General features: G+C 35.5%; 1 protein-coding gene across 5 annotated transcripts; it reads left to right on the top strand.

Moving 5' to 3' along the window:
- Positions 1 to 31711: 31711 nt before the first annotated feature.
- LNPK (lunapark, ER junction formation factor) lies at positions 31712 to 138303 on the top strand. Of its 5 annotated transcripts, XM_072612392.1 has the most exons (15): positions 31722 to 31874; positions 35987 to 36031; positions 38711 to 38799; positions 43592 to 43633; positions 44533 to 44720; positions 64046 to 64104; positions 67569 to 67609; positions 99347 to 99430; positions 99522 to 99573; positions 117037 to 117252; positions 120928 to 121033; positions 124978 to 125048; positions 125657 to 125827; positions 127405 to 127487; positions 136366 to 138303. In XM_072612392.1, exons 3-15 carry the CDS (start codon positions 38773 to 38775, stop codon positions 136372 to 136374), a joined length of 1149 nt encoding a protein of 382 aa, XP_072468493.1. In that variant the 5' UTR covers positions 31722 to 31874; positions 35987 to 36031; positions 38711 to 38772; the 3' UTR covers positions 136375 to 138303. The 5 variants fall into 5 exon arrangements, with proteins under 5 accessions (XP_072468492.1, XP_072468488.1, XP_072468493.1 ...); XM_072612391.1 differs by lacking the exon at positions 35987 to 36031 and having other exon boundaries at positions 31712 to 31874; XM_072612389.1 differs by lacking the exon at positions 127405 to 127487.
- The last annotated feature ends 5876 nt before the right edge of the window (positions 138304 to 144179 follow it).

The raw sequence follows: 144179 nt of genomic DNA, 5'->3' as shown, positions 1-144179 counted from the left end.
CATGCTTCATTGCAAATATGGTAGTTACTTCTTTAAGTTTTGTTAGTTTGATTCCTTCACGCTTTTAAAAACAGTCTTGTAATTCACAGGTTCCTCGAGGAAGAGTTAGTATGTTGTAGAGGAGAGATCTTTGGATTTGGAGCCAGAAAACCTGACTTTAATTTGTGCTTCTGTAATGTACTCTCTGGGCGACCTTGGGCAAATCACTTTAACCTTTTTGAGCCTCAACTTCTTTATCAGATCAATGGTGATCATCTCTACTGTTTTCCTTATAAGGCAGCTAGGTGTTGCAGCAGAAAGAGTGCCTTGAGACAGAGTCAAGAAGACCTAAATTCAAATCCAGCCTCAGACACTTATTAATTGTGCTCACTAACTATGGGCAAGTCACTTAACCTCTCTTTGCCTCAGTTTACTCAACTGTAAAATAGGGGTAATAATAGCACCTACCTCCCAGGGTTGTTGTGAGGACCAAATGAGGTAATTGTAAAGTGCTTGGCACAGTCCATGGCATATACTAAACTCTATGTAAATGGGAGTTATTATTACTATCATTATATCATTATTACATTGTTGCAAAGATCAATTGAGAAAGAATTATGCAAAGCACTTCATCAATGAAAGCTTTCCACAACCAAACCCAATGCAACCAAAATTCGGAGGGATGTAGTAAATTGAGAAAGAATTTTTGCAACTAATCTTGGGGATAAAAGCCTCATTTCTAGAATATATAGAGAACTGAGCCAAATGTACAATAATACAAGTCATTCCCCAGTTGATAACTGGTCAAAGGATATGAACAGGCAATTTTCAGAGGAAGAAATTAAAGATATCTATAGTCATATGAAAAAATGCTCTGAATCACTTTTGATTAGAGAGATGTAAATCAAAACAACTCTGAGGTACCACATCACACCTATAAGATTGGCAGAACAGGAAGATGATAAATATTGGAGAGGATGTGGGAGAGTTGGAACACTAATTCATTGTTAGTAGAGCTGTGAACTCATCCAGCCATTCTGGAGAGCAATTTGGAACTATGCCAAAGGGGTAAAAAAATGTGCATACCCTTTGACCCAGCAATATCGCTACTAGGACTGTATCCCCAAGAGATCATAGAAATGGGAAAGAGTCCCACATGTACAAAAATATTTATAGCAGCACTCTTTGTAGTTGCCAAAACCTGGAAATCAAGGGGATGCCCATCAATTGGGGAATGGCTGAATAAATTATGGTATATGATGAAATGGAGTACTATTGTGGTATAAGAAATGATGAACAAGAAGACTTCAGAGAGGCCTGGAAAGACTTATATGAACTGATGCTGAGTGAAAGGAGCAGATCCAGGAGAACTTTGTGCACAGCAACGACCACAGTGTGTGAGAGTTTTTTCTGGTAAACTTGGATCTTCATAGCAATGTAAGGACATAAAAAAAAAAATTCTCAATGGTCTTCTAAGGCAAAATGCCTTCCACATTCAGAGAAAGAGCTATGGAATTCAATGCAGAATGTAACAGATCTTTGTGTGTGTGTGTGTGTGTGTGTGTGTGTGTGTGTGTGTGTGTATTATGTTTTGGTTTGTTATATGATTTCTCTCATTTATTTTAGTTCTTCTGCACAGCACGACTATAGTGAAAATGTATTCAATAGGAATGTATGTGTAGATCCTATGTAGAATTGTATGCCGCCTTGGGGAGGGAGGGGGGTGGTGGGGGGTAGGTAGGGGGGAAAATTCTAAGTTTTATAGTAGTGATTGTAGAACATTAAAAATAAAAAAATAAAAGAAAGCTTTCTATTTAAATATTTCCAGATTGAATTCCAATTTATATGAGGACACTAGGATGTCTAAAACTAGCTTACATTATAAACTACTCAGATTTTGGAGTAAAGCCTACTGATCACATCATCACAACAGGGAAAGATGAAGTTTGTCCCTCTGTGGTTATATGAAAAAAAGATCAGAGTCTAGGAAATTATGTCCCTCCCCTATATGACACAATTAAATTAAATATAATTTAATTATAAGTTTTGATCATGATGTATGAATATAGCCTTTTACTAAGGAGTTATGAGTGTAAGAAAAAACATCCAAATCCCTGGCTTTATCTCTTTTCACAAACTTCATCTAATTAATGTTATCATAAAAAGCTGTCATTCATGTTCTATGGCTTTGGTACCTTAGATTTATTTTTTTTTTTATTTTTTGAGACTAAGTCTTCTTATGTTACCCAAGTTAGAAGTAAAGCAGCCATTCACATGTCAGATTCCACCCTCTTCCCCACAATTGGCATAGAAGCTCTGACCTGCTCTGTTTCCAACCTGGGCTGGTTTGCCCCTCCTTAGGCAATCTACTTCCCCACTCCCTCCACCATGTTGGTGTCAGACAGTGTGGGCACCTGGTTGAATTTAGAGCTCAAGACATCTACCAACCTATTTCCCCAATGGCAGGGATTACAGATGTGCACTACATAGGAGAGGTTTTTTTTTATGTTTAGAGAATTAACATCTTTACGCAAATCATTCCCCAGTCTATATTGTTACTTCTTGCCTTTTCCTGTCCCTCTTGTCCTATGTTTTCAAAAGCCCATTAGAACTTTTCACTAAATGTTCCTCTAGCACCTCAAAATTCACGTCTAAAACTGAGCTCATCTTCTCTAAACATCCTTTTTCTCTAACCGCTCTCTTTTTAGCATGATAATCTTCCCAGTTACCTAGGTTTATAACTTTGAAGTGGGCTTTGATTCTACCCTTTCCTTGACCCCTCCACATCCAATCACTGACTAAGTCACGTTCTTATCTCAGCAAAACATGTCACAACTCTGCCATTCCTCTCCATTTCTGTGGCCAATGCACTTCTAGACTTCCAGACCTAATGAGATAGCAAAAAAATGAAGTAACTAATGCTATAGTCTATATATACTGAGTATTAATATTACTATTTTTAATTTTGTATTACTTCATTAAATTAGTTATACTGGTGGTCAAAAAGCTTATATCCTCTAAAAAGCCTTTCTTGATTAATCCTAACCTCTTCTGATCACCTTTATTATGAGTACTCTCCACATTTACAGATACATTTCCTGTTATATTATCATTCAATCAACATGCATTTATTAACTGCCAGATACTTTGGTAGACTCTGGAGATATAAATACGATGAATGAAATAATACCTACTAGGAAGTAGGGGAGGCCCACTCTAATGGGGAGGATAACAATTATGTACACGCACAAACATATACACACATATTATACATATGTAAACATATACATGCAAGTAAGTATGTATACATATATTTATTCTGTACACAACTATATATGCAAGTACCTATCTACACATGTATGTATACATAGGTATGTATAAAATAAAAAAAAATAGTACAAAATTGTACTTTGTACAAAATAAAAAGACAGTTTGGGAGGGAGAACACTGCTACTTGAAGCAATCAGTTAAGAATCTGTGTATAAGATACACTTGAGCTTCCTTTTGGATGAAGAATGGAATTCTATTGAGGCAGATTTAAGGTGAGAGTGCATTGCAGGCATGAGGGATGGCCAAAGCAAAGGCATGGAGATGAGAGATGGAGTGTTGTTTGTGAGGAACAGAGGGACAGCCAGTTTGTCCCAATCACAGAGTACAAAAAGAGAAGTAATATTCAATGAGGCTAGAATAACGGAGACTACCTGTAAAGAGCTTTGAAAGCTAAATAGGGGGATTTTATATTATATCTTAAAGTCAATTGGTATCATTTGAACTGATTGAGTAGAGAAGCAACATGGCTATATCTGCACTTAATGAATATCACTTTTGCAGCTGTGTGTGTATACACACATATATGCATATGTGAATATACATATATATTATATGTGACATGAATTAAGGTGGAAGCTGTGTCAGTGGAAAGGGTCAGATGACAGAGATATTGTGGTGGCAGAAATGGCAAGATTTGGCTTAGAAACATGGGATGAAGGAGATGAAGAGGTGAGGATAATACCACAGTTTTAACCTAGGCAATTGGAAGAATAAGAATGCCTTCAACATAGAGAAGTTTGGAAGAGGGGTGGATTTTGGGGAAAAGATAATGTTCTTTTTTGAAAATGTGTTTGAGATGTTTTTGATAAAACTAATTTGAATGTCTAGTAGCCAGTTGCCAATGTGGGACTGAAACTCAGGAAAGTTGATGGGGATAAATATGTAGATCTGTGGGTCATGTGCATAGAGATGATAGTTAAACCGCATGGGAATTTATGAGGCAACTAAGTGAGAGAGTGTACAAGGAGAGGAGAATAAGGTCCTAGACAGAACATAAGGATAAGGGACCAGGAACGAAGATAGAGGAGGGATAGATAGATAGATAGATAGATAGATAGATAGATAGATAGATAGATAGATAGACAGACAGACAGATAGATAGGATAACCAGTAATTACTGCTCTGATATCAATCATCCAGTTACCATCAACTCAGTAGTACCTAACCAATAATTACTTCCTCCAATATAATTTTAACTAGTTGATCTTTGATCCAGTCACATTGGTCTCCTGGCTATTCTCAGAACAAATCATTCCATGTCTTAGTTTCAAACATTTTCTCTGTCCAGAATACTCTCCTTCCATATCATCACTTCTTTCTAGGCTTCCCTGGCTTCCTTCAAGTCCCAGCTAAAATCCCACCTTCTATAGGAACACTTTTCCAACATCTTTTAGTTCTGGCACTTTCCCTCTGTAAATTATTTCCTATTTATCTTGTTTATACTTATAAGTTTGTATACTTTCCATTGTCTCCCCCACTAGATTGTAAGCTTCTTGGGGGCAGGGGCTCTTGATCCTCTCCTTGTATCTCCAGCACTTAGCACAGTGCAGGCGCTTGATAAATGCTTAATGACTGACTAATCTCTTCCTTATATCAATTAATCATTGTGTTGGCTTTTATATCAGTAACCAAAAACATATCAGTAACCAAATCCCCCAAGCTTCTGAAATTAAGGGTCCACTTTTCTCTATTACCTAGGTAGTTGAGAAAGTGGGCTCAAAGTAGTGACTATGCCCCCCACCAAGTTCTCTGTGGCAGGGTTGATCCATTATTAAACTCAGTCAAGCAGGTCTTTCCTAGAGGGCAGGCTCCTTACCAGAGTTGGATGCCATGGCCACTGGCAAAGTCTGGTATGTACTTTATTTGCTGGACCTTTTGAAGCTTAAAAGGTCATAACCTGGTTTATTGCATCTTTGATATTCATTTACCTAAGATCAGCAAAGAATGGTTGGTTGGTTGTTGTCCTCTGTTTTTGAAAAGGACCAAAATGACATCACCATGATAAAGTGAAGTTTCAGTGTGTTCAACTGTGGCTGATCAGTCCAATATAAGCTAGGAATGCTCTACCACAGGTTGGGCACAGATAGTCCATATGAATTTTTGGGGTGGATACTCCAAATTTGCACCTCCTACATTTACTTTGTGCTGTCTCAATTCTTCCTTGTTCATAGAGCACAGTACCCTTTCTGATGTGGGTACCATGCTGAGTGGTCCTGTGCCAGTGTCTTCTATGTTGTATAGTCAAATCCAAAGTTCTTGAGAGAGACCTTGATAGTGTCCCTGTATCACTTCTTCTGACCACTATGTGATCCCAACAGGGATGAAAAAAATATAAATGCCACAAATTCATTACCACATGGTAGTCTTTGTATGGAGATAAGGCAAATTTAGCACCTGAAGGCCTACAGCATTTCTACCTCTTCGTTTAAAAGGAGAAGGAAAGCTCTTTCTTTCCTTTGAGACTTTTGTACCTACCTACACTAAGTTCCTGCTCAGCAAATAATTAAAAGGCTTTCACATCACTATGTAGTAAGCTGACAGGAAACAAAAAATACTTGCAGGTATTTGAATAGGGGAAAAGGGGTCTTGCCACTCCATATATTCCAGAAGTAAGATCACCAAGCCTTCTGTGGGTTGGTACCAGGCAGAGCATATCATGAATGTTGTAAGGGACTGTATCTTCATTAACTAGTACTCCCTATACAAACAGAATGTTAGAGACAGACATCTCTTAATCCATTCCCCTCATTTTGCAGCAGGGGAAACAAGAGGCCAAATAAATAAGGTGCCCTACTTGAGGTCATGTTCATTTCATGTGTAAGTTATCTAAATTTTAAATAAATTGTTTTATTAACAGGTTGCAAAATATTCTAGTTAGACAGAATTTTAGTATTGGAATTCTTGGAGAAAAATTCAGAATAGAATTTATACATGAGAGATAAATGAAAATTACATAATAGAAATCAGTAAAAACTATATACCATATTATCTTTCAATATAATAATAATTAGTCTTTTTTCAAAAGTCTTTAAATTAAAAATACTACACACAATGTGCTTTCAGGAGAGAGAGAGAGAAAGTGCAATCTTCTCTTTCTTAGAACAAGGTGATTTTTAGTTGACTGGAATCTGAATTAGCTAGCTGTTGGTGTTCCATTTCTTCAGTGCAAATACCAAGATTATTGTGGTATCTTTTCTTTTTTACAATAAGTTTTATTGTAAATAATAGCCAGCAACAAAACCAGTCAAGTAAACATATAAAATAAAGGACAAAATCCTTTGCTAAACTCTTAGCCATAAGCAGAAGAATTAGCAAGTAAGCAAAGACAATTGTTTTGTGGTCCTCTCTGGTCCTGCCTCAAATTCTGCCCTTTGGTTTTGGTTCCTTTTCTCCCTCCCTCCCTCCTTCTTTCCTTCTTAATACAGTTGCAGTCAATGTGTATCCAGTTCCGATTCTGATAATTTTGCTCGAAATTACCTTATGTAGATTTTCGCACATTTCCTCGTCCATTTGGCTTTCTGTATAGTACTTGAATCTGATGTAATAAGAGAATGGCTTTGCAAACAACAGATAAACTGCTTGGACAATAGGAGTTAGTACTTGAATTTTAATTGAGGCTTAATTATTTTGTTTTAGACAGTGACTTAAAAGGTAGTCACCTAGAGTTGCTGAAGAGGGCCTAGAGGAAAGGAATATTCTTATACTGTACATGTAATAAAAAATGTCACTTGCTAATCTTTCAATAGCCATGGCAGTAGTTGAGACCATAAAACTAAAGTGCATTAATGAAAGCTAATTGAAAATTAATTCACTACTACTCCAGGGAAGAGATGGGATTTATATGATAATTTCACATGTTGTATTCTTAGCAATTCTCTAATCATCAGAGCATGGAATAATATTTCAAAATGATACATAGGTTAATGATGTGGTAAAGTATCATAACAAAAATCTTATTTTAATTTTAAAATAGTTACCTGACTTAAAATTGTCACTTTTGTGCCTTCTTTCTGCTTCATTCAACTTGATAATCAGTTTGCTGTTCTTTTCGAGATGAATCTTCTCTGGCAGATAGAACCCTAAGATAATTGTCCAAATGTTAGTGACCAAAGATGAACTTCATAAATTCCAGTTTACCTACTACATGAACATTTTAAGTTAAAATCAATGAGACTTTAGAATTATATTTCCTTCCTCCTCACACAGTAAGTCTTGTATTATTTCATTTGTCCATCCAATGGGATATTCTTTCAGAGTTTTATAGATATGTTTTTTGATTTACTATCTAGGTCTTTGGGGGGAAAAAGTATCCCCATTGTATGTAATACAGATTTATAATACTCAAATAGTTTTTTAATGATCATATCTGTTTTTTTATCTTCTTTGTGAGATCCTAAATATTTATTATAATTTATTGTGTTCATGGGTCACATAAAATAGAGCCCTTAATTTCATAAAATATTGGAAATATTAAGAAACTAGTATAGGAGAAGTCCCATTGAATAGTATTTCCTTCTCATCTAGCATAATTTTGTTATTTGGGTGATAAGAATTTTGAAAAGAAATTTTTCATTTTTATCATTACTGCTTCAGTTAATTTACATTATTTCTGATATTATCAGTCCCTTTGTAAAAATCTCACCTTTTTGGTCCTTCCTCGTTTTTTCCCCCATCATTAATGCTGGACTCTAAACCAAAGGGTGATATCTTTTGGAAAGTTTAGTCACTATTAAAAACTAACCTATTGTTTTGGGATTCTTTTGACAATTTAGTCTAGGGATATAAAAAATATTCTTTCTTCATGTTTTCTAATGTAAGTTGAGTGTCACTCATTTCTAAGTACTTTTGCTTTTGAAGATTTTTCCCTTAGTGCTTTGTGCTATATATCAATACATTTTTATTTTAGCTTCAGCTGAATTTTTCAGGCAAAATGTGTTTAGGAATATTTCTGTAAGTTCCATAATCTTGTTTTCAGAAGGACAATATGGAAAAATTTGATGGACTAAGACATCTAAAATATTTTCTCTTTGAAGTGTTTTCTCTCTCAGGTGAGGACGCAAGAGCTTGGTGTAGAAGCTCCAGTTTGCGATTCCCTCTACTCCTTATATTTGGCTATTTGAAAAATAATACAAAGAAACTAAAGTTCAGGATTCTCAAACCCATGTTACTTGTGGTAAGGGAGTATATTAATAATCAATTGGGAAATAGGAAGAAATCTGTTGATAGTGATGCAAAATAGGTAAATTTGAAAAAAATAGTCTCTACTATATTTTTTAATGATATTTTTAAACACTGGATTTAAGTTTTAGTATATTTACATTGAAATAATTTTTGCTTCTGATAAATTTTACTACCGATTAGTTTTTTTTCTTTTTCTTTCCTCCTCTGACTTTTCCAGTATACACAACTATATGAAACTTAGTAAAAACAAAATGTGATGGGCTAAAAGGAATCTGGGAACAGGAAAAGGGGCAGACTGTTTAACTGAGGAGATCCATTATGTATAGGGGAACCCAAGATTTAATGCAAGCAGCCGCACATAAAGTTGTCTACTCCCTTACAGAAATACGAGCATACAAGCAGCTTGTGTGACATCTGAGCATTAGCAAATGAAATACACGTACACAACATTTCTTCTCTTTCTGCCTGGGTTTTTTCTATTTTCTTTTCTTTAAGTCTTACTCATAGTCTCCACATCCTTGGCAATTGTGATTAAGGGGAATTTTAGGACAGGAAAGTAAGGCTAAATAATGTATTTGAATAATGGAGTAGAAAGAATAAAAGCTATGTTCCTTTATTAACAATCTATCAGGGAAATGTCTCTAATTCTTCCTAGATAACTCTCACTGGAATTTACAGTCAAGCCTTGATCTTGTAAAGCTCTCTCCATCCTCTCTCCAATCTGTCCCCCTCCCCGTCATTTCCCCCCCTCCCCTTCCCAACCTCCCCAAGGGGAAAAAAAAAGAACCCTTTGGCTTAAATTGAGTTTGGCCATTTCAAAGCTGGTATTTGCAACCCCAGGAAAAAAAAAGAGCTTTTCATTAATCCATGATTTTGGAAACAGTCACTTTAACCCGCAACCACGTACAAATACAAAAATCCTAATGGGACTATTTTCTTACTAAGCCTGTAACAGTTTACATTCACCTAATGGCCTGGGGTTATGAGCAAACTACTCAATTAGAGAATTTAGGCTGGTTGCCCACATATTTTAGAGCAAATTATCCCTTCACAAATGCAGAACCCCCTATATAAAACGCCTGACCAGTATTTCCTGTAAAAAAAAATATAATTCCCTAAATTCCCACCTTAAATACACTAAGAATTTCTCTTTTTGCTAGTGCAAAGATTTTATAGAGAATATTTGTTTTTGCATCACATACCTTACAGTTGATCCTTTTTTCTGGCATGTGTTTTGACCTTAAATGTCAAAGTAGCTAAGAAACTGTAATATAAAATACTTCTAAATAATGTATTTCATTTAAAGGTAAACTTCATTTTCCCTTTTGCTACTGCTAGATAAAGAGCTGAATTTAGAGGTGTAGTATTCTTGCCAATTCTTTGATAACAGATCTTCTGCTTGGGGGGTTAACTGAATTTCATGGTTCTCCTTAACACTTACTATTTCTTCTTATGCTTCTTTCATTTAAAAGGGGGGTCGGTGCTTCCAATCTATAAACACCCATTAAAAGTTCTCCACCCTTTTATACTAGGCTGCTGGTCTTAATTGTCTGCAGATGGGTGGATCACTTCATTCTTATTTCAAAGGTAGAGATTTGCAAAACATAAACCAACCTAATAAGAGTTCCAAATCTCAACTTCTATAAAAAGGCCTGGGCCTACCAAGTATGAATGGGGAAGAGAATTCTGTAACAGAAGCTACATTTTCTTAGTAAAATCTTCATCTACTTGGAAGATGAAGGTGTATGCCATTATCACTTAAATTAAATTGCATTAAAAGCAGCATTTTCTTAAAGTTAAATAACACAGTGCCATATTTAAAAATTAAACGAAAAATAAACGTCGAAAACACAAAAAATGTATACATGCAAAATACTTTTCTTACAGTGAGTTGATGAATGATAAATTATGTTTCCAGGTAATATTCCATAATATATGTAAAAACAATGCTGTGTAAAGTAGAGCTAAAGTAATACAATTAGATTCAAGTAAATTCACAAAACATTTCTTAAGTGTCTATTATGTGTAAGACATTATAAAATGCTACTCCAGTATTTTCTTTGCTTACTTTTTGTTCTCTTAAATTTTTAAATTTCATTGAGAATAAAGTCTGTGGTACCGTTTAATTGGGACTGAAAACTGAGCAGAGCTAGTTGTTCTTTGGCCCTGCAGAGCTCTGACTTATCTTGCCTAAGGGACCAACAGTTTATCTCAGACAACACTGTTTTCTTCCATCCTTCTTTCACTAGCACTTCCCCCTTAGTCTTGCTTTTCATTAGCCCACCCTGCTGGCTGACCACTCCTCATCCATAAATTAAATGAGAGGAAAATACAAAAGTGTGCTACTTTTATCTCTGAAAATTGAACCCATCATTGACAAAATTTAGTCTGACCTGCCTGTCTACACTCAAGCCTTCCAATTTGTATTACAAAGGTCTGCTAGAATACCTGGGCTCTAAATGCAGTTTGAAACTATCACCTTCTAGTGGTTTAAGAAGAAAGAATCTACTTTGCTTTGAGCAATTTTATTTAACTTGATTTTTGAGCCCCATAATCTGTACCCAGTAGTCAAATGAGAGTTTGAACATTTAACAAACATAGCTCCTTCCACCTTTTCTCTATATGTAATGCACAATTTATTTTATTTTAACAAGGGGAATCATGTTTTCCCCAAACCCTTGTTTTAATTTGTACAGATTGCACTGGAGAAAAGTCACCATGTGTAACCAGCTTTGAAGTTTCTATTTTCTTTTGCTTTGTTTTTGCTCAATGTCACTGTGTGTGAGCAGAAGATAAACAAAAACAATTTTAGTTAGTCCTTCAGCTTGCAAAATACAAATTTACAAGCTCTAAACAAAACTTAACTTTTAAAAGTAGTTTGAATATTTTTATCTTGTTTGAATAAAATAAGCTGATGCTTTTACATGTGGATCTTATTATGTGAATTGTAGCATAAGCTTGCTATTTAACATGATCATATGAATTACGAACTGTGATTTTATTCCTTTTATAATCTTTGTAGTTCTTGCCATTTACTTTTACATGTCTATGTCTGGCATTATGCAGCTTTGAAACTATGCCAAAAATATTTATTGTCCTATTTCTGGCATTCTAGTACTACATGGCTCAGTTTGGTTTCTAAGCTGGGCAAAGGTTATTAGGAGATCTAGTTCTTAGCATTTGGTTGGAAATAATCATATGTAATTTTAGTAGCACTCTAAAATAACTTTTTGCATACTATGAAGTATCCATGAAAAAAAATTCCATTTTCAGTTATCTTTCCAATTTTTAGTCCAGAATCAAGTCTATCAAATAAATCATGAAAATGAAACAGAAAAAAACAAAATAAAACAAAACATATTAGAGAGGAAAAATTAATCCAATATAATGCATTTGTGTAATATTTGTCTGCAAGATATATATAAGCTATTGCACTAAAATTAAATTCTTAGAGGACTGAGATTGACATATTTCGATTAGTATCTAGCACTCTGTCAGTGATCATACTCAATTAAAACAATGTGATCTAATATTAAGAAAACATATGAATAGTTATTTTTAAGAATCTATTTTCAGTTTGGGCAGTAAAAATCTTCAGTGTTATAAGGATAGTGACTTCCTGTACCCAAGTTTGTCTCTAACCACTCATCACCATAGTGTTTTTCATAATAATGAATAGTGCTGTGCTTTACACATAACAAGTGCTCAGGAATTTTTATATGTACATTAAAACATATTTAATGTATTTTAAATATACATGCATAAAGAACACAGTCTATTATTAGGGGTTACACGCTGTTGAAAGATAATTCAACTGTATAAATTAGATTTTTTCAAGTACTTCAGCATTAAGGAGAATGGGATTGTATATTGTCATATTATACTTCCAACGCTAAAATTGATTGTAAAAAACCCAAATTTTTACTCATCTATCCTACAAATTAGCCTATTTTTTTCAATACATCCTTACTTTCTTATTTCTTATATCTCTGAATTTTAGTCAAAAGTATTAGGCAAATTTCAAATCCAGAGTAAGTATTTGGTGGTGTTACCTAAGTAAGCAGGGACAACACAGTTAGAATTTGAAACATCAGATGTGAGTTTCTAAGTCCATAATTATACACACACATGTATGTATATATACATATAACATATAACATATATCGGCATGCACATGTATGCATACATATGAACATACATATACACATATACGTATATATACACACATGTAGTAATAAAACAATAGTGACATAAAATTTTGAATTTTTAGGGCTTCATTTTTTTCAAGTCATCTGAGCAGGGAGGTGGCATAGTGACAAGACGTGAACTCAAATCCTGCCTCAGATACTAGCTTTGTGAGTTTGGCCAAGTCACTTAACCTCTGTCTGCTTCAGCTTTTTTTCAGCTGTAAAATGGGCATAATTGTAGCACCTAGCTCCCAGGATTGTTATGAGGATATAATGAAATAATACATGTAAAGTACTTTGCAGACCTTAAAGCACAATATAAGCACTAGTGACAATAGTTATCATTATTGTTGTCTATCAATGTCCTACTCAGACTCCTCACTGTAGTTTGAGGTGATCCTTAGGTCATTGAAAGAAGTTAGTAGAGTACAAACTCCAGCGGATTCTATCAAACTAGAAAGGTTTAGAGCAGGGGTGGGGAACCTTTGGCCTCAGGACCACATGTGGCCCTTTAGGTCCTCAAGTACAGCCCTTTGACTGAATCCAAACTTCACAGCACAAATCCCCTTAACAAAAGGATCTGTTTTGTAAAACATTCAGTTAAAAGGCCAAACCCAAGATTCTAGGAGGCCACAGGTTCCCCACCCCTGGTTTAGGGTACAGGCTCAATGATGGACTCCCTGTCTGCTGTCCAAAGATCAGCGGTGATAAATTTGGATAGGATCACCGTTAGTTTGGCTTCAGGGAAATGGATCATTTGGATCATAGCAGGCTGAATATGTGACTTGACATGCAGGCTTATCTTTGTCATTCCTCAAGGTTCCCAGGGACTTATTGCAAAGGAATAGCTCTTAGATGACTTAACTTTAGGCCATGAAACAAATTAAATTTGCTGAGGGCCTGAAGAATGGCCACAAAATTTCTGGGGAAAAAAGACCACATAGGTTTCCTTGTCAAGGTAGGTTGGGAAGGGGTGGCTTTTTTTTCTTTGTTTGGGTGGGAACCATTGTGGGGAGGACCACCTTTAGGACCCGTATGGCTTCCAATAAGTGCAGTAGTGGTGCTATCTCAGGTAAGCAATGCTACCTTAAAGACTACTCAGCTGATCGCTGCCTACAGAGACCATAGCTGTCAATGATCTTTTAACTTTCTGCCTAAGATTTAGGGAAGAGAGACACAGGAAGAAGAGAGTGCCCTAATTTATATGCATCCTAGAAATCAAAGGATTGTTTCTGCATTGTGATCACTATTTTCACACGTGTTAACAGTTTTGGTTTCCTTTTAGGCCTTAGGACCCCAATAGGACAAATATACATTTCTTTAGTCTGGCATTTAAGGTCAACCACAACCTGGCTTCAATCAAAATTTCCAACATTATTTTATCCTATTCTCCTTTGTGTACTCTATTCTAGCTAAACTAAATTATTAGTCCAATTACTTAATAAGAATTTATTAACCACCTACTACACACTAGGCACCGTGCTATGCTCTGAGAATACAAAGACACAAATGAAACAAAACTTGCTTTCAAAGTATTTATATTCTATTAAGGGAGAATAATATTGTACATGCATATATATATATACATATGTTCACACACACATATATATACACACACACATATGCAGTAATAAAACAACAGTGACATAAAATTTTGGATTTTTAGGGTTTCATTTTTTTCAAGTCATCTGAGCTAGGAGGGAAGATGTAAGAAGACTTAAGCTCAGATCCTGACTCAGATACTAGTTGTAGATTTTGGGCCATTCACAAGTGTTTCATTGCTTTCTCTTTTAATTCTGTGGTTCAAAAAATGGATAATATTTCAAGGAAATGTACAAAAGTTGTTACTTTTAAAGAAACACACTTCAATCACTGTGGCTTTTGGCTTTGGGAACTAAAATATTTCATGGATCATTCAAGCCCACAATGAAACAATTAGATGCACTCTGGAAGTGCAAAAGAAAGTTGAGTTGAAAACATGAAAAACAACAAAAATGAAAAATGAAGTATTGCTACAAAGTAGCTAACTAGTTTTCAGAAAATAAGCAAGACCTTCAGTGAGATCTGACACTGGTGGGGTGGTTAGGGATTCTTCTATAGTGCTGTAGAACACTGAGAAGAGCAATAAAAAACCAAAACAAACCTCAGCTACAAACAGTTGCTGTGGAGAAAAATAATGTTTTTGGTAAGACAATACAAAGACTGTAGTAGTAAAGGCTGGGAAAAGGTAATTTTACCGGCCTTTTCATTTAAGGCTATACTAACACTGTTGCAGGAGAAATAAATCCAGGTGATCCCATAAGATCTAGGCAGCTTCATCAGAATTTAAACATCTGTCCCCTACTAAATGTTCTTACTTCCAAAGTGTCTGGAAAACTTTTCTCACTGAAGGAATGATGAACTCTGAGAAATATATTTGCATACTGAGAAGCAGAATTCTGAAATTATGGAAATTCCTAAGTACAGATAGAATGCTGCAACACAGAAATTCATCATGGTATACATTGCCAAAGGTTAAGTAAAACATTTATCTAAGAGAGGGAGATAAAAACATTTGAATGACCTGGGAACTCTTCCTGATTTAAACTCCATTGAAAACCTGTAGTTATAATCAAAGTTAGACTTGGAAAAATGCTGTTGATTAAAGGTAAGCTTAATACCCAGTAAAATAAAAATATGGCTTCATGATGAAGAATTAAAGAATGTGTCAAAATCTTGTGAAGTCAGCTTCAAATTATGTAAAACAATGATTGTTATGACATATTGAATATGAAGGGTTTTTTTGAGAATGTTAAAAGTTGTAAAGTTTATTATATGTCAACAATTTATTTTGTTCCACTTAGTTTGTATAACACTATATAGGTTGTTTTTGTCCTTTGTTCTCAAAAAGGACCACGACATCAAGATGATGACATGACATGCATGTCTTTGATTTGAGTGAGGGAGGGCTGTGCAAGGTCACCCTCCTCACTTTCTCCTCCAGTACCATCTGGGTCCAGTGGCCAGATATTCCTCGGGATGACTGGAGATGGCCCAGAATGAAATGGGAGACCCTGGCCACTTTAGGCTAAGATTTTATCAGATTCTCACTTTGAGTGAGATATACCCATTCAATGAGAAGGCCTCATCAAGGACTTGCCTTTAATGGCCCCTTTAATAGAAAAAAAAATTAAACTGGGAGGGGAAGACCTTCTGGGTTCCTGTGTAAAAGAGAAACAGTTACTATTTAGTATTTATATTTACTCTGTGCTAGGAGCACAATCTATGAGCTCCAGAATGAATTGGGCTTAAGGCTTGGGCTTTAAGCAAGAAATCTATCTAGTCAGTAAACCAAAAGGAAAAAAGGCAGCTTTTTGGTCATCAAAGTGTACTTTTCCCTGGGCAGAGCACCCCAGGCAAGGATGGAGAGGAGAGGAGATGAAAAGAGAGAGGAAGAGAGGTGAGGAACATTATACAACACATAGAAACAAAATACATAAATTATTTTAGGGTGGTTTGGAGTGGGGCAGGAAGATTACTAGAAGCTAGGGGAATAAGAAAAGGCCGTATGTAGAAAATGCCATTGTCTTCCAATATTCTTTTGTGCATTTGTTCAGGCTGGTCTCCCAACTCTGGAATATATTTCTGACTTTTCCTTCTAGGTCCAATTGACATGTAATACTTCCCTGATCTCCACAAGTGAAAGTGATATCTTCAGTTTTTTACCTTTTGTTTTTTACTAGTCAACTCTGCTTTTGCTTTTTAAATGTCAGAGTCTTACTTTGTAGCATACATATTTGTATACCTTTTATATTCTCCATCCTCCCTATAATTTTGCAAATTCCTTGAAGGCAGTAACTATCAGTTTTCCGTTAGGTACTACGTAGGTACTTTGAGGGATCTGCGATACCACTTACGTACTACCTACCACTAGTGATATAGATCATCTCTATGCCTCTCATCCTGGGAGACTCTTGTTCATGTCCTCCTCTAAATTGTCTACTCAGCATTTTGAGGGCCTTCTTTTAGTCCTTTTGACATGATATGGATAACAATGGAAAACACAGACTTTTCCTGCAGGATCATCAAAGGATCTAGCCCAACTTCTTTTTTGGCTATAGATCTCTCTTGTGACACCTTTACTTAGTTTCCCTTGTGCAACTTGTGGTTGACAATGAATGTGTTGCACCCTACTCAGGTCCGTTGTACTCATCTTCATTGCCCTTTTGGTGAACCTCAAGATGTTTGTGATTCTTTCTTGATTGAATCATAACTTTTTTATTATTATAATGTTTGAATGTAGCTTGGAATATTTTTGTTGGTAAGGTTCTCTTTCATATTTTTCTCTGACATTGGAAGTACTTTCAAAGTCAAGTTCTCACTTGCCAATCAACAGGCTCCAGAGAAACTTGAAACCATGTGGTCTATGACCAGGTAGTGGGACCCTTTCTTTTTTTTCTTTCTTTTTTGGCATTATTTGGTCATGATCTGTGATTTCAGTGGTATGAGAAACTCCTTTTATCTTTTAAATGTTTATTTATTTTTACTTTTCAACATTCATTTCCACAAAATTTTGAGCTCCAAATTTTCTCCCCATCCCTCCCCCCCCCCACCCTGCAATGCTGTGCATTCTGATTACCTCTTCCCTCAATATGCCCTCCCTTCTATCACACCCCTCTTTTCCCTTATCCTCATCTTCTCCCTTTTCTTGTAGGGCAAAATAAACTTCTATACCCCATTACCTGTATTTCTCATTCCCCAGTTGTATGCAAAAACATTTCTCAACATTCGTTCCTAATACTTTGAATTCCAACTTTTCTCCCTTCCTCCCTCCCCACTCATCCCCACTGAGAAGGCTATATTCAATATAGGCTATATATGTGTAGTTTTGCAAAAGACTTCCATAAGAGTCATGTTGTGTAAGACTAACTATATTTCCCTAAATCCTATTCTGCCCCCCATTTATTCTATTCTCTCTTTTGACCTTGTCCCTCCCCATAAGTTTACTTCTTATTCCTCCCTTCTCCCATTTGCCCTCCCTTCTATCATTCCCCTCACCCTACTCGTCCCCTTCTCCTCTACTTTCCTGTGGTGTAAAATAGATTTTCATACCAAATTGAGTGTGCATGTTATTCCCTCCTTAAGCCAAATGTGAAGAGAGTAAGCTTTACTTTTTCCCCTCTCACCTCCTGCCTTTTCTCCTCCATTGACTAAGCTTATTCTTGCCTCTTTTATGAGTGATAATTTGCCCCATTCCATTTCTTCCTTTCTCCTGCCAATATATTCTTCTCTCACCCCTTGATTTTATTTTTTTAAGATATCATCCCTTCTTATTCAACTCAACCTGTGCTCCCTGTCTATACATATAATACACATACACACACACATATACATAACACACACACAGACACACACAGACAGACACACATATATATGTATATATATATGTGTATATATATATATATATATAATCCCTCCAACTACCCAAATTCTGAGAAAATTCTCAAGAGTTACAAATATTATCTTTCCATGTAGGAATGTAAACAGTTCAACTTTAGAAAGCCCTTTACGATTTCTCCTTCCTGTTTGCCTTTTCATGCTTCTCTTGATTCTTGTGTTTGAAAGTCAAATTTTCTTTTCAGGTCTAGTCTTTTCATCAAGAATGCTTGAGAGTCCTCTATATCATTAAATGACCATTTTTTCCCATGAAGTATTATACTCATTTTTGTTAGGTAGGTGATTCTTGGCTTTAATCCTAGTTCCTTTGACTTCTGGAATATCCTATTCCAAATCTTTTGATCCCTTAATGTAGAAGCTGTTAGGTCCTGTATTATCTTGATTGTATTTCCATAATACTCAAATTGTTTTTTTTTAGCTGCTTGCAATATTTTCTCCTTGACCTAGAAATTCTGCAATTTGGCTACAATGTTCCTAGGAGTTTCTCTTTTTGGATCTCTTTCAGGAGATTCAGGAGATCAGTGAATTCTTTCAATATTTATTTTACCTTCTGGTTCTAGAATATCAGGGCAATTTTCCTTGATAATTTCATGAAAGATGATGTCTAGGCTTGTTTTTTGATCATGGCTTTCAGGTTGTCCCATAATGTTTAAATTGTCTCTCCTGGATCTATTTTCCAGGTCAGTTGTTTTTCCAGTGAGATATTTCACATTATCTTCCATTTTTTCATTCTTTTGGTTTTGTAATTTCTTTGTTTCTCATTAAGTTATTAGCTTCCATCTGCTCTATTCTAATTTATAAAGAACTATTTTCTTCAGTGAGCTTTTGAACTTCTTTTCCATTTGGCTAATTCTGCTCTTTAAATCATTCTTCTCCTCATTGACTTTTTGGGCCTCTTTTGCCATTTCAGTTAGTCTATTTTTTAAGGTGTTAATTTCTTCAGCACTTTTTGGGTCTCCTTTAACAAGCTGTTGACTTGCTTTTCATGGTTTTCTTGCATTGTTCTCATTTCTCTTCCCAATTTTTCCTCCACCTCTCTTACTTGATTTTCAAAATCCCTTTTGAGCTCTTCCATGGCCTGAGACCATTGCATATTTATTTTGGAGGTTTTACATGCAGAAGCTTTGACTTTTAAGTCTTCCTCTGAAGATGAAAATTGTTCCTCCTCATCTGAAAGGATGGAAGAAAATACCTGTTCACCAAGAATGTATCCTTCTATTGTCTTATTCTTTTTCCCTTTTTTGGGCATTTTCCCCAGCAGGTTACTTGACTTTTGAGTTTTTTGTCAGGGTGGAGCTCAGGGCTGAGATTCAGATCAGCTACTCAATTCCCTCAGGGGCTTTAGGTGGAGGTCGCCCAGGGCTGCCACTCAGGGCTCAGATTCAGATCAGGGGCTCAATTCCCCCAGCAGCTCTAAGTGGAAAGCTCCAAAAATGGAAGCTGCCACTGCAGTGGCTGCTAGGGGGGAGAGGGAGAGTTCAGACTGTGCTCCCCTGTCCTGGGTGTCCTGGACCTCTCCCACTGACCTTTGAAGCTGTCTGTGGCATTTGTGGGTTGATCAGTCTGGGAACTGCTGCTGCTGGTGGCTCCCTGAAGTCTGTCCATGGTCTTGTCCCTGCCACATCAGGCTGCATTTTGTGCTTCCTGGACTGTGCAGGGTGAGCTCAGGAAACTCCTTTTTACCAATGCATATGGACAACTGCATCAGCAGCTTAGAGCTTTATTGAGTTGCCTGCACAATAAGAGTTTAAATGACTTGCTCAGGGTCACATAGCCAATCCTTCTTGACTTAAGGGTCATCTATCCACTATGTGATAAGCCCTTATTAGTTGATAATTAAGACCACTTGAAAATTGAAAGGCAAATAAAAATTACTCATTTTACTTATAGTTGCTAGTTAGAATTTATTTTCAATTAAGGAAAACATAATGAACAATGAAAAAGCATGATGCTAAGAAAATGCTACAAGAATTTTATGCCATATCATCGCTATAATACACAATAGAACTGAAATATTTTCTAGTAAGACATATATAATTCAAGAATGAGGAATTATAACAAGATAAATTATTGCTATATAGCATGACACAAAGGAACTTAACTCTTACATGATGAGTCTGCACATTGGTATTCTTATGCCTCATTTCTTGATTGGTGGTCATCTCAGTATACCACTCTATCTACTCCTTTTCTCACCATGTAGCAATGCTTCATTGTGCTTCCCAGGACTTCCTTCTAGGCACCCTATACATACTCCTGTTCCCTACCATCTCCTTCCTTCCCTTCCCTTTGCAGTTCTAGAACTATGATTAAATTAACTTTATCGTTGACCCTAGAAAGGTTGCATCAATTTACTCCTCTCTGGCTCCCCTCATCATTCCCATAACTTTCCAAACCAAAATACCCCTCCTGGTTCATGACTTTCAAAAATGTGTCACCTCCCCTACTTAGAATAATATAAGTTTCTAGAGGGCAAGAACTGATCTTACTTTTGCATTTGTATCCCCATAGCTTGGTACTTATTCATTCATAACATTATTTTCTCAGCCCTATTATCATGTTGATTAAATACTCCTATGCTCTGGAAAGAGAGAGAGAGAGAGAGAGAGAGAGAGAGAGAGAGAGAGAGAGAGAGAGAGAGAGAGAGAGAGAGAGAGAGAGAGAGAGAGAGAATTTTCATACACTGAGTAGAACACAGAGGATTCCACATGAAACCTGTATTCTCTACTTTATTTTGTCTTATTCTTTAAAAAATTCCACTTTATACTTTCAAGACTGTTTTGGTTGGCTATCTTTTTTTTTTGTTTTGATAAAACATTACTATTAACCCTCTCCCCTCACCCAACTAAAAACCAAGAAAAGGAAACAGAAAGAAAAAACCCCTTGTAACATATAAGCATAGTCAAACAAAATAAATCCACATAGTCACCATGTCCAAAACTATATGTCTCAGCATTTTGTTTCCATCACTTCTAAGGAGGTCATTGCATTGACCAAAGTTCTTAAGTCTCTCAAATTTGTTTTTCTTTACCAGTGTTTCCAATCTTATATAAAGTATTCTGAATCTGCTCACTTCACTCTGTGTCAGTTCATACCTACTTAGGATTCTCTGAAATCAATTCTTTCATCATTTCTTATGCTTGTAATATTCCATTATATCCATATACCAGAATTGGTCCAACCATTTATCAATTGTCTAAGAAGCAATCGAAAGTATCCCCACCCCTTAGAGTCTAGTTCTTTTTTTTTCTTTTCCTCTTTTAATTGCAATTTCAGAATGAACTTTTCTCTGCTTGTAGCTGTTTCCTCCAAGGTTTTACCCTCACCCTTAACAACTTTCCCCACCCAAATCCCAGCTTATATTTTGGTTGAGTTTGATGTCTTTCTACACCAAATTCTGCATGAGAAACCTCCTTTATTCATTTCAGATAATTCCTCCTATCCCTTCTTCCATATTTGTATACTTTTCCCTCACATACCCTAATTATGAAAAATAGAAAGTTTCACTCACTTCTTTCTCCTTCTTTATATCAGTATATTTCTTTAGTTCTAAGCCTATCTCTTTATCTTCTGGAATTGAATATTCCAGTATCTCCTTTCTTTTATTGTAGAAGTTGTCAGATCTTAGGTGACATTAGGTGACAATTGAACTGCTTTTTTTCTGGATACTTTTTCTAATTTTTCTTGACATGGGAGCTTTGCTTTTTTGACTTTAACATTCCTAGGACTTTTCCTTTTAGGATTCCTTTCAGGCAGTGCTTGATGGATTCTATATTTTGTCCTCTCATTCTAAACTATCCAGGCAGTTTTTATTTATGACTTCTTGAATAATTTTTAGACTTTTAAAAAAAATTATGGTTTTCAGGGAATCTGATTTTAAGCTATGTTTTCCAGACTTTTATTTTTATTTTTTAAATATCAAATATCTTCTTAAATTGTCTTAAATTTTAAAAAAATTTTTTTTTGTTCCAATATTTCTTATTGTTTTAGGGATTATGTTTGATCTGCTATGGCTTTTAGGGAGTCCATTTCTTGGGTAAAAGTGACACTTCATATATGGTCACTTAAAACTGATTCCACCTTCCCAACAGCTCTTACATGCATTTCTTCCATTTTCTATGTCTACCATTGCCATCATCTTAATACAAATCTTCATTACCACCCACTGGTACTACAGGTCTTCCTACCTCTACACTTTCTAGATTCTCTAATCCTTTCTTTATATGGTAATCAGAATAATATCTAATATTGGTAAAACTGGATGTCATTAAAAAAAATTTCAGTAGCTCACTGCTTACCAAAGTTCAAGTTGATTTTGCTTGTCATTAAAAACCTTCCACTATTTGACATTTCTCTAGACATTTTTTAAAAAGCTATCTTTCTATTTTTTCCCCCAAGAGTTTATCTATTGTTTTATTTCTTCTAGGCATTCATGTAGTCCTTGTGAAAAATTCATTTTTTATCCCCTTTGAGTCATTACTTGTAGTTAGTTACTCCATCCTTTTATGGGTTCTCTAGATGTAATATTGTTGATATTATTTTGTGTTTTGTTTGTGTTTCCAGCTTTTGTTCATCAAGTGAGGCTTCTGCCAATAGCCTGACTTCATTCCCAGAGTGCTTTTGGTAGTGGTGGGGCATTGACCTTTCATGGTGTTAGTTTGGGTCCCTTGAGTTCTTGTGTTGAGCTCTACCCTCCTTAAATTAAGGCCTCCCTCCCTAGATCTTTGAAGTTTACAGTAACTGGTATTCAGGATCTACTCTGACATTTTAGGACAAAGTATGAGGGACCTCAGAGCTTTGGGCTGAGGCTATCTAAGTCTGAACAATGCTGTGTTGTGCTTTTCACTGCTTGATTTCTGTGCTCCCTTGGGCCTCTAAAGTCTCCACACTGGGACTTTCAGATTATTCTGGGGCTTCTCAGGGAAGTTCTCCAGTCTTGAAGCTTCCAGACACAAATTTTTTGGACTATAGGTGTCCTATCTCTGGTTGCATTGAAATGAAAAGATACTGGTGCTGGGTTTTCCAGAAGATTTCCCGTTACCTATTTCCTGTAGTTTTCTGGTTGGCTTTTTGTGCAGTCACATGTTCATTCTTTAAGGAATATACATTTGCATTAGACTAAAGTGGTTCTATTATTATTGATTTTCACAATTAATATAGACTATTCAAATTTACACAGTATGTTTCACATTAGATAAAATAATGAGACTTTGGCAAATTCCATATTTCCAGTTTTCTTTATGGTTGTCAAAAGGTAGCATTCAAAATGTGAAATAAATTTTTTACTACAGTAATACAGCATTATAATTTTGAATCATATTTCTTCCTGTCATATATCATCAAGAAAATTTTCAATAATCACACCTAGTAAATTCGTTAGATTATAGAAATGATCTTGATTATTCAATAATATGTATACAATACACAGTATTAGATCTGTGTGATGATAAAATGTAATTGTTAGAATATATAGTTAAACTTAAATTGGTGTATAATTGTTAATAAATTTATACTATTTTCATTATGATTTTGCAAAATGTTCATATCAAACTATTTTTAATATATTATTCATGATGCCATACAAATATAGTATGTACAAAGCTGAGTTCATTCTTTTCCCTCCAAACTTTCACCATTTTTGGCTTCACTATCTATTGTCTCACATTTGTAACCGTGGAATTATCTTTCACTTACTTTCATATCTGATTACTTAAAATTAATTCCACCTTCCCAGCATCTCTTGAATGCATTTCTTCATGTCTATTTCCTTCACCATCACCTTAGTATAAGTCCTCATTACCATCTGCTTTGGTCTATAGGTCTTCTTATCTCTGTATTCTCTATATTCTCTAATATTTCTTTTATACAGTTGTATCAGCAAGGACCCTAACATACACAGGAGGGCCTGGTACCACAGATTCTTAGATCTGCTGTTCTAAAAGGAAAGCAACTTTTGAGGGTCCAATAATCCCTTTAATCAAACACATATATATCATTCACTTAGTTCAGGGGAAAAAGTCAGCACCCTTAACTTCTGAGAAAATACAGAGAAATAATAATCAACAGACAGATCCAACTGTCTGACCATACATACATACATAGTTACCAGAGAGAGAAGCACCAACACCTGGGTTTTCAGAGCCAGGGGGTCTCCTTAGGGGCTGTCCAGAGTCACTTCTGGCCAAACAAAGACTTCCAATGAGTAAGCCTCAAAGTAAAACCTCACCTCAGAGTATTTATACATTTTTCAGAGCCAGAGGGCATCACAACCTTAGAGAACCAGTGCATTAGAAATTAACAAAAGGTATAGGCCTCCCCTAATCAAGCTTTCCTTAATGGACAAAAACATTAATGGGTGGGAAAGATCTTTAATCTCATTAGCATTACAACAGTTGTCAGTATAATTGCTGTATTACTGGCCATGTCATTGCTCTTTTAAAAAAAATCTTCATTGACTCTTCGCTGTCTATCAGAATTTAAATTTCTCTTGCCTGTTCTTAAAGGCATTCTATGATCCAGAACTATCTAGCTTTTCAACCCAAGTTCCAAGTTGGAAGCAACCTTTGCTCTCATACTTCATGTTTTATAATTAAGTTAGCATGTAATATTGTGAATTATAGCTATCAGTCTTTGTGTCTTATCTCCTTACTATAAGTAGGAACCATCTTATCTCGATTTTGTCTTTGCTAAGCACAGTGCTCAACACAAAGTAGATACAATTAACAGCAAATGCTAATTGTATCACATTGTTATTATTTTTCAGTACTGAAAAAATATGTATCTTTAGTGCTTTATTTTAGAATCTACATGTTACAATTTTTAAAACTAATAGTTATGAAATATTCTAACTTGGTGTTATTGTGTGATATTATACAAGCTTTGAACTCAATAAATGTTCTTTGATTCGTACTTATTTCATCTAATTAACTATATTTCCTTCATATTTCAAAGTCTAACTCAGGAATAAGAACTTTATAAAGCAGCACTTGACAAAATAAGGATAATATAGACCACTTTTTGGTACTACAACCAGTCTATTTCATAAAAGTGACATTATGTTTATGTTATTCTTCACATATGAAGATGGCTCTATTCACTGCAGGCAAGACACTTTGTATTGCTTTTCCAGTCATGGAATTGGACGTGTACCATACTCTTTTGTCATACATTTGTGACCAGTGTTATGCCTGCATTTAACAAGATAGTCAGCCGGGGTTTATATTATACTTTGTGTCCTCAGAACAAGGAAAAGCTACATTCCTGAATAGGCCAATCTGCAACCTCAGCCTCATTAGCAACATAGTCTAACTGAATTGTAATTTTGTTTTTGCATCTTTATTTTTGCGAGTAAAGTCTATGTCTTTCCTACATTTTCCGGTTATTTGTAATTCCAAACCACGTGTGAAATTCTCAGTAAACTCAATAGACTATCAAGTTGCCAAAAAGATATATAAATTCAGGAAGTTATTAGAATATTAAAGGATATGGAAAAAGTGAAGAAACAAAGTCAATTCAAATGGTAAAAGAATGGAAGCATATTAAGAAAGGTTAACAGAACATACACACACACTGGATATCTAGGTATAGATATACATAGCCACATACAGTTATAGCTATATATAACTATACATACTCACACATGCAGTATATATGGTGGACATATCACATTTATAGTAGCTAGACCTGTGTAAAAGTCTCTTCTGATACTAACATCATGTATGATCGTGGGGAAGTCATTTAACCTTTTAATGTTCTAGGGAACTCCCTAAGATTATAAGTTACAGAACAGTTACATATCTGTATTGGTCGAGGAATTCTTCTTACTGAAAGTTAATGATACCAAGTTGAGTATTAAATATATATTTATATTTATTATAATGTATTTATAGTTATTTACTTATTTAAATCTAGAGATGATTAATAATCACTGTCTTCAAGTGTAAAAACACCTTATTACAAACAGAATACCTATGAACTCTTTTTCATTATTCCATAAGAGGAGAGATGGGATTAAATTCTAGGGAATGAAATTTAGGAAAGACACAACAAAGAGCAGCCTGACTAAGCAACATAAATATCTGCTGAGAATGACTGTAGACTCACTATTCATGGAGAAATAAACCACCAGTCTTTTATGTTTTGGGTATCTCCTGGAGATAAGAGGCAAAACCTTTTTATTTGTAATATTTCCATTTAGAATCTTCTCTTAAATCAAAAACACTAATTCGATTTTAACTTGTCCAGCTCACAGCTTAATCATCTTCTCATGATTCATAAGTAGGAAATGTAAAAAAAATTTCTCAAAATTCCAACATATTTAGTAGGATTAGTCATCTTCTTTATCTGTAATGGTGGGTATACTATGGTCTTAAAACTGATTTTGAAAATTGCAAAGAACCAAAACACACATTACTTTTTATATCCATTTATATTAACTATGTATTTGTATTATCTATGGGACAGAACTTATAATATAATTACACTAATTATGTATTAAAATGGATATTAAACTTTTAAAATCAAAAGCATATGAAAAAATAGTAGTTTTTAAAGATAGTTTTGATTTTAGTTTAGTTTTTGTGAGACTTTGAATATTTGATATAAGTACAGAGAATAATTTCCTTAAGATATTATTTAATTTATTGTCTGCAAGAATAAAGAGGAATTGTACTTTTAAAATTTAAAAATGCTGGAAGACTTTTTTCATTTTTATAATTTTAAAGTACAGAAAATCATTAAGATATAACTTGACTGAACAGTAGATGTCATTGAGAAAAATATTAAAGGTTGAGGAGTATAGTTGGTTACATTTAAGGTAATAAACATGTGCAATGCATCCATTTGTTCTCTGATTACTTAGGTACAAATTTATATTGTTAGCTAACATTTTCAAATGCAGAATGAAATGTAGAATTGAAGCAATATCTGGATAATGGCTAAGCTCAGTTTAGAGAAATGCTTTAGGAATTTTCATGTCTTTCGCTTAGGCATAATATACTATTAAAACTTTTAACCTACAACCTGAAACAATACTCAAGTTGTTCTCATATAAAAAAAAAGTCATTGATTTTCTTCAAAATTTTAAAAAAACTAATGGTCTAAAATCAGTCAAAGGTTTTCAAATGACTTTAAATATAAACTGTCATTATTCCCTTTTAAATTATTTTTGTAAACTTCTTAAGAAAGGTTAATTTTATGAATCCTCTTTTCTTGGAACCATGTCTACATAATACAATTGAACTGTTTATGACTTGGTAAATTTGATTTCTTATTTATTTTAATGGATGATTTTTTTACAATTAGACAAACTTTACATCTAGATGAATTGACTATCAAGACAGCCAAAACTACTGAATTGTGTCAGGGCCTAGTGGAGTTTAACTAGACATAACCATGTCTTGTTAACAGAGAAACTGCTATGCAGAGGTCTACCTAGTTATAGATTCATTATATTTAAGATTAATGCATTAAGAAGATTAACTTTATCTGGGAAACATTACAAAAATAGGCACTAAGCAAAGAGGTATATTTTAGTTTTATTTCAATATTGCTACAATTGACCTTCAGGAATATGCTTGTTTAAGTATCTTATAAAAATGATTCTATATATAGAAAAACACATACTAACCCTTAAAAATAGCTTCAAAACCTAAGCATGTTTTCACTTATGTTACATAAAATAAGTACATACTTATTTTATGTTAAGTCAGAATTTATTTAAACATTTAGATTACTTAGTGGAAATAACAGGCCTCAGAAAGAGATTTGACTTAGTTGTCTATTACTTGGGAATACTCCCGCCAGTTTTATCAGGAAAGAGATAAATAGCTAGGATTTTCAGTTGCCAAGTAGACCAAGCACTCTTCTGTTTCTATGTATTGTACTGCTTTAGGCTCTAATTCTGTAAGTGGCTTTTCTTCCATCTTATCTTCAAGTCTTAGTTTTCCAATTTTCACTTCGTCCTCATTTCTTTTCACCCTTTCTTTTCCCTTTTCTCTTATTCTATCTTCTTTCAAATCTTTGCACCAAAGCTCGTTTTTCATGCACTAGGCACTTTGCCTTTCTACTACTTCTTAAAATATTTTTCTTCTTCCATTTCTGACCACCTTATAAATCACCATGACTTAATATTTTTCCTGTTAGCTAGTGCCTTGTACATGTTTTAGTAAGCTCCTCAGGGCAAGAACCTTGTCTTCCATATTTTATGCTTTGTAAAGTACCATGTACTCTTATGGCTCCTATTAACAATAAATCTCACTATGAATTAGCTAAACCTACATCCTCCTAGTTTTATGTGTAAGCTCTAGGCACACACAAAGGCTAGTACTACAACTTATTTGGCACTTCAAGGTATCCTTATTTCTTAGATAACACTGCAATGCCACCTTTTGGTGCTCTCAGGCACACGACCCCAAACCCATTATGACCTTGCTTATCCTTTTTTTTCGGGACATGTCATTCAAAGCCTTTTTTTTTTTTAAAGAAATACCTTACTCTTTTTGACAATCTAGATTGAGGAATACATGTCTGAAGGTCAAGCTGCCTTTTAATTTCAAATAATGCTTGAAGGACAAAATTCCAAGTTTCTGAAAATGTTTTGTGTTCCAGTAATAAAAAAGTAGAAAAAATATGTCAAAAAGTAAACTGAATAAATATTTATGGAATTGTTAGAAATTAATATAGCTGCATACTATGTTTTCTCAGTTTTCCACTGAAATACTAGTTGAACATTTCTGGTGCATTTGCTTCAGGCTCAGATTAATAAATTAATGCAAATCAAGGCAAACTGAAGATGCTCAATGTATGGCTTAAAAGCCACAATTTGTTTTTTTGGGCACTCAGTCCAATGTTTTATTGTCAAGTAGCCAAAGATTATTTTTGGTATGTTTCTGCCAGGCAGTTTAGGTTCCTTTCCCCCTAATCAGGTACCTATGTCGCACTCTCAGATAATATTCTCAGAATTTATTTAAGTAATCAAGTCTCACTAAAGTGAGAGCTGGTATCTTAAGGAGACCTTTCCCAAATGTGTTACATTTACAATTTATAGGGGCCTACACAATGTTCAAGTTGAAGGGGATCTTTATAAGTCTAAGTCATTGTTTCTTAAAAAAAAAAAAAGGAAATTGATGCTGAGAAACAAAATGACTTGCCCAAGGTAATATGCAGGTGTGTTTGTAAATGTTTAACAATTGGCTCTCTAAGGGGAAAAAAAGGTAGGCAGGAAAACATTTAAGTTTAATTTGCATCACTGTTATTTTCTCCATCATGTTGTTAAGTCTAGATAATCAACAAAACAACAAACCAAACCCTGATTTATAGCTAAAATTTAACAATGGACTCTTGAGTGCCTGCATGAACTGGCTGTCACACACTACAGGTTATATAGCTAGCGCCTGGCAGAACTAAAACTTGAATTCAGCTCTCTGGAAACTGAATCTTATGTTCTTTCTCCTATATTACATCATCCCTAGAGACACAAAAGCATCAAGAATAAAATTAAAATTGAGCATGGTGGGGAAGACATTTCTGATGTCCTTGCAACTATTACAAATAGGTAACTTAACTTATTGGCAGAGCCAAGACTAGGGGAAAGGAAGGCAGCTGTACAACATGGGATACTTGAAATATTGTTTTATATGAAGGCAAATATTTCAAATGTTAGAACATTTTACTTCCCATGGTACATGCTCTGTGATAGATCAGTTTCCCAGTATTACAGTGAAGGATCAAAGCCTTTGGTAAATATAAATGCACAGGAGACTTAAATTTTCAAACTTTGCCCAGAGTGGCTTGGTAGCTATACTGGCTCTATTTTATAGCTGAAATTAACATAATTGATGACTTCTCTGAACATTGGTGAGGTGGAAGAATTTCATTTTCTCATGCTTAGTTTGAGGAGCCTACATTATTTGTGTTCTCCAGCCTATCCAGATTTCAGTTTTCCTCACCTGCTGGCCAGACCCCCCAGAGTCCCAAGATAAGAGTGACTCCAACAACACTTTCAGTCAGAATAAAAAGATCTTTGTGTCTGTCACCAAGAGTCATCATGGAATTTGTGATGAGATGTTGGCCTAATTTGATCTCAGGGCCAGTTAGGTGGTACAGTGAATAGATCCCTGGGCCTGGGGACAGGAAGACTTGAGTTCAAATCCAGCCTCAAATGCTTACAATTGTGTGATGTTGGCAAGTAATTTAATCTGTTTGCTTCAGTTTACTCATATATAAAATGGGGATAATAACAGCACCTACCTCCCAGGGTTGTTGTGTAAGATAATATTTATAAAGAGTTTAGAACAGTACTCAAGGTTATATCCCTAGGCCGAACCATAACTCAAAGCCAAGTATTCTGTTTTCAAATCTACTGCTCCTTTCGCCAAGCTTGCAAACTAGGGATCATCATTGACTTCTCTCTCTCTCTCTCACCCTCCAAACATAATCTGTTGCTAAGGCCTGTCAATTTTACATTCATAACATTTCTTGCATTCACCCTTTCCTAACCTCTGACACTGTCACCACTCTGGTACACAAGCTCTCATCACCTCACATCAGAACTATTTCATTGATTTGCTGGTTGGTCTTCCCACTCCAATCTGTCCTCCATTTAGGTGACAACGTGAACCTCTTAAAACTCAGATCTGATCATGTTCCCCTTCCCCCATTCAACTCCAACGGCTCCCTGTTACCACAAGGATTAAACACAAAATCTGTTTTGGTGTTTAGATCCTTTCACCTTTCCAGTCTTCTTAAAATTTATACTTCTTTCTGCTGCGATTTTGGGATACTATGCTCTTCAATATATCTCCAACAAGGCATTCTATCTCCTGAGTCTACTGGGGGCATTTTCTCTGGCTATCCCCTATGCCTAGGATGCTTCTCTCTGTTCATTATCTTCAATTTGTCCTGTGTGCATCTTGTTCGTACATATTTGTTTGCATGCTTTCTTCCCCATTAAACCATAAGCTCCCTGAGAGCAAGGGACCTCTTTTGTTTTTCTTTGTATCCGGGCGTTTAGCACAGCGTCTGGTATACGATAGGCCGTTAATGTTTACTGGTTATTCCATGTTGCCCTGTTCTGCTGTGGCTCCAAGGAATAAAAGTACTCAGAAAAAGAGGGATTAACATCAATTGCGATTTGAAGGTCCTAGAAATGAGGATTTGCCGCCACATTAGTCCACACTGCCGTTCAATCAGAAAGGTCCTCCATTGGAAGAGAAGAAGAGCGGGAGGCTCAAGGACGCCAGGGTCCCTTTGTCCGGGAAGAGTCTGGTGCCTGCCTCGCCGCCATCTGGGAGACATCTGGTTGGGGGGCACCTCTGGCCTGCCATTCAGCCTTCTCGGCTTCTTCTCCCTGGCAGCGGGTAGGGCTTCCAGAGGACTCTGCACAGGTTGTCATTTCCATCCGCAGCGCCCCTTGAGTGGTACGGGGAGGTCAGGGAGAAACAGGAAAAATGGCTTAGGCCGCTTCGAGTCCGGTCAAAGCGAGAAAAGAGGCGTCGGAGAGACGACTAGCCCCAGGCGCCCCGGCGCCGCCAGCATCAACCGCCTCAACTGCCCGCCCCCGTCACATGACAAGGGAGCGCGGCGCGCGGGGCGGCGCTGCTGATTGGTCGGAAGGCGGGGGCGCGGGGTTTGATGGGAAGGGGCTGCTGGAGCGCCTTGTCACTAGTGGCTGCTTGCCTGCCGGGGCGGGGGGAGGCTGCCAGCGACCGCGGCGGCGGCGGCGGGCGGGCGTCAGCGCCGGGCTCGGCCCCTTTCGTGCAGGTAGAGCCGGGGGAAGGAGCGGGGTGGGGGGGGCCCGGGTATTCCTTCTCCCTCTGGCCTCCCGGCACCGGTTGGCCTAAAAGAAAGAAAGGCGGAGGTGGCGGCGGTTGCAGCTGGGGGGTTTGAGCCGGGGGCTGACCCACTCCCGCCTCCTCCTCTTTCCATTTTGATGCCCAGCACCCCGGGGCCGTCCTGGCCAGGGGGAGGGGAGAGGAAAGGGCCGAGGTGGGGGGGGCGGCGAGGGGCTGTGGGCGTGTGTGGTGGAGGTCTTCCCAGCCCCGGCCGAGGCGGGGGTGGGAGTTGTCCTTCGCAGCCCCGCCCTTTCTGTACTCTTGGAGCTTTCTGGAGATGGAGCGGGATTGACGCGAGCATCCCCTCCCCGCGGGTGGGGGCCGGGGGTGGGCCGGAGGGACCCGTAGGTCCGGCGCCAGAGCTGCTGCTTTTGGGGCGCGCTCTTGCCGCCTCCCCACCGGACAGCCCGAGAGCTGAAAACTGTCAGTGTCATGCTGGCCAGCCCGCGACAGGGGAGCGGGCTCAGGGCGTGTGCGCCTCCGCCTCCGCCACCGGCCACTTGCCTCTTTATTTGGTATCGGAGCCCCGCTGGGGGGGAGGGGCGAGCGGGGAGGCTGTGTGGGTTGGGGGGGTGGGCGTGGCCAAGGGGAGGAAGAGGGGCTGGAGGAGAGGGAACCCAGTTTCGGCCGCGGGAGAGAGAGAACAAGAGGGTTGATGGATCAACTTCGTGTTGCTGAGGGCTGGTCGTGGAGACGAGCATGTAGAATACCCCTTGGGTGGCAACCGATCGCTTAGAAGTTGCTTGTAAAGCGACAGTTCTTTGGGGATCCTTGTCCGGGTATAATTTCGTAGTAATGCCTTCAGAACTCAGGCCTTTGTTATCAGTAGAAGAAAAACACCAGAGAAAAATTCCTTGATATAATCATTCTATTTAAAATGTGGTCACCCACAGATTTCTTATTTGAACAGCCTAGAAACCACTTTACACAGAAGCTTCATTAGTATAACAAATAAATGTTTCCAAAAGAAACATTGAAACCTTGTCTGGCAATCTTAGGGATTTTTTGAGAGTCAGGACACCCCACTTCCTTCTGCTTTGCATGTTTTCTATGTCCCTAAATATGTATGTACATCTATATACTTACATTTCACAGGGACTATCTGTGCCCAATCTGTGGTAAAGCATTTCGAGCTCATATTGTTCTGATTAGCCTTGAAACTTGACTTTATCATGGTGATGTCATTTTGGTCCTCTTTGAGAACAAAGGACAACCACTAACCACGTGTATGTGTATGTATATACATCCATACATTATACATGTGTTTGTTGGCTCCCCTGTTAATGTAAGCTCCTTGTGGGCAGGGACTATTTCAACTTTGTTTTTTTGTTCCCCCAGAGCACAGTGTATGAATTAACTTGAATTGGGGCTTATTTACTCCAGGGAGCTTCCCTTAGTACATGTTGCTTTTAGTATCTCCAAACTGTATAGTAATACTACTCTTCTGTCCTTCTTGGGCCATAGGTTGTTTTTTGAAAGAACCAGTTAATCTTAGCTGTGTCACAAAGTTAGGAGAAACAAATTTTGCAGTGGTGGGATGTGTTTAAAAATTTAAATTTTATAGGCACAGTCATCAGTGAAACCAAAGTTAGGTAATTCTGTTATGAGCAGAATTAAAGTAAAATATTAATAGCTGACAAATACATAACTGGTATCAAACAAGTTTATGTTTTTATAGACATAGACAGTACAATAATATACACAGTACAATACAAGTGTGTTATGTGTATTATGTGTATTATAAGGCATATGCAATACATATGTGTGTGATTTATTAAAAAAAGCATATAATCTTTATTTCCTTTTTTGTCCTTTAACCCCACAAGGAAGAGGTGACATATACATACTACTTGTTGCATTATTGAAAATTGGATCATTTCATAATAACCCAGAATATCCTTTAAAAAGATCTTCCTTTGGGGTATAGTTTCAGACAAATGAGGGTGATGTCAACAAATTGACAGAATTATAGTATAGTAAGTCATTTTAATAGCTTATTTACTTTTTGAAGGTTTAGGTTTCTATTGCAAATTGTCTTGAATCTTACTTTGAGTACTAAGAAGTGCTGGTGTATTTCATGGCATTCTGGAGGTACTGCCAATGATTATATAATCTTTATTAAAGTATATTTGAAATTTGATAAGTTAAATGAACCTAACCAAAATCTTCCTTTGCTTTTTCTCCTTTGGAAGAACTATGAGAGTATATTAATAAAATAGTGTATTATTTTGTTTTTATTTTTTATAGTAGAAAAAATGGAGGCAAAACAACTTTACTTAATACTAATTAACTTAATCTGTAACTTAAACTTATCATTTAACAATTTGTTGTACTTTTAGAAGGTACTGTATGTAATCCACTCTGAATAATATGTTGGTTAAGAATATCAATATCCAATCCCTAAGATTTTGAATTACAATTTCCAAACTGAAGTTTGTAAGTAGTATCTTAAAATATTTAGTTAATATAGTGGATAGTATTGCATATTGGAAAATGCATTATTTGAAAACTTGTTGTTCCAAGGTCCACTGGCACCTGAACTGGAATAGAGAAAATTTTTGCATGTTCTTGAGGGAGAGTGTCATTGGATTTATCCATCTCCTGATTTAATGGCAAGTGAATTATTTCATGCATAAATTTCTAATAGTAGAGATATCTAATCTTGCATATTTACCATGGGTGTTTTAGCTGGAGTAGGCCTTGAAATGTGAGTACACAGAAGACTACATGTGAGCATTGATGAAAGTATACATAAATTAAAGCAGAAGAAAAATGCTTCACTTATTTAGCTACTTTATATTTTATATGTGTAGTAATGCACTAACTCTTGCATGTGGATTTAAATTGACTGCTCGTGTTTATTCCATTCCTTTTATACAGAAATATCCAGTACAGTTGTTAAGCTGGATCATGTTATTTTTTTATCTATGAACTGGCGAAAATTAATGTGACATATACTGACTTTTTATTGTCAAAGTATTAGGTGTTCTTGAACATAGGTAGTAACTTGTTAAGTCTCTCCTTTTAAACTGTATCTTGGGATTTGGTTTAAAAAGATTTTCATGACTTGGGGGTAGGGCAGGACTTGGAGGAGGAGAGAGATCTGGGTGTTCAGAACTGGAAAAGTACGTTAGGGACTGTCTAGTCCAGTTGTTCTCAAACTGTGATCTAGAGACACCTGGAGTGAGGAGCCTGAGACCCTTTGTTGGGGTCTACAGGTTCAAAATGGTTTTCACAATAAATACTAAAACTTTTCAATTTCTAATACTGTAAATATCAATAAATATAATCCACAAACTCTTTGAGGGAATGGTTTCCCCTTGATTTTAAAGAATATAAAGGGATATGGAAACAAGGAAGTTTGAGAATTGTTTGATTACCCATTGCTTTCATAGAGGAGGAAACTGTGGCCCAGAGTGAATAGGTACTGTGCCCAAAGTCACAAAGCTAGGATGCAGCAGAACTAGGATTGAAACCCAAGTTCTCTGCTTTTGATGCAGACTCTTGGAGTGCTTGGGGGTGTTTTTAGTTCAGACACCAGGTCTGTTATTGGAATATTTGTCATGAGAGGGAGTGAATCACTGTAGAACTGAATGATTTATAGGCAGTGGAAGCATTGCTGGAACTTGGCCACAGAATAGAATGGATGACTATTAGGTTGCAAACCTGGGTGACTAGAAAGATTGTAATGCCACTGATAGAAATACGGAAAGAGGGATGGGTTTAGGGGGAAAATAATGAGTTCTGTTTTGAATATGTTGAATTTTGGACACGAAACATCCAAGTGGAGATATCTAATAGGCAGTTGGTGATGTAGGACTAGAGTTTGGGTGAAAAAATGAGAGCTGGATATGTAGATAAGGAATTGTCTACCTAGGAATGATAGGTGAATCTGTAAGAGCTGATGAGATCACTAGGAAGGTAGAAAGAGGGCCTTAAATAAAGCAGTTTAAGTTGAGTGGTAGAGAAAGAAGACATTGCAAAGGGCCCAGAAGTGAATGTGACATGAAAAAATGAAAATACCTTTTTTTTTCTCCATAGGAATTCAGCTAATGAAAGGGAGGAAAAACTCAGGGCAGCTTGAAGGTATGAGAATCAAAGGAATGTTAAAGAAGCTCTGGGTAGGCATATTTGAAGGCATTAGGAATGACCTGAGCTAAACCTTAACATTACTCTAATTCCATTCAACAGTCATTTCTTGAGTCCTATTAAGTATAAGGAATATAAATAAGCACTTTTAAACAAAGGTGAGGGTAAGTAAAAAACTGGGAACAAACTTTTTAAAGCACTTAAGTTCCTAGTTGTGTAGGATATGATTAGCATTAATGCTAGTGATCATTCTCCATTTATTAAAAATAAATCCTTTTTGGAAATCTTTTTTTTTAAAATCCTAAATAGCCATATCTTTACATATATATATATATATCTAATTTAGAGTCTTTACTAATTCAGATTGGCGTTCTCCACATTAGTCTGGAGGAATGGGTTATATAACATGAGAGTTACCCTGCTGTAGTGGTTAGAACTCTGACTTGGAATCAGGAAAAATTAGATTCAAATCTTGCCCCAGAAGCTCTTTGCAAAGCTTACTCTTCACTTGACCCTACCATCTCTTCAGCTTAACAAATCTCTCTTCTCTTAAGCCAAATTTCAAGGAAATAAAATTCTGTACTTCAGTGGTATCAAACTCAAATAGAAAGGGGGTCACTAAACTGAACATAAGGATCCCTATGAGCCACATATTGTCTTAGAAAACTACACATGTTTACATAGAGATTTATTTTTTTTATTAATACATCAACACATTAAAATTGGGGAGAAACTATATTTTAATATGGTTCTGTTAGCACTTGGGAGTATCATGGGAATGTGATCTGAGTGTTTGACACTGCTGGATCTGTCATACCTCATCACTTAATTGATACTATTGTTTCCAAGGTTAGTGGTAATCCCATGATTGCTAAATTTGTTGACCCATTTTCAGTCCTTATTCTTCTTTGTCTTCTCTTGGGCTTCACTTGACCACTATGGGTCCTCCTCCCATCAATATTCTCTTTTCCTATAGTTCCTTTTCATTTGCAACATCTTAATCCATGTCCTGTCTACCTTTCCAACCTATCCTCCATATAACAGCTAAAATAATCTTCCTAAAGCCCGGGTCTGATTATGTTACTTCTCTGCTGAAACTTCAGCGGCTTCCTTTTATTTCTAGGATAAAATATAAATTTTCTTTTCTATATTCTCTCTAAACTGACTTCTACATAGGTTCCCCAAACTCAGTATTCTTTCTGTCTACCTTAATAGAGTTTATCTTTCATCTTTGAAATGCATTCCTTCCTCATCTCCGTCTCTTAGAATTTCTAGCTTCCTTCAAGACTTACATGATGTAACTTGTAGGAACAGTCAGTCAACTTTTATTTAGCGCCTACTATGTACTGGGCTAAGTGCCAGGGATACAAAGGAAGCAAGAGACAGTCCCTGCCCTCAAGGAGCTTAAAGTCTTTTCTTCATAAATGTATTAAGTTGGAGCTTTATATGAAAAAGATAAATTATTAAGTTAAGGGGCAATCTCTGTTTGTATGCAAAATCTTTACTTGAGTCTAAAATCCCCTCATGGTATCTGATTCTCTCTTTCTCTCTTAAATAACCTCCCTCTTAGAAAATAACTTGTCTTTTTTTTTTTTGAGACTTGATTTTGTGAAAGACTGAATCTTAGCCTTTGCTCATATTGGTTAGAAAAACTTTGTGATTACAGCGATAATAGTGGTAGTCACTGGCTGTGAAGTTGCCAGAAATTGAATGTATGAGGGAAAATGAGTGCATAGATAGGTTGCAGAATTTCATTGGGTCATTTGATGTTACATTGGAATTATTATAATTAGCATGGAAGAGAAGCTACTTGGAATACTTGCTCACACTAAAAAATGCCTCAACTTTTTTTTTTTAAAATAAACCAACTTGATTTATAATGGAGTACAGAGATGCAATTGTATGAAGATTCCCTGGTACTGGTTTTAAACATTTTGTTAACTGGGCATTCTCTAACACCTGCTGAACTTGGTAACCTGTGAAAGGTGATTATTTTCTCAGTAGTTTTTCTTAGATAGTATTGTCTTTTTAAAAAATCAGCTTGTCTCTTCTGTATTGAAAGCATAATTTATGTTTTCTAATTTTAAAATTAATAGATTGATATTTTCATATAGATATAGTACAATAAAAGCTGAAGTAGGATATGTGATTTTTGCAAATGCTTTAACAGCTGATAAAAATTTTACATTTGTAAAAATTAACGTGTTATAGTGGTACAAAATAATTTTAAATTATATTTTTAAAAGTTTCCCTACCCCCCAAAAAATAACTTGGCTATACTCTGCCTGCATATCATCTCCACTTACTAGAAAATGACTAAAAATAGCCATTTGCAATTTGGCTTCCGTGGAAATTGATTTTGTATGTATTTTATATGTGCTTACCTGAGAACATGTTTCACATTGTTACCCTTTCCATGTAAGATCCTTGAGAGTAGGGAGAATCTTGATTTTTTGTCTTTGTATCTCCAGCCTTTAGCTTAGGTCCTGGTTTATAGCAGTTGCTTAATAAATGGTCATTCATTCCTAAATTGTCATAATTTTCAAATTAGTCAGAATGACTGTATTTTGTTTTTACAGTGTCTATTGCCATTATAACTATAATACTTTAGAATAAATGATAGACATATTTTGTGCATTTAACATGAAAATAAATAAACACATATTTTATTTCTAGCTGTGAATTCCATTACAAAATTGATGAAAGGCATCAGTGTATCCTATCTTCATAGATAAAAGATGGGTGGATTATTTTCCCGATGGAGGGTAAGTTTTTATTCTTTAAACTAGTTCTTAAGTCTGAGATAATAATCTGATATAAAGACTTATTTGCAAAAATCTGTTGTGTTTTATAGAATAGAATATTAGTTGCATGTTATCTCTAAACCTTGATTTTCCCTTTTTTGTGCATGTACATTCTGCTTTCTGCCTCTTTCCATTTAATTGGTCTTGCTTTAAAAAAAGAAAGTTTAGATCAGTAGAGTTGTCTGATAACTCAGGCATCCCTTGATTTAATGAAATGAGTAGTTGACTTTTATGTAATGCTTTAAAGTTTGCAAAACCCTTTGTCAATATCATTTCATTTGGACCTCTCGACAGCCAGTGAGGTGGAGACTGATTTTCTACAGGCACAGCAATGAAATGACTTGCTGGGGTCACAAAGTTAAGACTCATGCACAGGTTTTATATAGGATAAGTCAGAGATAATCTTACAGGGAAATCATTAAGGGAGATTGAGAAAGATTTGTAGAAGGTGGGATTTTAGCTGGGAACTGAAGGAAGTTGGGGAAGCCAGGAGGCAGAGATGAAGAGGCCAAGAGTTTTAGGCATGGAGGAGAGCCAGTGTAATGCACAGAGTATGGAGATGTTATGTGAGAGGAACATCAAGGAGATCAGTATGACTGGATCATAGAGTACATGGGCAGGGGAAGCAAGATGTAAGAAGACTGGAAAGGTAGAGAGGGGCCAGGTTATGAATGTCTTTAAGAGCCAAATATAGGATTTTAGATTTGATCCTGGAGGCAAGAGGGAACTACTGGAGTTTATTGAATCAAGGGAGTGATATTGTCAGATATGTGCTTTACAATTTGAGTGAGGAGAGACTTGAGGCAGGAAGACCAACCAATTGCTTATTGCAATAGTCTAGGTATGAGGTGATGTGGGCCTGCATCAGGGTGGTTGGAGTGTCAGAGGGAATAAGAGGTATATAAAAAGATGTTACAAAGGTAGAAATGACAGGACTAACCAATTGATGGGATATTAGGTGTGTGAGAGAGAGAGAGAGAACAGTGGAAGCTTGGATGACTGGAAGAATAGTGGTGCCCTCAACAATAAAAGGGAAGTTAGGAAGAGGGGAGATTATTTTTGGAAAAGATAATGAGTTCAGTTTTAGATGTCTAGTTCTATATGTTCAACAGGCAGTTGGAGATTTGAGACTGTAATTAGTAGGGAGGTTAGGGCTGGATAAATAGATCTGAGAATCATCTGCATAGAGATGGCAGTTGAATCCATTTGAATGGACAATTGAAGCTGTTGAGATCACCAAGAGAAGTATTGTAGAAAGAGAAGAGAAGAGGGCCCAGGACAGAGTCTTGTGGGATCCTTACTACTGAAGGATGGTGATGTGGATGAAGGTCCAGCAAAGGAGAGAGAGCAGTCAGACAAGTAGAAAGGAGAATCAGGAGAAAAAGCAATGGAATGAAAACCTACAGACAAGAGTTATCAAGGAAAAGAATATGACATTGTCAAAGGAAATGTTGATGATTGAGAAAAGGCCATTTAAATTTGGCAACTAAGAGATTGTTGGTAAATTTGGAGAGAGCAGTTTCATTTGAATGAGATAAGATCAGAAGCCAGATTGTAAAGGATTAAAAAGAAAGTGAGAGGAAAGGAAATGGAGGTTTGAATTGTAGACAGCATTCTCAAGTTTGGGCACAAAAGGAAGGGAACAGTTAGGGTGATAGCTAGTGGAGATGAAAGAATCAGATGAAGGTTTTTTGAGGATGGGGGAGACATGGAAATTTTTGTAAGCAGTAAAGAAGCAGTTGGTAGACAGGAAGAGACAGGAGATGATAGAGGGAAAATTTTATGGAGAAGACAGGATGAATTTGAATTATTTGCCTGTATGGGAGGGTTTGCCTTGGTAAGGAGTGAAATGGGTAAAAAGGGATGGTGGCAGAAGCCATCTCAAGTGATAAGAGATGAATTCAGTGATATGATGAGTTCAATAACAAGTGGCAATTCTGTTTTCATAGGGAAGAAGAGGGAACTCTTAACAAATGACCTCAATTTTTTCAGTGTAATATAAGGCAAAGCTTTCAGCTGAGAGACTATAAGGAGGGGCAGCTGTGCGAGTTTTGAGGAGGGATGGAAAGGTTTGGAAAATATGTCTTAAGTGGGAGAGTTGAGTCAATTAGGAGGGTGTAAAAGGATTGTATTGTTGCAGTGAGGGCCCAGTTGAGATTATGTAACATAAACTTCTGGATTCTGTGGCTTCAGTCAGCACTGTTTTGTGATTTTATCCAACTTCATTCAGTAACACATGTAAGAACAAAGTCATTCAATGGTGGGAGTGATCTAAGACTGAGCCTTTGGAAAGACAAGATAGGCAATACAAGGAGGGGCAAAAAATTCTGTAGAAATGGATAGTGTAGAGTTAAACTTATTCATCAAGGGGTAAAGGTGGGGAAGGGAAGAGAATGTAGCTAGTGCAGGGGTGAAGTCTTGGGAAGAACTGAGGGATTGAGGAATTGGATGTCATGGTACATATGAAGAACAGGGTTTTTACAAGGCAGAGAGAGCTGGAAAGACAATAGAGTGTGATTAGATAAGGGAATTTAAGAGTTCATGAACATGGAAGTGGTACATTTGTGGGATATGGCAAGATTAAAAAGTATGACCATCTTTGTGTGTGGCTTAGACGAAGTGAAGGACTAGGCCATAGGAAATGAATAAGTTACAGAACTAGGAGGTTAGGATGTTTGAGGAAGTGTCAGTATATATTGTGAAGTCCCCTAGTACGAGGGCGGGAATTGGGGAGAAGAGAAGGATTGAGCCAGGCTTTGAACTTAATGAGGAATGAAGAGGAATATCCTGGAGGTGAGTAGAAAGCAGCTACAGGAAGCTTGATTGGGTGGAAGATATGGAATGAGTGAATGAAAGGAGAAGTTTCTGAGTGACTGAGGGAGTGAGTAGAGGGAGAACCTGAAACTGATAGTGAGGAATGGCAAGGTGCCATACTTCATACTTATTTACTTCATTTTATTTATAATTATATTATATTATTATATTATATTATTATTATATTATATATAATTATATTATATAATTAATAATATATGATTATATTATATAATCATACATTATATTATATAATCATATAGTGATTATATTTATATTTATAATCCTTAAAAAAAGGTCTAGTTTTCTTCTCAGATATTTTGAGTCTTAACTTTACTTTAAAGGTATTTGGAATTGAATATTTGGATCTCTATTTCCATTTAATAAATTTCATGTGCCAAATCCTCATTACCTAAATGCAAGAACAAAATCTTGGGCATTGAAAAAGTGCAATGAATTTAAGAAAACATCAGATAGCATTATTTATAAGACAATTTTATTTAATGGTCATGTATTTGGGGAAGGTATATAAAATTTGTTATCTGGTGAATTCAGATTACATGATTTCTATTTTTAAATACAAGTTCATGCATTATGCATTGAATGATTTGGTAATTTGCTTATTATTACTGTTGAGAATGTCTATGAATTTCGTAATGTGGGATCTAATTTGTGCTTGGCAGTGAAGAAATAAAACAAATAGCAAAGTGGAAATGCACCCCCCATTCTACCTAGCTCCCAATTCATTGCTTATCTTTCCCTTCACCCTGCATTTCTTGTGTGTCTTGTGGCAACGACAACAGATTGTATTTTAGTACTATCTAGGCTACAAAAGTTTATGTGACATTCAAGTCAAGTCAACAAACATTTTAAATACCTGCTGTGAAATTTCAGGGTTTGAACTAGAGGCACAGATATTGTGCTAAGCTTAAGTTTTCTCAGATGGTGTATGGGGCATCTTTTTGGATTTGAATTTTTCTCACTCTTCAGTGGATTTTTAAAATTTTTTAAAATTTGTGAAACCCAAACTCTTGCCTAACAGTGTTCTTAATTCCTTTACGAAAATAACAATAACTAACATTCACATAGTTCTTAAGGCTTTCATATCAATTTACATGTGTTCCTCATAACAGCTCTGTAATGAATTGTCATTGTTATTCATATTTTATAAATGAAGAAAAAGACTGAGAAATGTTAAGTGACTTTCCTAGGGTCGAACAGGTAGTTGTTATCCAAGGTATGATTCAAATAAAGTATGATTCAAGGATTCAAGGTCTGGTGCTCTATTCACTACAATGCCTAACTGCCTCAAAATCAAAATAGACAATTCTTTTCTTGTAGAAAACTATTAAAGAATAGGTTAGAAAAACTAGGCAGAACTTAACTTACTGGTTTTCTTAGTTTTACAAGATTTTAATGATCTTACAGAAAATCAGATTCTTTTAAAGAATTGGTTCCTACTTAAAATTAAATTGGTTCCACTTAAAGGTTTAAATAGTTTTTTGTTGTTGTTGTAGAAAATAAATGATTTTATTTTTCCATTTGTGAAATTGGTTTCCAGAGACACTGAAGTAGACTTAATTTTGCTTCTTTGAGCATTAAGTATATTTTGTATCTTGAAGAAAAAGATAGTGGCTATAAAATTGCTTTATATGTTCTCATAAGAATTTTTGTTCACTTAGAGAATACTCCATTTCCATTTTATAGTTATTTTTGTTTAAGCACAAATGATTTATAAATGCCTGTAATTACTTAGAAACAGATTGACAATATTATTGTATGATGATATTTGGGAAAATTCAAACTTGGATCAAGAAAAATGTCTTTTGGCTTAGTATTTTCTGGTGCATAGATACCCAAATTTCTACTGAATGTGAAAGTAGGTTTTATAGTATGACAAATTCTAAGTCTCCATTTTTTTTTTCCTTCTTGTAAACAGGCAAAACCTTCAACAGTAGAAGTTCTGGAAAATATAGATAAGGTATGTTTTTTAACTCTGAAATATCTTGAGACCTAAATAGAAAATTATTTCATTGTATATAAAGTAATATTCATTCATTTGGAAGCAAAACCTGATCTACAAAATTAGAATTGTACTAGTAAGAAATAAGTTGGATAAAACCTTGCTGTAACACAATCTCAGAAAATCAAACTGTACTAGGGAGTCTTGAAGTCTGTGTCAGATAATGGAACCTGTCAGAGTGAAATCAGATCTTCGGTATAGTGTAATCAGGATTGCTGATAGAGTAAACTAAGCTCTAAGTATATACAAATTTTTACTTTGCACAGTTTTCAGTATCCCTTTGCCAGTGCCGTGGTAATTATTCCTTTAGTGCAAGGGTTTGTAACTTGATCTCTATGAACTTGTGGTTTTAAAAAATATTTTGATGACTACATTTAAATATTACAGTGTTCTCTTGTAATCCTAAGTATTTATGTGTTTAAGATATTAATCTGAGAAGGAATCTGTAGATTTCACTAGATTGCCAGAAGGAGGGGTCCATGACACAATAAAGGTTAGTAAGAGACACTTGTTTAGTGGCTACAGAGAATGAGTAGACAGAAAAGCTACATCAGTTTTATGGGTTTTTAAAATGTCAGTTTTCATTACATTTTCTAAAGTCAGATTTCTTTCTGCTTTTTATTCTGATATTTAAAAGTATAGGAAAACTTAAGGTGTGATTTTAGACTGTTATCATATGTATTAGTCATTATAAAACAGAAATATATTAATTTTTCTGAGGATAAAGCATAATTAAAGATTTAAATAGAATTTGTAAATGGAAATATGAGTAGGAGAAAGTTATTTCTAATGTTTCAGTAATTGTTTAATGTTTTGGTTTTGAGTTTCAATAACAAGTGACAATCTTCTCTTAATAGGAAATCCAAGCATTAGAGGAATTTAGAGAGAAAAATCAAAGATTACAGAAACTATGGGTTGGAAGGTTACTCCTCTACTCCTCACTTCTTTACCTGTTTACTTGCATAGTGGTATACTTGTGGTATCTTCCGGATGAATTTACAGCAAGACTCACTATGACACTTCCGTTTTTTGCATTTCCATTGATGTAAGTATATTCCATTTTTCTTTTGGTGTTCTCTTTTTCTCAAATAGCCAGTTTCCTTTGGTCAGTTCCTTTTATTGTAGATTAAAGTATCAGTGAGGCATCTTGCAGGCATTTGAATGTTTGGGTTTGCTTTTTGACAATTTGAAGGTTTGTTGTATATTTTTTAAAAATAGTAGAGCAATATTTATGGCAGGGATTTTGTGTTAGGTTACTCCTTCTGATAGAGCACCTAGTATCCAAAGACTTTCTGGAATGTGCTTACATGATGTAATACGATGAGGCTTGTGTACTTTATAACTTTTAAATCAAAAATGTAATACTGATATTTACCATGCTAGAGCTGGACTATTAAGTTAAAGAGGATGAAGGTATCACTTTCAGTTACAAAAATATTGTTTTTTCATCTTGAAATAGGAATATTACTTTGTAAAAACCATAACTCTCATAGCAGCTATTTAGAGCAGGAAACATCTCCTAAACGTTATATGCTGTCTTTAGTGAACCTATAAGAAGCAGCCTTTTCCCAACTGTTGTAAATGTGTATATAGGCTTTTGAATGTTTGCATAGTATTTTAAAGTTTATTTATTATTCATACTTATTTCCATTTTTTCTTTGAAATCTTGTCTCTCTTTGTGCTTTTTATTCTAGCTATGATTCTGTAACTGAATATAATAAACAGTTATCCTGAGTTCCTTTCCTTAGGCTTATTTAACAAATAAACAAAAAATGTTAGTGGTCAGGAAGTAGAAGCTCTGTTAGGAAGATTTCTTCCTCTTTCTTTCAAATCAGAATTAGATTGCCCTTCCACTGAAATGTATTTTGCTTATGTTTAAGGGTACTGTGAACTTGGGATCTTTTGAATCTGGCAGTAATGTGACTTGGCAGATTATACACAATAACTTTAGTTTTCTCCTTGAAAACAAGGATATGTAGTTATTGAATGTACAATAATTAAATATACTGTTATTGTTTTGGGGACATTTTTACAGATCAGTATGCCAGTTTGCCAAATAACTATTTTGCATGTATAGTTTTATCCTCTAAAAAGTTCTTAGGCATAATTAGCTTTACAGAAAAGGCATATTTACAGAGAAAAGCATATGTACACAAGAAATTAAATGGAGTATACCTTTCCATGGAGTTTGGGTTATGTTGAAATTCCTGTTGAGAGAATCTAGAAGAGAGAATCCCTGGGACCTTGGAGGCCCTCAGTCTACAGAAAAGGGCCAAAGAAAGGGAATTCCACTTGTTTCTAATTTAATTTCCTCTTCAAGATTCTCAAGTCCTGTGCCTTCAGTTTACCCAACCTACTTCACTCCTGTGGACTCATGATATTACCTGAGAAAAGTGAGGATCTCCATTGTCCTAATCCATTCCCTAAGGGATAGGATGGGAAAAATACCCTTTTCCTTGACTGAATTTCCTTTCCAGCCCAATTGGAATCACAGGCTCATAGATTCAGAGCTTTAGATATCATTGTCTGACCCTTTAAAAAAAAAAATAAATGAAGAAATTGAAGTAGAGAGATTAAGTGACTTAATCAGGGTCACACAGACATATGTTAGGTAACTTAGAGAAAGAGAGAGAGAGAGACTAAACAACCAACCAACCATTTTTCATATTTTCTCTGGGAGACTGAGTGAGCTGAGGGCATGTGGCTTCTACTTTTTGGCATATTTTATGCTTCTTTTTGTTAACTGCATGGGTTTCATAACCAGGTTTGGTCACTCAAGGTAGAGTACTGAATGGCAAAAATCAGCTGTTTCAAAAAAAGGCTTGTCCTACTTTTAGTGGGACTTTTTCTTCAATCTCTTTCATTGCTTTGGAATAACTACCTCAGGTTTTTCTGGCTCCAGCCTTTATACCTTTCTTCCATAGTCCCTTGGGAATGCCAGGTAGTAATTGGCTGAATTTCACTTGATTGTGACATGGAAAACATGTTGCCAGTAGCTGGGAGAAGGTCACTTACTTTGATCTAGAAATTCTAGTGTATTCTAGAGGTAGGAAGTAGGGAAGCAGAATTTCTACATATAATAAAATTTAGTTGGTCAACTCATTAATTTGGAACCTAATTTGGAGTTTATGATAATTTAGTCATGGGCCATATTGATGGCAGAAAAAAGGAAAACTGCAAACAAGGTTGCAAAGCATATGTTTATCTAAGTAAAATTTTTAAAAGCAATTTTAAACACACTTTAATAGTATGTGTTTCCATGTAGATTTTTGGTTAAAACAGCATTTCTTTTCAAAAAAGCCCTGGCAACTTCTACTTTGTTAGTTCTAATTAAAAGTAAGCTGATATTGCCAAGTAGGGTGTGGGGGTTCAATTGTATCTTCTTTAGCAGTGTGATATCATGGAAAGAGCCTTTGGATTTGGAATTAGGCCTGGATTCAGGGTTTCAGCTTGAGTAATTTAGCTGTGATCTTGGACGAATTAGCTCTCCAGCCTTAGTTTTTTACTTATAAAGTTTAGTTAGTAGTATTTTCACCATGTACTTCATTGGGAATGTTTTAAGGCTCAGTTGTGATAATGTGTAAAATGTTTTAATAGCAAAGTGCTACATTTTCTTATTTTGAAAAACATTTTCTCTAATGAATTGATTTTAAAGCCTTTTAAATTTTAACTCCTTGTATTTGAGAGGAACAAAACTTAATTTAAAAATGCTGAGTTATTTAGATTGATTTCTCTGTTTTTACTGCTACAAGGTTTTTACTGTACCTTGTGTCACTGTGATTGCACTGTCTTTTGCTCTCATCTCTTTTTCTATAATTATCCTTTGGCTTGTTAAATACTAGAGCTATTCTTAATGTCTCACTCACTTTTGTGACAGTTCTCAACTGATGAAACTTTCTTTTAATTTCAGTAGTTTCTTAACTTCCACGATGATATCAAATGTAGGAAGCAACCAGCAGCCATTCATTTCTAATTCTTTCTCTAAATTGAATAGAATTTATGACTTTGTCATTGATGGTAGTTTTAAACAGTGATGAAAATAAAACTTCTTGAAAGTGGAGGAGGTCTTTTCCCCCTGCTCTAGTGTGTTTGTTATGTGGGCCACTTTGACAAGGCTTGGTTTTCTGGTTTCATTGGAAATTGAAGTTTGAAAACAGTTTGATAAATTTGTAGCAGCAGTAACAGCAAAAGACACATGAGTTTCTACCGTGTTTTCTTTTTGCAGAACCCCTGGATAGACCTGATGTCTGTGAAAAAGGTCTGCTTCCTATATATTTCAGACATTTCAGATTGTCAGTATTAGAATATTTGAATTTGGGGCAAAGCAAAATATTGGACATGTGCTATCTCTAGCAAAAGCTTGTGGAATATTAGCCAATCATAGTAACCAGAAACTTAATCTGATTTAAACCTACTGTTCTTACTTCTTGCCTTTCATCTTGTTCCTTATTCTCAGCATTTTTCTTTCCTTTTCATGTTTAAGATGAAACTGTACATAATACCTAATCTCCCCATCTCTTCTCAACTGGTACTAAAACCAGAGATTAAATAGCCTTCATAATAGAAAATCTTTATAGTCAGAGAAAGTTTTGGTTGTAGAGATAGCTTCCATCTCTATTTCAGTAGCTGATATTCACAGGTAATTCAACTAGGTCCTACTTATAGAACTCCATTGAACCCTTTTCTTGCAAGTTTCAGAGCTATGGAATTTCAGTCCATATAAATTCTACCCAGGACACAGAAAATGTACCCAGAAGAATTAGTCATATATTTCCTCTGTGGTTTTCCATTCTTTTTTTTTTTTTTCATTTTATTCATTGGGAAAAAAAACTTAAGATAGAGGAAGTGAGCCCAGGAGATTGTCAGTCAGCATGTGCCAGGTACTGTGATAAATTATGAGGATACAAGGAGAGGCCAAAAACCAAACCAAACCCCAAAAGTTTCTACCTTCAGGAAGTGAATATTTGAATGAGGTAGACAACATGTAAATAACCAGTAAACTTGCACTTACTAAGCACTTAGCATGTGTCACATTTGGGGCAGTTACATGGCTCAGTGGATAGAGTGCTGGGGTTGAAGTCAGGGAAACCTGAATTCAAATTTGGCCTCAGTCACTTACTGCTGTGTGACCCTGAGAAAGTCACTTAACCTTTGTTTACCTTAATTCACTGGAGAAGGAAATGGCAAACTACTCCAGTTGAGATCAGTACTAAGTGGCTACTCTACTTCCAGCATGGACAGAATCAAAAGATGTTGGAAGTAGGGAGGGAGAGAAAGAAGAAGGAGGTATGGAGAAGAGTGAAAGGGGAAACAATGGACAGGGAAGAAGGGAAGGAGATGTCCCACTGGGAATTTTGGCCAATACATCTGAAAATATAAGGAACTGAGTCGAATTTATGAAAATAAGAGCTGATGCAGAGTGAAATGAGCAGAACCAGGAGATCATTGTGTATTGTAATAGAAATATTGTAATGATGATCATCTACAACAAGCTGAGAACAAGTATTAACTTGTTCTGATCAATACAGTCCAAAGGACTCTTGATAAAAAATGCTTTCTACCTCTAGAGAGAGAACTGATGAATTCTAAGGGCAAATTGAAGTATAATTTTTTCACTTTATTTTTCATGCCTTTTTTTTTTTTGTGAGATGGCTAATATAGAAATGTTTTCCATCTATAATTGATATCACATTGCTTGCCTTCTCAGTGGGTGGGGGTGAGGCTGCAGAGAGGGAGAGAATTTATAATTCAAAATTTAAAAAAAGGAATGTTAACAATAAGTAAAAAATACATTTTTAGGACAAGAGTTATGGTGAAGAAAGCTGCCTGAATGAAGCAGAGCAACCAGCTCCAAGTACCCACTCTAACAGAAACCTGAAATTCACATTTGATTGGGATAATTAAGAAATCTAATGAGAAAGAGATCTGAGAAATCTAGTAAGTGATTTCTTGCTCATAAATAACTGCCCAAAAAGCCAGTGAGAAGCCCATAGACAATAGGAAAAGGGACTTCCAGCTGCACTAGTTTCAGTGCAGGTAAACAAGCCAGCAGCCTCTAAGTAAAACCAAGTGACACATGTAGCTTGTCAGGCTCTATATCCAGAGAAAGCAAGGGGGATGGGTATGGGAAGTGATCAGAGAAAGCATCAGAATATTTAGACAATGCCATGGTTGAGGATGTTGGAAACCCTGGGGAGTGTTAGAGACCAGTGCCATGTGGCAACATTTAGACAACCCAACTCTAATTGCTCTGAGGTCCCTAGCACTCTGTTTTGAGATACCATAGAAAGGACCTGAGGGTCCAGCACTGAGAACCTCAAAAATCCAAGAAAGTCTAACCATAGGAGGGGTAAGGGTATGTACAAGGACCCAGTGGACTCAGAGTGATAACTTGTGGAGGTAACTTTCCCAAAATTGCCACAGGGGCTCCAGCAAAGACTATCACAAAGACCCAGTTGAGGAACTGAAGCTGAAGAGATGACTAATTCAAAGAAAACACCGACTAGTATCAAAAGTTATTATAGATCTAGAGATTCCCCAAAAGGAGACGATAATTCAATAGTAATTGTAGCCAGCGATTCAAAGGAAAAAATATATTTTCCATGAAGACTGTATGAATACCCAGAAGAAATGAAGCAAGAGATTTTAAAAAGGATATGAAAGCTCTTGAGGAAAGAATTAGGAGAATAAATAGCTTAAAAGGAAATTGGTGAACCTCTCACCCAAGGAATGGCCTCCATGAAAACTAGGATAGGTCAAGCAGAAATCAGTGACTCCATGAAACAGCAAGAAATCTTAGAACAAAATCAAAACATTTGAATGAAATTGAAGAAAATCAAATGCGTCTGATATAAAAAACATTGACCTGAAAAGTAGGTCAAATAAGAGATAATTTAGGAATCATTGGACTCCCTGGAAGCCATTACTTAAAAAAAATCAGGATACTATTTCAAGAAATAGTAAATGAAAATGGCCCAGCTATTTTAAACTCACAGGACAAAGTGTAGATGGAAGAATCCATCAATCACCTCTTGAAAGAAAACCTCAAAACAAAAAGTCTTAGAAATATTATTTGTGAAATTCACAGCTCCCATATTAAAGAAATAGTACTTATAAGCATCAGTGAGTATCAGTGAGCCTATAGCCAAGATCACCCAAGATCTAGCAGCTCCTAGTAAAAATGAAAGGATAGCTTGGAATGCACTGTTCTAAAAGGCAAAAGAAAATAGGCTTGCAATTAAGAGTAACTTTATCTGCACATCTAATATTATATATACATGTATAGTATATATATTTCTACAGCAAGAATAATGGATCTTTATAGAATAGAGGACCTTAAAGCATTTTTAATGAAAAGACCAAAGATGAATAGGAACTTGAAAATACAAACACAAAAGTCCAGAGAAACCTAGAAAAGAAATTTTATTTCAGCAATTGGAAAGAGCTATATAATGATTTAGTACTAGCATTCTAATAGGGAAAGAAATTTGAATCAAGAAGTGGAAGAGAGATCTGGGATGATCAGAGCAAGTCAGATTTTTTTTTAAGGATGAGGAAAATGAGTATATTTGTAGGCATCAAATAAGATGCTTGTAAATAGAAATGAAAGATAAAAGAGAGAATCTGAATAATATGAGGTGAGGAATGGGGGAGCTCTTGGCAAAAGGTCTCAGATTTTTTAAATGCAAGTGTTAGGATCCTTAGCTCAAAGAGTGAGGGTAGGAAGTGCTGTTGGGAGTCTTGTGAAAGGACAAGAAAGTTTGGGCAGCAACTGAGAGTGGAATAGTGAATCAGTTATGGAAGAATAGAATGTTTGCTCTGTTGTTCACTGCATCAGGACCTATTAAGATCAGCTAAAATAAATATAAATTGTTTTGTGATTTTTCTCAAGCTCTGTTCAGCAGCATGTGAATACAAGCTAAGGAAGCAAATAGTAATCTAGGGTTGAACTTTGGCAAAGTATGATCTGAAGATAAGGCAAAGGAATTGAGGGTTTAGAGTAGTGTAGAATTAGTTCATCTGCAGGTAAGAGAGAAGTGTGTAGGGAAAAGAGGAGTGTAGTTAGTACAGGGATGATAGCCTCAGAAGGAGGTGAGGAATGGAGAGAATGATGTTCATTATGTGGAAGAAGAACTGGGTTAGGGGTGGTAAGACAGGAAAAGATGGAATGATAATAGATAATGATCAGATAAAAGAATTTTGGAGTGGGTGAACGTAGAATTTTTGTGGGTGAACATAGAATTCAAAAATGTGACCATCTCTTTATATAATTGAGGTGAAGTGGAGGAATAGGTCATGGGAATTCAGTAGTAGAGTACAAGATTGTAGTTTGGAGTCCACTCCTTTCCAGGCAAGAGATGGGGAGGAGAGAGACTGTGCATCAGGCCCTGAACTCATTGAGGAAGGAAGGAAGGAAAATGTCCTGAGGGCTAATAACAATGATGATAATAGTTAGCATTTATACAGCACTTTAAGTTTTGCAAAATGTTTTACGAGGATCTCATACCTTACCTTCATACATCTTCTTATGGACAGAAATTACTTTTGAATAATACCAAGGCTGGGGAACCTGCAGCTGAGGCCACATGTGGCCTTCTAGGTCCTCAAGTTCAGCCCTTTGACTGAATCCATACTGGAAACTTGGACTCATAGGGCAGAACTTGAGGACCTAGAAGGCTACATGTGACCTGGGGTGCAGGCTCCCCACCCCTGATCAATACTTTTCATCCCCCATGACACTGCTTTGATGCTGAATACATATATAGTGAAGTCAACAAGCATGTATTAAGGGCCTGTTATGTGCCTTGTACTGAACTAAGTTCTGGGGATACAAAGAAAGGTAAAAACGACTCCTGCCCTTCAGGTGCTTACAGTTCAGTAGGGTAGACAACAGCTTTGTATAAGCAAGTTAATGTATAGGATAAATTGTTAATAATCTCAGAGGGAAGGAAGTGACATGAAGGAGGACCAAGAAAGGCTTCTTACAGAAGGTGGCATTTAGCAGACTTGGTGGAAACCAGGGTAGACAAGATTTGGAAATGAGGAGGAAGAGAATTGCAAGTGTGGGGGACAGCCAGCTAGTGAAATTTCTCATTTGGGAGATGGAATATTTTATGCTTGAGCTGTAGGTAGGTGGAGAGGGAAATAAGGAGTAAGAAGACTGTAAAGATAAGAAAAGGACTTTAAAAGCCAAAAAGTAGTGTTTGGATAATATGTAGGAAGTAATTTTTCAAATAGAAGTTTTGCTCTTAGTTTTATAAAAATATGGAATTGTCTACATTGAAATCAGTTGATGGATCCCTGCTTTAATTAATTTAACAAAATGTCAGACTTAATTAACCAACCAAAAGCATATGTTCAACAACAAAATTAATTCTTTAAACACATATTAAGTGTCTCCTGTGTGCAGAACAGTGTTTTGGGAATTTGGAAAAATAAAATCAAGATAGAATAGAACCTTGCCCTTGTAGATTTCTAATGTTCATTAGGGAGATATGGCATATATGTATAATTAAATATAATACATGTCACATAAATGTGTTAGATGGTGCCAAAAACTTGTGTGACGTGGAAAGGGAACAGATCATGTCACTTGGATAGCTTGTGAAAGGTTTCATGAAGAACTTGAATCCATGGCATGTTTGGAGCCATGTCTTCTTTGCTTTATCCCTAACCTGAACCAAACCTTCACTCTGCTGTTCTCTTATCTTCTCCTAGTCAAATGCACCCCACAGTAATCCAGCTAGACTGTTTTCCCTCCTCCCCCACCTCTCCCAAGTCCTGACACCTTACTTCTGGTAGCAATAATCAGTATCTGTGAACTATCATCCACTTGGGTGTGGGGGGCGGGGCATGAGGCGGTGTCAGTTGCTCTGTCACTGTACTTGGCAGCCCTTACTGGCCACCATTCCTCTGTCACTTTCCTCTTTTAGTCTTTTAGCTGGGACTATCTTTCTTTTTCATCTTGCATTCTCAATGCTTAACACTGTGCCAGAGGCAGTAAATGGAGCTCTGTGCTTGGGATCAGGAAGACCTAAGTTCATATCCTGTCCCTGACACTTTATTAGCTGTGTGACCCCAGGCAAATCCCTTAGCCTCTGTTTTCCTCAGTTTCCTCATCTGTAAAATGAGCTGGAGAAGGAAATAGCAAAAACCGCTCCAGTATCTTTGCCAAGAAGATTCCAAATGGGAGTTTTGAAGAATCAGACATGATTGAAATGACTGAACCATAACAAAAGAAGCAAAATGGGTGACTTAGTGGAGAGAGCACTGGGCCTGGAGTCAGGAAAACCTAAATTTAAATCCAGCCTCAGATACTAACTAGCTGTGTGACCCTGGGCAAGTCATATAACCTCTGTTTGCTTTAATTTACTGGAGAAGAAATGGCAAATCACTACAGTATCTTATCTTTGCTGAGAAAATTCCGTATGGAATCATGAAGAGTCAGACCTTGACTGAACAACTGAACAAGAAGAAGACAGTTAATGTTTGTTGATTAGCCTTATAATAGTGACTAAGAACAATAGACATTTTAAGAAAGAATGAAGGAGACTGAAGGATGAAATCCAATTCCTTCATTTTATAGATGAGTCTGAGGCCCAAAGAGATTAATTATCAAATGAGATAATATTTGTAAAGTGCTTAGCATAATGTCTGACACATAGTAGTGCTATGTCTCTACTCCTCTACTTTCAATCTTTTCTAAACATTCTGTAGTCAGTTGGCCTTATCACACAACTGAAAATATTTACTCTAGAGTTATCAGTGATCTCATAATTGTCAAATCTGATGGTCTTTTTTCAGTTCTTATCCTTCTTGTATCTGCAGCATCTGACGCTATTGCTCATCCTGGATACTTACTCTTTCCTTTCTGGGTTTTCATGACTGTTCTTTCTTTGTTCTTCTACCAACTGTTAACTTATTTCTCAGTCTCCTTTGGTGGTTCTTCATTCATGTCATACCATTAACTGTGGATGTACTTCAAGACACTGTCTTGTTTGAAGCACTTTGTTCATTATATAGTAATATTTTTCTTTTTTTTTGTCAGTCTAGTAAACTCTTTGCTTTTGAACTGCTAATTGAGACATTTGAAAATGGATGTCCTATAGGCATCTCAGAATTGGAGCATCTGAAACAGAGTTCATTGTCTTTATTCCCAGGCCGCCTTTCTTCCTAATGTCCCTATTACTATTAAGGGCACAACTATTCTTCCAGTATTCCAGGTTTGCAGACTTGCTATCCTTCTTGTTCTTTCTTATTTTCCACATCCAAATCCATTGCTAAATCTTCTTGTTTCTACTTCAACAACTTTTTTATTTAGGTGCCTTTTTGTTGCTTAAGTAGCTACTATACTCATTCAAGCTCTCATTGCCTCTTGTAGATTATTGCAACTAACTGCCCACTCCAAGCTTTTACATACATCCATTAAAGTGATTTTTCCAGAGCATGAATCAGACCATGTTAACATGCTACTTAATAAATTCTAGTGATTTCTTATTTTGTATATTTCCTCTAGAATTATTATATTATATATGTATACATATATATAATACATAATATTATATATTTCCTCTAGAATTAAATTCAAACTCTTCAGCTTGGCATTAAGTTCTACTGACTTTAAACCTTTTTAGCTTCCCTTTCTGCCTCTCTAGTTTTCTTATATGATACTACCTTCCACCCACTCTATGATTCAGCCATATTGGCCTTACTTGCTGTTGCTTGCACAGTAGACTCATTTACCGTTTCAGGACCTTTGTGCAGGCTGTCCCTCCCACCTGAAATACTCTCTCTGTTCATCTCCACCTTTTAAAATTCCTGAGTTTCAAGACTCAACTCATGTAGCTCCTCTTCTGCAGGAGGCTGTTTCTGGTTCTTTCACCTAGAAGTGCCTTCATCCTTAAGGCTGCCTTATATTTATTCTGTATATGTGTGGGTATCTACCTATAGATATAGACACATAAATATATGTTACTTATGACTATGTACTTACATGTTGTTTCCCTGGTGAGAATGTAAGCTCCTTGAGGACAGGGATACCCTGCTTTTGCTTTTGTATTCCCACTGCTTAGCATAGTGTCTGGCACATAGTTGTAGGCACTTATTAAGCACTTGTTGATTTCATTTTGCACTCACTGTATGAGACAGGTACTGTAGCTTTTATTGTTTACATTTTTTAAAAGAAATGTGCTTCAGGCAACTCTCTCAGGTGACAATGACCAAGAAAGTGCATCAGTAGAAGTTCTCTCCTTAGAGGCATCAGGATGGGACAGTGGAAAGAACACTGAACCTGGGCTCATGAAGATCTGAGTTCAAGGCCCTTCTCAGTCAATTACTAATTGTGTGATCTTGGACTAATCTTTTTTTGTTGTTGTTGAGGCATTTGGGGTAAAGTGATTTTTCTAGGATCACATAGCTAGTCAGTGTCAAGCATTTGGTCTGAGGCTGGTTTTGAACTTAGGTCCTCCTGACTCCAGAGCTCTATCTGCTGTGCCACCTAGCTGCCCCCCTCCCTTTTGGGGGGCACTAGTCATTTAACTCTTGATAATGATAGCTTCTACCTTCCCAGGCTGTCGTGAGGATAAAATGAGATAACATTTGTAAAGTGCTTTGTGAACCTTAAAACCATATGTAAATGCTAACTATGTAACAACTATGATATGAAAACTGAGGCTTCAAGAAGTTGTGACTTGGCCATCAGTACCCAGCTCATAAGTGGTGGAGATGGGAACTTAATCCCAGTTCTCTCCTGATTCCAATACTTTGAACTGTACCATACTATGTACTCATTAGTGCTTTGTCAGGCAGATTTGATTTTTAAAATGCATTTTGATGTAGAGTTGATCAACCATTAAATCAGAGAATCCTAGGATTGAATAGATCTGGACCAGGACGGGATCTCAGAAGTGAGATATGAATGAATACAAGCATGAACTTTGCTTTAAATTGGTATTTGAAAACTCTGTATCCCAGCAAATGTCTGGTCTTTTCTTAGTAAGTAAAGATTGGACATCTTATTCCTGAGCTTTGTGCTCAGCCATTTACTGCTGAAACTGTGACAAACTTGGATGGGTTTTATTAGGTAAAGACGACTGGAAGGAGGCTGCTCAGTGTTAAGTGATATGATAAATACCAAAACAGTAAGAGGTATTAGTAGCTTGCAGCTGGTGAAAAACAAACTGCTAAAAGTTTATTTATTGCTACCTCTACAGTAAGGCAAACAAATTCCTCTTCTAAAATACTGTATTTTATATATGTTAATATATTTATACATTTATATTTATTACATATTTAATACATATGTATATATTTTAACTTATTTTGAGCATGTATAGTGTGTTACATATTGTTAAGATTTTAAAAATAATCATTTTTCCTTTCAAAATCTGATCGGAAAAAAGTTGGTTGCATTCTTGTGTGATTTTTATGTATCATGAGAAGTATTTCATGTAGAAATGTTTATATCAGGCATGTTTTTAAAGCTAGTCGTTACAAAAGAAGACTTATTTACCTGAAATTTACTTTATAACCATATTTTTAAAAAATAATTTATTTCATTTATTGAAGAGTACTTGTATTCATTTTAGAGTATAAGGGGATTTGTTTGGAGCACTTTGCTCATTATATAACTGAACTTTTATTTTTTTCTGTTTTCAATTTGGCAGACTCTTTGCTTTTGAATGATTGCCTTATCAAGATTTTGGGTCAAGCATCCATTGTTTTAAATTCATGATGAATAGGGTTTAACACTGACACTAGTTAATAAAGAGACTTTGGAATTTTCTGAGTTTAGGTCTGTAAAAAAAAAAACAAACCCAACTTTCACCTATATAGATTTATTTGATACAGCCATTACAGTTTAGTTAAAATTGTTCTTTAGAATTTAGCACTCTCTTTTTATTTGGGTTGTATTTTTTCCCAGTTATCAGTGCTAGCAATTTCTAGTATTATGTTTTAATTTACAGAAGTACTACACCTTTTGTTGACTCTAGAGACTTTGGTGCTATAGGAAGACTGAAATTTGTCAGTCTGTCCTGTAGATAGCAATTCAGGTTTCAGAAATGCCTCATTTGCTCTTCTAAATTTTTTTTTTATCTAAAAGAATTCCATTTAATAATATTAAACACATTACTCTAACCCTAAATTTGCTTTAATTATTTTCAGGTCTTTCAGAGACATTGGAAATATCCTTTTGTTGACACATAGAAATTATGTATTAACCTTCTTTGAAATAACTCAGAATTCATTTTGACTTGTAAGTTTAAAAGTCACATACCAAAAGGATAGCGTTTCTGAATTTCAGGTGTATAAACTAAAGTAGCATGTTTGTACTTTTGTAGATTGCTATACAATAATAATTTATGAAATGTTTTATATTTTATAACTGTGAGGTGGTATTGCAAGTGTTGTTCTTCTCATTTTACAGAGTAGGACAGAAGAGGACAGATTAAGTAGCTCATGTTCACTCACAACTCTCAGTAGCAGAGTTGGGACTCTGATATACATTTTTTCATTAAAATAATTCCAGTGATTTTTCCATTACAGTGAATTACAGTTTCCTACAGAACTTTGTATATACATGCATTTAAAGTTTTAGTGTATGAGAACAAAATGATCTTAATCTTTAAATAAAAATTTGCCTTTTAGCAAAAAAAATTATGACTATCCCTTAGGTCTATAAATAAACGTCTGAAAAAAAAACATTGGGGAAGCTTTAGGTTTTCAGCTAAAAAATGCTATTGACAACTCACCACATAACCTTATGAGACATACTGACCAGTTTGACCATTTTGGGAGTTGTTAGAAAGAAGTGTATCGTCATCTGTAGGGATTAGAGAGCAGTGACATTTTGGGGGCTTTTTATTCTTGTCATAGCTCTTCCTTTTCTTCCTCCAGTCACATCTACCCTTGTATTCCTGGATAGTAGAGATGTGGAGCAGGCTCAGATTCTCTATTATTATAGAGAATTTGAGAATTGTGAACAGAAGGGTCATCAGATCCCTTCTTTGTCCTAACATGTTGCATTTAAATACATGCATATAAATAAAGCTTTGTTGATGCCTTTCATTTTTGTATGTCATTTCTAGATTTTCTCTCACCCCCATCAAGTTCTTTCTTATAGCAGCAACAACAAAAATAGCTAAAAGAAAACAGTAACACAGTGACTATATGCAGCACTCTGCCTTAGTGGTCTTCCTCTCTGCAAAGTGTGGGTGAAGTGTCCTACTTAATATAGATGGGCAGTGCTTAGACTTGGACCACTTGTCTATCCATCGAGTATTCTGTTAGTCCCTGTGGCTAATTTTCCCATGTTTTAGTGTTTTAAGTTTAAATCATCCCATTGTTGAATGTGGATATTGTAATGTTTATTCTTCTGTGCTTTGGAGAAAAACTTTTTATGATAGGAATAATGATATTTACATTCTTATGATACACATTTGTAAACTACTTCACATACTTCTTTTTTTAATTGGAAGCTCACAATAATCCCAAGGTGATTATTTTAGGTATTATCGCTGTTTTTTATAGATGAGAAAATTGAGGCTTAGAGATGTTAAATGACTTTCCCCTGGTTACTGAGCTAGGAAGTGTCAAAATTCGAACCTAAGTCTTCTTGACTCCAGGTGTAGTTAACAAAGTAACCAACATTTAGTCAGCGCTTACTAGAGTCTTCTATGTGCTGGAGACTATGCTCAGCACTGGAATACGAACATAAGGAAAAAGAGACAGGTACTGCTGTCAAGTGGGAGTGGGAGAGAGGGAGAAGATACTCATATAGTGGCATGATGGTAAAGTCCAGAAAATCCAGAGCCAGAAGGATAATGACATTTGACTGCAGTGGGCCCCTCCCCAAAATGGAATCTTAGGGGAAGCTCAATAATGGGAGACAGATGTAGGCATGACAGAATGAGGAGACCCTATGTGCTGATTTTTCTACTAAATAAATTCTAAAATGTTCTCAAAAGAAAGAGTTTTGTTACATTTTTTAAAAATTCAGGACCGGAGCCTGATTATGGTAAAATTCAATTCTTATTAGTCCCAGAGTTAGCTCTGAAAAGTAGTTTTGCTCATGGGAGTTTTTGTAAAGAGACATTCGGTCAAATTTTCCTATCAAATGCTCATTTTTATCTTAAGTGGAACTTTGTTTTTCAGGTAGCTTAATGTTTTTAATGATAGGAATTTCTACTACTGCCTTTCTGTGTTTTAAATGGAATATTCTATTAAAAATTTAATGTTGAATAGTAGTATACCTAATTTAACTTGCATAGTAACTACTTAAATTAATTTCAATATTCAATAAATATCTGAACAAATTTTCACTCTTTTCCTCTTATAAATCTTGATAAGGATTCTTTGTTCATATTTTCTCACTCATTTCATTATCTATCTTCTCTGTCTGCTCTAGTCCCTCATCCTCTGACTGTCTGGTCTCTCTCTTTTCTCCATATTCCTTATGCAATCAAAAACTCCAAAGGGAAAAGGACCCACATGTACAAAAATGTTTATGGCACTCTTTTTGTGGTGGCAAAGAGTTGGAAATTGAGGGAATGCCCATCAATTGGGGAATGACTGAACAAGTTATGGCTTAAGAATGTAGTGGAAATACTATTGTGCTATAAAAAATGATGAGCAGGCTGGAAAGACTTATATGAAATGCTAAGGGAAGTGAGCAGAACCTGGAGAACATTGTACAGAGTAACAGCAACATTGTGCAATGACTAATTTTGATAGACTTGGCTCTTCTCAGTAATACAATGATCTAAGATAATTCCAAGAGACTTATGATGGCAAATACTATCCACTTCCAGAGAAAGAACTTTGGAGTCTGAATACATATCAAAGCACACTTACTATGTTCACCTTTTTTTGTTTTTTTTCTTTCTCTTGGTTTTTCTCTTTTGATTGGGTTCTTTTTTCACAGCATGACTAATGTGTAAATATATTTAATATGATTGTACATGTATAACCTATATTAGATTGCTTATTCTCTTGGGGAGGGGGAAAGGGAGGGAGGGAGAAAAAAGTTTAGAACTCAAAATCTTACAAAAATGAATTTTGAAAACTTTCTTTACATGTAATTGGGAAAAAAAAATAAAATACTATTAAAAAAAACTCTCCAAGATACCTATTCTAGGCTTTTCCCTTCTAGGCAGTGTCTGCCACTGCCTTGTAGAGCTTGCCTCCTGAATTTCCCTTTTTTCATGGTGCCTCACTCCCAGAGCAATGCCAGTTATTGCAGATATTAGAGAGGCTTTTGGGTTGTAGAGCCTGTCCCCTACATTCTCTCTTCACCTCCATTTGCATCAGAATCTCCTTCCTAGGTCCATTCTCTCCTATTCCCTCAGGTGCCAGTTGCCCCCCAGGAGTTCCAACTTCCTGTCTTCCTGAGGTGGAACCACTAGATTTTTTAAGCAGCAAATCCCCCAGGACACACCCAGCACACAAGGTACCCATCTCCCTTGACAGACCATTTCCCTTCATCCAGAGGAGCATTTATCAGTGTAACCTCTTCTTATTTCCAAAGCAAGGCCTCCTTCCTTTTCCCCTTTTTCCAATTCTTACCTATCCCCTCACCTACTCTCCTATAGGCTCTTCTCTTTCTGAAATAGCAGAGATATTATGTTTTGCTTGCTAGCCTTAAGATTTGACTCTGGTACGTCATGGTCTTCTTGATATCCTTTCTCTTTTCTTCCACCTACTTTCATGTCTCTTTCCCCCTCTCCTCCAGTATTATAATGTAGTTCCTGAGAAGAAAAGAAAAGGAAAAGAGAGCAATAACATTGATTCACTTATAGGCAGGATGTGTTGTCACATTGTCTGTAATGCCCCAGGTCTGCTTCTTCAGTGTTCTACCAGATTTTTGCCTTCACCCCTGTGTTCTTGTGTAGATTTAGAAAAAAAGTTTCTGCTATCACTCTGTTACTGTTGCTTTTGCTGTCCTTGGTTGTTATATTTAGTCACTCCTTCTGTATTTCTATTGTTTGATCTGTTGGAGAACCAAATATTCTCTTCAGTTCTGGTTTTCTTTCTTAAAATGTTTCAGAAATCTCCTTTATTATTATTGAATATCTATCTTTTCTCATGTATGGTTAAGATCAGATTTGCAGGGCAGATCAAGCTGTGCTGCATCTTGAGCTCTGTTGCTCTTTAGAACACATTCCATTTTCTCCTGTGTTTTTTGGTGGATGTAGAATAGTCTTGTGTTTTTTGAATCTCCTTTCATTTGTATTTGAAAGTCATTTCCCTGATTTCTTGAAGAACTTGCTTCTGAATAAAATTGTTAAATTTAACCACTATGTGTCTTGGATTTTGCAGCCTTGGTTGATTCTTTCAATTGGTATTTATTTTCTGTTTTCAGAAGTTCTGGACAATTCTTTTTTATGATTTCCAATATTGTAGTGTTAAGGATTTTTGTCCTGTTGTGTTCTTCTGGGTTGTCTCTATGCATTTTTTGTTTTGCTTGCATAAATATCGTATTTCCTTTTAATGTTATTGTTTTTTGCTTCTCTTCTAAATTTTCCCCTCTCTTCTGTGTTTTTGCATTCCCAATATATTGTTTTTTCTTTTTTTTCTTTTTTTTGGTGAGACTTGCCTTCACAGATTGTAGTTCTACCCATAGTTCAGGTCATAAATTCTGCTTTCATAATTCTCATTTCTCTTTTGAATCCCTAAGGGACAGATCCAGAGGCCATATTTCCTTCTGTTGTTTTCCTGTTTGATTTATTGTTTTGATTTCTGTTTTCCCTGTTGATTTATCTTCTTATGTTCAAAGTCTTAAAGTTTTCTTCTTCCTGAGATTTTTGATAATTTCAGCCTCCCCCCACTTCCCCCTCCCTCCCACCCCCATCTGCAGTTTTCTGTATTTACTCTCTGATTCTGTTATCTCTGATGGTGATTTTCTTTGGGGATTGAATCTCAAGCATCTCAGCTTCCTTTCCACATAGTTCAGTGACCTCCAAGTAATTTTTGGGTTGTTGAAATTGGCCCCGGCTAGATACTGTGCTCTTTGCCTTGACCTTAGGGGAGTGCTATACATTTTCCATTTTCCCCCAGGCCCCAACATTCTCATTCTCTCTCTCTTTCTCTCTCTCTCTTTTTTTTCTCTCTCTCCCTTTCTCTCTCCCTTTCTTTCTCTGTCTCTCTCTCTGTCTCTGTCTCTCTGTCTCTCTGTCTCTCTGTCTCTCTCTCTCTCTCTCTCTCTCTCTCTCTCATTCTGTCCTGTCCCACTCTCTTTGGGTAGTTCGTGGTCATGTTATGGAGTTGTGGCCCCCAGCAGCCTTTTACTCCTAAAGGTCTACTAGCTATCCAGCATTGAGCATATTTCCTCAGTCTGGAACTAGAGTCTCCATGGAAAGAGGGAGAAGGAGGACAGGGAATGGGATTGGTTTGGGTTTTGTTGAAAGTCTTATCAGGGGTTCTTTGGTCTGCTAGTACAGCCTGCCTGTAAGAGGTGGGGAAGGGGGTATTGAGTGAGCTGAGTCAGTGAGTGGCAGTTCATGATTGTTTTTTTTAAGCCATCTTTTGGATTCTGAGTGTCCTAGACCATGGAGACATCTGAAGTTGCTTTATTTTTGGTGCATAATTTCTGTTTTGGAGGCTTTGAGAGGTTGGAGGGATTGAAGGAAATATCTAGTTTACTATCTTGTTGCTCATGTGATCTGGAATTCTCTTTTTGTCCATTTTTATTCATTTTTCTACTTATGTAGTCATAGTGTATATTCCATTCTTCTGGTTCTGCTTTTTTCACTTTGCGTTATTTCCTTCAATTCTGTCAAGACTTTTTTATAGTCCTTCATACTTGTCAGGTTTGATGGCATTATAGTATTCCATTCCATTAATATACTGTGCTTTATTTTGAAGTTCCTATACTGTTGAGCACTTAGGTTGTTTGCAGTTTTTTACAATTATGTATGAAATTTCTGTGAAAATCTTTATACAGATAGTTCTTTTTGGGGGGAATTAACACTTTCATGGTGTATATATATTTCAGTAATGGAATTACAGGTACTTAACCTATATTGAATGGAAGAATATGTATTAGAAGAAAGCTAGGTAAGAACATGGAGTATTATCTTTTTTATACTTCATTGTCTCAGTTTCACCTTAGATATGTTTTTCTAGAGGGAATGTATACTGAGAGGGCTTCTTTTAACAGTAGAAAACTTCTGATTTGACCTTAGGTGGTTTTTTTGACATGGTGTTCCTTTGATTATTATAAAAAAGGGGAAACAAATGTTATCCTTTTGAACTTGGATATCTCTAAATATAAAATATGTGCTTATGTTCTTTTAAGTCTGTAATTATGTTAATATTTATGTTTTTCATCTATCCCAAAGGTAATATTATTTCTAAATTATTTTTCTCTCACAGCATATGGACCATAAGAACAGTACTTATTTTCTTCTTTTCCAAGAGAACAGAAAGAAATAGTAAGTCTGTTTCTCCAACTTTTACAAATAAATTCTTTCTTACAGAAGTTCTAATTTATAACTGAAGTGCCCTATGGTATGTTACATGAGAACTTTAGATTTAGAAATGACATTGTTGAACATTCAATATAAAATAATAACTGGATTTATAATGTGTTAATATTTGTAAAGCTTTTTGATACATAATTGTATTTGATCTTTACAGCTCTGAGGTAAATAGTGCTCTGTGTATAATTATGGCCATTTTACTAATGAACAAACTGAAATGTATGCTAATTAGTCCAAGGAATTTGTTCATGGTCACTGGTACAAGGTCCAGAGAGTATTTGAACCCAAGTCTCTCCTGATTTCAAGTCTAGAAAAACATTTAAATGTCTGTGTATATGATCACATCTTTGGATAAGAATTTTCATTTGCTATATTTCTATGTTGCCTAATGTGCAGGACTTTCTTTAATAAAAAACAACAAGAAACCATTTCCTATAAATTAGGAGAGACAGATAAAAAGAATTTGGTTTAGATCAATAGACTTGACTGTCTTTAGCAAGTAAACTAAATCTGAAAGAATAAAAAATCTGGAATATTTTTACTCTTAAGACTTTTTAAATTGACACCATTATCTCTGATACCATTAATAATCCAATTAGATCTAACCCTATAATCACAGACTGTTAGTTTATATTCAAATCCACTAACCCATTGCAAAATGTATTTTTAATATTTATTCCATTTCTGCATATTTGCATGTCTTAAAAACCACAAATTATTAATAAATGTTTACTACACAGAGTCCTTCATTTTGCTCTTGTTATAAAAATTTCAAACTTGAATCGCTAAAGTTTAAGTGAAGTTAAGGAATGCTTAAGCTGAAATAAATATTTACATGACAACACTATTAGCTAATATAAAGTCAGTAGGGAAACAAAATTTTGGTATCTGTACCTGTTTTTTCATGGGATTCCGGGAAAGGGAGAAGTTTCTTTCAGTGAAGAGGCCATATTGTAGGCATAGGAAAATTTGTAAAGTTCTGAAAGGACTCAAAAGGATACCAGTAGGAATAATATTAGTACTACATGGATGGCATAGACCTGGGTAGGGCACTAGTGTAATCATAACTTCCTTTCTAGCAATTGGAAGACTTTTTTCCCTGTGTACCCTATGTGGATCATGAATTTCATGTATTAAACTATGTAATGACACATGCCTAATTTTGTAAAAAGTCAGGGAGATTTCATTATACAATTAACTCTGAGTACATCTATCATACAAAGCAAAGGATACTTTCATTACCATGCAAAGTAACCTTTGGATATGTTACTTAACCAAAATCCAATAATTTTAGTGCAGATAGATATGTGTTTTGTGGTTTTTATCACATTGATAGAGTCACTATTCTTTGGACAAACCTTTCTAACTAAAGTTTATTTTCCTCATTTGATTGGTAAGAGATAACCATGTTTTCATTAACTACCTGACAGGGCTGTTTTAAGGATCAGTTGCGTTCACAATGAAAGTGTTTTGTAAACTGTAATTTTTGTGTATTTCACAACTTTCTGCTATATACTATAAAAGTACAAAGATATACTTCCTGTCTTTGAAGAGCTTCCGTTGTGATGAGACATAAACATGTTCCTTTCATTTCTTTACCCTTTAAATACAGACATTTTCAATTCAGTCTGTAATTTTTAAAGTAAGTACAGTTATGCCCTTTTTAGGAAAATCCAATACATGAACAATTGAACTTTTAAAATTAGGTAAATCAGGATGATTCATGCTAATAATTCTTTGTTTCTAAAAGGACTTCCATTAATTCACTTAGTGATTTTAAAGTAAGGTTTAAAAAAAATATAATTTTAACTTTTCAAGTTAATATATATTTTATAAAGCAAAGTATTGTATACTTGTAATCCTGCTTGCCTTTTCAGTCTCTTATTTCTTGAGGACTTCTACCATTTTGATCTGTTAGCACTCATATGAGGATTTGATCTTTTGGGTACTTATCCTTTGTACATTGCTTTTTCTAGTTAAAGAAAAAGCCGCATTTCAATAATTTTGTATTTTTGATGAATTTACTTTTTTACAGTAGAATAAACTGTATTTTGTTGCTTTATGCATTCAGTGAGAAAGTCACCTACTCAGAGGTGAGATGAGGCATTTATGGGAATAAGACCAGGTTTGAAAATTATGTTCTTGTCCATTGGACACAGTAAGCATTCACTGTAATACATGCAATTTTACTTATTACAGTATTGATAGTAAGTCGAATTTACATAATAGTTTAAGCTTTACAGAATGCTTCTTCTCAGAGCAACTGTTTGAGATAGGTAGTGTAAGTATTATTATCTGTACTTTGCTCACAGGGAAACTTGAAGCTTACCAAGGTTGTGATGCACAGCTAATGTGTATCTGAGCTGCAGTAGAAACCCAGGTCTCCTGATGCCAAGTCCAGTGTTCTTTATACTACATGAAACTGCCTTAAAATAAATAGTTATCATGGAAAGTAGAATTTTATGGCATTAGCACAGAGACTTCCACATTGTAAACATTTGATAATTGTTGAATTGGTGTTAAAAATGTACATTTATCAAAAAGCATATTAAAAATTATTGTTGTATCTTAGGCATCTTGCTGTTTTAACCTAGGGCTAGTTCTGATTCCATATTTATATACTTATAGATTTAGTTAAATGCAAAGCATTTATTTAATAATGTTTGTTACAAAGGCAACATTTTCTACTTGGGCCTCACCTAATTTCCAACAAGTAATTTCTATCAATAATACAGGTGTCTTTGTTAATTATGACTCTAGTCATTTTTGTTATGGAAAATTGGAGAATTTATATATATTTGAAGAGCTCCATCTGTATTTGAAATTGCCATTTAAAATATTCATTTTGAGAGTATAAATTTAAGTACAATATGAACAGGTAAACTCTGGGAACTTATGACTAATTAATATCCCCTGTCATTTGCCTCCACTATCCTTTAAAAAGTTTTCCCTACTAGTATACAGATCACTAGTTGTAAAACAAGCAAAAAGACATTTTGTATTTTTTTTTGATAGAGGGGGATGTGAAATGTTTAAATTTTTTCCTTTAAAGGGCAGGGAAAGAAATAATAGAAAGTATATATATTTTTCGAAGTACGACTGGGTAGATATACTTTTGTATTTTTTGCTTTACCCATGAAATTTGGGGGAGGCAAATTAGGAAAGAATTTTTTTTTGTTACATGAAGTTTATTTTGTGTTAAAGAATGTTAAAAAGTTAAAAGCTCTTACAAAAGAATTTAGTGGAATGTGGGTGATTTATAGACTTGATGAATTTTTCATCTGTTATATTTAAATATGAGAATTTTTTAATAACTGGTCAATATATAGCATTTAAGATCTTTCCCCTTGTATTTGATATATTTAAGCTTTAAAAATCACTAATGTTGCTTAAATCTTAAAATCTTGTTGTTTCAGATGAAGCACTGGACGATTTAAAGTCACAGAAGAAAAAAATAGTAAGTAAGCTTTTATCAACGTTTTGGACAGATTGACTTCACTAAGACTGCTTTCACATGGAAAGGTCAGAACTGAATGAGTGACTTACAGTGGTTAAGGATTAGTGGCCTTCATAAGTAAGAGTATTCTTTTGGATAGTTAGTTGAATGATAACAGTAAGTGATGAAATTTGCTACTGAGTAATGACGAGTGAATGGGGGAAAGAATAGTTAAGATTTTTGATGTACTAATAGACTATGCTGTTGGTATATGGTCAGAAGTTAAGGTTTAGCCATGAGGGCTCTAATAGGAAAAAGTTTTAGAGGTTTTCATGACATAGATTAAAAAAAAGTCAGGCCTGTGATTTAATCAGTATTGGGAACAGTCCTGTATTGGATTGGTCTAGATGGCCCATGAGGATCCCTGTCATCTCCCAAAATCTGTGATTCTTTGGACTTCCTCTACTAGTGTGAACTGGCACCTTCCCTGAAACTTAGTCTTAGAGAATTTCCTGGGAGCATTTTCAAGTTAATGGACTTGACTGTGGTCTACAGCCAGTATGTGTCAGAGAAATAGCTTGAATCCAGGTCTTCCTGATGCTGAGGCCAGCTCTCTATTATACCACAATGCCTCTCATAGTTCTTACTTAGAAAAGTTTAATTAGTCTCTTTTAATTAATAAATTAGTTTTGTAGTATGGACAGTGGCAGTTGTTAACTATAGTCAACAACTTATTGTAGTTGGTCTGATGAGATAAGATTAGGAAGAAGAAAAAAAACTAAGATAAGAAGGAAACCTGTGGTGGAAATGAGAAGTAATAGCCAAGAGTTAGAAGTGATGACAGTGATTTAAACAAGCCCAGTAATAGGAGTAGGAAGCAAAAGTGAAGAACAAAGATATCCATATACAAAGATTAAGAAGAAACAGAATGGTAGAATAGTTTTGGAAGCATTCAGATTAGGATCAAACAGTTTTGAGATATCTAATAGCCATCGACATCATAGCAAAGTAGGTGCTATTGTTATTTCCATTTTTATAGTTGAGAAAACTGAGGCAAAGAGAGGTTGAGTGACTTCCCTTTGGTCAAAGAGTTACTGAGTATCTGAGACTGGAGTTTGAACTCAGGTCTTCCTGACTGCAGATCCAGCACTCTATCTACTGTGCTATAAGCTACATCTTTTTTTTTCTTTTAAAATATGTTTTTAACATTCTTTTATTCTTAATTTTTTAGTTCCCAGTTCTCTTTTTCGCTCCCACTCTCTCCTCCATCCACTGAGAAGAAAGGCAAGGAGCATATCAGTTACACGTATGAAACCATATAAAACATTTCCATATTAGCCATATTTCCAAAAAAAGCAAGAAAAATAAAGAGATAAAATTATACTTCATTTTGCACTCAGGGTTCATCAATTCTTTCTCTGGAGGTGGATAGCATTTTTTCATCATGAATCCTTTGGAATTGTCTCAGATCATTGTATTGATCAGATAGTCAGGTCATTCATAGTGGATCATCATTACAGCATTGCTGTTTTGGTGTACAATGATCTCCCAGCTCTTCTCACTGCACTTTGCCTCAGTTCAGATCTTGCCATGTTTTACTGAAACCGTTCCCTTGTCATTTCTTATAGCACAAAAGTAGTCCATCACAATCATATACCACAACTTGTTAAGCCATTGCCTGAAGGATAAGCATCCCTTCAATTTCCAATTCTTTGCCACCACAAAAAGAACTGACAATGCATATTTTTTTACATATAGCTCCTTTTCCTTTTTCTTTGATCACTTTGCTATATAGACCTACTAGTGCTGGGTCAAGGGATATTATAGTTTTATAATCCTTTGGCATAGTTCCAAATTGTTCTCCAGAATTATTGGACCAATTACAGTTCTGAACAGTTTATGTGTGCTGTTTTTTCCTCCATTTCCTCCAGCATTTGTCTATTCTAATAGGTATAAGATGGTACTTCAGAGTTGTTTTAATTTGCATTTCTTTAATCAGTAATGATTTAGAGCAATTTTTGCATGTGACTGTAGATATCTTTGATTTCTTCTTCATTAAGTTGCCTGTTCATATCCTTTGACTTCTTATCAGTTGGGAGTGGCTCTTATTTTTATAAATTTGACTCAGTTATATATTCAGTATACATTTGAGAAATGAAGTGTTTGTGAGAGAAACTCTGTAAAATTTTTTTGTAATACTTCATTGTCTGTGCTACCCTTTAGCAAAATGTAGTTTCCCTGATTATCTTTTTTGATTAGGTTTGTTTTTGCTTTTGCTTAGTCCTAGATTATGATTGCTACCCTGCTGAAGAATTTTGCTCCATCCCTTTATTTTAATTCTGTGTGTCTTTAAGTTTTAAGTGTGTCTCTTCTAAACAACATATTGTTGGATTCTGGTTTCTAATCCAGTCTATTATCTGCTTCCATTTTATGGGTGAACTCATCTCATTCGCAGTAATATTTACTAGCTGTGTATTTCCCTCCATCCTATTATCTTCCATTTCTTCTTTTCTCTCTTTTTTATTCTATCCCTCTTCAAGTCTGTTTTGCTTCTAACTACTACTTCCCTTAATCCACCCTCCTCTTTCTCTTATTCCCTTCCTCTCCTATTTTCCTATTGAATATGTTACATTTCTATAAACTACTGAGTATGTGTGTGTGTGTGTGTATCTATCTATCCGTCCATCCATCCATCCATCCATCCATCCATCCATCCATCCATCCATCCATCCATCCATCCATCTATCCATCTGTCTATCTGTCTATCTATCTATCTATCTGTCTATCTGTCTGTCTGTCTGTCTGTCTATCTATCTATCTATCTATCTATCTATCTGTCTGTCTGTCTGTCTGTCTGTCTGTCTGTCTATCTATCTAATTTTCTTACTTATTTGAACTGATTCTAATGAGAGTGATATTCAGGCACTGCCTGCCTGGGGTGGGGTGGGGATGCCATTTTCCCTTGCATTGTAAAAGCTCTTCCTTGTATACCACTTTTATGTGAGAAAAATTTCCCCATTCTGCCTCTTCCTTGTCCCAGTGCATTCCTCTTTCTCCCTCTTCATTTATTTTTTGAGGTCATTCCAACAAAGTCAGCTCATTCCTTTGCCCTCTGTCCATATAAACTCCTTTTAACTTCCTTAATAATGATAAAGATCTTAGTAGTTACATAAATCATCTCTTATAAGAATGCAAATAGTTTAACTTTATTGAGACCCTTATGATTTCATGTTTACCTTCTTATGCTTCCCTTGAGTCTTATTTGAATGTCATATTTTCTATTCAACTGTTCTTTTCATCAGGAATGATTGAAAATCCTCTTTTTCATTAAAAATGTCCATTTTTTTTTTTTTTGTTGAAAGGCTATATCCTGTTTTGCTGGATAGATGATTCTTGGTTGTAATATTAGCGTCTTTGCCTTCTGGAATATCATATTCCAAGCCTCTCTGCTCCATTAACATGGAAAGTGCTTAATTTTGTGCTATCCTGACTGTGGCTCCACAGTATTTGAATTGTTTCTTTCTGAATGTTTGCAATATTTTCTCCTTGACTTGGGAGCTCTGGAATATGGCTATAAATAAAATAGAAATAAATTTGGCTGGGAGTCTTCATTTTGGAATCTCTTTCAGGAGGTGATTGGTGAATTCTTTCAATTTCTGTTTTACTCCCTGGGATCTAAAACATTGGGGCAGTTTTCCTTGATTATTTCTTGAAATATGAAATCTAGGCTCTTTCTTTGATCATGGCTTTCAGGTAGACTAGTAAGTCTTAAATGAGCTCTCCTTGATTTATTTTCCATGTTTTTCCAATGAGATATTTCACATTCTATTTTTTCATTCTTTTGATATTGTTTTATTGATATCTCAAGTTACTAGCTTCCTCTTGCCCAATTCTAGTTTTTAAGGAATTATTTTCTTCAGTGAGTTTTTGAACCTCTTTTTCTATTTGGCCAATTCTGCTTTTTAAGGAGTTCTTTTTTTCAGTATGCTTTTGTACCTCCTTTTCCATTTAATATATTCTGCTTTTTTAAGGTATTATTTTCTCCAGCATTTTTTGTGCCTCTTTTACGAAACTGTTAATCTTCTTTTCATAATTTTCTAGCATGAACTTTTGTTTCTTTTCCAATTTTTTCTATACCAGTCTTATCACTCTCTTTCACTCTTCCAAGAATTCTTGTTGGGCTTGTTATATCCCATTAGCATTTTTCTTCGAGTCTTTTTTGGCAGCTGTTTTCACATTGTTATCTTTTTCTGAGTTTATGTCCAATTTTTTTTGTTGTTTGCTCATTTTCCCAGCTTATTTCTCAACTTTGAACTTTATGTTAAAACTGAACTCTGCTCTCCTTTCCAACCCTAGATCTATGATGCTTCTGTTTGTCCTTTTTTACAATGAAATACTTCTATGTTACATTCATGATTATTTAGGGTTTTACAGTCACATTAAAGATACTTTATACTTTTGCACATTAACTTGGTTTAGGTTTTACGTAATTAAGGTGAATTTATTCTGTTGACCAAGGTCAACTTTATAACCTATATATTGCTATTCACATTAAATAATACAAATTAGATTGAGGTCATGATTTAATTGTATTGTTGGGGTCAATGTCAAATCATGTATTTATATTGAATTGGTACTATAATTTTCTATTTTTAACAACTAAATCTCCTTTGAATTGAGTTCAGAAAATACATCAACTTCTAGATTTTACCCCTGCAGTGTAAACATTTTAGAGAGACTCCAATATACATTTAAAAAAAATTAGACTTAATAAGAACAGGCAAGATGAAATAGTAGTATCCCATAATAACAAGGTGATAAAAATGAAAAGAAAATATAAATGGTTTAGTTTAAGTAGAATTATATTCATAATGAATTAAAATAATTTCCTCTTATGTAGTATATAGGGCTAACTTGTACTGAAGTAGCAAATGAAAAAAGGTATAATGAACTTAGGAGAAAATAGATGTGTTCTGTAGATAATATTCCACCCTTTTCCGTTTCCATTTGTTGGCTATTATTCTGTCAGTTTCTGAAATGCTTTGGACTGCGGGTGTGTTATTGGTAGACTGATTGAACTCTGTATGGTGGGGGAAAGGTAAGAGAATTGAAGATGTGACTTCTTGGAAGAAGAATAGTAGCCTTGTAACTTAGTTCATTTACAACTCTGTTCAGTTCTTTGCCTTTTGCTGAGTACAAATAGTATATAGCATAGCACCAAATTCTTTGCATAAGAATGCCATTCTTGGTCATACTAATTTTCTATTCAGACCCCTTTTCTATCTTTGAAAGAGATATCAGTTGTTTTTTTTTTTTTGTGGGAGGGTATCCTCCATGATTTATTGATCCCTGAGTGATTCCAAATCCTTTGTGAATCTACTTGTATTCATACAAGTAATCTATTACTACTCTTTGGTGTAAAGTGCAAATAGCATGGTATTTATCTTTATTTGTCTTCATGTTGCCTCTTCTCATTTGATGAAACATAATTGTAAGTACTTTAAGTAGAATCTGGAAGAACTAAATATATGGGGGGAAAAAGCTGGCATAAAAGCTTGAATTTTATTTCTCACAAAAAGTAGTTGTTTTGTAGTGTCTTCTGTGGACTATATGAATACATATATAGTCTTCTATTATCTGAATGTAGATTACATGAAAATTTAATCTAGTTTGTTCTTTATCAATAAACATTTATTATGTGAAGATTTTAGTTTCCTGAAGCAAATAAATTCTTATTGTATCTTCGCTATTTTAGTAAGTTCCTTGATTTTGTAATTATTGTCACAAAGTTACCTTTTTGAAGGACAATTAAGAAAAAATTGTGTTGATCTTTGTACTAAGAGGTTTCTTTACTTCTATACAAGACTCAGTCCTTGTACTTAAGGATCGCTGTAGCGGACTAACTCATTTTGTTATGGAGCATGTTTCCTGATCACGATAATAACTGATATTGATGTAGTGCTTTACATACATTATCTTGTTTGAGCCTTACAGCAACTTGGCAAGGTGGTCCTATAAGTCTTATCTCCATTTTACTTATGAGAAAAATGAAGCTTGGAGAGATTAACCAACTTATTTGTGTTTATAGAGCTAATAAATGCCAGGGATGGGATTCAAACTCAGATCATGGTCATCACCAAGTTTTGTGCTTTTTCCATTACTCCAGGCTGCAACTCGTAAGGTACCAACTTTAGATTTTAATCCCAGCGTGAGCCAGAGCTAGTTAATTTTGCCCAGTGCTATGGGAATAGGCTAAAACTCCCTAATCCCTGCTTGTGCCATATGTTGCAAATCATTGGATCCAAGGCAGATCAGAGGACGGTATGAATAAATCTGTTCTCATTCAGAAAAACAAGTCAAGGTGTATTCTATAGTTGTGTTGTAATATTTTAGTTTAAAAGAATAACATTTCTATTGCTACTATTCAGCAATTTTTAGATCCTGTGAAGGATACAAAAGAAGTAAAAAAAACTTCACTATTCTCAAGAGTTTATAGGTTAGTTAGATGAGAAATAGGATACATGCATGATAGAAGAAGGTAGATGACAAGTGCACTATAATGTAGCTCAAAATGTATATTGTAGCCCACATGAGGAAATTAATTTAACTTTCGGAGAAATAAATATCATTAAAGGCTGTTGAGAACTAGCTGAAATGCTTCCCCAGTTTTATAGTACTACATATACATGCATACATACATACATACATACACACATATATATATTTGTGTGTGTGTATGTGTGTGTGTAATTATCTCTTACTTGAATTAAGCTCAGGAGCAAAACAATGAGACCAATCTTTTGGAGTCCTTGACTAAGGTAAGTTAGCAAAATAAAGTAGAGTTAATTATAAAGAAATTAGAACTGGGAAAAGGCCATCAGATTTGGCAATTAATAGATTGCTGGTAATTTTAGAGAGAGTAGTTTTAGTTAGGTGAAGAGGCTAGAAGTCAGATTGCAAAGGTCAGCAAGTAGGTGACTGTATCAACAATACAATAAATTAAATCCTGATTTGTATTTGCAAGTTTCTGAGGTGTAATTGTTCATACTGAAAAGTTAGCAATTGACTCTTGCAAGCTGGCATGAGCTGACTCTAGCACATCTCTATTTGAGCATGTTGGAAGGTAGTAGGATAGTCAAGTAGACTGAAAATTTGAGATATTGTGAATGATCACTGTAGTAATCTGCTGATGGTAATAGGTGGTAATGGGGATCAAAGATATAGAAGAATTGGTCTTGGTGAGCAGAAAGATCACCTCATTGTCAGAAATTGAGGGAAAAGAGGAAATGAGGGGAATGATGTCAAGGATTTTTTTGAGATTGAGAGAATGGGAGAAAATGAGTGCATATCAAATGGTTTCCATTTTCTCCATAAAGTAAGAAAAGGTCTTCAGTTGAGAAATGAGTGTGATATAAGAGGCTTGATGTGACAAGATAAGGTTTACAAAAATTTGTATGAGGTAGGGGATACTGAGGATATAGTTTATAGATTTTAGCAAAACTTTGGATAAAGTATCTCATACTATTCTTAAGGAGAAAACTGAGAGATGTAGGTTAGACTAGGGGTTAAATATGGTTAATGGTTTGTAAAAAATAGTTTTAGCTCATGGGCGATACAAAAATGAGTGGTTGGCCAGTTCTGGCCCATGGACCATAGTTTGCCAGCTCCTGGACTAGGCAAAAATATAATGAAATAGAATCAGAAATAGTTGAATGATCATATTCAAAACATAATTGTTAATGACTCAGTGCTAGCAAGACAAGAGGTCTCCAGGAAGTACTCCAAGGATTTGTGCTTGGCCCTGTGCTAGTTAATATTTGACATTTTTGTCAAACTTAGAGAAAGGTATAGATGTCATGCTATTCAAATTTTCAGGTTACAGAAATCCTGGTAGACTAACCAACACATTGAGAGGATCCAAAAATATCTTGACAGTTTGGAGCATTGGACTGAAAAGAATGAAAGTCAATATAATAGAGTGTGATTTGTAGATATAAAAATCACCTTCACACTACAAGATGCATTGTAAAGGCATGGTTAGCCAACACTTGTTCTGAAAAAAGATATGGGTTCTTTTAGTGCACTACAAACTCTGTGTGAGTCAATGTTATGTGGTAGTCAAAATAAGATAAGTGATATTGGGTTCCATTGATGGAAGTATAGTTTCTAGAAATAGGGAGATAATAGTTCCACTATACGTTGACCTTGTCTGACATCACCTTGAGTATTGTGTTCAGTTCTGGGCACTACAGCATAAGAAAGACGTTGATCGGCTAGAGACTACAACCAGAGTGGTGAATGGCTTTAAGTCCATGAAATGAAGATCTATTAATAGAATGAGGATGTTTAAACTAAAGAAGAGAAGGTCTGGAGAGCAACATGAGAACTTTCTTCAGGTATTTGGAGGTCTGTCCTGTGGAGGAGGGATTAGATTTGTTCTATTTTGACCCAGAGGGCAGAACCAGGAGCACCGGGTAGAAATTGCAAAGAAGGACATTTAGGCTTGATATTATGACAACTTTCTAACAATTTGAATTGTCCAGAAATGGAAGGGACTGCCTTGAGAGATGGTGAGTTCTTCCTCTTTGAAAGTCATAGAACAGAGACTGGATAACTGCTTGTTGGGCATGCTACAGTGGAGATTCTTTTCATGTATGGTGAATTCTACATCATAGATTCCAAAGTGGGTGAGACCATGCCCGGGGAGCACTGGAATGATCCAGGATGATGAGTAGCCTTGGGTGCAATTGTGGGGAGGACGTGGAAACCTAAGGAAAGAAGAGATGAGAAACCATTCATACATATTTCATCTGTTGTGTAACAGAGTTAAAGTCATAGTAATTATATTATTTTTCAAATAAACACACAAAATGAAAATTATAACCTATCAGTGATCAAGTTCACCAACAGGTTTTAACAAGCAAATGTTGGCAGGAGAGTGTGTTGTGCATTTTCAGGAAGTACAGCATACATCAATGGGAATATGTGCATGTACTGACTTGTTTGCAATATGATACATAGTGCAATATTGCATGATCAAAATTTCGGTTTTCAAAAACTCCCAAAATTTACAATAAATTATTAAATTTAAGATGTGTCATTTAAAAAAAATTAGATTTTTAGGGGGCACTGAGTAATTTTTTTTAAAATGAGGGCTGTAGGGCAATTTTCAGAGGAAGAAATTAAAGCTATCTATAATCATATGAAAAAATGCTCTAAATCACTATTGATTAGAGAGATGCAAATCAAAACAACTCTGAGGTACCACATCACACCTATAAGATTGGCAAACATGACAGAACAAGAAAATGATAAATGCTGGAGAGGATGTGGGAGAGTTGGAACACTAATTCATTGTTGGTGGAGCTGCGAGCTCATCCAACCATTCTGGAGAGCAATTTGGAACTATGCCCAAAGGGCTACAAAAATGTGCATACCCTTTGACCCAGCAATATCGCTACTAGGACTATATCCCCAAGAGAGCATAAAAATGGGAAAGGGTCCCACATGTACAAAAATATTTATAGCAGCACTCTATGTAGTTGCCAAAAACTGGAAGTCAAGGGGATGTCCATCAATTGGGGAATGGCTGAATAAATTATGGTATATGAATGTAATGGAGTACTATTGTGCCATAAGAAATGATGAACAAGAAGACTTCAGAGAGGCCTGGAAGGACTTATATGACCTGATGCTGAGTGAAAGGAGCAGAACCAGGAGAACTTTGTGCACAGCAACGACCACAGTGTGTGAGAGTTTTTTCTGGTAGACTTGGATTTTTGTAATAACGCAAAAACTTCTTATAAAAAAAAAAAAAAATCCCAAAGGTGGTTCTCAAGGCAAAATGCCTTCCACACTCAGAGAAAGAAATATGGAAGTCACTCACAAAATGTAGCAGATCATGTTTGTGTATGTGTATGTGTTTGTGTATCATGTTCTGATTTGTTCTACAATTTCTTTCATTTATTTTAGTCTGACTACATAGCATAACTATAGTGAAAATATACTCAATAGGAAAGTATATGTAGAATCTATACAGAATTGTATGCAGTCGTGGGGAGGGAGGGGGGTAGTGGGGGGTAGGTGGGGGGGGGATAAAATCTCAATTGTATGGCAGTGATTGTTAAACATTAAAAAATAAAAAAATAAAATAAAATAAAATGAGGGCTGTAGGAGAGAGGATTCTGGGAAGATGGCAGAATAGGTCAGAAAATTCCAAGCTCTCAAGATTCTTCCCCACAAAAGAGAGAAAATAGCACTTTGAGATGAACAAAATGCTGGTAAAAATAAATAAGAATAAGGGCACAACAGAGCCTTTTTGGGACAATTTGAGAAGATTAGAAGAAAATCCCAGGATGAGGTTTGGTCCCTGTGAAGAGTAAACACCTCCAGGCTAGGGTCCACTTTTAATAACAAGTGGCAAGCCCTAAGTTAGTTGGTTTGAAAGGCTGCTTCAGCTCCAGCCACAGGAACTCTTCCCCTCCCCTTTCCCCCCACAGTGAGGGGAGTTGGCTATTTGAGTTGGGAAGTTTCCCTCAGATGACAAAGAACACCAAAAATAGCTGTGCTGTGAAGAGCAGGGGAGGCAAGAAGGAAAGAGCATATGCCCAGTGAGTGCGGAAGTAGTGGGGCAGAAAAGGCCTGGCTGTGGGCACTTACAGGAGTTTGGAAGTTTGGCTTTGGTTTCAGGCTAGAGGGAAGAACCAAAGATCTGGGGCCAGAGGCACCATTCCCCATACCCCAAAGCTAGAGATGACTACAAAAATTAAGCTACTACCTCAAAAAATGCACAGGCAAAGGAGAAAGAATCCAACCATAGAAAGCTGTTATGGGAATAGAGAAGACCAGGGATCATCTTCAGAGGAGGATATTGAAGTAAAGAAACCCCCATAGAGTAACAACAAGTGGTTACCAAAAAGTATTCATAGAAGATCTTAAAAAAGACTTTAAAAATCAAATGACAGAGATGGAGGAAAAACTAAAAAATAATAATAATCCAAGAAAAACAAGAAGTTTATAAAAGGAAGGTCAACCAATTAGAAAAGGAGATCCAGAATCTTAAGGAAGAAAATGATACTTTGAAATTAGAATTGAGCAAGGCAAAGCCATCAAAATTATAAGAGATCAAGAAATAATTGAACAAAATATGAATAGTGAAAACATGGAAGATAAAGTAAAACATTTTATAAGAAAAACAACAGATCTGGGGAATAAATCAAGAAGAAAAAACATAAGAATAATCAGACTAACTGAAAGCTACAATCAAAAAAAGAATCTTGATACGATAATACAAGAACTAATTCAAGACAATTTTCTTGAAGCATTAAATCAAGGAGGGAAAGAAGAAATAGAAAAAAATCCATTGATCACCATTTAAAAGAGATCTTATAAGGAAAACTCATAGGAATGTCATAGTCTGTTTATTTTTGATATATGTAAAATGCAAAACATATGTTCAAGACTCTTATTTATAATTGAGTAGCTCATAAGAAAGATTGGGGTAAGCCTGAATATGATATGAATTTAAAAAGAAAAACCATTTAGGAATAGCCAAAAAGAGTAATTATTTTGTACAAATGAGGTACAAGAGGAAGAAACAATACAGAGAAATTAGGTGGGGGAGGAGGGCTGGTAGTTCTGGTAGCCTGTTTTTTCCCCCTAATCAATCAATCAATCAATTAAGTAATTTTTTTGTTTTCAACATTCACTTCCACAAGATTTTGAGTTCCAATTCTGATTACCCCTTCTCCCAATCTTCCCTCCCTTCTAAATGCCCCCCCCCATTCTCTTATCCTCTTTCCCTCTATTTTTTTTTTACTTTTTTTTAATTAATTTATTTAGCTTTTAACATTCATTTTCATAAAATTTTGGGTTCCAAATTTTCTCCCCATTTGTCCCCTCCCCCACCCCAAAACACTGAGCATTCTGATTGCCCCTATCACCAATCTGCCCTCTCTTCTATCATCCCTCCCTTCCCTTGTCCCCATCTTCTCTTTTGTCCTGTAGGGCCAGATAACTTTCTATACCCCTTTACCTATATTTCTTATTTCCTAGTAGCGAGAACAGTACTCAACAGTTGATCCTAAAACTTTGAGTTCCAACTTCTCATCATCCCTCCCTCCCCACCCATTCCTTTTGGAAGGCAAGCAATTCAATATAGGCCATATCTGTGTAGTTTTGCAAATGACTTCCATAATTGTTGTGTTGTGTAAGACTAACTATATTTCCCTCCATCCTATCCTGCCCCCCATTGCTTCTATTCTCTCTTTTGATCCTGTCCCTCCCTGAGTGTTGACTTCAAATTGCTCCCTCCTCCCACTGCCCTCCCTTCCATCATCCCCCCCACCCTACTTATCCCCTTCTCCCCCACTTTCCTGTATTGTAAGATAGGTTTTCATACCACCTCTATTTTCTTGTAGGGCAAGATAGATTTCTATACCCCATTGCTTGTATGTCTTATTTCTCAGTGGCATGTAAAAACAGTTTTTAACATTTGTTTTTAAAATTTTCAGTTCCAACTTCTCCCCCTTCCTCCTTCCTCATCTACCCACATTGAGAAGGCAAGCAATTTGATATAGATTATACATGTGTAGTCATGTGAAACACTTCCATAACAGTCATGCTGTGAAAGACTAATGATATTCCACTCCATCCTCTCCTGCCCCCTATGTATTCTATTCTCTCTTTTGACCCTGTCCCTCCTCAACAGTGTTTACTTCTAATTACTCCCTCCTCTTATTTGCCCTCCCTACTTTCATCGCTCCCCCACCACTTATCCCCTTTCCCCCTACTTTCCTGTAGTGATAAGATTAGATTAGATAAGATAGATTTTCATACCAAATTGAGTGTGCATGTTATTCCCTCCTTAAGCCAAATCCAATGAGAGTAAGGTTCATTCTTTTCCTCTCACCTCCCCTTTTTCTCTTCCATTGTAAAAACTTCTTGCCTTTTTTATGTGAGAGATAATTTACCCCATTCTATTTTTCCCTTTCTCCTCCCAATATATTCCTCTCTCACCCCTTAGTTTTATTTTTTTAGATATCATCCATTAATATTCAGCTCACCTTGTGCCTTCTATCTATTTATATGTAAAATCCTTCCAACTACCCTAATACTGAGAAAAGTCTTATGAGTTACAAATATGATCTTTCCATATAGGAATGTAAACAGTTCAACTTTAGTAAGTCCCTTATGATTTCTCTTTCTTGTTTACCTTTTTTTGTGCTTCTCTTGATTCTTGTATTTAAAAGTCAAATCTTCTATTCAGTTCTGGTCAAGAACTGATTCAAGAATACTTGAAAGTCCTTTATTTCATTGAATGACTATTTTTTCCTCTGAAGTATTATACTCAGTTTTGCTTGGTAGGTGATTCTTGGTTTTAATCCTAGCTCCTTTGACCTCTGTAATATCATGTTCCAGATCTTCCTATCCCTTAATATAGAAGCTGCTGGATATTGTATTATCTTGATTGTGTTTCTGCAATACTTGAATTGTTTCTTTCTGGCTACTTGCAATATTTTCTCCTTGACCTGGGAACTCTGGAATTTGGCTGCAATATTCCTAGGAGTTTTCCTTTGGGGATCTCTTTCAGGAGTCAATTGGTGGATTCTTTCAATATCTATTTTACCCTCTGGTTCTAGAATATCAGGGCAGTTTTCCTTGATAATTTCTTGAAAGATGATGTCTAGACTCTTTTTTTGATCATGGCTTTCAGGTAGTCCAATAATTTTTAAATTGCCTTTTCTAGTTCTATTTTTTAGGTCAGTTTTTTTTCTTTTTTCTTTTTATTGATTAATTTTTTTTTAAATTAAATTTATTTATTTAACTTTTCAACATTCATTTCCACAAAATTTTGAGTTCCAAATTTTCTCCCCATTTCTCCCCTCCCTCCACCCCAAAACTCCAAGCATTCTAATTGCCCCTATGACCAATCTGCCCTCTCTTCTAACATCCCTCCCTTCCCTTATCCCCAATCTTCTCTTTTATCCTGTAGGGCAAGATAACTTTCTATACCCCATTATCTGTATTTCTATTTCCTAGTCGCAAGAACTATACTCAACAGAGTTGTTCCTAAAACTTTGAGTTCCAACTTTTCCCCATCTCTCTCTCCCCACCCATTCCCTTTGGGAAGGCAGATAATTCAATATAGGTCATATCTGTGTAGTTTTGCAAATGACTTCTATAATAGGCATGCTGGTCAGTTGTTTTTCAATGAGATATTTCACATTGTCTTCTATTTTTTCTTTCTTTTGGTTTTGTTTTATAATTTCTTGATTTTTCATAAAGTCATTAGCTTCGGTTTGCTCCATTCTAATTTTTAGGGAATTATTTTCTTCATTGAGCTTTTGGACCCCCTTTTCCATTTGGCCAATTCTGCTTTTGGAGTCATTCTTCTCCTCATTGGCCTTTTGAATCTCTTTTGCCATTTGGGTTAGTCTATTTTTTTTATTTTTATTTTTATGTTTCATTTTTTACCACAGTTTATAATAGATAAAACAATTCATACTTTTGGTCAGGTGACACTTCTTTTTAAAGCATTTACAATATGGGCCGCAAAAGAATTTTTTTTAAACATTAACTAACTGAGACACAGCTAACTTCGCAAGCTCTTGACCTAATTATCTCCACAGTATTGCTAAGAATTAAAGGACCCTAACTTATTGTTGTTAGTGTAAATTATAAATTATAGCTTAATTTTAGACTTAACCTTGGGTGTTCCCCTACCAGTAATCTATAATTGAATAGATCTGGTATTAAGCTTGCAAAACCTTTTGACTATAGGAAATTGCCACCAAGACTAGGGACATTGCAGGGGTACAATATCTCCCCAACTTCATGTCAGTTCCAGGTAAGATTAGATTATCCACTTGCATTCAGTCAGGCTTAAGGTCTGCCAGGTGTCAGTGGGGAAATTGAATCAGGAGAATCCTACCTCAGCCCAGGCTGAACAGCCGCTCTCCTACCCTACCCATGAGATCACCTTTTGCAGTTCATACCAGCATCTCATCAGCTTACTGACATCCTGGGTTGGAGGCTCAGATTGTCTTTCTTGCTACCCATACCTGGATTTAGACTCAGAAGAACAGTCACTTAATAGTCCCATAGCATCTAAAAAATGGCAAGTTCCAATAACCAGGTTTCCAATATGATTATTATTTTACTTTGGCTAAGGAACATCTTTTGAGGCAAGTCTTAAGTGGCTTACATGCCTTTCTATACATCTTCTAGTTCCTGATTAAATAGCAATCATAAAATCAAATTTACCATTAAAACCTTAACTTTTCCATCAATGCCAAATTTTACCCAAGGGTACCTTCCTCTAGGAAATTTAGACTGAAATTCTTTTCCCCAAACTAAAGATGTCATTGATTTATTCGCAGTTAGTAATTCAGTCAATTGTTTTAGTAGTAATTGCTTTTACCTCACTTTGTAACATGTCCAATTTTTCTCCCCATCATTCCCTTCCCCCCGCTTCCTAATACCTTGCATTCTGATTACTCCTTCCCTCAGTGTACCCTCCCTTCTATCATACCCCACCCTTCCCTTATCCCCATCTTCTCTCTTTTCTTGTAGGTCAAGATAAATTTCTATATCCCATTCCCTGTAGTTCTTATTTCCTGATTATATGCAATAAAAATTCTCAACATTCGTTTCAAATACTTTGAATTCCAACTTCTCTCCCTCTCCTCCTCCCTCCCCAGCTCCACTGAGAAGGGAAGCAATTCAGTACATACTAAATATGTATTCTTTTGCAAAAGACTTCTATAATAATCATATTGTGTAGTACTAATTATGTTGCCCTCTGTCCTACTCTATTCCCCCTTATTTTTTCCCCTACAATTTACCTTGTCCCTTCTCGAAAGTGTTTATTTCTAGTGACTTCCTTCTCCCATTTGCCCTCCCTTCTAACAATCCCCTCACCCCACTTGTTACCTCTTTTCCTACTTTCCTGTGGTGTGATATAAATTTTCATATCAAATTTAGTGAGCATGTTATTCCCTCCTTCAGTCACATGTGGAGAGAGTAGTTTTATTTTTCCCCCTCTCCCTTATCTCCTCCATTGAATAAGATTTTTCTTATCTCTTTTATGAGTTATAGCCTGCCTTGTTCCATTTCTCCCTTTCTCTTCTCAGAATTTTCCTCCTTCACCCCTTAATTTTTTATTTTATTTTATTTTTTTGTGTGGATATCATCTCTTCTGATATAATATACCCTGTACTCTGTGTGTGTGTGTGTGTGTGTGTGTGTGTGTGTGTGTGTGTACAATCTCTCCATCTACTCAAATACTGAGAAAAGATTCAAGAGTTAAAAATATTTTCTTTCCATGTAGTAATGTAAACAGTTCAGCTTTAGAGAGTCTTTTATGATTTTTCTTTTCTGTTTATGTTTACATGCTTCTTTTGATTCTTGTCTTGGGAAGTCAAATTTTTCTATACAGATCTGGTCTTTTCCTCAACATGAATGACTGAAAGTTGTATATATCACTGAAAGACCATTTTTTCCCTTGAAGTATTATACGCAGATTTGCTGGGTAGGTGATTCTTGGTTTCAATCCCAGGTCCTTTGATTTCTGAAATATCTCATTCCAAGCCCTTTGATCCCTTAATGTTGAAGCTGCCAGATCCTGTGTTATCCTGATTGTATTTCCATAGTACTCAAATTGTTTCTTTCTAGCTGTTTGCAGTATTTTCTCCTTGATCTGGGAGCTCTGAAATTTGACCACAATATTCCTAGGAGTTTCTCTGTTCTGGTCTTTTTCAGGAGGTGATTGGTGAATTCTTTGAATATTTACTTTGCCTTGTGATTCTAGAACATCAGGGCAATTTTCCTTGATAATTTCATGGAAGATAATGTCTAGGCTCTTTTTGATCATGGCTTTCAGGTAGTCCTATAATTTTTAAATTATTTCTCCTGGATCTATTTTCCAGCTCAGTTGTTTTTCCAACAAGTTGTTTCACATTATCTTCTATTTTTTCAAATTTTTGGTTTTGTTTACTAACTGCTTGGTTTAACTCAAATTCTCTCTTTTGACGAATTATTTTGTTCAGTGATCTTTTGAGTCTTCTCCTCCATTTGGCTAATAATTCTGCTTTTTAAAACCTTCTTCTCCTCATTGACTTTTTGGACCTCTTTTCCCAATTGAGTTAGCTTCTTTTTAAAGCTATTATTTTCCTCAGCATTTTTTTGGTTTTCTTTTAATAAGCTGCTAACTTGTTTTTTAAGCTCTTCTATTGCCTGAGCCCAGTTTAAGTTCCCTTTGGAGGCAGAGGCCTTGACTTCCTCTGACAGTATGCCTTGTTCTTCCTCATCTGAAAGGATGGGGGGAGACACCTGTTCCCCAAGAAAGTAACCTTTTATAGTCTTATTTTTTTCCCCTTTTTTGGTCATTTTCCCAGTCAGTTACTTGACTTCTGAGTTTCCTCTCCACAACCACCTTGCTTCCAGTTCCACCAAGCCAGCACTTGGGGGCTGAGATTCAAATGAGCTGCTCCCAAGCCTCAGGGGCTTTCGGTGGGGGCAGGGCTGCTATTCAATGTGAGATTAAGATCAGCTGCTCACAAGGGGTCAGGGCCACCACCCAGGACTCAGTTCCCTCAGGGGCTTAGGATGAGACCTTCAACAATGAATGTGGGCTACTACCTGCTTTGGGAGCCCCATCTGCTGCTGCCTCTACTGCTGCCTCCTGAAGGGGCCTGAGTAATGGGGACACCCCGCTCCCTTGTTGGCCAGCCGAAAAGACCCTCTCACTGACCTTTGGTGCCTGTGGGTTGAGGGATCTGTGGTGCTGCTGGAGATTCTGTCCCTGAAGCCTGCTCAGATCTACTCCTTTCGGTGCTGCGTGGCCAAGGCAGGGCTGGGCTCTGCTCTGCGTCTGGTGTGCAACAGACCTTTCGCATTGGTCTCCCGTTGGTCTTTCAGGTCTCTCTGGGACAGAAATATCCTCCACTGTGTTGTTCTATGGCTTCTGTTGCTCTAGAAATTGTTGAGAGTTCATCTTCACAGGTATTTTATGGGCTGTGGGGTAAGAGCTAAGTGTCTGTGCGTCTTTCTACTCCGCCATCTTGGCTTCTTCCCTATTCTATTTTTTAAAGTGTTATTTTCTTCAACTTTTTTTGGGTCCCCCTTTTGCAAGCAATTAACTCGTTTTTCATGATTTTCTTGCATCACTCTCATTTCTCTTCCCATTTTTTCCTCTGTTTCTCTTACTTGATTTTTAAGCTCTTCCGTGGCCTGAAACTAACTCACATTTTTCTTGGAGGCTTTGGGTGTAGGAGCTTTTGACTTTTTTGTCTTCTTCTGGCTGTATATTTTGATCCTCCTTGTCACCAAAGTAAGATTCTGTAGTCTGATTTTTTTTTTCTGGTTTTTGCTCATTTCCTCAGCCAGTTACTTGACTTTTGAGTTTTTTTTGTCAAGGTAGTTCTGTGCTTGGGGTGGGGAGGGGGCCGGGATCAGGGGCTCCGTCTCCTCTCACAATCTGTGGACCTAGAGTTCTAGAAACAGCTGCTGCCTCTGCTGCTGTGGCTGCGACACACTCCTCTGCTCCCTTCACCACCCTAGGGCTGGGACCCGGCAGCACTACTCTCTCACACAGGTTCAGCAGATTTTTTCCACTGGCTTTCCAAGTTGTCCTTGGCATTCTGGTGTTGAGAAGTCTGGAAATCACCATAGCTGCCAGTGTTTCAGTTCCCCTGAGGCCTGCTCATGCCCTATTTGTGTTGGTGTAGCTCATGCTGGACTGCGTTCCATTCTTAGCCCGATGTGATAGAGACTTCCTGTTTACCTTCCATGCCGTCTGCTGGCAGTTTGCTTCACACTGTCATTCTTTGGGTTCTGCAGCTCCAGAATTTGTTTAGAGTAATTTTTTACAGGTATTTGGGGGGTTTTGGTTGAGGGCTCAAGCAAGTCCCTGCCTTTACTCCACCATTTTGGCTCTGCCCATCTAGTAATCTACTTTCATTGGGAATGGGTTTAAGAGGGAATTATATATATGTATATTTGGAAGAGTATAGAAGTTTTCTTAATTCAGAAGAAATAAAATGATAAGGGAATAGGGAGGAGGTAGAGGATAAAGAAGGGCTTCTTAGAGGGGAGGGTGAGGGAATAGGTAAAAGGGGACTCTAGAATGGTATTTAGATCAATGGGAATGGGAGAATAAGGGAGGGATCTCTAGAGGGGAGGCTGAGGGAATAGATTATAAGAAGCTACAGAAGAGTGTTTAGATTTATGGGAATTGGAGGTTAGGGAAGGGATCGTTGGAGGGGGATAGGCAAGTAATAGGAGGGAAAGAAAAAAGAATAAATAAAAGTGTAAACAGCAGAGAAGAAAACTTACAAGGAAACGAATGATTGACAGCTCCCAACACAATGTGGTTTTCTTGAAATGAAAACTTATTGTTACATATTTTGAATCCTCTCTTATGTTCTGCTATGTACATGACATGGTTTTTTCTTTGTATTTAAGTTCCAATCTTTAAGTTTATGATATATTTTTGTTTCTTTTCTTCTGTATCTGTGTGAAGTGATAGGTGAAATAAAGGAGTGGTGGGTGAAATAAGTTTTGGGAACCTCTTGTCTAGATGGTTGCTTAGGTCCCTTCCAGAGCTCTGTGATTGTATGATTCTATGAACGAGATTTGGAAAGTGATTGCATTTATGGGGTGAGGGAAATTAAAGAGTAAAGAGTCCAAGGATGGAACCCTGGGTCCTTGGAAGGATGGTGGAGCCTTTAACTTTAAATGGGGAAGTTTGGAAGATATATGGGTTTGAGGGGAACGACGTGTTTTAGATGTGTTTTGTTTGAGATACCTATGAGGTCTACATTTCCAAATTTCCATAAGGCAATACCAGGATTGGAGTCCAAGTTGCAAACTACAGTTGAATATATTGGTATGGTAGTCATCTGTGTAGAGATAATCGAGCTGATGTTGGGCTTTTGAAGTCACCAAGAAAGCATGTAGAAAGAGAAGAGGGTTCAGGTGTGAAACTTCAGGTATACTCATAATAAGTGGATGACATGAATTATGCTTCAGCAAAGGAGATTGAGAAGGAGCAGTGAGACCAGTAGGAGGAGAACTAACAGGGACTGGTATGGCCAGAATACAGACAGTAGAGCATAAGAAGGGGAAGGTGGTTAACAATGTCAGATGTTGCAGAAGGGTTGAGAAAAGTTTATCATATCTCAATATTTGAGAGATCATTAGCAACTTTGTATTTTACACAAATTTCAGGTCAAGTGGAAAAGCCAGATCGCTAAGGGCTAAGAAATGAATTGAGAGGAGAGTAAATATAGACAGTTTAATTAAGCTGTAAAAGGGAGGAGAGATATAGAATAATAACTTGAGGTCAAGTGAAAGTTTTTTAAGGATGGAGAAAAACCTGGGTACGGTTGTAGGAAGCAAGGAGAATTAGTTAGTAGACAGGAGAAATTCAAAATGGACAAAAAGAGGGAGGGAGGGGATGGTAAAAAACCTAAACTCCTGTAGGATTTGAGAGGGCTTAGGGGCACAAATAGAGGGGTTGGCCCTGGTAAGAAGAAGGATTATCTCTTCACCTGAAACTGGAGGAAAGAATGGGGCATTATGTCAAGGGGGTTTGAGATGCACAGTTGTTGCCCTCTATTTTTTTCAGTAAAGTTAGCCTAGGTCTTCCTCTAAGATGGCAGACAATGGGATTGTATTAGAGACTTAAGGAGAGAAGAGGAGGTTTGGAATAGCTACAGTGAGGAGTGTGGTAGAAAATCAGGGAGGAATAAAAGTTTGTCTAAGTCTTTCTTATTTACCTTCAGTCTCTCCCTTTTTGATGGTTTAATTCCATCTGTCTGCAAATAAGACCTAAAAAATGACTTCCCTTCAACTTTCTATTACTCTAGGTACTGTCCCGTCATCTCCTCATTTAGCAGTCAAATTGCTTGCATCTTGTTTGTATTTTTCCATCCCCCACTGTTTCTCCAAACCCCTTGCAATCTCCATTCTACCCCTGCTTCTCTACTCAAGTTGCTTTTCCTAGGGTCATCATTGAATTCCCAGTTGCCAAAGTCAGTGACTCTTTTCTCAGCCCTTATTCTCTTTTACTTATTTGTAGCATTGAACTATTCACTTCTCTGTTTTGAATAGGGCCATAACAGATAATTGTGGCACCTGGGGCAAGGCAGTGGGAAAATAGCCCTTGATTCAATTTTTTTCTTTTTTCAACAAATTCAGTTGGGGATGTCCTTGGGGTGAAACAACTGTAGACACTAGTCTTAGACTAGATCAAAACCACTTGTGTCTAGGAGAAGGTGAAAGGAGTAGGGCAGGGCCTGGCCAGGGATTACCATCTCAATTTTGGGGGCTTGGAAAAAGTACTAGACACTGGGCCCTAATTATGTCTATGATGGATATCATCTCTTTGGCTTGAAGATACCATACTGTTCTCCTCTTCTTGCCTTTCTAGCTGCAACTTCTCTATCCCATCTACCATGCATATACAAATAACTTTAATAAAATAAATCATTAGTTGGCAAAACACGTGGCTTTTTGAAGTCTGAGAAAGGAAGGGTCATTACTGGCTTTGTAGAATTAATGGTAGTCCTGAAGTCAGCAGAGTCCTGGTTCTGATACTAGCTGTGTAGCCATATGTAAGTAAAATTAACCTTCTGATTTTCCTCATATAAAATGGGGATGCAAAATGCCAGGTTGAATGAATCAAAAGCTGGAATTAAGGTTACCAGGAGAAACATCAATAATCTCAGGTCTGCAGATGGCACCACTCTAATGGCAGAAAGAGAAGAAGAATTAAAAAGTCTCTTGAAGAGGGCTAAAAAGGAAAGTATAAAAGCTGGCTTGAAGCTTAACGTAAAAAACAAAAAACTAAGATCTTAGCAACTAGTCCTATCACTTCCTGGCAAATAGATGGAGAAGAAATGAAAGCAGCATTTGATTTTATATTCTTGGGCTCAGAGATCACTGCAGATGACAGCTGCAGGCATGGAATTAAAAGATGCTTGCTCCTTGGAAGGAGAGCTATGGCAAATCTGGATAGCACACTACAAAAAACAGAGACATCACCTTGTTGACAAAGGTCGATATAGTCAAAACTATGCTTTTTCCTGTAGCAATGTATGATTGAGAGAATTAGACTATAAAGAAAACAACACAGAATTGGCACTTGCAAATTATGGTGCTGTGGTAGACTTTTGAGAGTCCCTTGGACAGCAAGGAGATCACATCAGTCAATACTTAAATGAATTTAGGTTCTTCCCTGAAAGGTCAAATAGTGAAACTAAAGCTTAAATATTTTTTCCACATAATGAGAAGATGGAAAAGATCCTAATATTGGGAAAGATTGAAGACAAAAGGAAAAGGGGACAGCAGAAGATGAGATGGATAGATACTATCATGGAAATAATGAACATGAACTTGGGCAAATGTTGAGAGACAGTGGAGGAAAGAAGGGTCTGGTGTGCTACAGTCCATGGGGTCCTAAAGAATAGGACTGAGCAACTGAACAGCAACTTATCTCATGGGGTTATTTTGAGGATCAAATGTATTACAAAATTAAATGTGTGAGGCATTTAGCAGACCTTATGATAAAAGTCAGCTGTCTTTGATGGGGGTGGGCGGAACAGGGGGTTGGGGCGTTGTGTTAGGAAAAGCTTCATTCGTTGAGAAGGTTGTTTTTTGTATTAAGCTTTAAGCTTAAAGAGTGTGATGAGAGCTTTCTAAACACTTTGAAAAAATTTAACAAACACCAAGTAAAATGGATATTTTCATATGAGGAAAGAAAGAGTTAACATGAAATTGTACTGTTAATGCAAAGCTTGCTTTTCTTTTAAATGTATAATAAATGTAGCTTTCAGAGTTGTCTCTACTTGCCTGTGATTCTTCTTTTGGCCTTCAGTTCTGTTCTGTGCATTTTTTACAAAAGATGCTTCAGTGACCATCCTGTTCTTTTTCTTTTTGTTTACTTATCTCCTCTCTTCATATCACTCCACCTCTATACAAACAAAAAAGGAAAAAGCCCTGTAACAAATATGCGTAGTCAAGAATAACAAATCATAGTAAACATTGTGACCTGAGGTTTGGAGTGAACAATCTATAGCATGTAGTCTAGTTTGGAGCATAGACGATGTGGGAATAGTAGTGGGAAATTGGGATGAAAAGATAGTGTGAAGTCAGATTATCGAGGATATTGAATGTCAGGTCAAGGAGTCTAAACATAAAATACAAATAGGGAACCATATAGGGCTTGTAAAGTGGGGAATGACATAATGTTTCTTCTAAGTAAGATTAGTCTCACAATGATAGGAAAGATTGATTTCAGTAGGAAGAAAGACAGGAAGATATGTTCTGAGATTCTTTCAGTAGCCCAACCAGATGATAAATGGAGCTGCTACTGTGGGGTAGCGATAGTGAGAATAGAAGTGGGAACAAAGATGAAAAAGCTATGGATATAAAATCAACAGAATACCATCTTCTGCATTAAACCTGATGAAATCTTTCCTGATCCCCCAAATGCTAGTTCCCTTTCTCCTTCCTTCCTTGTAGTTAACTATTTTGTATGTAGTTGTATTTGTTAGCTTTATATTTATGCTGTATATATTTTTATGTGTAATTATTGTCTCCTTTATTAAAATATAGGTTCATTTTGAGTAAGGATCGTTTGGTTCTTTGTTCTTGTATCTCCGCTGCTTAGCAAAGTACCTGGCACATCATCGTGTTTTTGAACTTCCTTTCAGAAGTTAACAAAAAGAAGTGGGGAACAAAATTGAGCCAGAAATAAGTCATTAGATCTGATCCTCTGAACTCTGTATGACAGTCCAGTTGTCAGGATGGTACTTGATGTTTGCTTTACTTAAAATTTTTCCTTTGTCTTTGAAGAAGGGATTATAGAAATGCATGTAGAAAATCTTAAGTGAGTTTTGAGAAATTGTTCCCTTATATTGTGGTGCAGTAGAAAAAATTCTGGCTATGGAATTTGAATCCTTACTTTGTTACTTGGTTCATAGGTGACCTTGGGCAAGTTATTTCTCTGGGCTTCAGATTCATTTATAAAATGAGGGTTAGAATAGGTAACTTCTGAAGGTTACTTATAGCTCTAAATCTTTTCTCCTGTGATCCTTCAGTGAATTTATTTTAAAGTTGTTCTTTTTTGATATAAAATATATGAATAACTATTAGTAAACAATATATGCTTATTAATTTTAAGGTAAAAATTATCTATTTAGATTTAGTAATTAATAGCACTAAAGCATCTACTCCTAAGATATCTAGATAAGATTTTCTTAAGGTGATGTTTGAGTGCATTGCACTTTTGACAAATTAGTACTACCCAGAGGCAATAATTAAGTGTCTGCTATATGTCAATCATTTAATCAGTAAACATTTATTAAGTCCCTACTATGTGCTAGCTACTATGCTAAGCACCAATGATACAAGGAAAGATAGTTTCTGCTCTTGAGGAGCTCACAATCTAATAGGGAAGATAGCATGTAAACATATATGCAAAAAGATACGTACAGATAAATTGGAGATTATCAACAGAAAGAAGGCACCAGAATTAAGGAGGATTGGGATAGACTCCTTGAAGAAGGTGAGATTTTAGCTGGGACATGAAGGAAGCCAGGCAAGCAGAGAGGCAGATAGGAGGAAGGAAAACATAGAGTATCTTGTGTAAGGAATAGCAAGGAAGCAGGTGTCACTGGCTCACAGAGTAAGTAGGGTGGTATGAAGTGTAAGAGACTGGAAAGGTGGGAGAGTTAGGGGTGGGAGGGGAAACAAGGAAGAGGCAAAGATTATAAAGGATTTTGAATGCCAAACAGAGGATTTAATATTTTATCCTTGAAGTATTAGGAATATACTGGAATTTATTGAGTTGGGGTGTGTGTGTGTGTGTATGTGTGTGTGTGTAACATTGTTGGACCTGTGCTTTAAGAAGATAACTTTGAAAGCTGAGTGGAGAGTGGACTGCAGTGGGGAGAGACTTGTGGCAGGAAGACCAATCAGCCAGCTATTGCAATGTCCAGGTGTGAAGTGATGAGGGTCTGCACCAAGGTGGTGACAGTATTAGAGAGAGAAAGGTGGTGGTATATACAGGAGATATTATGAAGACAGAATCAATAGGCCTTGGCAACAGATTGTATATGGGAGGGTGAGACGGAATGAGGAAAGTCAAGGAAGACACCTAGGTTACAAGTATGGGTGACCATGATGATGGTGGTACTCTGAACAGTAATAGGGAAGTTAGGAAGAGGGGAGAGTTGGAGAGAAAAGATAATGAGTTTGGTTTTGTACATATTGAGTTTAAGGACATTTAGATGTTTGGGAGGCAGTTGGATGTATGTGACTGGAGGTTAGCAGAAAGGTTATGGCTGGTTAAGTAGATTTGAGAATCTCCTTAACCATAGCGATGATAATTGAATCCATGAAATCAAGTGAAACAGTATTGAAGGAGAAGCGAAGAAACCCCAGAACAAAGTTTTTTGGTTTGTGAGCATGACCTGGATGAAGATTGAGCAAAGGATGTTGAGGAGTGATGAAATAGGTAGGAGAACTACTAAGTGAAAGTATCGAATTATGTTGATTATCAATTCTCTGACTTTCTTTTTTAATATTTATTTATTTTTAGTTTACAACATTCAGTTCCACAGGCTTTTAAAAGTTTCAGATTTTCTCCCCCTTCCTTCTTCACCTCTCTCTTCCCTAAGATGGGCATGTAATCTCATAATCTCTACATATACATTCGCATTAAACATTTTCACATTAGTCTTGTTGCAAAGAAAATTATAGCCAATGGAATGAACCATGAGAAAGAAGAAACAAAACAAAACAAAAAAGAGAGAACAAATAGTATGCTTCCATCTGCATTCAGATTCCATAATTCTTTCTCTGAATGTGGATAACATTTTTCGTCATGAGCCTTTTGGAGTTGTCTTAGAACCTTGAATTGCTGAGAAGAGCCAAGTCTACCAAAGTTAGTCATAGTACAACATGACTGTTAACTGTGTACAATGTTCTGCTCTTCTCACTCAGCATCAGTTCATATAAGTCTTTCCAGGGTTTTCTGAAGTCTTCCTGTTCGTCATTTCTTATAGCACAGTAGTATTCCATTCCATTCGTATACCACAACTTGTTGAACCATTCCCCAACTGATGGGTCTCCCCTTGATTTCCAATTCTTGGCCACTACAAAAAGAGCTGCTATAAGTGTTTTTGTGCATGTGGGTCCTTTTCCCATTTTTATGATTTCTTTGGGATATAGCCCTAGAAGTGGTATTGTTGAGTCAAAGGGTATGCACATTTTTATAGCCCTTTGGGCGTAGTTCCAAATTGCTCTCCAAAATGGTTGGGTCAGCTCACAGCTCCACCAGCAATGAATTAGTGTTCTAACTCTCTCACATCTTCTCCAACATTTATCATTTTCCTGTTTTGTCATGTTAGCCAATCTGATAGGTGTGATGTGGTACCTCAGAGTTGTTTTGATTTGCATCTCTCTAATGAATAGTGATTAGAACATTTTTTCATATGACTATAAATAGCTTTAATTTCTTCCTCTGAAAACTGCTTGTTTATATCCTTTGACCATTTATCAACTGGGGAATGACTTGTATTCTTGTAAATTTGAATCAGTTCTCTATATATTTTAGAAATGAGACCTTTATCACAGACACTAGTTGTAAAAATTCTTTCCCAGTTTTCTGCTTCCCTCCTAATCTTGGTTGCATTGACTTTGTTTGTGAAAAACTTTTCAATTTAATGTAATCAAAATTATCCATTTTTCATTTCATAATGTTCTTTATCTCTTGTTTGGTCATAAATTTCTCCATTCTTCATAAATCTAACAAATAAATTGTGCCTTGCTCCCCTAATTCATTTATAGTATCAGCTTTTATACCTAGATCGTGTGCCCATTTGGACTTTATTCTAGTATATGATGTCAGGCATTGATCTGTGCCCAGTTTCTGCTACACTATTTTCCAGTTTTCCTAGCGCTTTTTATCAAGTGCTGAGGTCCTTGGGTTTATCAAACAATAAATTGCTATAATCATTTACTGATGTGTTTTGCATATTCAGCCTATTACACTGATCTATCCCTCTATTTCTTAGCTGGTACCAAGTGGTTTTGATGATTGCTGCTTTATAATATAATTTAAGATCTGGTATGGCTAGGCCACCTTCCCTAGCATTTCTTTTCATTAATTCCCTTGATATTCGGAAACATTTGTTCTTCCAGATGAATTTTGATATTATTTTTTCTAACTCTAGAAAACAATTTTTGGGTAGTTTGATTGGTATGACACTGAATAAGTAAATTACTTTAGATAAGTACAAAGAGATACCAAATATTTCAGGCTGAAAGTTTATTTTTGGTTGGTGGTGAGAGTAGAGGGGGAAAGCAGGGAAGACTTCTTGTTCTAAGTAACATCTAAGCTGAGTCTTCAAGTTTGGGAAAAGATATAATTTGATGGTGATGGTGAGTTGCAAGTGGCAACTTAAGTTGTAACAGCATGAAATTAGCATTTGGTAAAGTAAAACCAGAAGCTTTTGACAGTAGTAATGGTTAGTAATTGCAGGTGTCATTGCTGACAATCCCATAAGTTAAAGGACTTGTATATTTGGATACATTGTTATATAATTGTAATTTTGCTACTGCAAATTGCTCTCATTAGATTGTTTAACTTATTAGTATCTATTTTTATATCTCAGTTTTATGTACAGTAATTGAAAATAATAAAATTGCATTCAAAAAGCAAAAGAAAATTAATTTAGGTAGAATTGTCATTTTTGTTATATTAGCTCAGCCTACCCATGAGCAACTGATGTTTTTCCAGTTATTTAGATCTGACTTTGTGTGAAAAGTATTTTGTAATTGTGTTCATATAGTCCCTGGATTTGTTTTGGCAGGTAGACTCCCAAATATTTTATAGTGTCTATGGTAACTTTAAATGGAATTTCTCTTTTCTATCTCTTGCTGTTGGGCGTTGTTAGTAATATATAGAAATACAGATGATTTATGTGGGTTTATTTTGTATCCTGCAACTTTGCCAGAGTTGTTTATTATTTCAAGTTTTTCACTTGATTCTCTAGGATTCTTTAAGTATATCATCATATCATCTACAAAGAGTGATAACTTAGTTTCTTCTTTGCTTGTAAGGTGTCATTTTCTTCCTTAAGGTTCTGGATCTCCTTTTCTAATTGGTTGACCTTCCTTTTATAAACTTCTTGTTTTTCTTGGATTATTCTTATTATTTTTTAGTTTTTCCTCCACCTCTATGGTTTTTAAAGTCTTTTTTAAGATCTATGAATTCTTGTTGGTGACCATTTGATGTTACTCTTTGGGGGTTTCTTTACTTCAGTATCTTCCTCTGAAGATGATCCCTGGTCTTCTGTATTCCCATAATAGCTTTCTATGGTTGGATTCTTTCCCCTTTGCCTATGCATTTTTTGAGGTGGTAGTTTAATTTTTGTAATCATCTCTAGCTTTGGGGTATGGGGAATGGTGCCTCTGGCCCCAGGTCTTCTGTTCTTTCCTCTAGCCTGGAACCAAAGCCAAACTTCCAAACTCCTGTAAATGCCCACAGCCAGGCCCTTTCTACCCCACTACTTCCGCACTCACTGGGCATATGCTCTTTCCTTCTTGCCCCCACTGCTCTTCACAGCACAGCTGGTTCTGGTGTTCTTTGTCATCTGAGAGAATCTTCCTAACTCAGACACCCAACTCCCCTCACTATGGGGGAAAGGGGGAGGGGAAGAGTTCCTGTGGCTGGAGCTGAGGCAACCTTTCAAACCAACTAACCCCAGGGCTTGCCACTTGCTATTAAAAGTGGACCCTAGCCTGGAGGTGTTTACTCTTCACAGGGACCAAACCTCATCCTAGGATTTTTTCTTCTGAGATAATATTTGTAAAGCGCTTAGCACAGTACATAGAACATACTAAGTGCTATATAAACGTTAAATTATTATTATTAATTCGTAGTGATCCCTGACTCCTTCCTTATCCCTCACTGGTTTCTTTCTCCTTTCTCTGTAATGTCATAACATTGTGTAAACTTTCAAATTTGATCAAAGACTGCCTGACGTTGTTATTAAGTATTTATGCATCTTTTATATACCCCTTAGCTCTTAGGACAATGTTGTACACATAGTACAAGCTCAGTGAAACCTTGTTGAATGAATAAAGAAGTATGTGGGATTCGGGAATTATGAACCCTAGTGGAAGCCAATTGTAGCTGAAACTGGTAGAAGGCCCTTAGGTAGTCTCTCCCATACAAAGTTCATGTGTTTACCAGAAGACAGAGTAAAGAAGTAGCTACAAAAGACTGTCCCTAGCCTATTTTATAGTTGGGAATTACAAATAAGGCTCAGAACTGCTTAGGATCAAACTATAGTACCCTCAGTTTAGCTGCCCATAATCATGACATAAGCTTCTAGGAAATTTCTTCCTGTAATTCCTGTCCTTACAGTCAAAAAACATTTTGGCTGCAGGCTATGATCCCTAGAACTAGCATTATGGTTCTTTGCAATTTTTGCCTTCCTAACAGGATGACTAGTTGGACAAATAAAATCTGTTTAGCTAAGTTTTAATTTAGTCCATTGTTGTGTTTTGATTTCTAAAACTTACTTTAAAAGGATGATATTGTACCTTTTTGCTCTATAAGACAAATAACACTGTAGGAGTTGATTCATTCATCTCTGGGACTTGCCTGGTTGCCGTAGTTCTAGTTTAGAGATGAATAGGTGGAACCTAACCTCACCCTTCTGTTTTTTATAGGTCCCAGACATCTGGTCAGGATAGCAGGGCTTAAGCAGCTTGGGTATCTTGGCAATTGCCCTCTACTGTAGTTATTTCACCACAAATCCCCATCTCCTTTCTACCTCTTCCTCAAATCAGTGTTACCGTAGCATAATAACCTACTGTCTTATGGCTTTACAAAGAATCCTTGTAGGCTTCTTAGACTAAAACACCTTTCCCTGGCCACCATTCTCTTTTTCTTCCTACCCCATGTATGTCTTGTTCTGTCTCAAGTATCTACTTGTATCTTCCCTCCCTTTCCATTGTGTTGGCCTAACTTTCCAGGGTGATTATAGATTGCTCCCTCGAACTCTTAGATCCTGTCAAGCCAGATTTGCTGTTCCCTAATTATGAACATCTAGATGTCACCTCACTGCTTTTGCACAGTTTGTTTCTCCATATATGAAATGCTTTCCCTCCTTCCTGCTCTCTTTTAGAACTCTTAGGTTCCCTTCAAGACTCAACCCATTGCAATTTCCTCCAAGAGGCCTTTCCTGATACTCTCTGTTGCTAGTACCATCCCATCAATGGGTATTTTTTTCTTGTGTATGTACAGCATTAATTTATCTGTGAAGATGTATCACTTAGCTCTTTAAAGCTCTTGTATTCCCAGTGCCTAGTACACTTTCTGGTGCTTAATGCTCATTTGATTTACCCCAGAGTATTAAAGTTCTATCTTGGTGAGCAATTCTCAGTCTTTTTTTGGAGTTGTGTTGCTCTGTCATTTTTTTTTTTTGTCTTTGTATAGAGAGGTATTCTGTACCATCAGCAAAATTATATAAAGCACTTAAAAATCAAAATAAATAAAAAATCACTTTTTGGGGGAAGAGGATGTCTTTGTATTCCTTGTGATAATTGGAGAAAAGACAGTAATGGCATGAAAGTAAGACTGGGAATCATTCAACGAAAGCATGAAGAATTGAGTGATTAATGAAAAGTATATTATCTCCTGTTGGGGCAATGTCTTTTTAATTGTTTTCACAATTTAGTAAGTACACTTGGAGTTGTATTTTAAAATATATATGACCTTTTGAATTATATAAAGTATTGAATCTAAAAAGTTGTCATAAGTAGTTATTTTGAAAGGTGATGTCCAATTAAGATTTTTAGAAGTGTTTTATTCATTCTGCATTTTAATTATAACAGAATATCTGCCTACTAAAGTTAAACTTTCTAACATTGCCTTTTAACTGCTAAAATTATTTTTACTAGTGATTACTTTTAATATTAAATATTAAAGTTATAATATAACCTGAGTTCATTGTAAATAAACTGCTATAATAATGGAGTGCGCTAGTTACAACCCCTAAAGTATGTATAGAACTCAGTAAATTTTTTATTTAAATTCTTAGCATGTTCATTTTTTCCTCCTCAGAAGTTGTTTGAATCTAACTGTAAAAATGGAATTTAGCCCTTAAAATCATTTGAGCAAATTCCATGGCTGTTCTCCCAGTTAGTGAGTTTTCACAGCATTTGCAGCAAGCTAATTGCTTCTGCTAATAAATAATCTAAAATCGATGCTGACAGCAGTTAATTGGCACAGAGACTTTATTCTGTAAAGCACTTGGCTAACGACCTTCTTTAAATTAATAGCATTAAGTGCTATGAGGAAATAAATCTGAGGAATTGCCTGTCATTTGCTTGTCATGTCTAATAACTTCCAATAATGATAGCTGATAGATTTTTGCACATTCCATTATTGAAGTTGGTGCATGTAATTATTCTCCTCATTATATGTAAACAATTAGTAATATTTGGTGGTTCTTTCCAATAAAGCTGTAAAATACAAGTAACACATTAGAAGTTAGAAACTATTATAAAACCTAAATTTTTGAATGTGGGAAGTCTCTCAATACTGTATAGATACATTATGAGGTATGTTTTTGCTGAACTTTTCACTTTAACAAATTTTAAATCAGACTTATGAAAATAGCATTTATAAGCAGTTAAAATTTTAAAATGACAACTTACAGAAATTTTTGTTCACAGCTTGAAGAAGTCATGGAAAAAGAAACTTACAAGACTGCTAAATTAATTCTTGAAAGGTTTGATCCAGAATCAAGGAAGGCAAAGGTAGGACCCTGATAGTAATAATCATTTAAAATTATGAAATATACTATATAGCAAAACTTTTACACCATTTACAACTTTCTATAATTAACAGGAGGTTGAGCCATCATCTTTAGGAGCAGCTGCAACTGCAAGGCCTGGACAAGGTAAATAACTTTGTAGAAACTGGTGCTGCTGTTGGAAAGATCCGTATTTATACAAGTGAGTTCTAACGTGTGATGGAGAAGTGTGAAAATCTATGTGGAATGTTTTTATGTTTTTACATTTGTTTCGGAATACAATTTGGTGTGGGTGGTTATTTTACCTGATGATGGTAGATCTTTATGTGAATAGTATGACAAATGAGATTACTTTTGGGATGTTAATGCCTGTTGAGGTGAAATCTGGAATTGATTTTAACCTCTTGAAATTTGAGTAACCTTGCTTGAGATTTAGTATAAATTTATTTTGTTTTTAGTCAGTTGGCAGTTTGATTATAGCAGAAGTCTTTGAATCTTTATGTTGACTCATTTTGGTGTAGAACTTTTCTTTGCATTGAAATTTGTTTTTCATGAGTTTAGGAATTAGACAAACACATAAATAAGAAAATTGAAGCAACTATTCTTAAAATTGTTGCAAAACTTTCTTGATTGTGTAGCACAAGAAAATCTATTAATTCCATATCATCTTGGTAACAAGTAAGTTTGAAAATTTGTGACCTGGTGAGGTATACTTAGTTTTACTTAAAATGAGCATTTAAAAGAAAACCATTTGAGTTTTGAACAGGTTGTGACTCTGCTCTCCTTGCTGAATCCAGTGGTGCTGTACAACCTGGAGGTTTTTGTCTTCTATCTTCTCTTTTTAAAAATAATACTCAAAAGTCTTTACGTGTTTTTTTCATGAACTTCTGATAGTGCTCGAGGTCACTTGTAAGACAAACTTGCTTCTTTACAAAAAATGCTTTCATAAATACTGAGAAAAATAATAGGCATTGTTTTGCATATTAATAATTTTTCCATATTGGAGATATTCATTTAGAGTTGAAAAGAACTTTAGGGCATCTTCTAATCTTCTTTCTTTGTTTAATTAATGCTAAAAATAAGGCCCTGAAAGGTTAAATGATTTGCCAGATGTCACACAGATAACTCGTCTTGATTCCAAACCCAAGACTTTTCCCTATCCTGTGCTTCCAATTTTCTTTCATAATACTGAAAATTCATAATTCAGCAGAAATTAATATGCAGTGAATTACAAAATTATAATTTAAACTTTCCTGTAGTTTATTACCCCTTTAAAAGAAATAAAATTTTTTTTGTTGCTCATATAAAGTTCCAGAAGCTTTTACAGTATTTCCTGCATTTTATACTTTTCTCAGAGATTCTTATTAAATATCTCTATTATCTTTTTGTGAAATTTGATTTGAAAAGCTTCCTGTCTCCTAAGTAAGCTTCCAATAAATGTTTAGATGAGCATTTCTCCCTTAAGACAGTCTCACAGACAAATTTCCATATAGCTTGTCAACAAAATGCATAACACCATTGGAATTGTGTTCTGGGCAGTTGTACCAGCAAACATTCTGAAAGTAGCTATAAAAAATAAAAATTAATAAAAGGATATGTAATGTTCTTTCCTATAATATTAGAGCAGTTGCTCAGTTTTGATGAAGAGAATCCATAATTACTTTGCTAAGTGCATTCAGTGTTTTATTATTTGTGTAAAAACTTAACAGTAGTGTCCTAACAATTTTTTTCGGCTCATCTATACTTGTGTGTGCCTTTTAAAATATTTTCCCAATACATTTTTTGTTAAATAGTACATTGTGCGTTCAAACTTCATTGCTGAAGAAGACCATGCCATCAGAGAAATAATGACATGACTTGCACTTGACTTTGTTTTGAGTGAGGGAGGGCTATGCAGGTCACCAGCCTCACTTCTCCTCCATAGCCATCTGAATCCAGTGACCAGATATTCATCAGGATGACTGGAGATGACCCAGGATGAGGCAATTGGGGTTAAGTGACTTTTGTCCAAGGTCACACAGCTAATGAGTGTCAAGTGTCTGAGGGGAGATTTGAACTCAGGTCCTCCTGATTCCTGCATTGGTGCTCTATGCACTGTACCACCTAGCTGTCCAAATAGTACATTGTGGCTTTCATTGGAAACGGTCAAATTAATCTTTACCTTTTTGACATGCAATAATAGATCACAAATCTGTAAATAACAAATGAAGTTGTGTCTGATTCTTAATGTCTCAAGAAAAGTATTTGTTAAATTTATTTATGGATTTATTTCTAGGATTGGCACAGACAAAATATTTTGTTCACACATTATATAGATGCCATTGCTGTCAGTATTCAGACCTGTCATCATCACTCCATTATTTCTTAAAATGGGAAGAATAAGTTGTCATGAAGTGAACCACCATTGGCAGCAACATAGAGAGAGTTTTGGGAGTTGATATCTTGATCCTCTTTCCTTATACCTGAGCCTCATGATTTCTCTGTCCACTCTTTCAACCTTAACTTCACTTTAACTGAGGGCAAGTCAAAGAGAGGGGAGAGTAGAAGCAGTGGTAGATGTGCATTCTCCTTTAGGGGAGGAATTTTATATAAATGTAACCCCCTTTGGTAATGTGCCTATGTGGTTTTGGTGATTGCACTTGGACAGAGAATGATCAGAATTCCAGGTACATATACTTGAATTTAACTAGTTGGTCCAAACTACTTCTCCAGTTGCCTTGGCAGGTGAAAACCCAGTTTCATTTCTATATAATCCTTTAAACTTGAAGGGATTTGAAGTTTATATAATAAAATTTATGACAAACTTCAAGGAGTAGCCCATATTTTAGGGAAAATAGATAAAATATGCATGTTTCATTTCAAGGTACAGGAGAGCTGTTAATTTATAATTTCTAAAAGGTTAGTCTTGGTTTGAGCCATTCATGTGATTTTATCTTATTGCTCCATATTTCTTTATTCTTTCTTTGTTTAATTTTTTAAAAAATAAACAGATTTTTTATCTCATTTACTGACATAACTATTCTTAATGATTTAACAACATTTACATATAGCATGCCCAAGATATTTTAAGAAGCCAAAGTTCTCTTTCCCAGTATACTTTTAAAAAACTGAATATATTCCCTATATGGGATGTCATGTTTTAATTTCAGAATAGCCAGTGTTGTTCTCTGTTTTTGTTTTGTTTTATCTCTAGACTTAGGATGTATATCCCTACTCTTTAGGTGTTTCTGTTCCTGGGCACAGCTACCATGTAGTTATGAAATAAGTAGTGTCAGAGGCAATATCAGACAGAGGTGATTTGGCTGTGTTATCCCTGAGAGGGGAAGCAATTATGGGAGAACAATAATAGCCCTAACATTTGTACAGTGTTTTGAGGCTTGCAGTGCACTCAGCATTATCTCATTTGATCCCAAAAATAAACTCTAGGAGAGTGGTGCTGTTATTATACCTATTTTATAGAAGATGAAACTGAGGCTGACAGAATTTAAGGGACTTAGGGTTATGTAACTGGTAAGTGCCTAAGGCAGGATTTGAACTCAGTTCTTATTAATTCAAGGTCCAGCACTTTATTTACTTTATCTTTCTATCTATCTGTCTGTCATTTATTTATGCTACCTACTTGCCACCTACAGTGGACAGACCCCTGCATTTGGAGTCAGGGGACTTAGATTCAAATCTCAACACTAACACCAGTATGACTGGGGAAAAATCACTTTGCTTATGTGGGGCTCATTGATGTCCTCATCTATAAAATGAGTTGGGTTGTTCATGCTCTAATTTTCTTTCTAGTTCTAAATTCTGTTTTCCTGCTTTCTTATATACATAATGATTCCTTTGTGCCCAGTTTTCTTAAAACCCAATTCTGATTGGTTCTCATTTTTTTTTTTGAGTGCTGTGGTATGCCCTTATTTTCTTTCTTTAAAAATTTTCAATTAAAATTCCATTTTTTCTCTTTCTTCCCATAAGTGGGAGAAAAAAATACAAAAGCCTTGTAACAAATATGAGTAGTTAAAATAGATTCTCCCATTGGCCAAGTCCAAAAATTATATGTTGTCTGCACCCTGAGTTCATTACCTATCAGGAAATGGGTAGCATTGGTTTGATCACAGTTCTTAAATCTTTCAGAGTTGCTTGTATTTACTTTATTGTTACTGTATAAAGTGCTTGCTTCACTTTGCATCAGTTCTTTTTTTGGTTTATTTTTTTGAAGTAACCGGTATTTTGAAAGATTAATTTGAGCCTCCTATTCTCTCATTCTCCCACTGAACAAATTAAAAAAAAAAAACCAAAAACAAATCTGAAAAACTAATCCCTAAATTCATATCTACATAGTCTGGCAAAACAATCCCCATCTTAGCCATGTCCATAAATGTATGTCTCTTCTTGCATTTTAGATTTATCAATCCACACAAATTTTCCTAGATTTCTCTAAAATTTCATAATTTCTTTCAGCCCATTAATATTTTGTATTATTTCCATATACTACAATTTGCTCAACTATTTTCCAATTGATGGGCACTTCCTTAGTTTCCAACTCTGTCACCACAGAAAGACTTAATGTAAATATTTTTGTACGCATGGCTCCTTTTCTTTTTTCTTTCATATTTTTGGCTATAGCCATAGTGGTATCTCTGGTTCAAAGGGTTTGCATAGTTTAGTAACTTTTTGGGGGGCATCACTCCAATTTGCCTTCTAGAATGTCAGAACCATGTCAGAGATCCACCAACAGTGCTTTAATATGCCTGTTTTCCTGTAGACTTTCCAACATTTCTCATTTTCTATTTTTTGTCATTTTTGCCAGTCTAATGAGTATGAGGTCTTACCCCAGGATTTACTTTTGATACTTTAATAGTCATTTCTCTAATGATGATTTGAAGCATTTTTTCCATATGCTATTGATAATTTGGATTTCTTCCCTTGAGAATTGTCTGTTCTGTCTGTTGGGGAAAAAGGTCTTATTCTTGTAAATTTGAATCACTTCCTTATATCTCTTAGAATTGAGACCTTTGTGAGAAAAGCACATGCAAAGACTTTTTTTCTGTTGTTTCCCTTCCAGTTTTTAGCTGCATTGATTTTGTTTGCTTAAGAACTTTGAAATTTTATAATCAAACTTCTCTAGTTTATCTTCTGCCATTTTCTCTTTGTTTGGTTGTAAATGTTCCCTTATCAAGTCTGAAAGGTAATTTCTTCCTTATTCCTCTAATTTGTTTGTGATACTGTGTTTTCTGTGTAAGTCATGTATCTTCTGAAACTCATCTCTCTGTAAGGTGAGATGTTGATGTCTATATACGTAGTTTGTCATGATTTTACTTTGCATTATCTTTGAGTATTACAAAGACACTAGGTATTTGTCACTGGTGTCTGGGATGCTGTTCTATGACTTTATACTCTGTGAGTTGTTCTAAAATTAAATATATTTCTTCATTTGACTATTAATTGCTTCTTCATTTTATTTGAAAAACTGCAGAATATGTATATATGATCTATTCATAGCTCTGCCCAACTTGTGATATTATTGTTATCTACTTGGAATATTGTTATATGGCTTACATGGTTGGATGTAAGACTTGGTTGTAAGTCAGTAGTATGAGAAACCTTGTTTAGACAAACTACTTAACCCTTTCTACAGTTTACTTAGGAAAAAATGTTTGATAAAACTATTTGGATATAAAGAAAAAACACATGAAGTTGGATGGCGTAGAATGTAACGATGCATAGACTTGTGACAGTTCTGTAGAATCCATTGCTTGAAGTCATTCACTACTGCTATAGATAGTATACTTTGGTAAAAAAAGAGTGCTGGAATCTGAGTTTTAATCTTACCTCTTTGAAGATCGAATTTTCTATTGAGTTCTGGCTTTTTCATCAGGAGGATCTGGAAATCCCTTATTTCATTGAATGTCCATCTCCTTGCCTCAACTTTGCTGGATAAGTGATCCTTAATTGCAGTCACAGCTCCTTTGCCTTATGGAATATCATATTCCAATTCCTTCAGTCTTTTAATGTAGAAGCTGCAAGGTCCTGTGTGATCCTGACTGTAGCTTCTCGATATTTGAATGGTTTCTTTCTGGCTGCCCTGTAGTATTTTCTCCTTTATTTGATAGTTATGGAATTTATCACTGCTATTCCTTGGCGTTTTTAGTTTGGGATCCTTTTCAGGAGGTGAACAGTGGATTCTTTTGATTACTATTTCTCCCCCTGGATCTAGGATTTCTGGGCAATTTTCCTTGATGATTTCTTGGAAGATGTTGTCCAGGCTCTTTTTTTCATCATGGCTTTCTGGTAGGTCAATAATTCTTAGATTTTTTTTCTCCTGGATCTATTTTCTAGGTCAGTTGTTTTTTCCAGTCATTTTCTTCTATTTTTTCATTCTTTAGATTTTGTTTCACTGATTCTTGATATCTCATAGATTCATTAGCTTCTACTTGCCCAGTTTTAACTTTTATCAAATTGTTTTTTTCAGTTAACTTTTGCATCTCTTTTTCCATCTCTCCAGTTATTCCTTTTAAGGAGTTATTTTCTCCAGTTAGCTTTTGTACTTCCTTTTCCATTTGTCCAATTTTCCCAGTTAGGTTTTGTGCTTCCTTTTCCATTTGTCCAATTTTCCTTTTTAAGGAGCTGTTTTCTTCAGTAAATTCTTTTTTCATACTTTTTATATCATTGACCAGTTTTTCTTCTGTTTCTTTAATATGGATTTTAAAATCCTTTTTCAGCTCTTCCAAGAGGGCTCTTTATGCTTGTGACCACTTCATAGTCCCTTCTGAAGACCGTACTAGGAGTACAGTCTCAATGCTGACCTCTTTGGTATTTATGTTTTGGTCCTTGTCCCCATAGAAAGATTCTATCATCTTTTCTTTCCTGCTTTGCTTCTTACTCATGATAATGATAATTACCCTTTTCCTGGCTTTTAAAGTAGATTTCTGCTTCTAGGGCACAAGGGGCTCTGTCCCACAGTTCTTGTGTCTTGAACTTGAGGCTTTGTGTGTTGTGGCCTCTGGTTCTTTTAGCTAGAAGCTAAAGTGCTGCAGCTTATCTGGTGCTGAGCTGGCTGGAGTGAGAAAGCAGAGGCCAGGTGAAGTCTTTTTCTGTTTTCCCGGATTTACCCTGGAGCTAGCTTGTTAAATGTGAGGGAGAGGTGGTCTGGCCACCAGAGTTCTCCTCTACTGAGCTAGACCATAGGCAAGCTCAGTGGTTAGTGATCCTGGCTGCCCTGGTGTCTTCCCGATTCCCTTGGGGTTCTGAGGCATGCCTGGGGTCCTGGTGTTGGTGGTTGCAGAACTCCACCCCGCCAGGGCACTCTGAATCTCCTCCTGGTTTACTGAGGTGGGGCTATCTGAGACAGCTGTGGTCCTGCACTGGTCTGTTTCAGCTATAGCAAGAGCAACCCTCCTTAGCGATTTTCCTAGCCTCACGTGCTATGAGACTGTTTGCCCTTTCTGCTGATCCCACTGTTCCAAGATTTTCCTGGGGAAATATTTTATGATTCTTTCAAGGTCAACAGGAGGAGGGGGAGAGAGAGCATTTACTGATCGCTCCACCATTTTGGCTCCTGGTAGTTGAAGTAGGTGACTTACAGACATTTAATCTGTGGGCTGATAGTCTCAGGAGCAGCCACTGCAGATACCTGGGGCTCCACAGCTCTCACTCACTTGGTTCTGCTGGACTCCCGTCCTGGGCCGATATGCCTGAGATTCCACAGTGCAGCCGCTGCCTCAGACCCTCCCCTCCCTTCCTGCTTGTCCCTGCCACGGTGTGGCGCGCTGGTACAGCCAGTGCTGTGTGTTGCTCCAGTCCCACACAACAAATCCTTCCTGTCAACCTTCCAGTCTGTCCTGGACTGTGAATCTGCCACAGTCTGTCTCGTATTGGATTCTGCCCCTCCAAAATTTGGTCAGATTCTCTTTTTAGAGGTATCTGAAGGAGTTTGTCTAAGAGCTTAGGTGAGTTGCTCTCACTCTGCCATCTTAGCTCTGCCCCCAATCTACCTCTTCTATTTACTATCTGTGGGATATTAGGCAACTTTCTTAGCTTCAGTTTCCTAATGTCTAAAATGGAGCAAAGAATATTCTGCCTACCTCATGAGGTGATTGTGAGGAAAGAAGTTTGTTGAAATTTAAAGTGTTGTATTGATGTGAGTAATTAACTAGGTTAATTTGGCAATTAAGAAAGAATGTGTTTAACGTCTCAGATTTTTAACTTGATAAAATTTTCTAAAAATAATTTTGGGTTTCTTGAAACAATTTAAAAAGAATATAATTTCAAGAGCAGTCTTTACTGGTACAAAGCATTCATTTTCTTTTTTTATTGGAAAATCTAATAATGCTCTATTTCATTTCTGAGAATCATCATACAAGATAATGAATGTGAAATTGCTTTGAAAAATTTAAAAAGTTCTATCTAGATGCAAGCTATTACAGCAGTTTTCTAATTATCACATTTCTAACAATGTTAATCCTCTAGAATGTATCAGTGAACTCAGAAGTGAATGAAAAAGTCCTTTGAAATATCTGTCATAAAGCCCTATCATACAACTACCAACATTAGAAACCCTACATAGCTCATTTAGATTATATTTTCGGATATTTATGTACAGTGTTTTTTTTTAAACAAGTGCAGCTATTTCTTTTCTCAGCAAGTAGTAAAATAGGGATTTTTAGTGGAGGGTTGTTAGAGACAGGGACAAGAATAGTTTAGAAATAACAACTGATAGTAAGTTAGGCAGAAAAATTAAAAGACAAGAAGTATACTATGTATAGCACAGTACAACAGTGGAGCTTCTTAATGAAAATACTGAATCGTGTAAGGTCAAATTATACTTAGTATGTTATAGACTGAAAGGTGCAGAGAATACAAAATCTTACTGTGCTTATTGTTTGAAAAGTCTTTTATTTGGTAGAACAAAATGCTGCCTTAAAGACTTTCCTCTGATAAGGTGTCTCCTGTATATATGTTAAAATCTTATGATTCCTTCTTACTTCCTCTTTACTCCTCTGTAATGAAAGAGATAACTTGTTTAGTGACTCTCTGATTATTTTATCAAGTGACGCATAGAGCAGAGACAAATGCTTTCCTGTAGTAATGGCCAGAAGAAATGGGCCAGATGTAGCAAGAGAAGATAACTTACATTTAGAGGGTGGGAGGAGGTATAGCTGACCTAGCAAAAGAAATAGAATAGGTAAGAGATAGGAGAACCAGGTTTAAATGGTGCAGAAGAATATTTCAAGGAAAACTTACATAGTTGGTGTTGAATACTACAGAAAAGTCAGAATTAGGACTGAGGAAAAGTGACTTTTAAAAGAACAATTTTAGCTGAGTGATAATATTAGAAGCAAGATTGTCAAGGGTTAAGGAAATTAACACAGTGCTTGGGACATATTAGGTTTTTAATAAATGTTTGTGGATTGATTATTTGTGATGTACAAATGGAAATAGTTTAGAAGTTTAGACTACTTTTTTTGAGAAAATTTGGTAGAAAAGATGAAAGAATTTGGTTAGTAATTAAAAGGAATAGCAGGAGATAAGGAAGTTTTTTTTAAGTATAAAAGGAAATTTGAGCATGTTTGTGGAAGACAGCGAAAAGGAGGAGGAGAGATTAAATTGTGGGATTGGGAGGATGGTTATTTAAGCAAGGTCTCTAAAGAGGGATAAGGGAATGGAATTAAGGGAAGGGATTGAGGGATTTCTTCCTGAGTCAAGGTAGAAGGTTTGGGGATAGGTGAAGATAGGGTAATTTTGAGGTGGGCAAGATTGAGAAGAGGGAAATTGAGAGAGTTCAAATTATTCAGCAACTTTCTAATATATTTATCATGCAATGTTACTTATGGTTATCTGCATTTTAACCCTTTACTACATTGTACACGGTAAATTTTACTACACTATAATCTGAAAGATTATTTATCACAATGATATATCACTGAACACATACATTCTAGGCATGAATAAATGCTTGACTTTTGAATTAAGGGGGACTTGGCTGAAGTTGGGGAATTAAGGAGTCTGGAAAAGGTTGCAAATAGCCATTTGTGGGGAATATAATAAGGAATTAATGAGACATAAAGGGATTGCCAAGTTTGGTGGGGGCATTATTTTACAGTGGGCTCACCACTGTTTTATAATTTATAGTGACTGATTAACCCATGAGTAGAATGCTTTTCTTTCCTTGACTTTTAGAATCCCCTCCCTGAAGCCCTTCCCAATGTTCCCCAAATATTTTTCCCTAAACTACCTTTTATTTATTCTGTGCATATTTGTACATGTATATGCTGCTTCCTCTATGGAGTGTAAATTCTGTGAGAGTTAAGCCTATTTAGTTTTAGTTTTTGTATCCTCAGCAGGCATCTAAGAGGCAGTTGGGTGGTGCAGAGGATAGAGTTTTGGACTTGGAGTTGGGAAGACCTGAGGTCAGATCCACCCTCAGATACTTTCTTGCTGTCTTTCCCAGGGCAAGTCACTTAACCTCAAGAGATCTGCTTCAGTTTTCTCAACTGTAAAATGGGGAGAATAGTGGCACCAACTTTCCAGGGCAGTTATAAGAATCAAGTGAAATGGTATTTGTAAAATGCTTAGTGCAGTGCCTGACACATTATAGGCACTTAATAAATGCTTGTTTTCTTCTTTCTGCCATGTAACACACTGTTTAGTATGCAATAGGATCTTTATAAATGCTTGTTGTGATTGATTAAATTCCTTTACAACATGATCCCAATGTATCTTTCTAGCTTTAATTCATGTTTAGTTCCCTAAGTCTACGGTCTAGCCAAATATATTTCTTAATATTTCTCATATGTATTGCCTTATGCTGAGGCCCCACCTTTCCTCTGTCTTGTAGGAAATTAGGTATATAGTATTTCACTAAGAAGAACCTTCTATATGAAGTCTTTTTCCATTCCTCCAAGCTTCTAGTGCCTTGCCCTTCCTTCTCCCATACCTTATCTCCCATGATAAAATGTAAGCTCCTTGAGGGAAGAGATTTTTCTTTTTTGGTTTTGAAGCACCTAGTATAGTGCTTGACACACATAGGCACTTCAGTTTTTGTTTGTTTTTCTCCTTAAAAATGTGTTCTTTTCAGTTACAAAACTCTATTTTCTTTTCTCTGCATTGAAAAAAAAAACCTTTAAGTCTTGTTACAAATATGTGTGTATGTATATAGTCAAGCAAAAGAAATTTTTCTGCATTAGCCATGTCTAAAAATTATTTGTCTTAGTCTGCACCCTGAGTTAATAATTTTTTTGGCAGTTGGTATGAAGCATTCTTCACCATCAGTTCTGTGGAATCATGGTTGGTCAATCATTGCATTGATCAGAGTTCTTAAGTCTTTGAAAGTTGTTGTCTTTATAGTGTTGTTGTTAATATAGAAATTGTTCTCCTGGTTCTACTCACTTCACTATGCATCAGTTCATACAAGTCTTCTCAGGTTTCTTTGAAACCATCCCTTTTGTCATTTCTTATGACATAATGATGTTCCATTACATTCATAATTTGTTTAGCTATTTTCTCCAGTTGATGACAACCCCCTTAGTTTCCAGTTCTTTATCACCATAAAACTTGCTGTATATACAGGTCCTTTTTTCTTTGATGTCAGAGAAAGAGGGTCAAAGGATATGTATAGTTGAGTATATTTTGGGACATAGTTCCAAATTGCTTCCCAGAATGGTGGGATCAATTCATGACCCCCATAACAGTGCATTAATGTATCTCTTTTCTGGTAGCCTCTCCAACATTTGCTATTTTCCTTTTTTTATCAACTTTCCTAGTCTAATGAGTGTGAAATGGAACCTTGGAGTTATTTTAACTTGTATTTCTCTTACTTATTGGGAAGATTTTTTCATGTGGTGATTGATAGCCTAGGTTTCTTTCTTAAAAAATTGTCTATCCATATCCTTTAATCATTTTCCATTTGGAGAATGACTTAAGAAATGCTTGTTGATTGAATTACATGAAAAGGAGCTGGAGGTTAAAAACTGGTCTTAGAGCCCAATAGAAGTCAGTTGTATGACTCTGCACCAAAAAAACTAATGCTGTTATAGGCCGCTTTGAGAGGTAGAGTGTTTAGATGAGGAGAAATTATAGTTCTCCTCTATTTTGCTCTGGCCAGATCCCATTTGGAATGTTTTATTCAGTTCTGGTCATATTGTAGGGCAGGGATAGGAACTGCATCTGTGATTTCATTAGTACATTGAACTCTTGAATAAGGTAACTCCTTTTTACCAGTTCAGGTCTATATTTTCTCTGCATCTTATAATGATAGTGGTTTGCTTAGATCATTAACAAGTCAGGTGAATTGTACAAGGTCACATATTCAGTATGTATGAACTTGAAGTTTTGCAGAAGTTTTCCTGGCTTAAAAACCTCTATCATGATGCCATGTGGGCTCACCTCTCAGTTTAGGTAGGAAACTTGCAAGGGGCAGCATGTTTAGAAGGAGAGGACTAGAGAATGGATCATTTGAAGCAACTGGGATTGTTTAACCTGGAGAAAAGACGAATACAAGGAATAGTAGCCTTGAACTATTTGAAGGGACCTCCTATGGAAGAGTAATTAGATTTCTTGTCTTCAGAGGGCAGAGACTGGAGCAATGGGTGAAGAAGTAAGGAGGCAGATTTAGGTTTGATGAAAGGAAAAACTTCCCAATTCTTAGAATTGTTCAGAAGTAGAATAGTCTTTTTAAGAGTAATGGATTTGCTTTCACAGGAGATCTTTAAGGATAAAACATAGAACCCTAGTTATGGTTTGGATTTAATAGACATTTGGTCCCCACAACAACCCTATGACATGAGTATTGTAAGTATTATTATCCTGATTTTACAGATAAGGAAACTAAGGTTATGGTTGTGACACATCCATGATTGTAATGATATGGAAGTGACATCCATCATGTCACAGGTGGAATATCAGAGGTCTTGCCTAACTACAAGTCTAACACTCTTTATACTGCACCACACTGCCTCTATGGTCCCTTCTAACTCTTAGGTTCTGTAATTATAAATTAAAAGTTAGAAATTGCCCTTTGTGTGGTTTTAGTTGACACAGCTTTTCAACATGGGTTGAAAGCAAGAGGGTTTGGGGATTACAGTTGACAGTCAAGTACAGTGTCTTTTTCTCTAGCATTCTGGTTAATGGAAATCTTACTGTGTCTAGTTTTGGGATATTGTTTGTTAGGTGATTTGACTATAGAATTTGGGTGCTAAAAAAATCCTTGAAATATCTAGTTCATTTTTATACTTTAAAGCAGGATTGTACTAGAACCATATTGGTAAAAACCAATAGACAAGGAAATGATTTCAGTAAGCCACTTCACTGAGTGGTGAGATCTTGGTTAACCATATTTAGAGAATTCTTTAGTAAAAACGGGCAAATATTGTTAATCCATCCCCTTAAACCTTTATACATCTGGAACAGTATTATCAAACTCAAGTAGAAATGGGGCCACTAAACTGTGTAAACCATGTATTAACATTATTTGTGTTCTGTTATATTGTTATTTATTTTGTTAAATATTTTTTTCCCAGTTAAATTTTATTCTGGTGTGACTGCACTTGGGAGTGCCCATAGACAGTATTTTTTTTTTTTTTTAACACTTTTGATCTAGATTTCCTGCCTCTTGCTTGCAACTGTCCAGGGGGCTCTTTGTGCTAGTCCTAGAGGTCTGAAGGTGACAGTCCTCAGCTCTGAGAGATTTTGAGAAATTTCTAAACAGAGCCTTCCATCAAATGCATGGTAATTTTTGGGACCAGGTATCAGTCTGGCCTTGGATCCACTCTGTAGGATAGATATAGGTCCTACCCCAATCTTGCCCTGGGGATTCAAGATGCTATGGTACTTCTTTAAGGTCACAGCTTGCATGCCAGCATTTAGGGACCCCACAGTCCATCATTGCCAGTTGGCATTTGTACTAGCCTGGAGGTCATGTTTTTCTTTTTGGTGCCAAATACTACTGTAAAAAATGGGAAGATAATTAAATACCCTCTGGAGTGTGACATTCTGGTGTGTCAGTCATTGTCAGCTTTTCCTATATTTATCCGAAATATCTTTTGCTTCAACTCAAACTCATCTTCTCACATTATCTTCAGTGAGATGGAGAATATTGATTCACCACCCTCTATGTAAGGGTGGGGAACCTTTTCTATTGAGGGCCACTGACCCACAGAGGAAAAAAATCAATTGAAGGCCACATGCAAGTAAAAAGCAACTTAATTTAGATTTTTTTGTCTTAAAAGTATAAAATGTTCAGCTCACCTGCTTTTCAAATTAAAGGTAAGAAACATAGAACATTACCAATTAATGCAACAAATAGTAAAATAAAATTAAATATAGTAAAATAAAATTAAATATATAGAGAGAAAAAGGGATAGAGGAATGAGGAATAGAGATAGGAGAGAAAGGAGTGGGCTTTGAAGGTCTGGGAGGTGAATATTTCTCTGGTAAATTGCTTTTCCCTTGGGTTGGCTTTTTTTTTGTTTTTTGTTTTTGTTATCCTTTGTCTTTCTCCATTTTTCCTTTGCCCAGAGCAATAGCACTCCTGAGAAGGAGGGAATGGCACATGAGAGTAAAAAGAATGCCAACTTTATCTAGCATTGGGCTGAAGATTCCCCACTTTCACAAATAGCTTTTAATCTATCTGAACATTTTAAAACTATTTTCCAGCCTTCTTTTCTTGGAACAGAATAATTCTAGTTACCGTAACCCATCCATGTGAAGCCCAGAGCTGAAAATAGCGTTCAAGTAAAGTACTTGAATAGCACTAAATGGTTTACTAAGGACTACCTGATAATCCTGTTTTTTTTTTTTTAAATGTACCTTGATTTTAAAAAGAAAAATAGAAACAAGGTATGAAAAACCTGTAGTTAGGAAACGTAGTTTGTTGAATTACTAAAGTGTCCAGCACTTGTGTATGTACAAAGTTGTAAAAATTCACAACTTTGCAGAAACACATTTCTTAAAAATCAGTATTCGTATCTGTATTAGGCTTATTTTTTATAAAAAAAAAACCAAACACCAGTTTTTTTAGCATATTATTTCTAGATCTCCCTAGATATTTAGTATAAAACCATTCCTTTCCACTTTATTTTTCTTTCCCCAATCTCTTTTTGATTCATGTTTGATTCAGATTACTTCCATTTAAATTCAAAACTGATTCAAATCAGATTCTTTTCAGTCTAATTAGCATATTTTTGTTATATCTCCAGATAATTGATGGTACTATTAAATTAGTTCTCAGCCTAGAATGGACTTTATCGTATATAACATTTGTCATATTTCTCTACTGTGAGAGTAAACAAGTTGATCACTAATTTGGGGAAAAATATTTATTTTAAATATAAGATAGAAAAGGACTCTTTTTAAAGATTAGCTAATATATAATTTCTCAAACTATAATGAAAAATAATGGTGGGTCAGATACAAAAAAGGACACATTCAGAAATGATTAAGTTGAAAATACTGGGAATTTGGGTAATACCAACATACATTGAGGTATACTTGAAAATATTGTAGCTATTATTATTTCTCACTTCTACCAGTCCTTCATTTGGAAATACTGAAACTGTATCTGCCTTCCTTTTCTCTCCTCCCTCTCCCCCATTACTTTTTCTTTCATATATTGTCCAATTCAGATTTTAGAATCATCAGGCAAAGTCTGTGACTTAACTGTTCTATAGAATGCCAGACATCGTGTCTTTCATTCAGTAAAGGTTAACAGTTACAAGTTCTTTACCTTTTAGTGAAGTGTGAGTGATATTACGACAGTGATGTGGTTAGTCTCAGGTACTTTAATATACATTTAAAGGAAGATATCTGAATAGTCTTTGCTGAAGAGATGAAAAGATAAGTCTACTTAAAGTGTCTTATCACAGTTTGAGAAGTGTTCTCAGTTATCTGAGGTAAAAATACAAATCTCAGAACTATACTTTGGCAAAAATAGATATGGAGTTTTTGATGCATTCTCTTAGTAACAATTTAAATTTCTAAATCCTTGTGTGCCTATATTGATTTTTGGAACCCTTTGTAAGAAGACTTAGTTTCCAGAGCATTTAATATACTTCCTAACTGAGTAACAATGATTTCCTTGTGGATAGGAAACATTAAATGATTAGCTTTTTGCAAGACATATTCGAGATAATTAATCCAGGTGGAATATGAAATTCTCTACTTCAGATAAACATGGGAAGTTTCAAAGTGTAAGGGTAGTTCATTTCACTTGTTCAAAAAGACTATGGAAGTAGTATTTTCCATTGTCATTCTTCTCTCATCAGTCCTCCATTTAATCCTTAAATTTTATCTGATCATCTAGTTCATATCATTTCAGCTTTTATATTTTAACTTTCTTAATTGGAAATTACCTAATGGGTTAAAGTCACTATCCTTCTCTCCACTCTACTCCCCCACTAAATAGATAACTTAATTGGAAATTCTTCAGATAAGTTGTTTTTTTTAATTGCAATATTAAACTATAGAGTTGTAATTCATTGTAACTGGAAAGTAAAAAAAGCTCCAACAAAATGTTGTTTTGTTCTTTGAAATGACAGGTCTAAAAATACTGCCTTTTTACCTTACTATTTCCTTTGGCATAATTATTGGTATTCCAAGGTTCTATATAAGGAGTAGTATGTGTTTCTAAACTAATTTTGACCATTTCAGTAAAATTTCAATAATTTGTATTGTATTCATTTTAAATTTATGATGATTTGACATGTATGTGAGATTAGACAAGTTCAAGGGATGCTTGACTGGAGATCGGACCATTGACAGAGTAAGATAAGTTCAGTTTTTCTAAATTGTATAATGAATAGAAGAGAATAATTTTTGTTCAGCTCCTTAAATGTACTTTTTTAGTCAGTAAGTAAACATCTATTAATCACTTACTGCATTCCAGGTACTGTACTAAGGGCTGAGAATCCTGAGTAAGCAAATTAATAGTGTAAAGCTCACTGAAAATAAGAAACAGCCTTTGACTTTTAAGTTAAATATTCTTAAAGATGCTTGGCTCTATTCAATTGCATTTAAGCAATATACTGATTACAAGTTATTGTTATTTCCTAAAGAATGGGGGTGGGGTGGGTGGGGAAGCAGGGAAGGTATTGGGTATATCTTTTAAAATTTACTTTAAAATGAAACTTTCTTGGAGAAAAATAACCCTAAAATTTGGGTTTGCTTTTTTTTTTTAACTAATTCAAACTAACTTTCCCCCCCATTATTACAAATTAGTATGACTTACAGATCAATCAAGGAGCTTTTATTAAGTACCCATTGTATGCCAGGCACTCCATTAAAGAATTTTTAATAATCAGTTTATGACCTGAATGACATGATATGTAATTGAGCTAATAGTTATCTTATTTTTATTTTGAAAAAAGAGCTGGGTATCAATATGTGATCTTTAAATAAATGTGATTGTACTATAGCTTTAAAATTAGGATACCTTCCTTGTCTTTTGATAATTTTCCTGCATAATTTTGCATAGATTCCTGTTGCATTTTGCCTGACCTCATAATGTCTTAATACTTATACTGTAAAATTTAAATCACTGATGGGTAAGTTTGTGGTATTATCTAATTACTGTCTTGTAATATGGTATTAGTCATTAAATGGAGTATATATACCTGTTCCTGTCAGAAATCCGTCAGCGGACTACAGCTCAAAGAAACCTGTCTCCATCAACACCAGCAAGTCCGAACCAAGGATCACCTCTACAAGTTCCGGGATCTCCCAGTCCACAAAAGGATACTTCAGCTCCTGGTGGACCACCGGAAAGAGCTGTTGCTCCAGCCTTGCAGTCAAATGTGTTACCAAGGCGTCTTGGATCCCCTGCTACTTCAATTCCTGGAATGGGTAAACAGAGCACTTAATGTTATTTACAGTTTATATTGTTTTCTCTGGTTACCAATAAAACAGGTCATTTTCAGACAGTATGGAAATGGCATTTCATTTGGAAATAGCAGAGCAGTTATCTGATTAAGCGGGAGTTCCATATTCAATTAGCCATAACTCTTTACAGCTGGCACCTTGTGATACTGAAACCTATTGCCTGAGCTCATTTAACTGTTATGGCTTCTTTGTTTAAATGGCAATAAAACTTTGCAGTATTCTGTAGTCAACAGCATAGTGTACCTTTTTATGTTCCAAGTTTAGGAAAGCTCCAGATTTAAATAAATCAGACATAGAAGCAACACTTTGAGAATAAATTCAGGTTTTTTTCCTATATCCTGAACATATATTTTAACATGAATTTTGACAATTTACTTAAGATTTAATTTCAGGAAGGATATTCATATATTGTGCACAATACTCTGTCTTCAACCATTACCTGATTTTTATTTTCTGTAGTATTGGAAATTATTTCTCAAGGTAGTGAAGTCTTTTTTTTCCCTGTCAATTAATCATGTCCAACTTTTTGTGAGCCCATCTGGGGTTTCCTTGGCAAAGTTGCCAAGTTGGCAAAGTTAATGGAGTTGTTTGCCATTTCCTTCTCCAGATCATTTTATATATGATGAAACTGAGGCAAACAGGATTAAGTGACTTGCCCAGAATCACATAGTTAGTAAGTGTATGAGACCAAATTTGAACTTGGGTCCTCCTGACTCCAGGGCTGGCACTATCTACTGTGCCACCTACCTGCCCAGTGGAGACTTAGTTTTTCCAAATTTTTAGTAATAGCTGCTATCAATTAATGATGTTTTTACAATTATTGAATTCATTGGCATGTTCTTTATTAAATTTGATGAAATTTGATGGGTACGTAGTTCTTTTAGAAACTCCAAATGTCAAAGTATGCTGTATTTGAAATATGCTTTTAGATAGTGAGTAGAAATGGAATTCCATTATTTCACATTAGGTTTTAATGTTAGATTATAGAATTTGACAACAGTCATAATTTCATTTCATTCTGACTAAATTTATGTTTGGCTAATCAAAGTTCTCCAAAGCCATTTACAACTAATTTAGTTGCTTTTTCAGTGTCCCCGAAGCCAAGTAATAGTTCTGACTAAATAGTCAGCATATTTATGGTGAATAATATGTGATTAGTGTCTTCACCTATGGTTTTTGTGGCAATAATGTTTTCTTTCTTATCTCAAAAGACTAGATTCATATTTTGGAAAACTGGAAAAATATTGTTTAAGGGATAAGTTTGAAAAGAGGATTACAAAGTCACCCAACTATAAGTCTTGTGGTCTACTGTATGAACTATATTTTTAAAGACAATTCTCTAAAATATGTTTATACTTGGCATATAGGAAACTCATTATGGGGAGTATATTTTAAACCTGAAGTCCAGTGAAAATTTTTTTTTTGATATGTTAAATGAATTGCTTCAAACTATTATAATGCAAAATTTTAGTATTCAATTTGTTTTGTGGGAGAACTTCTACTTCATCGTCAAGCCTTGAAGTATGCATGTAAACTTTTTTTTGCCAAAATAATATCCAGTTTTGGTTTCCTTTGAAGTAGTCATGATAAAATAGTTGCATTATGGATTCAGGTACATGAATAAGAGGCTAATTTTAAGGTGGAAAAATTTTAACAAGTTTATATGATAATGAAAACATTATTCAGGAATTATGGCTGAAGTTTCATGTGTATATAAATATATCATCAAAGTTGTTTTTGCAAAAGAGGCTATGTTTGTTTCTGAGTTTATGCATTGCTTTAAAAATATGAATTTTTAAGATATAATTTAATGATTTCTAATAAAGTAGAAAAGATTAATAATTCTTTTTTTCATTAAATGTATTTGGTAGAAGAGAATTAATTTAACATGTTTTACCACAGAGCTTCCATATGTTTGAAAATTAATAACCAGCAGGTAGTTGAGAGTTTGCCAAGCTTTGCAAAAATGACCAGTCTTCCTACAATGATTGCTTTTGATGTTTGTATTAATCACTGTTGTTCATAACAGCATGAGTATGAAGATGCCTGGTTTGAGAGTTATTAGTATGCAAGTAATTGAAGAAAATCTCATGAAACATATTGTTTCATGTGTCTTGATTTCTTTGTGGGATCTTTTACCATTTGTACATAAAAGTAACATGCTTGAAAGTATTTCAGTAATCTTAAATTTTTTCTTCAACAGCTTATTTGGTATGTATCCTGTTCAACTCAAATCTCTCACCAGTAGGCTCAATAATCTTCTCTTACATGAGGAATGTTTTGCTTTTAGATTTAATAATAGTGATTGAAGAAGTTTACTAACCTCAGTAAAAATATGCTTTTTTTGGTAGTCACATGGTTTATGAAGTTACAATTGTTTCAGGATTTAAACTTCATGTAAAGTAATTTTAACCTTAGGTACCTTTTTCTGGACTGTGATATATAGGTTTTCTTTTTCTTATTTCCAAAATTAGTCTAGTTTTTTTCTCCTCCTTCTGATATAATATTTCTACCCTTCAGGCCATCTTGAATGCTTTAAAGTTGTATCAACTGCCACTGTTTTAACTTTGTCATGTCTTTGTTGAAAACCTTGGACTGGTTAGCCTTGTACATCTAGGGACAATTTCCTACCTATTTCAAGAATTTCCTTTAAGGCTTCACTAAATTAACTTGTTTCCCTTCTGCATACCCCCTTTTCATTCTGTCTTACTCAAAATGGAAACCCTTACCTTCAATAGGTCATCATTCACCTTCCATCTTTTTTTTTTTTTTTTACTACTTTTAATTCCTTACTCTTGAAAACCTGTTTGCGTGAAGGTTTTCCTGAGAACCTGGTATTGAAGACTGTTTCTTTCCTCTTCCTCATTGTGGATTTGCATTTATTTTAATATTTTTCATTTATCATAAAAACATATTACTTTTCAAATACTTCTATAAAACATTAGCATACAGCATTTATTTGGTAATTAACAATATCCCTAGCTCTTTGGGGCTTCCCATAGCAGTATTTTTTTTTTTTAATTTAGCATATTTTTGGTTTAGTTTAACTGGTGAGTTCTTAAGGGACAGGAACCGTCTGACTACTTTATGTGTGACCTAGGATAATATCATTCCTCAGTATTCAGTTTTAATGATACTTTATATATACGTGTTTTATTTGTAGTAAATTTTGATTTCTCAGTAATTTTAATAAAAATTATTATGATGAGATTTTAAGGAATTGATTTTCATCTTTATATTTTTTTAATTTTCATAGTTAAAAGCCAGTTTAGAAAAATCAAAACTGGCATTTCTTTTTTATTGGTACATTTTTGTTTTTACATGAGGTTTCCCAAAGATACCAAATAACCCTCCCACAAAACTGTTGCCCCAAAACAGTTAAATAAAACTGCTCAGTAGTATGATTTTCACAGATAGTACAGGTCACTTTCCACTTTCATAGTTTACCAACTGCAGCTGACTTTTAAATGATTATCAGTGGCATTGAAAACTCTCCTTTTACTTAATTACAAATTTAAATTAAGGGAAACTTTTAAAAAATTGTCTTATTAGAGGGTATGAAAAATCTTTACAATTGAAACAAGCATTATATCTTAACTACTGTACTTGGTTTGATAATTTCACTTAATTCTTTGGTAGGTCTTCATCCTCCTGGTCCACCTTTAGCAAGACCCATTCTCCCTCGAGAAAGAGGTGCTCTGGATAGAGTTGTCGAGTATCTAGTTGGTGATGGTCCACAGAACAGGTAATATTTACTAGGACTACAGATGAGTAAGGGGTTTAAAGATCATGGTCACCTTTGTTTTTACTGGGTGCTAATTCTAGAATTTTGTCATTCCTATTTGCTGACTTTAATATTATTGTATCTTGTACAGTATTTTACAATCCTGGGGAAAGAGCAATTGCTTTTCCCTTTGGATTTGAATAACAATACATTCTAAATTTCTTTTGTGAAATATCAACCCTAATTGAAGATTATATTGATTCCTTTCACTTTGATTTTATGGTAAGTTAGAGAAATGGAATAATCTTTTATTAAACATTTAAATCTAGGAAAACACCATGGCAGTCTTTTAGGATATAACAAATGGTGCTGTGGAAGAGTCAGTTCTGGCCTTGATACTAAATCGATATTTTTGGATAATAAAGTATGTGTTTTAATCATTAAGGTGGCCCTAATATTTGAATTGTAGAATCAGAATTTAAATTGAATATAATGTATTTGATAAATTAGAGTTCTTGTAGTACATGAATCCTTTCTCATTGAGTAACTTTGTGACTTTGGGTAACTCACTTAAACTCTTAACTTCTGTCTCCTCCTCTGTAAAATAGGCATAGATAAGACCTATTTCCAAATGTTCTAGTGAAACTCAAATGAAATAGTGCATGGAAAGCACTGTTCAAATATAAAACTCCCTAAAAATGCTTACTGCTATTGTGAGATTTGGTAGGTCAAGTCCATGGTACCATATTCAGAGGGGAAAGGGAAATTTTTATCCTTAGAGTGCTCTTATCTCATATTCATATAGAGCTATGTGGCTTACAAACTGGACTCTTTACCCAACAAACCTAAGAGGTGGGTCATACAAGTTTTACTTCTCTTTTATAAGAAAGGAAACTGAGGCTTAGAACAGTGAAGTAACTTAGTCCTACCATGTAGCCTGAAATGTGAATACAAGATGGAGCAGTTGAGCTTTGTGGGCTGGCCAGTATGCCACACAAAGCACCTGGAGGAGACTAGTCCAGGAAAGAACCATTTCTTCTCCTCATTAGCCTCTTCACCCCTGCCCCCCAGGCTGTCTAGTGCAAGCCCATCTTTATATAGGTGAAAAATCTGAGTCCTGTAAAGGTAGAAGAGATATCTGAGAGCACATAGTAAGTTAGTAGCAGAGCTGAGACTAGAACCTGGATCCTTAAACTCAATTATCTAGTTCATTTCTCTTTCTCTGATACCATGCTGCTTTCCCATGTATAGTTGTATAAATAGAAGTAAGTAAAGACTGGCAATATTTGGCATTAATAAAATTCTTATTAGATTACTTTTTCTAATTTTGAATTCCAACTACTTTGGAAAAATGGGGAACTTTGAGAAGATTCAGAAAAAAGACTTACTAAAGTATTGAATTAAAGGTCTGGAAATAGGAAGCATAAAAAAGCTTAAAGTAATTATCTTGAAGGAGAAAGAACTAAGGTGTGACTACCCAAATAATACCTTACATTTGGGTTTTGCTTTGAGGTTTTCAAGCCTTGTGAGGCAGGTACAGTGCCACAGCAACTTTACAAGAGAGGATGCTGAACTCAGGGGCTGAACTTTGACTCTGGTCACACAGTTGGGAAGAGTCAGAAGGGGAATTCAGACCTGGGTCTTCTGATTCCAAGCTGAGAACTTACCCTACTCCATCACATTGGTTTCCAGAAATGGCCTGTGAAGTGTCTGAACATCTGAGCTAATGATCTACAAACATATTAAGAGTTTGTACAGTGATGGCTGGTGTGGATGTTCCTGGCATGCTGAGGATGAAACATGAGTAATTATAAGCGTAATGAATAAATTTAAGTGAACTTGAAAAGAAATAACAGTCCGAGGTGGTGCTTTCTCTGTACTTGAAGTTCTTTAAAATGAGTTAGCTGTTGATTTCTCTGGAATAGTTAAGGTAGCGTCATTTTATGGAAAGAGCCAGCATTGGTGGGAGTGATGGGGAAAATGGACCAAAAATCAGAATACCTGGGTTCAAGCTCTGGATTTTATGTTGTCTGTTCTCAAGCAAATTATTTAATATGTTTGGGCCTCTGGTCTCTTTAAATTTGACAGTTGGATTAGTTGGTCACCTCTTTACTTTTGATTTTGTGAATCTGCAGATTTTCTTATCTACAGCCCAGGTTTTATATATGTGTTGGGCTGTCTAGTCTCTGAGGTCCTTCCCAATTCTTAAGATTCTGTGATTCTAATTTTTTATGGGCCAAAGAGAGGACTTTGCAGGGTTCCTATAACTTAATTTTATATATTTTATTTATAAATGCATTCCCTCCCTCAGTTGATAAATGGTCAAAGGATATGAACAGGCAGTTTTCAGAGGAAGAAATTAAAGGTATCTATAGTCATATGAAAAAATGCTCTAAATCACTGTTGATTAGACAGAGCAAATCAAAACAACTTTGAGGTATCACATCACACCTGTCAGATTGACTAACATGACAGAACAGGAAAATGATAAATGTTGGAGAGGATGTGGAAGAGTTAGAACACTAATTCATTGTTAATGGAGCTGTGAGCTGATCCAACCATTCTGGAGAGCAATTTGGAACTGTCCCTAACGGGTTGCAAAAATATGCATACCCTTTGATCCAGCAATATCACTTCTATGACTATATCCCCAAGAGATTGTAAAAATGGGAAAGGGTCCCAAATGTACAAAAATATTTATAGCAGCCCTCTTTGTGGTGGCCAAAAACTGGAAATCAAGGGGATGCCCATCAAGTGGGGAATATTGTTGTGCTATAAGAAGTGATGAACAGGAAGACTTCAGAGAGGCCTGGAAAGATATATGATCTGATGCTGAGTGAAAGGAGCAGAACCAGGAGAACTTTGTGCATGGCAACGACCACAGTGTGCAAGAGTTTTTTCTGGTAGACTTGGAACTTCATTGCAATGCAAGAACTTAAAAAAATTCCCAATGATCTTTAAAGGCAAAATGCCTTCAATGTCCAGGGAAAAAACTATGGTATTCAATCTCAGAATGTAGCAGATCATTTTCTTTTGTATTACGTTTTGGTTTGTTATTTGATTTCTCCCATTCATTTTAATTCTTCTACACAGCATGACTATATTGAAAATGTATTTAATAGGAATGGATGTGTAGAATCTATATAAAATTGTATGCCATCTCAGGGAAGGAGAGGGGAGGTAGGGGAAGGATAGGGGGAAAAAAAATCTAAGTTATATGGTAGTCATTGTAGAACACCAAAAATAAGTAAAATTAATAAAATTAAAAAAAAAAGAAAACCCCAAGTGGAGTCAAAAAATAAAATAAATGCATTACCTCAACTCCCAGGTGATTGGATTTTCCTTTTTTTTCACCTCTTCATAGCCTTTAGCTATTTTTTTTAACCTTATGAAATATGTTCCCTGTGTGCTAACTCTGAAATTTGAAATAAAGATCAAGAAAAGAAACTATGTAGCATAATGGATGTGGTAATAGACTTAGAGTCAGAACTTAACTGAGTTCAGATCCTGTGTCAGAGAATTGTTAGCTTTGTGACTATATGGAAGTCATGTAATCTTTTTGAAGTTCAGAGAGTTTACATGCCTTTCATATGGTCACAGAACTATTCTGCAAAATGGGGCTAATAATACTTGTAGCACTTACCTTATAGGGTTGTTGTGAGCCTTCAGTGAGGTAATCTATCTCTCTGCAAACAGGCTTTGCAAACTTTAAAGGGCTATATGATTATTAGTTGTTGCTATTATAAGTTATCTGGTTGCTAAATTTTTTTTGTTTGCTACAAAATGTCTTAAAATGAATGTACTTTTTTCTTCTTATGGAATGTTTATGGAGATTATGTCTGATTTCTTGTTATTAGACATTTAACCATATTAAAGTAGAGATTTGTTACGATGCTAGGAAATAGTTAACTCCTAATAGTTTATGTAAATTTATAATTGATAAACTTTTTTTCTTATTGATTTAGGTATGCTCTTATATGCCAACAGTGTTTTTCTCATAATGGCATGGCTTTGAAGGAAGAGTTTGAATACATTGGTAAGAACTGCTTTGGGTAGTTAAAAATTAATTGCTTTTTACTTTTAGTTCTATGAAAACTTAATATGGTACTACCTCATTATGGTGGCTTATTGTATCTCTGAACATATGTACTAGGCAAGTTGACCTTTCTATTTCCTCATTGAAGAAGCTGAGATACCTAAGATTTGGACATCAGAGAAAAAGCAGAGAAGACAGCTTAGTGAGATGTACTACTATTGAATAATCATCTCTTGAGCATGACACATTTCAGAGGAGTGAATTAACTCTTTCCTCAGAATATATACAAAATAACCATTCATTTAAGCCATTAGTATTACATGCTTTCCACAATGCTAAAATCAATACAGTTTTAGATTTATTTGCTAGATGGTACTGATTACACTATTACAAATATTGTTTTATGTTTTTATTTCATATTCAGTATTGTAATTTAATGTCTTGCTTAGGTTAAAATGTTTTGGTTAAAATTTCTATCTTAGTATCAAAATCTTACTTATCAGCCTTAGAAGGAATATTTTTGAAGTATACTTTGCATGTTTGTATATTTGCAAACTCATTTTTATGAACCACAAACCCAAGAAGGTAAATTTTCTGATTCTTTGTAGCATTTCGGTGTGCATATTGTTTTTTCCTGAATCCTGCAAGAAAAACTAGACCTCAAGCTCCAAGACTTCCAGAGTTCAGTTTTGAAAAGAGACAGCTTTTGGAAGGACCTAGTTCTGTTAGTCCTCTGCAATTAGGAAGTACAATTTCACAAGAGAACCAATTTACTGAAGGTATGAACATGTCACCTATTAAGTTCTGGTCTCCTAATCAAAGTACATTTTTTAATGCCCCTTTATAGGCATACTGCTGTTTATTTTCTTTTAAAATTTAAGAATGGGATGATTTGTCTTATTTTACATGTAGTTGTTAGGTACTCTAGGTACCATAGACTCCCTTTTTTTCTGAATGGTATGGTTTTTTCTTTTAATGAAGGTTATGACTAACAGCTAGTTAAGCACTGTTTATGCAGTGACCTATTTTAGTAGATTGTTAGAATGAAATGTTTTCTTGGAACTTTTTCTTTAAGAACCTAAACAACTGGCTTGGGCAGGATACAAGAATGATAGAAAATACTTATGGAATAGATGGTTTAATTTTCATAAAAATCTTTGAGACTATACTGTGAAATGTGCTGGAAAAAAAATCAGAAAGCAGAGAAACTTTGGAACTGCAAAGTATGACTGTTTTAGACTCTGGATGAAGAAAACTTGTTTGATGCTGCTATGAAATGAATGGAATTTCCAGAGGCCCTCAGGATTCATGTTGCTTTTTGGTGAGGTACATACCTTTGATGTGAAATCAGCCTCCATTTTGGAGACACAGGGTTTTCCAGGCTACATCAGGTTTTAGAATCTATCTGGCACTTCTGCCTTAGGAAATTTTGAGACATGACAGTTTCTTAAAAATTGGAGAAGATGAGACTGAAAATTTCACTTAAGATCTGACATCTATTTCTTGTTATTTTTATTTAGGTCAAGAATGTCACTTTTGCTAAGCTTCTGAGCTATAAAACTGCTCTGCAATGTTAGAATTTTTAAAAATAATTTCCAAGACTTTGATGTTTCTGTGTGATTCCTGTTAGAATAGTGCTGAATATTGGATGTTAGCTGCCTGTGAGTCTTTTGTAGTATTAGGACACATTCTTCTAATTCCTCAAGACTTCTCTTTTTTAAAAATGTAATATTGTATATTCTAGGTGCTTGATTATTTTTTAAAATTTTTGTTTACTAAATAAAACGATCAGGTTATGAATTGCTTGGTGGAAAGTTTTAGTTAGCAAATTTGAACATCTTTCTGTTCTTTGAACAGTTAGCAGAATTTGTTTAGTGTGGGCTTGCTTTTTGACTTACTAACAACTCAAAATGAATTTAAATGCAAACAACAATGACAGTGGTACATGGGGGCGGGGTGTATGCATATACATACACACATCAAAAGATTAATAATAATTTCCCACTCTGTGAATCTGCAACATCAACATTAAAGAAGATCACATTGTTTTTCTTTCGCATGAATCATGCTCTAAGCTGCGTGTTGTCTGTCACATCTAAATGTGTGCCTTGCTAAAGCAGCTTCTTGGAACCTTACTGAACAGAAAAGAATCTTCATACAGAAGATGGAGAGAAGGAAAACAGAAGTCCAGTCACTGAACTAATTTAAACAAAATCTAAAGTTAGAAACTTACAAGCAAGTGTAGTTGCAACAAAAACTTGATAGCATGTTCCGTGCTTTTATATCTTCTGCTAAGGTGGAGGCTGTTAGTTAGCAAACAACACCCAGCTATACTTTTCCTTCTCATCTAATATAGGAGCAGCAGTGCCCCAGAAGTCTTATTGTCTGTCTGAAATCTCCGGAACGAAGTCTAACTGGCTCAAACTCAGCCCCGTTAAGGTAATGTTAATAGGTGGGGGCAAGGCTTTTGAGACAGTTACATGGTGCTAGAAATCTTTGATTAAGAGACAGCATGGTATAGTGGGTAGGATACTAGACTTGGAGTTAGGAAGATCTGGATTCAAATGTTGCCTCTCATACTAGCTGTCTGAATTTGGGGAAGTCACTTAACCTCTCTGGGCTTCAGTTTCTTCATCTGCAAAATGAGAGACTCACATTCTATTTCTAAGGTTCCTTCTAATTCAAAGTCTGTAAACCTATAATAAGATAGTATAGAACAGAAAGAGTTTCTTACTTTGTCTTTGATATACTTGCCATCTCTGTCCATCTTTTTTTACTTCGAATTTACAGAAGACCATATGTTTTGTCCAAGACTCATATCTGGCAACCTTGATATATATATCCATCACTTCTGTGAGTCTTTTGCAGTAGTAGGTAGAATTTCTGCAGAAGATGCTTGGGAGTGCCACTGATTAAAATATGAAGGCTGTGGTTCTTTTTACTGACAAAAACACACCAAATGGTTAGGATTGACTTTCAAGAATAATCACATCCTTTCAACCATTCATTTTTTATACTGTTGGGTAATCTAGCTGTGGTTTTAGAAATCTTATCTCAAGTCTTGAATAAGAGGAAAAAAAAACCTTGAGGTCTAGAGAAGAAACTCTTGTTTAGATGTTGCATTTATCTTACTTAATGGCACTAGATATGACAAAGGTTAATGCCACAGAAATTGGATGGAAGTAAAAGGTAACTTACTTCCAACTATTCTCTAGTTGGTTCATAAGAACTAGAAAAAACCATGTCTCATTACTTTGAAGTTCTTGGTCTTCAGAGTTTTGTCTTAGTTCTGATGCTAGGACATGCAGCGTATGGGGTGGAGACATATAAGCCTCTTTTCTTCCTTTCAGCTTATCTTGGTATCAGGCTTTAGAATTTTGAAAACTTATGCCAGGAAAAAAGTCTCAGGAAGATAGGTGTCTCATTTTTACTTATATGAATACTTAGAATATTTGGGCAGAAAAAACTGAGTAAGCTACCTTTTTAGTCTACCCAAATCATATCAGTGGTAATAAGTAGTAAAGAAATGCAAGGGATATGGATAGCATTGTCTTTATCTGATAACATTATTGTACGTATATTATGTATTAGGAAATACTCTTGAAGTTGCTTAAAAAGTTTAATTTCTCCTTTTTTAAATGGTTTCTACTTACATTTCTACCAAGTCATCTTCCAACAGCATGGTTTATCACTTTAGTAGCCTAGAGTTGCTTATTTCCAGAAAATGTAACTTCCTAAGTACCTCATACAAAATAGTCTTCTTCCCTTCTTCTCTCCCTTTGTGTAGTTATTATTATTCTCAGCCCCAAACAGATAATTGTTATTGTGTTGTTAGTATATCTCTCTGAAGTATGGTCAGTGCTTTGATTCAGACTAACATTGAAACAAAACTACCAAAATGTAGTATCAGCATTTGCTTGGTTATGTAGTTTGCTTGTTCTTGTTGTATTTAATCATGTAACATACAAAAAATGGTTGAATCTTTTTCAGTATTGTCTAAGAATCATATAGTTAAATGTGTAATGTATGGAATCTGTCTTGTTATTTCAGAAAGTTATGTTTCTTGAATTAAAAAAGGCCAAACTTTTTATTTGATATTGAAGTAGAATAAAATTTGTTGGGTTTTTTTTAATGTTTATTATGGTATTCTGGGAAACTGAAAAATTTGAATATAAATGAAAAACTAGCATATATTTGTTTCTGAAAAGTTTTTACCTTTGCTTATATTAATTTCATGTGATTTGCATAAAATTTTAAGTTTTTAAAAGTTTCGTACTGAAATTGTTTTATATGCTGATTATATCTCACTTTAACTGAAATTAGTGCCCAGCCTAACTTTCTGCTTCCCTCTTCTAAAACTCCATATAGTAAAATTGAATTACTATAAAGAATTTTATTTTTAGCATTTAAATATATGAGGAAGTTATTTCACCATTAACTGATTTGAAAAGGAGTTGCCAAATGATGAAATAGTACTTTGTGTGGTGATTTCCTTATGTCTTCATAATTGCTTAAATTAAACTGTTTTCAGTAGGATTGAGTTGAGATGAGATTTATACCTTTGTTCCTCGAGTCAGTTTTGCTATTTTCCTTGAGGCAAGAAAATCTAGTAAAACTGCCTTGTTTAAAACTTGGAGTTCAAAGACAAATTGTCAATTTTAGTTCAACAAAGTTCCTTTAGAGAAGTTTTATAGCCTCTGTATATAGTGGGTGTCTGGCAGCTTCTTGTTGTTGTTGTTAAGATTTTTTTTTAAAGGGTTAGAATTTAGTGGTTATACAACTCACTAGGATGAGTTGTGTTGAACCTATGCGAATTTCTTAAAAGTTTAATCAGAATGTAAGCCATGCTAGGATAATTTCCATTGGTAGAAATCTTTGTTTTGCTAGACTACCTATTCTTTAATTTTCTTGGCTCAAAATTGTTTTTCTTTTGCAAATATGTGAATCATAACTTGAAGATAAAGTGTTGCATTTTTGTATTCTGTATGGAAGATGAAATTGTGCTATCACAGAAACTAAACATAGTTTTATGAGTTAAATTGTTCTATCTAGGCGTTGCTACTTCCGTCCAAACAACCACAGACTATTTGTGATGATAGAAAAGGCTACTTTTTCAAGAATATTGTGTATGTGTGTGGAGGGTGGGGGGTGGGGGGGTGGGTTTAGAATCAATTTAATGGATAATTTTAGTTCAATTTTTTTTATCATTTAATAGTTATCATTAGTTTATAATTTAATATTATATATTTTTTCTTCTAAAATCACAAATGTCAAAATAGACATAAATATTTTTAATAGGGAAGGATTAGTGTGATTTTTCTAAATATATTACTTAGCTAGGTATAAGGATTTTTTTTATACTTAGCCTTAAAATGGTACTGTCCAGGAAAGAGTAGATTTGTTTAATTATAGTTAAAACAAATGTTGGTGTCCAGAATTCTACTGTATACCAGTATGTTGACATCTTTCCGAAGTGCAATTTATATCCCCAGCTATATTAAGTCAGAGCTTCACTGAACAATTTAATGCAAGTACTACATTGTGGCTAGAGAAGCAGGCTTTGGAGTTAAGACAACTTGGGTTTGCCTTTGACACATACTAGCTGTATGACCTTGGGCAAGTAAATCAATTTATTCTCTGTTCTTTCAAGTGATTTTTAAGAAGAAAAGTTTTTGAGCAGGTCTGGGTCTCCATTAGTAGAGAAAGTTTACTGTTTACTCCCTAAGAGTTCCCTGTACCAAAGATAATCATGGGCCACCTTGGCCCTCCCCCAAAATACTCCTTGATAGAGATCTGTGTTCAAATGTGTTAAGTATGAATTTAGAAAAAAATAATTTGAATGTGTCTTAGGGTTGTTATTCTTTTGACATCTGATATAATTCCTTTTTATAAACAAAAAGATTTATAGATTATAATAGTGAAGGAAAATACTCATTAATAGGTTCTTTGCTAATCATTTAACTATTTTAAAATCTTATGTCACTTTGTTAGTCTTTTGGTCTTTAGCATATTCTCTTAAATAGTTGTAATAGTAATAGCTAATGTTTATATAGTATGTTAAGATTTGCAAATATATTAATGTATATAGATATTAAATACATAAAATCTTGTGAGGTAAATGCTATTATCATCCTCATATTACCCATGAGAATATGATTGGAAGAGGTTAAGTGAGACTTGCCTAGAGTCATAGAGCTAATAAATATTTGAGATTGAATTCAAACTTAGGTCTTCCTGTCTCCAAGTCAAACTACAATCTACTTCATTAAGGGACCTCCTTAGAAGGAGTACTATTACTGCTCCTTAGTAGTAATAGTAGTAGTATTAACTCACATAATTCTATTCAATATATTTTTATTTCTATCACTGAATTTTTCCCAGTTAAATTCTTTTAACATTTATTTAAAAAAATGTTTTGACTTCCAAGTTCTCTCCCTCTCATTCCTCTCCTTGAAAAAGTAAGCAATTTGATATCACTTGTGTATGAGAAATCATGCAAACATATTTCCATATTAGCCGTGTCACAACACAAAACATGACCCAAAAAGGAGAAAAATAAAGTAAGAAAACTGTGCTTCAATCTGTATTCAGAGTTCATTAGTCCTTTCTCAGGAGGTGGATAGCATTTTCCATCATAGGTGCTTTGGAATTGGATCGTTGTCTTGATCAGAGTAGCTAAGTCTTTCACAGTTGATCATCTTACAGTATTGATGTTACTGTGTTCAGTGTTCTCCTGGTTCTGCTCACTTCACTTTGCATGAACTCATATAAGTCTTACCAGGTTTTTCTAAAGCCATCCTGCTCATCATTTCTTTTAGTACAAAATAATATTCCATCACAATCATATACCATGACTTACTGAGCCATTCTCTAATTGATGGACATTCCCTTGATTTCCAGTTTTTGTGGCACCACAAAAAGAGCTGCTATAAATATTTTTGTACAGACAGTTCTGAGAAGATGACAGAGTAGTTTAGAAAATTCCAAACTCTCCAGATTTCCAGATCCACAAATGAGAAAAAATAGCACCTCAGGATGAATGTAGAGTGGCAAAAATGTGCAGGAGTTGGGGCAGAACAATGGTCTTCCTGGGACAACTGGAGAGGATCTGAAGAAGAAAGATTCTAGCACAGAAGTTCTGCCCAAGTGAAGTGTAAATACCTGCAGACTAGCTCCACTGATGCAGCTGGGTTAGGAAGTAACCTCGACCTCAGCCACAGGAGTTTTCCTGGACTGTGTAGGGAGTTGGGTGTCTGAATAGAGGAAGATGGAGGGAGCTTCTGCTGATGAGGGACACGAGGCCCAACTGTGTGCTACTGAGACACAGTCCTGGGTGAAAAGAAACCAGCACATTTCTGGTGAGTGCAGAAGTAGTGAGGATGCTGCTGGCCATGGGCACTTACAGGAGAGCAGTTCTTTGATCTCCATTCCAGGCCTAAAGGGAGAACTGAAGGTCTAGTCACAGGGGGGTTCTCAAGGAGCAAGAGCATTTTCAGCATAGTATACCAGGGGACCCTAGCTGTGACTTGAAGGGAAAAGGAGTATAGAGGTCCAACCAGAACAAAGCTCCAAAAGTAACAGCAAGAAGGATCTGAGGCCAGAGGCACCATCCCCCCACACCCCAGAATTTGAGGCTATTATAAGAACAAGCTGCTAAAATGTTTTTTTCTTAAATGAACAGGCAAAGGAGAAAGAACCCAACCATAGACAGTTACCATGGGAATAGGGAAGATCAGGATTTGTCTTCGGGGGGGATAGTGAAGCAAAAAAAGGTTCTCTTACCCCAAAGAGTAATGTCAAGTGGTCACGTGCCCAAAAAGAATTCATAGAACTCAAACAAGACTTCAAAAATCAAGTAAGAGGATTGAGGAATTTTTTTTTAAGTGAGGATAATCCAAAAAAAAACCCCAAGAAGATTGTGAAAAGAAAGTGAACCAATTAGAAAAGGAGATCCAGAATCTTAAGGAAGAAAACGATTCCTTGAAAATTAGAATTGGGTAAGCAGAAGCCAGTAAAATTATAAGAGACCAAGAAATAATAAAATGTAAAGAATAGAAAAAATACAAGAGAATATGAAACATAAGAAAAACAACTGATCTGGAGAACAGATCAAGAAGAGAAAACAAATAACTAGACTACCTGAAAACTACAATCAGAAAAATAATCTTGATATAATAATACAAGAAATGATTAAAGAAAATTGTCCTGAAGTGTTAGAACAAGGGGAAAAGTAGAAATAGAAAAAGTCTGATCACCACCTGAAAGAGATCCTCAGAGGAAAACCCACAAGAACATCATAACCAAATTCTGAAACCCCAGGTTAAGGAAAGAATATTATGAGCAGCAAGGGAAAAACAATTCAAATATGATGAAACCACAATTAAAATATATATGTATATATGTGTGTGTGTGTGTGTATGTGGAACCACAGTTAGGATTTTATATACATGTACACATACATACATACATACATACATACATACATACATACATACATACATATATAAGACCTAGCAGTGACTACACTAAAAGGTCTTGGAACACTGTATTGAAGAGCAAAAACATTAGGGTTATAGTTGAAAATATCATGCCCAGCAGAGTTAAATATAATCCTGAATGAAGAAAATGGACTGACAGACTTGCAGCGTTTTAATGCGGAAAGACTAGAACTTAATAGAAAATTTGACACACAAGATCCAAGGGAAATATAAGGTAAACATCAAAAACTAATTACAAGGGACTCGATAAGGACAAATTGTTTACTTTTTATATGTGGAAATGTGTGTCTAAGATTGTCATTAGTAATTGGGTAGTTTGAAAGAAAGAGTGGAGTGGAGTATAATGATTTAGTGATTCTAAAAAGCAAAAAGATGCAGGAAAAGGTGAAAAGAGTCATTATCCCCTACAAATGAGGTGGGAGAAGAACTGATGCAGAGGAATTAGATGGATGAGGAGGGCAAGTAGTTCTGCAGCCCCACTCATCAGAAATGGTTAAAGAGGGAATGATACATATATATCTAAAAGGGTCTTCTAAATTCAGAAAGAAAGGAGAGAATAAGAAGGGGCTTAAAAGGGTATGTAGATTAATGAGAATGGGGTGAAGAGGATACAACATATATATTTAGAAGTATATAAAAATTTAAATTTGGAAAGAAATATAAAGGTTAGAGGATAGGGTGGAGGGAAAGGAAAAGGGAGAGATTTTTGAGGGGGATGGATTAAGGAATAGGAGGGCAAGATAGAAGGTAGAAATAAAGTAGAGAAGGATAGTAAGTAAGGTAGAGATGGTATGTCTAATTGTTTAATTTGGGGCATTTTACATTTGAAGGGGCTCTACTTCTGAGAAGAGATATTTCTTTTTCACTGCTAATGTATGATTTGTTGGTTTCCAAAGTCATGATTGTCTAAGAGGGCAAAAAGGCTGGTTTTGCTTACAAGTTAAAGTACACCTGTGCCCTATTCCATACATGCATATAGCTACAGATAAGTGCATCTTATTTCATAATGCTTATGCATATCTTTACTTACATAGTGACACATTTTTGCATGATTCTAGAATATGGTAAGCAAACTAAAATATTTTTTATTTGATAATGTACAGACATTTTTATCTTTAATCTTTTATCTTCTTTATAATATATATATTCATTGTTATATCATAGTCCCCCACCTCTCAACCTCATGCAGCATGAATTGGACTAGCAAGCTTTATGTTTCATTCTGCTATCTAAATATGGCAGCATGCCACTAACTTTGCTAGTATTAATGTGAGCATTATTTTTTTCAAAAATCCAGCTTTCCATTCTTTTTGTTATATTAGTTTCTTTAATGCATATAAACTCTAGTATTGTGTAATTTTTAAAAGACATACTATTATTGCCATGCTTGTATCTCCACTGTACTTGGCTCTCATTAATAAAATATGAGTTGATACAGCTTTAACATGATCTACCCTAAACTTTGACATTTCTCCTGTTTTGGTACAGTTTTGAGGGATCCTGTTAGCCAGAATTATGACAAATGTTTGTGTCCCTATAATCAGTCAAACAAATGTGTTCACTGTTGAGTTAAGTCACAGTTTCAGAGCTTTTGTTTTTAATTTTTTTAACTTTACTGGTTTATTTTAGAAGACTTTTATATGCTAAACTATAATCAATTGTAAACCTCTTGGAGAATGAATAATTTTTTATAGCCAGAGGTTTGTGGCAAACTAGTGCTCTTAAAGTTTCACTCTGTGTCAATTCTTCGGGGCTAAAATTATAAATGATGCATTTTTAAGTTTTACATTAAAGAACATGTTTGCCTTTGCTGCAGAAATGATTCGTGGTAAGTTTCCGTGAAATTTTAGTTCTTTCTGTTCTGTCTTTCAGTGATCAGCAAAACATGTACTCAAATAGGAAAACTTAAGTAAACTCCTTGTTAATGGAAACTGGTTACTTAGATGATGAATGGATTGCCAGTTTTCACATAATTAAAATATAACAAAATATAAAAAGTTGAAGCTCTACCTTTTGTTCTTTGATTTCAGAAGATACCTCAGTCTTTCGGTATGAGCATCAGTTATCACTGATACCTTAGTCTTAGTATGAGCATCAGTTACTACTGTCATAAAGCTATGTGAAAGTACCAATTAATTTAGCATTTTGATCGATATGTTTGCCAGATAAATTAGATTATATATTATTACTAAAATAATATCATTACTGTTGAAAATACTAACTAGTTTTTTCTGGCATTCTATGTACTACTCTAGTATTATAATTTGCTATACAGGTGCTAATCAGTATAGCACTGAATTCGTGTGTGTGTGTGTGTGTGTGTACACATATACATATAAGACATACAGATACATGCATATATGTATGCCTATCATATTATATGCATGGCTCAATGCATGTATGTATATGTGTATGTGTATATACACACATACATATTAAACTGAACTTGTGCCTAGGTTTGAACTGACTTTGTTTTACCATTCACATTTCCCTACTTTGTTTATTTTTGTAGTTTGTCCTATCTCCTTTTTTACTAATTAAGCAAAAGTTTTCATTTTTTTATTCTTAGCCTTATCATCCAACTATAAACAAGAGTAAATTATATAACTTTATGTTTTGTGGTTTTTCTGCTCACAAAGTAGAACAGCAGAAATATCCAATTATGAGTTCATGACACATGATTTTGAGATTTGGGCAATAAATAACATTATGATATTGAAAACTTCTTTGCCGTCATGGAATTATTCTTCGACTTAATTTTTATTTGGAAATGTTTTACTTGGGTATTACTGAAGTGTTCAACTTTTTTTTTTTTTCAGAGTCTTTAGAAGAACAAGATGTACCTGTTAATTGCACAGATCAGACAGAGGAAAAAGCATCAGATACAGAGCAGACAAATCAAACAAATGAAAAAGCATCTGGTTCAGTGGATCAGGAAGACAGCGTAGCAGCGGAGGCTGAGAATAAAGAAACTACAGTCAATGAAGCCAAATCTATAATTTCTAATGCAGATTCTGATGCTGTTGATGAACCAAATGGAGAATCTTTGATGGAAATTGAGTAAATGCTTCCAAGTGCCTTCACCTAGATCTCTGTAACTTTCTTGGTATCCACTATTGCTTTCCAGGTGGTGTTTCTTTTTTTTGTTTTTTTTTGGTGGTTGATTGGTTTCAGTTTTTTACAGTGCATTTGGTATCTGAGTTCCGACTGCCTAGCTATTTCAGTCTGTCAAATCTATATACTAGGTATTTAAAGTTGAAAGGGTATGCTATCAGTGTAATAAAACCCTACAGAATATGCAAAAATTAGCATTACAACAATTTCTTCTAAACATATTTTGGCCACTTTAAGCAAATGTGATAGCAAATTTATTTTCTCATACATGTGACCTGTAAATACTATCCATTTTGTCTGAGGAAGAACTTTGATTAGGAGGAACTATGCTTAAAAAAGTGAAAATCTTTTAGGATTTTTAATGCTTTAACATTAAAAAATGGATAGCATTTTTCAACTGTACATACTTGCTGCATAAAGTGTATATTTAGGCACTCATCTTTAATCCATATAAAGTTATTCTATAACTGTAACTATAGACATTGTTGCATAAATATTTTTTAATAAGAATACAGTTGAACAGTCAAATGCAGTATTTCTTTTGATGTCACTTACTTTGAGGATGGGCCAAAGGCACATGTATATGTATCTAGCTAGTGTTTACATGAAGACAAAATAGGAAATTTCTCTACCTTTGATTGTACTTGAATGCTGACCATTATTTATACTTGTATAATAATGATGTAAGTGAATTTTGTGCCTTTGTGTGTGTATTTTGTTAAGGAAAATAAAGACTTATCTAGCAGCATTTAAACATTTTAATTTTTGTTAAACATTGAGAATTTTTGAAACAACCTTTGGACACGTGCTTTTGTCAAACTGAAATTTCATAATGTGAAGAACTCTGAGTTGATGTGTTCAAGCTATGTGTTCTTTTTTTAGGGAGTGTTTGTGTATAAATTAGTTGCTTTTAAATTTTGGAAAAAAAATAAAATGAAGCTTATATTTATTTCATCATCTTCTAAATCTTTTAATCTAGCATAGGCAGAGTTCACCTAGCATGGTTAATTGGTTCCATAGTAACACATTTTAGGCAAAACAACATCACAAAGGCCAGTTATAGGAATAAAACTGAGCAAAATGGAATGCAGGAGCTACCCAGGTAGTGAGCAGGAGCTACGTAGGTAAAAACTCTATAGTGGGGTTTGGGTATAATATTCTGACAGTTTGTAATACTCTTAATGTATTTGGAAGCATTAGAAAAATATGGAACCTTATGCCTGTAGATCAGAAGTTTCATTTTTGAGGCATTAAGAATACTTCAATGCCAGTTGGATCTGTGCACTTTGGTAAGAAATTTTGTTACTATGATAACGGGTAGTTATTTGCTATGGCCTGGATCAAGTTTTCCTACAATGATACTAAGGATTAAATGAGGGGAAAGATGCATATAAATGATTCCTTAAGATTAAAACAAGGAAACAAATAGTTCCATGGTTTTGAATAGAGTTTTTACTCTAAAATTACAGGTATTTCTTGCTTCCTTGTAGATGTTAAAAAATACTAGATCCTTTTGGTGCCAGCTAATTGTCAAAAACAAGTTGAAATGAAGCTGTTATACAAAATTGAATGTATTCAGTATATATAACAGCTGTTTCCTAAATTGTACATATATGCCTCATTAAAAACTCAATGAAACATTATTCTGGATTTGTTTTAACTTTTGTGATTCACATAGTGTAATATGAATCATGTCATGAGTTTTATCTGTTAACAGGTATAATATCACTGTATAATAGAGAAAGAGAATCTGTTTGCAGAAACTGAAAGGTAGAGAAGAGCATTGGGCTCAGAGAATGAAGCCAAAATCATAGAATCACAAATTTAGAGCTAGAAGGGCCCAAAGACTCCAATTCATTTAGTTCTAGGAGTTACTATGTTTAGCTTTTCAACAGTTAAATTTTTCATGTTTAAAATTTTTAAATCAGGAGCACAGAAAATTAGGAATTTCACCAAAACAATATTTTTTGTTGATAAAATTATTAAGGTCCCTAACTGTGCTGCATTTGGTCCAAATAAGTTTCATCCACATTGTGAATAATTTCCTAGTTTTTGATTACCACTGAATTGAAAGGGGTGTATATTTTAGGTGAATAAAATTTCATGACAGAACCAAGAAAGGATTGGAAAAATGTTTGAACTCAAAAAAAACCCTAGCAAACTCTTTTGTAATGATATGGTATCCTTGAATGTAGAGAAATTTATTCTGACAAAGTTGTAATGAAAAATTAGCCACTGGAAAGTTTAGTGACATTGACCTTGGTAACAAAGAAAAATTCAGATGAGAAAAGCCAAATTATTAGACATTTTAAGCAAAATATTTTGTTTTATGCATAAAGCCTCTTTAAATCATAGGACTGGAAAGGGCCCTTGGATATAGTCTAGTCCAACCCATTCATCTTCCAGATAAGGAAACTAAGGTCTAGAGAGAGAAAGTGATTTGCTCAAAGTTATGAAATGAGTGAGTAGTAGAATCCAGAGAAAAAGTTAGATCTTGTGACTCTAATGAAATGTGCATCTCGTTGTGCCATGTTGTCTTTCAGTGAACTGTTTTCTTAATGAAGAAGAGAAAGTGATTGGACTAGTTTATTTCCAGCTCTTTGGCGAATCTATGAGATTATTCTAGATGAAGAACAGGGTTCATATGTAGGATGAATTAGACTGCCTTTTCCAACTCTGAAATTCAGTGATTGCTTGTAATGGATGATATGGTTTCATTTCTTGCTTCCTCTGACAAAATGCTTCAAGTATATCAAAGCATGGTCTGTATTTAAAGAGCAAAAGAAATAATAGTTTTGAAAATATAAAGTCTGTTTTTTAACATCATCTGTTGAATTTTGTGTACAAATAGTAGTTTTAAGGGCTAATTATAGGTAACTTCTGGAATCACAGGCAGTTGTTTAAAAAAAAGATAATGGAAAGAGAGAGCTGGCTTAGGCAACTGGACAAAAATAAAACATTACCTCTTGATGACATTTTAAGAATAACACATATGAGTGCCTAAAAGTCCATCTATAGTGGCAACAAGGAAGAATTTATTTGGGCTCATCTCTTGGTTTACAAGTGAGTTCAAGCAGAGATGGACTATAGGAAAATGGACTGCTTATACCTTGCAGATTCTCTTGTTAACGATTTTGAAAATATAATAGTAATCTTTTTTCTCTTAAAATCTCTGTTGTCCCTGGGGCTGTCGGACCCACAAAATAAAACCTTTTGTTATTAAGAGAGAAGTATACATATATAATTGACATGGGAAAAAAGCTTGAATGAAAATAAGAGCAGTTGCTAAAATATTTGAGCTTCAAATTCATGTGCAAATGATTACACTTGAGTACTTTAAGGATTTTATTTCTTCTGTACATGAAACCTCACCACTTATTTAGATGGCAGTGAATCTATATCTTGTATTTTCTTTGGGCATTGCTGAAAAAAAGTATCACCATGACCTTATTACCAATCTGAGGGTATCTGTTGAAATTTTTCTAAGCTGATTGCTGTATGACTCACTGTCTATCACTAGTCCCGTACTGTCCTTTGAAGCCTTTCCAGTCAATACACTGCTAATGTAACCTTCAAGAACATGACTCATCAGAATAAGACTTCAGTGGAAGATAAAAACAAATACGAAATTAAAATGAGTTTTGGCTTTCATTTTAACAAAATGCATATTCACACCAGTCATTAAAATATAACTGAATGCTTGAGAAAATTTTTACTTAGCCAGGTAGAATTGCGTTTTAACTTCTGTCCTTCTACCCTATAATTCCCTAAATCCTCTTCTTTGGAGAGGGGAACACATTCTTCTAACTAGTGGTTTTATTCTCAAAGAATTAATCAGTAATAAGCACCACCTTTGTGTCAGGCACTGCTTGTCAGGTGCTGAGGATACAGACAGGAACGTGACAATCTTTGCCTATGAGCTAAAGTTCTATTGTGGAAGATAACATACATATATAAGTATATATGGAATAAATATATGCAGAACAAATACGAAATAAACACAAGGTAGATAAACACAAATTGGAAAGGGATCAGGAAAAGTATCATGTCAAATGCTTGAACTGCATCTTGAAGGAGAATTAGGTCTTCTCTGAGGGGGAAGTAAGAAAGGTGGGCTTTCCAAATAAGGGGGATGACCAATGTGAAGCTGTGGATCCAGGAGATGGAGTGCCATGTGAGGAATAAATAGAAGGGAAGGGGAATGATGATGAGTTTATGAGCCTGGTATTCAAGAATTATGGTACCTTGACATAAATAAGATAGATTTGTTAGATATGTTAAGTTTAAGATAGCTTCAGGACATCTAGTTAGAAATATGTAAAATAAGTGGTTGGTGATGTGAGACGAGTTCAGGAGAGAATGCAGCTAGATATCATAGTTCAGGGAGTCATGCATAGAAAGATACTGTAATTAGACTCATGGGAGCTGGTAAACTCATTGAGAGAGAGAATATATTGAGAGAATAGAAGATGACCCTGGATGGAGCCTTGGGGTACACTCAGAGTATAGCATATGAGGAGAGTTCTACTGCAATAGATAGCTCAAATGATGAGGACTAAGACCATCAGATTTTAGAATGAGGAGATCATTAGTAATTGGGAGAAAACAGGTATAGTTAGGTGATGACGTCTGAAGCTAGAATGCCAAGAGCTAAATGAGAGATGAGAAAGTGGAGGTAGCTAAATGGCTCAGGGCATGGCCTTGAAGTCTGGAAGACCTGAATTCAAATCCTACCTCAATGCTATGTGACCTCGGGCAAATCAGTTAAATCTGTAAAAGGAGTTGGTTGGATTAGACAGCCTCTTCCAGCTCTAAATCTACAATCCCAGGCATGTAGGTAATTTTTCTAGGAGTTTGACAAGGGAGGAGAGAATGGTAAAATCAGTGAAAGCTTTTTTAGAGATGAAGGAAGTTTGGACATGTTTGAAAGCAGTAAGAGAGGAATGATTAGAGATTGTAAATTAGAGAGAGGGGGGATGATTGAAGGTCAGTCTGCTAGAGAAGCCAGAAGTGGGGGGAATGGGATCAAGGACACATGTAGAGGTGTTCAGCTTTGCAAAGAGAAAGGAACACCTCTGTTAGACACTAAAGGAAGAGAATTGTTGAGGGGTTTTGAGATGATGAGAAGGGGAGAAGAAATAATGCATTGTGAATGGCATCAATTTTTTCTATAAGTTATAAAGTGAGAAGAGCTGAAAAGCTGAAGGGAGGCAGAGGGGGAAGTATGTGGGATCAGAAGAGAAGAAAGGAAAATTTTCTCTGTGCTATTTGGAATGGAATTTGATAGGACCAATGCATGGTGGATAGGTAGGTCCTGATTAGTGTGAATAAAGAATCTTCTGAAGTCGTCACATGTATTTGAATTTGCACTATTTGAAAATGTAATTATGTAAAATATGGTAATTAGTTTCACCTCAATGGAAATATATAGTGAAAATTCGAATAATATAACCATTTCAGGGGAATTCATTATTTGGATTAATTGGGACCTAGCTCTACTACAATTATATGGAGAAAAACTACCATAAGAAGGAACTAGGACTTATGTGTACATATAAGAGGGCAGAGTTCAAATGAAACAAGACCCAGAAAAGTGGAGGCAGTTGATATAACAAGAGCAAGTATTAAGCCAATAATCTGAGTCTTACTTGCCTTTTATCTTTCTTAAACTCATTATTCTTTGGATGTGGTTATTGACCTTTTAATGAAAGGCCTTTAGATGTATTACACTTTTTTTCTCCTAAATGATCTTCCTCTTGGAATGGAGTCTTAGAAAAGTTATTAAGCATCTAGGTAATGAAGTGAATTCAGCACTGGACCTGGAGTCTAGAAGACCCAAGTCCAAATGTGACCTCAGATGCATAACTGTTTAATCTTGGGCAAGTCATTTCACTGTTGTCTGCCTCAGTTTCTTCAACTGCAAAATGAAGATCGTAATAGCACCTACCTCAGGATTGAGTATCCTCAGTCCTGTGGATTGAATGAGAATATTTACAAAGTGGGGCAGCTAGGTGGTGCAGTGGATAGAGCACCAGTGCAGGAGTGAGGAGGACCTGAGTTCAAATCTCACCTCAGACACTTGACACTCAGTAGCTATGTGACCTTGGGCAAGTCAACCCCAATTGCCTCATCCTGGGTCATCTCCAGTCATTCTGATGAATATCTGATCACTGGATTCCGATGGCTGTGGAGGATAAGTGAGACTGGTGACCTGCACAGCCCTCCCTCACTCAAGAGCAAAGTCAAGTCATGTCATCATTTCTCTGATGGCATGGTCTTCTTCGGCAACGAAGAATGAACACATTTACAAAGTACTTAGTACAGTGCCTGGCACCTAAGAAGCCATTGTGGCACATTATTAAATGCTTATTCCCATCATTCCCTTCCCTTATTAGTTTATCTGATAAGAAAAGAAAAATAATAGTTTTGAAAAGACTGGTGTGTAGAAGATCTTTTCTTGTCATGCATGACAACATGATCACCTTAATATCAGAAGGAACCCTTCAGTGTAGTGAGAATTTGCAGGACTAATTTTCTACTATTTTTTTTGACATCTATATTTTGAGGCATTGACAGCTGTGTAAATTCCTTTCGCTGTGTATAAGGCAGGAGTTCAGTCTTGGACTTTGGGCCTTTCAAGGAATCATGTAAAACAGAAATGCTTAGATATATACCAAAATGTTACCAGGAGAGATTTATTCACTCTAGTCAATTACTTTGCCCTTAGCATACATTTAAAAATACAAAACTGCCTATCTGGCTGCTTTTATGCTCTGCAGCAAAAATTGTAATCAAAACAAAATAGAAACTTTGCCTGTTTGCCCAGAGTTGACATTTTATCAAAGTGCAATTCTGTGTTTTCTCCTAAATACCTACCCAGCATCAACAACAAAAAGTAAGCTAAAATCCCATAGGTTTATTAGTATTCTCCGTTGTACCCATTTATCTGCTTCAAGAAAAAATATTGTGAATTTTATGAGTTTACCTAAATTGTGATTATAGATGAAGATAAATCTAAAATGTTCAGGATTAACTGCGTAAAAACCAAGATTTTTGGGGGGTGGTTGAATTTCGTTCTTATTCCTTTTAGAGGTTTTGTTTTTTGCTAGTTTCCTAAGATCTGGCTTTCTTTTCTCAATACATATTCCTTTCTCTTCAACAAACTGCTCTCCTCTTGTTTAAGTTCAATTACATTTCTCTTGATTTTTTAAAAAGTCATTATTGAAGCAAGAACAGGAATTTTCTTTCCCTTTTTGAACACAAAGCCAGCAGAAAACAACATTTGTTCAGGGTTCAGTAGATTCTGATAAGGACAATTTATCCAACCAGCAAACAATTGTGAAAATAGTTAGATGAAGGCATAAATGACCAACTCTTTTCTTAGATCAGGATAGCACCAGAATGCTCAATAGTATGTAGAAACAGGAGTGAGGAATGTTGATGTTTAGGAAAGAAGTGAGAAGTCAATGATACGCTTCCTTTATTGAGCTGGAGTGGAGGCTGCCACTACTTTTAAATA

This window comes from Notamacropus eugenii, chromosome 5 (assembly GCF_028372415.1).
Source record: "Notamacropus eugenii isolate mMacEug1 chromosome 5, mMacEug1.pri_v2, whole genome shotgun sequence".
Classification (NCBI taxonomy): Eukaryota; Metazoa; Chordata; class Mammalia; order Diprotodontia; family Macropodidae; genus Notamacropus; species Notamacropus eugenii.
The sequence above is the reverse complement of the archived record's forward strand: the minus strand, read 5'-3'. Positions and strand labels throughout refer to the sequence as shown.

Coding starts and splice junctions, on each gene's coding strand:
- LNPK (XM_072612387.1), top strand. CDS start 38,773: ATGGGTGGATTATTTTCCCGATGGAGG. Junction 99,431..99,521: donor CAGAATCAAGGAAGGCAAAG/GTAGGACCCTGA, acceptor TATAATTAACAG/GAGGTTGAGCCATCATCTTT. Junction 99,574..117,036: donor AACTGCAAGGCCTGGACAAG/GTAAATAACTTT, acceptor TGTTCCTGTCAG/AAATCCGTCAGCGGACTACA.